The 139,166-nt window shown below is 49.0% G+C and overlaps 6 protein-coding genes and 1 long non-coding RNA gene across 10 annotated transcripts; 4 read left to right on the top strand and 3 right to left on the bottom strand.

Moving 5' to 3' along the window:
* Positions 1-26,608: 26,608 nt before the first annotated feature.
* Positions 26,609-29,622, top strand: Hyi (hydroxypyruvate isomerase (putative)). Its single transcript, XM_052718099.1, has 8 exons — positions 26,609-27,031; positions 27,103-27,214; positions 28,449-28,563; positions 28,743-28,821; positions 28,908-28,957; positions 29,055-29,124; positions 29,225-29,359; positions 29,458-29,622. Exons 1-8 carry the CDS (start codon positions 26,833-26,835, stop codon positions 29,529-29,531), a joined length of 834 nt encoding a protein of 277 aa, XP_052574059.1. The 5' UTR covers positions 26,609-26,832; the 3' UTR covers positions 29,532-29,622.
* Szt2 (SZT2 subunit of KICSTOR complex) lies at positions 29,615-75,788 on the bottom strand. Its single transcript, XM_052718090.1, has 72 exons — positions 75,664-75,788; positions 72,113-72,238; positions 71,290-71,463; positions 70,851-71,021; positions 66,740-66,871; positions 65,779-65,920; positions 65,335-65,441; positions 60,993-61,203; positions 60,619-60,789; positions 59,957-60,191; positions 59,665-59,794; positions 58,791-58,933; positions 58,462-58,614; positions 58,211-58,325; positions 57,776-57,993; positions 57,475-57,690; positions 57,063-57,141; positions 56,774-56,868; positions 56,357-56,525; positions 56,107-56,221; positions 55,900-56,013; positions 55,556-55,726; positions 55,303-55,397; positions 54,958-55,081; positions 54,688-54,852; positions 54,396-54,600; positions 54,030-54,145; positions 53,661-53,907; positions 52,766-52,907; positions 52,515-52,607; positions 52,310-52,388; positions 51,913-52,206; positions 51,594-51,735; positions 51,386-51,493; positions 51,237-51,300; positions 50,837-51,022; positions 50,342-50,509; positions 50,178-50,265; positions 49,989-50,060; positions 49,602-49,803; positions 48,397-48,496; positions 46,805-46,934; positions 44,475-44,627; positions 44,292-44,394; positions 44,097-44,202; positions 43,897-44,008; positions 42,849-42,967; positions 42,575-42,739; positions 42,285-42,369; positions 41,775-41,939; positions 41,504-41,671; positions 40,971-41,104; positions 40,421-40,587; positions 40,188-40,285; positions 39,967-40,099; positions 39,667-39,797; positions 39,445-39,545; positions 39,189-39,365; positions 38,747-39,014; positions 38,554-38,633; positions 38,343-38,468; positions 38,040-38,239; positions 36,010-36,100; positions 35,730-35,810; positions 35,577-35,651; positions 33,168-33,381; positions 32,689-32,842; positions 32,412-32,534; positions 31,897-32,302; positions 31,658-31,774; positions 30,559-30,627; positions 29,615-30,413 (listed from the first exon to the last, which is right to left on the bottom strand). Exons 1-72 carry the CDS (start codon positions 75,688-75,690, stop codon positions 30,270-30,272), a joined length of 10,299 nt encoding a protein of 3,432 aa, XP_052574050.1. The 5' UTR covers positions 75,691-75,788; the 3' UTR covers positions 29,615-30,269.
* Positions 75,773-95,024, top strand: Med8 (mediator complex subunit 8). Of its 2 annotated transcripts, XM_052718096.1 has the most exons (8): positions 75,773-75,887; positions 77,432-77,550; positions 78,224-78,368; positions 78,941-79,081; positions 79,254-79,335; positions 79,863-80,111; positions 80,918-80,978; positions 94,513-95,024. In XM_052718096.1, exons 1-8 carry the CDS (start codon positions 75,882-75,884, stop codon positions 94,703-94,705), a joined length of 996 nt encoding a protein of 331 aa, XP_052574056.1. In that variant the 5' UTR covers positions 75,773-75,881; the 3' UTR covers positions 94,706-95,024. The 2 variants fall into 2 exon arrangements, with proteins under 2 accessions (XP_052574056.1, XP_052574057.1); XM_052718097.1 differs by lacking the exons at positions 75,773-75,887; positions 94,513-95,024 and having other exon boundaries at positions 75,899-77,550; positions 80,918-81,983.
* Positions 95,025-95,175: 151 nt separating this feature from the next.
* Elovl1 (ELOVL fatty acid elongase 1) lies at positions 95,176-99,661 on the top strand. The gene is made up of 8 exons (XM_052718098.1): positions 95,176-95,309; positions 97,573-97,632; positions 97,810-98,000; positions 98,153-98,233; positions 98,328-98,384; positions 98,463-98,568; positions 98,652-98,788; positions 98,943-99,661. The coding sequence occupies exons 2-8, from the start codon at positions 97,587-97,589 to the stop codon at positions 99,162-99,164; spliced, it is 840 nt and encodes a 279-aa protein (XP_052574058.1). The 5' UTR covers positions 95,176-95,309; positions 97,573-97,586; the 3' UTR covers positions 99,165-99,661.
* A 264-nt stretch (positions 99,662-99,925) lies between these two features.
* Cdc20 (cell division cycle 20) lies at positions 99,926-103,768 on the bottom strand. 2 transcript variants are annotated; one of them, XM_052718093.1, is made up of 11 exons: positions 103,677-103,768; positions 103,361-103,549; positions 103,112-103,260; positions 102,926-103,022; positions 102,687-102,815; positions 102,389-102,585; positions 102,188-102,282; positions 101,827-102,055; positions 101,532-101,657; positions 100,471-100,588; positions 99,926-100,169 (listed from the first exon to the last, which is right to left on the bottom strand). In XM_052718093.1, the coding sequence occupies exons 2-11, from the start codon at positions 103,539-103,541 to the stop codon at positions 99,991-99,993; spliced, it is 1,500 nt and encodes a 499-aa protein (XP_052574053.1). In that variant the 5' UTR covers positions 103,542-103,549; positions 103,677-103,768; the 3' UTR covers positions 99,926-99,990. The 2 variants fall into 2 exon arrangements, with proteins under 2 accessions (XP_052574053.1, XP_052574055.1); XM_052718095.1 differs by having other exon boundaries at positions 103,663-103,736.
* A 119-nt stretch (positions 103,769-103,887) lies between these two features.
* Positions 103,888-107,603, top strand: LOC128097522 (uncharacterized). Its single transcript, XR_008213884.1, has 3 exons — positions 103,888-103,974; positions 105,890-106,109; positions 106,648-107,603. It is a non-coding gene; the product is annotated as an uncharacterized LOC128097522 (long non-coding RNA).
* A 1,766-nt stretch (positions 107,604-109,369) lies between these two features.
* Mpl (MPL proto-oncogene, thrombopoietin receptor) lies at positions 109,370-125,177 on the bottom strand. 2 transcript variants are annotated; one of them, XM_052718091.1, is made up of 12 exons: positions 125,099-125,177; positions 124,797-124,929; positions 124,324-124,502; positions 123,486-123,784; positions 122,956-123,118; positions 122,605-122,731; positions 116,850-117,034; positions 116,477-116,619; positions 113,990-114,149; positions 113,687-113,783; positions 111,422-111,509; positions 109,370-111,042 (listed from the first exon to the last, which is right to left on the bottom strand). In XM_052718091.1, the coding sequence occupies exons 1-12, from the start codon at positions 125,175-125,177 to the stop codon at positions 110,791-110,793; spliced, it is 1,905 nt and encodes a 634-aa protein (XP_052574051.1). In that variant the 3' UTR covers positions 109,370-110,790. The 2 variants fall into 2 exon arrangements, with proteins under 2 accessions (XP_052574051.1, XP_052574052.1); XM_052718092.1 differs by having other exon boundaries at positions 123,486-123,604.
* Positions 125,178-139,166: the final 13,989 nt, after the last annotated feature.

Below are 139,166 nucleotides of genomic sequence, written 5' to 3'. Positions count from 1 at the left end.
ATGACTATAGTCTTAGCATTTACAAGGCAGAGGATCAGGAGTCTAAGATTATCTTTGACCACATAGCTTGAGGCTAGCCTGCTCTACAGGATACCCTGTCTCAAAAACAAGACAAAATACAGTTGGCTTATCGGTTAAGAGTACTGATTGCTCTTCTAAAGGTCCAGAATTTGATTCCCAGCACCCATATGATAGCTTACAACCATCTGTCACTCCAGTTCCAGGGCATCTGATGCCCTAATCCTGGCTTCCAGGGGCACCACATTAGTAGTAGTTATCAGCTCTCTGGAAGAGGATGTGGGAGAGGCATGGGGAGATGTTGGTTAATGAGCACAGGACACAAGTAGAGGAGAAGAAAAATATCCAATGTCCTAAAGCACACTAGAATCACTATGATGGGCAAATGGTTAGATTTCAAGTGTTTCTAACAAATAAATGACAGGTCCTTGAGGAAATAGATACATCAAACACCCTGTCTGATCATTGATTGCATGTTGTACGCATGTGCTCAACTGTCAAGGGAACTTCACAAATATGCCCAATTGCTATGAATCTATTAAAATTAGTATGAAAATTAAGCATTTTAGATGCATTCAAATAAAAGATTGTGGAACATGTAAACACTCAGCTGATCTAAACTGAAGCAGAGAATGGGAAACAGGAAGAAAACCCAGAGGTAACAGTTCATTAACTACGTGTGTGCGAGGGTCAGCCGCATAACCGGGACCCCACAGGAAAAGAGAAAGAGACTGGAAAGGAAGACATTCAAGTCCCAGTTAAAGAAGTTCTGCCTGAAAAATGTCCCACATTTGATTTGAATTTTATACTAACCCTAGATCCATTTACCTCAGAAAATTTCAATCTGGGTAAATACAAAGATAATCATATCTGTGTCCATGAAACCGAACAGTGGTGGCCCACGCCTTTAATTCTAGCACTCAGGAGGCAGAGCCAGGTGGATCTCTGTGAGTTCGAGGCCAGCCTGGGCTACCAAGTGAGTTCCAGGAAAAGGCGCAAAGCTACATGGAGAAACCCTGTCTCGAAAAACAAACAAACAAACAAACAAAAAGAATAGTTGGCCCCACACAGGGCTTCAAATATGCTGGACAAGTCCGATATCCCTGTGCTACACCTTGAGACTCAGATTAAACAAGAACAAAACATTAGGGACTGGAGAGATGACTCAGTGGTTAAAAGTACTTCCTGCTCCTCCAGAGGAACCAGGTTCAATTCCAGCACTCACATGGCAGCCCCCAAGTACTGTAATTCCAATTCCAGGGGATCCAGCGCCATCTTCTGGCCTCCACAGGCAATGCATGCATGTGATGCGCAGACATACATGCAAACAGAACACATCACATGCATACAATAAAAATAAATTAAAAATGAAAAAGAACGGCCTTTAAAAGTGAATAAATTATGTTTTAGTTAAATTTTTATTTTATGTGTATGGGTTTGTTGCCTGTATGTTTGTGTGTGCCTGTTGCTCAGGAGATCAGAAGAAGGCATCAGATCCTCCGGAACTGGAATTACAGATGGTTGTGAGCCACCAGGTGGATGCTGGGAATTAAACCTGTGTCTATCAAGTGCTCCTAAGCACTGAGCCATCTCTCCAACCTCAATTTCATCTTTACATTTTAAAAATTAATTTATTATTATTATTATTATTATTATTATTATTATTATTATTATTATTATTATATTATCACTTTGAGACAAAAATCTCTCTATCCCACAGCCCCAGCTGTCTTCTGTCCTGGAACTTGTAGTCCAGGCTGACCTTGAACTTACAGAGATCTGCCTGACACTACTTCCCAAATTTTTCTCATTTTTCAGGGCTGTAAAAGAGGAGAAGGAAGAGGGGGAGGGGGAGTAACTATGGGGAGAAGCGAGAACTATGCCTGGCCGAAGAAGCTGGAAATATTTACTAACGCCCTTCCTTGAGTTCTGGTGTAAATGCTGCAGGAAGCCAGGCTGGGGTGCTGGACATCAGTCATGGTCACTAGTAGCTAGCTGCAGGGGTAGGGGGTGTCTAGGACAGAGCATGAGCAAAATTCTTTGTGTGGTAGAAATATGTAAAAATTAAAAAAAAAATTGAGATGGGGTTTCACTATGTAGCCGTGGCTGGACTAGAACTCCATAAGTATCAGGCTGGCATTGAACTTACAGAGATCTGCCTGCTTCCGCCTCCTGGTGCTGGGATCAAAGGCATGTGCCACCACACCCAGCTTAATGTTGATTATGATAATTACTAGAATATATGTTTTTATCAAAACTCAATAAAGTTTAAGTATTCTATTGTCTATAAATTTTACCGTAAAAGAAGAACTGGAAAGTCTTTCCCTCAAGAATTTAATTCACTGATTATAGTAAAAAAAAAAATCATCTTTAAAACTATGTTTAATTTTTTTCCCATAGCTTTTCTTGTGGGTGAGACTGATCTGTTGGATAAGGAGTTTACTTCTCGGGTTGTCTTTGGTATTTTTAGCTTGATTGAGAGCTAATCAAATAAAAACCAGCATTTGTAGGGCTTCAGAAATTATTGTTTCCTTGATCGTGCTTTCCAAGTAACAATTTCACATGATTGAAAATATAAATTTATGTTAGGAAAATCACAACAGATGTTTCCTTTCAGTGTTTGTCTGTCTGTATCTAAATGGGGTTGAGTAATATATAATTCACTCTATGGTGAATTGCCCTTGTAACAAGCTTTTTTTTTTTCCCTTCAGTGTGAATTTGGTTGATATACAGTTGACTTGTTTGTTAAATTGTTCCTACTCTCTGGGTCAGTATGACTTCAGGTTTTAAGAATCCAGAGTTATGGGAGGCTGGGGGCGGTGTAAAGTGACTGCTGTACATGTCTGAGGACCTGAGCTGGGATCCCCATAAAAAGCTGGGAGTGGTGGTGCAGGCCTGTAATCCTAGAACTGGGGAGGCTGAGAAGAAAAGTCCCTGGGGATCGTTGGCTGGCAGGTCCCATTGAATCAGTGAGCTCCAAATCCAATGAGAGACTCTGCCTCAGAAAATAAAGTGGACGGTCATAGAGAAGACACCTGATGCTGACCTCTCTACTCGCCCCGCCCACCACACACCAACCCAAAGTTGTGGGTTCTTTCTTCTCCCAAAATGATAAAATGTTTAATGCAAAGTGCTGTTGCCTTTGTTTACCCCTTGTTCCTTTCTGCCACTGGCCAGATGAGATTGCTGGAAAAGGAACTTTGCTACACAGATTCTGAGTGCTTGTTAGTTTAGTTATAAAGCAACATAGACTAGAATCAAGAGCTACCAAACTGGCCAAGAGTATTATTTTAGGGATATTTCATTTCCAAGCAGGTTTTATTATTCTTTTAGATATCCAGCCGGCAATGAGGGGGGAAAACATAGAGGGATGTGCTGGCTGGCTTTGTGTGTCTACTTGACACAAGCTAGAGTTATCGGAGAGGAAGGAGCCTCCGTGCGGGAAATGCCTCCACGAGATCCAGCTGTAAGGCATTTTCTAGTTAGTGATCAATGGGAGAGGGCCCAGCCCATGGTGTGTGGTGCCATCCCTGGACTGGTGGTCCTGGGTTCTATAAGAAAGCAGGCTGAGCAAGCCATGGGGAGCAAGCCAGTAAGCAGCACCCGTCATGGCCTCTGCATCAGCTCCTGCCTCCAGGTTCCTGCCCTGTTTGAGTTCCTGTCCCGACTTCCTTCAGTGGTGAACAGCAATGTGGAAGTGTAAGCCAAATAAACCCTTCCCTCCCCAACTTGCTTTTTGGTATCTGTGTTTCATTGCAACAATAGAAAACCTGACTAAGACAGGGAAACTATTTATTGTCAAAACCGATTTAAAGTATCGTTTCTGAGGAAAAGGAAGGAATGAAAATAGTAGCAGGATTTTGAGGCCTCTGCCTCACAGACTAAAGACAATCCCAGGGGCTGGGGAGAGCCCTCAGTGGTGAAGAGTCCGTTCAATTCCCAGCATGCACGCTGGGTGGCTTACAACAGCCTGTAACTCCAGCTCCAGGGGACTCTGACCCTTTTGGGTTTCTCAGGTACCTGCATTCATGTGCACATGCTTTCCTGCAAATATGAATGATCTAAATAAGTAGTGGATGTTGTGGTTTGAATGAAAACGACCACCGGAGGCTCACGGGAGTGGCACTATTAGGAGGTTATGACCTTGTTGGAGTAGGTCTGGTCTTACTGGAGGAAGTGTGTCACCGGGGGTGGGCTTTGACATTTCAGATGCTCAAGCCAGGCCCAGTGTCATTCTGTCTTCCTGCTGCCTGCTGATCCACATGTAGAACTCTCGGCTACCTCTCCAGCACCATGTCTGCCTGTGTGCCACCATGCTTCCTGCCATGATGACAATGAACTAAACCTCTGAACTGTAAGTCGGTCCCAATTAAGTGTTTTCCTTTATAAAAATTGCCAGGGCCACTGTGTCTCTTTACAGCAATAGAAACCCTAAGACAGTAAGTGAATAAAACCAAATTCCAGGTTAGCCACATGGCTTAGTGAGTAAAAGTGCTTGCCTGGAGACCTAAGCTCCCTTCACTCAATCTGTGTAAAAAAGATAGATGAGCCGGGCGGTGGTGGCGCACGCCTTTAATCCCAGCACTCGGGAGGCAGAGGCAGGCGGATCTCTGTGAGTTCGAGGCCAGCCTGGACTACCAAGTGAGTTCCAGGAAAGGCGCAAAGCTACACAGAGAAACCCTGTCTCGAAAAACCAAAAAAAAAAAAAAAAAAAAAAAAAAGATAGATGAGCCGGGCGGTGGTGGTGCACGCCTTTAATCCCAGCACTCGGGAGGCAGAGCCAGGCGGCTCTCTGTGAGTTCGAGGCCAGCCTGGTCTACAGAGCGAGATCTAAGACAGGCACCAAAACTGCACAGAGAAACCCTGTCTCGGAGAGAAAAGAGAAAGAAAAACAAGTAAACAAACAAAAAGATAGATGAGGTGGCACACAGCTGTCATGCCAGCACTCCTGTGGATGAGAGGGGAGGGGGAGGAGGTAGGAGAATAGAAAGCTTCTAGCCCACTGCCCTTAAGTACATAGGATGGCAGAAACAACAAGAGAGACTCTGCCTCAAAAAACAAAACAAAGGCCGGGCGGTGGTGGCGCACGCCTTTAATCCCAGCACTCGGGAGGCAGAGCCAGGCGGATCTCTGTGAGTTCGAGGCCAGCCTGGACTACCAAGTGAGTTCCAGGAAAGGCGCAAAGCTACACAGAGAAACCCTGTCTCGAAAAACCAAAAAAAAAAAAAAACAAAAAAAAAAACAAAACAAAACAAAACAAAATGACATGCTGGAGAGACGGCTCCACAGTTTGGAGTTTTTGCTGCTTCTGCAGAGGACTGGAGTTTGATTCCCAGCACCCACATGGTGGCTCACAACCATCTGTAACTCTTGTTTCAGGAGATCCAGTGTCCTCTTCTGGCTTCCTCTGGCACCAGGCATACAGGCTTATACATATAAAATTAAAAAACAAAAGAAAACAAAACAAAAAAACATAGCCCCCTTCAAAAAACAAAAACAAAAACAAACCAAAAAACCAAAACCAAACAAACAGAAAACAAGGTGGATGTAGAAAACTTCTCTTGAAAGTTGTCCTTTGATCTACACACACACACACACACACACACACACACACACACACACACACACTCATACACGTTTATAAAGCAAATCCCACACACTCATACACGTTTATAAAGCAAATCCCAAGATCCCAAGTAGGCAAACTGCATGGGTTCAAGCCCCCTGGGATTGCCAATACTTGGGAAGGAAATACACCTGCCCGAACATCTCTTCTTGTCTTTGCTCCCCAAGCAGTATTTTATAACAATGATTCGTTTAGCGCTTACATTGTAATAGGGATTATAAGTAATTTGGACATAAAGTATGTGTAGGTTATATGCAAATACTACGCCATTTATATAAGGGGCTCGTATCCGTGGATTTTGGCAACCTTAGGTGGTCTCAGAGCCAATCCCTCACGAAGGCTGACTGTAGTCTATTTCCAGCGATAGCTGTCTGTAGAACCTCTCCCAGTATAGAGTACTTAAAATGCTGGATGAAATACAAAAAGCATCTTTCTTTTTAAAGGCATGGCAATGTTGTCAGGAAAGGAAGGGAAATTATCAGAAACAAGGAGAGAGTTCTATACCAGGAAAATTCCAGCTGGAGCTGGTGTTGCCAAGTGACACCTGCCAGTCCCTGTGGCCAAACAAAATGCAGAGAACAGAGTTGAAATTTGAGTCCTAACGGGGTAGGGAGGTTGGGTTGGAACCCATTCAGGAAGTTGGCTGAGGATAAAGTAGAGAAGGGAGGAGGCTAGAGAAGTCCCAACAGCAGAAAAGGCAGCGAGCATCCTGTCTCCCGCCACAGGCCCGCACTCACTTGCAAATGATGTCTTCGTACTGCGCTTTTGCAATGTCTTAAGCCTAAAATTTAACAGGATTCTGAGTTTGTAGTGCCCCCAGTTGCCAGCAAAATAAAAGAGATTTTTCCACAGAAGAACATGTTTTTCATAGAGGTCTCAGTTCCCACTGACAAACTTCCGAAGAATATGAGTTCACACACATTTAAAAAATATCTATTTTTTTTAAAGTGGTCAACATAGGCAATGAATTTTCAAGCAGTTTTTATTCAATTAAGTTTTTAAATTGAACATGATTTTTGACACTTTGGTACACATATGCACGGTGCTGACTCACCCTGTTCCTCTCTCATTACCACTCCCTCCCCCTGCTGACCCCATTCTTCCTAACCAATTTCTTTTCTACACGCACATCTTTTCTTTTCTTTTTGGACCCACTAAGTTTAATTAGAGTTGCTTATATGAGCATGGGTAGGGGGTTATTTACTGGAGTATGGCTAGCTTAACAATGGCTATAGCACTGAAGAAAATGGCCTCTCTTACCCAGGCAACCATTAACAGCTCAGAGCCTCAGGGAGGGGCGGGGCCTCATAACACCTCCTCCTCCCACCCTGATCTATGAAGGAACGTTTAAGAGTCCGATTTTGTGCAGGTCTTGTACAGGTAGGTAACCATAGTTACAGGATGCACATTTAAAATATTTCTGTACATTTATTTATTTATTTATTTAGTGTGTGTGTGTGTGTGTGTGTGTGTGTGTGTGTGTGTGTGTGTGTGTGTGTGTGCATGTGTGTGTGTGTGTAACAGAACAGGCCATGCTTAGGCACATCAAACTGATGGAAACCAAAGGAAAAAAATCTCTTCCAGGGACTGAGAGAGGGACCAGTGGTTAGGAACACTTGTTGCTCTTCTAGAGGCAGAGGACGGGGGCTCCGTTCTCAGAACCCAGATCAGGCTGATCACAACAGCCTGTGACGCCAGCACCAGGGAATCCCATGCCTGCCCTCTTCTGAACTCTGTGGCTACCCGCCCACATGTGGTGCGCGCACACGCGCGCGCACACACACACACACACACACACACACACACACACACGAAGACATACGCATTAATAACAATAAAATCTTAAAAAAGAAAGAACAGTGTCTTCCTAATGGCTGAAGAAGGGAAGGGACATGTGACAGTCACATGGCGATATTGAGGCCCATGACTGATTCTTCAACAGAAACTGTGGATGGCAGAGACAACTGAAAGCTGCCAATCTAGAATCTAAATCCAGTGTAACTACACTGTAGAAACTAAAGTAAAACAGAGGCATTTCCCAACAAACAAAAGCCGAGTGAACTCATCATTATGAGCTCTCCCGCAAACGATTAAGGGAAGTTTCAGTCTGGGCAGGGCGGTGCGTGTCTGTCCTCCCATGCTACTCAGGGGCTTACGACAGGGGGATTGCTTGGGCTCAGGAATCCAAGGCCTGTTTAGGCAACATACCGAAACATAATGAGAGGAGAAGGCAGGTGGAGGTGGGGGAGACAGAGCGAGGTAGAGTGGCAGAGAGAGAGATGGACACACTGAGAGACCAAGAAGAGGGAGAGAGAGAGTGAGGAAAGAAGGGAGGCTTAAGATAAAGAAAAAAGAATTCTAGACTAAAGCATAATGATGCAGGAGAAAATGGAAAGGACTAGGCAGGATGAGGAGAAATGCATCCAGATATCTCCTCTTACACTTACCATATATAAGTTTATGCACTTACTCCGTGCATGTGTGTGTTTAAACACAGCAGGCTGTGGCTGAGGATGTAGTTGACAGAGTGCTTACCTGGTACGTATGAGGCTGATTCCTAGCCATGCCTAAGCTGGTTGTCAAGGTGTATGACTGTAATCCCAGGACTCAGGAGGCAGGGGAATCAGAAACTCAAGGTCATCCGTGGTACAAGTGAGGTCCAGGTCAACTTCAGACACTTAAGACCTGTCTTGAAAACTCTAAGCAACAAGGACCAAGCTGGGTGTGGTGATGCCCACCGGTAACTCCAGCACTCAGGAGGCAGAGGCAGGAGGATCACAAGCTTGGCCTAGATAGGGACTTCTAGGCCAGCCAGGGCTACCTTATGAGAAAAATCTCAGAAAAATCTAAATCAGGACTGGCAAAGCCATTTAGTCTGTAAAGTGTTGTCTGTGCCAGCCTGCTGACCCGAGTTCAATCCTTGGACCCCACATAAAGGAAGGAGAGAACTGACTTCACAAAGCTGTCTCCTGACCTCCACATGCAACCCTCATCCACTACAACAATATACAAAAATGAAAACCAAACAAATCAATACATAGTGCTTTATGGAATTTAAAACAGACATAGACATAAAATAGATGACAAGAATTATACAGAGAGCAGTAGGGAGAGAAATGGAAGTAAACTATTGTTAAGCCCTTTTATTGTTTGAGATAGAATAAAAATGCTAATCTAAAGTAGTGAGTCCAGCAGTCATATATTTTTTAAAATATTATTTTAATTACAGAATAGTTATTGCAGATAAGCTGAGGGGACAATATGGAGAGCTCCCATGGGTCCCACACTGTTATCCTCCATCAACATCTTACATTTTACTGCACTTCTGTCGTGATTAATGAAACAACATTGATACTTTTTCTTTTGAGATAGGATCTCACGATATAGTTCTGGCAGGCCTGGAACTTTCTATGTATACTGGGCTGGCCTTGAACTCACAGAGATCCACTTCCCTCTGCATCCTGAGTGCTGGGATTGAAGGCGTGTGTCACCACCACCCGACTTATTTTTCTTTATTTGTCTATGTGTCGGTATGTATCCATGAGTGTCTATACCCCTGGAGGTCAGAGGCATCAGATTCCCTGGAACTGGAGCTACAGGTTGTTATGAATCAGCTGACATAGATGTTAGGAATTGAACCTGGGTCCTCTGAAAGATCAGCAAGTGTTCCTAACCATTGAACCATCTCTTTAGCTCCCTGTCTCTTATTTATTTATTTGTTTGTTTATTAATTTAGTAATTAATTAATTTATCTATTTATGTGACAGGGCATTATGTTTCCCAATCTGGTCATGTCCCCGAGAATGGCCTTGAATTTCTGATCCCCCTGCCTCCACCTCCCTATCGTTGGGGTTGCAGGCACTGATACACTGTTAATTAAAGATTGTGTGTTACATTTGTTTAATTCTTACCTAACATCTCTTCCTACCAAGGACCTGATCTGAGATACTCTAGTGCACTCATTTGTGTCTCCTCAGGCTTCTCTTGGCCCTGACAGCTTTCTGAGCTTTCCTCATTTTTACACCCCTAGCAGTCCTGAGGAGCATGGGCGGCATGCTTGGTAGGCTGTCCCTCAGTCCAGATTTGTCTGATATTTTTGTCAAGACTAGGTTGGAATTATATGGATTTTCTTTCCCTGCATGCACCAGAGCCAGATGATCTGTGTCTGAGGGGAAGATGGGTGTTAAGGCTATGATTTTATCACCGAGCATCAAGGGGAACATTACCACACCACCTATCTCTGTTGACACTCACCTTGGTCTGAGGTAGTGTTCACCAGGTTGCTTCACTATGAAATTACTCCTTTTCCTCTTTCCCTTCTGGTATTCTTTGAAAGAATCATGATGGTCAGGCCATACTTGAATGAGTAGAGAATTATGTTGTGGCTCCTTGGGGGCACAGCATCTACATCAATCATTCAGGACTGCTGTGAGAGAGAGACTTCTCCTTCCCCATTAGATGCTTCTACCAGGCTGGCCAGGCTTTTACCTCAGTGTCCTAAGTACTGAGATGATAGGCATGGAGAATCATGATCCGCCTGCCTCTGCCTCCCGAGGGCTGGGATTAAAGGTGTGTGCCACCATTCCATTCTTTTCTGTAATGCACTACTTTTCTTGTTTTCTGTTGGTTCTTTTGATTTTTGGAGACAGGGTCTCATATGTCCCAGGTCATCCATTCTTCAAGGAGCCTTGTTTTCTTTGAGACTTAGCATTAGATGTGGGCACTAACATCAATGTGTCATTTCTTCTAGACGTTTAGTTGACAGATGAGAAAAAAATGTGTATGTACTTTAGCCTATGTATACACATATGAATGCATGTCAGGTATACAAATTCATATATAATCTATATATGATCATCTATGTCTATAGAAAGCACTGAGTAAGGAAAGAATGTCAAAATCATGGATATGGTGGTTAATTTTGATTGACAACTGGATTTGATTTAGAAATACCTAAGAGGTTAAAACACACTTCTGGGTGCATCTGTGAAGGCAGATCTTGAGGAAGTTGCCATGTTGGGCAGCAACTGAGAGGGAATGACCAGTCCTGAATGTGGTCAATACTGTCCAATCGTGTGGGGGCCAAGACAGGACAAAGGTAAAACACCCAGCAGCCCCCAGCACAGTCACATGCTCTCTCTCTCTCTCTCTGCTTCCTGCCCACCACAAGGTAAGCTGCTTGGCTCCATCCCATTCTCCCGGCCATGATGTTCGGTCTCATCCCAGGCCCATAGTGTTGCCAGCTGACCAGCCACTGAAGTAGATGAGCTTGGAGGCCCAAATCAACTTTCTCTTGTAAGCCATTTCCCCCCTCAGGTTTTTGTCCCTGCCGTCAAAAGTGTGCCGAACACAATAGAGGAGAATAATGGAATAAAAAAAGAACAACTAGGGCTGGAGAGATGGCCCAGTGGTTAAGAGCACTGACTGCTTTTCCAGAGGACCTGAGTTCAATTCCCAGCAACCACATGGTGGCTCACAACCATCTATAATTTCGATCTGGTGCCCTCTTCTAGCATGTAGGCAGAATACTGTATACATAATAAATAAATAAATCTTAAAAAAAAGAGAGAAAGTAAGAAAGAAAGAAAGAAAGAAAGAAAGAAAAAACAACTAGTCCCCAGCAAAGACAGGGAGAGACAAACAATGGGACAAAATGTAGTGAAACTTGGCAAGACAGACAGACAGAAAGCCAAGAGCAAGGTCGTGGCAGACTTCAATGTAAAGGGAAGAACAATAAGCGTGTCAGAAAAGGCGAGGACAGTCACCTCGCCAGCCACATCTACCCTCTACCTTCTCCATCCCTTTCTACCCTCTCTGCTTCCCTGCTCTCTGCCTAGGGATGCTGCCCTGCACACCCTGGGACAGATCATTCCATTCCTTGCCCGTGACTCTTCTCTGGGCCCAGCAGTTCAGGTTCACACACAACGTCCACGTGGGCCGGCTGTATCCTCTGACCAAAAGCACCTCTTCTTTCTAATTGGTTGGCTCTACAGATATTTCCATGTGCGTTTTGAAAACTGTTCACTCTCTTCATCCCTTCAGGCCTAGGAGTATTAATAATGCTGTGGTTATTAGCCCTGAATAACTGCACAATCCCTTGTGGGTTCCCTGTACCCTGTACAAGCCTTCATAAACAGTCCCTTCATAAAACCCTCCAAGAGTTATACTAATTTCCATGTTGTATCATCTTTTTTTTTTTTCCTGTTTGGACTCAGACTGATGTTATAATTGTGGAATCTGGAAACAGTCCTTCAAGATGGGATTCCGGCTGATGTATTTGAGGAAGGTGGTCTTACTACAGGGGGACAATTAGAATATGGGTCCTCTGCTTGTATAGCATGTGCTAGCACATCATTCTATCTCCGCCTAGCTGTGGTGGGGGCATGTGACGAAATGCAGCTGAGGGAGAGGGCCTTAGTCTAGTGAGCAGGATTAACCTGTTCTGGCAACCAGTGTGGTTACAGAACAGTAGAACCCAAGGAATTCTTCTTACACCCTACAAAGTTTACACAGGGAAAGTTTCCATGGAAAGAAAAAAAAAAAAAAAGAGTGAAGACCAGAATGCTTTGTGGCAGCTTTAAAGGAGCCTTGATTTCTGGCAGTTTCAGGATAAATAAGCCTGCAAACCAAGTGTTAGGGGCTGATTATTGGGGTTGTGGATTTGCAGCATCTAGTAAGTAAATAGCCCCATCAATCTCTCACATCATGACAAGGTTGTTGATGGGAAGAGTGAGACTCTGAGATACGGGGAGGGAATACAGGATGCTCCAAAAGAAGATAGGAGGATGAAATGGGGCCGAGGACTTTGAACTTCTTCTTTTGATGGAACCAGCTCACCTCTGGATAAAAGCCATAGGAGAACTGTACCCAGTGCGGTTGCCTAACAAGTTGAGGCTCCTTCTCAGCTCCCATCCCTTTATCTCCTGTCACCCTCAGGACCACACTGAGGACCATGTGAGAAGTACAGGGTGTGCTCCAGAAAGAGCCTGGCGATGTACTTGAAAGTGTTCAAACCCGGGGCAGAGGAGCCTCAGTTAGATAAGTGTCTGCTCACAAGCGTGAGGATCTGAGTTCGGCTCTCACCACCCATGCTAGTTCAGTGTGTGTGTGTGTGACCCCCAGGGCTTTGGGGACAGGGACAGACAGATCCCAGTAGCTTACTGGCCAGCCAGTTGTCTGAACAGATGTGCTCCAGGGTCAGTGAGGGACCTTGTTTCAAAGATAAGGTGGAGAGGGTCAGTGAGGTGACTCAGCAGGTAAAGATGCCTTCATCCAGGCTTGATGACCTGAGGCTGATTCCTGGACCCCAAGTGGTGGAAGAAGAGAACCAAGTCCTATAAGTTTTCTTTTGACCTCCACAGGCGCACCATGGCATGCACCCCTTCCACACTAAATAAGTAAGTAAATAAATAGATAAATGTAATAGTAATAATAATAATAATAATAATAATCAATGTGGGGAGTGGTTGAGGAAGACATCAATGTTACCCTCTGGCCTTCCATATGCATGTGCACACACCTGAATGTGCCAGCACATACGTGCACACACCCTGACACACACGTGCGCACACACACACACACACATTACAAAACCTCCCCAGGTGCATCATCAAGTACGTAGTGCAAAATATGCCTATGATGTTCAACAGCTGGCTCTCCAGATGTGGTCCCTGGACCAACAGCGGCAGTATCACTTAAGATTTTTTTTTTAGACATGCAGAGTCTCAGGCTCCCATCAGTTCTATGGCATCTGAAACTGAGGGAGTGCTGCCCAGAAATCTACATTTTCACAAACCTTACAGGTGGCCTGGTTCATACTGAAATTTGAGAAGCATAGACATGATAAATCCATTCTCTTCCATTTTCTTGAGTCTTTGGACATCGCCTCTTTACTGCCATACTAAGCACAGTGGCCCCGGATCCGAAAGACTGACAGTGTTAGAACTGACTAGAAAATGCAGCATCTTGGGTCTGCCCCAGACTTGCTGAACAAATCTGCATTTAAAAATCTCCCCAGGTGATCCAAGCATGTACTGTAGTTGGAAAAGCCAGGCCCTGTTGCAGTGGTTTTCAAGCTTTAGCAGGTTGGAATCAACCCCCTTTGGAGCCACTGTGCTGGGTGATCCCTTCACAAAAGCAGCTGCTGAGTAGCCCGTGAAGGTGCCCTTTGAAACAGATGGAAAAATCCTAGGCTTCAGGGCTGATCACCGAATTGGCCCCTGACACCATCTACAGACTTGGGACAGTGTCATTTGTTGTTTGCCTCGGGGATTAGTTTCCGAGGCTGTCGAATAAATAATCATCCAGTTAGCACCTTCAAGAAACAGGCACCTGTTTGTTATCTTACAGTTCTGTAGGCAAGAACACCATAGTACGGCTTGTATGTCTGGATTCTCTGCTCAGGATCTCAAATGACTGACTGAAATCAATCAATCACTCAACCAACCAACCAACCAGCCAGCCAGCCAGCCAGCCAGCCAACCAACCAACCAACCAAACAACCAACCAATCAACCAAGGTATTGGATGAGCTGCATTCCCAGCCAGAGTTCAGAGTCTTCTTCCAAGCTAATGGTGTAGTAGAAATCAATTCCCTATGGCTAGGAGGTGAAATTCCTCAGGTCTTTGCTGGTCCTCCAAGGACAGCTCTTAGGTTCCGCCCACATTGCTTGCTACATGGCTCCTCCATTTTCACAGCCACCAATGCAGAATTGTTCATGTATTCCCCCGCTTCAAATCCCTCTCACCAGGAAGATCTCGGTTGTTTGGAAGGATTTTCCGGCTTACCTTGGGCCTACCCGGGTTCATCTTCATGTGACTGATTTGGGAGTTTTCTTACGTGGGCAAAAGCCCCTTCACCTGCTGGGCAGTGGTGGCACACGCCTTTAATCTCAGCAGAGCCAGGCGGATCTCTGTGAATTCGAGGCCAGCCTGATCTACAGAGCGAGAGCCAGGACAGGCACCAAAATTATACAGAGAAACCCTGTCTCGAAAAAACAAACCAAACCAAACCAACCAACCAAACAAACAAACAGTCCCTTCACCAAAGAAAAGGGTGTCTGAGCCCCTGGAGCTGGAGTTATAGGTGATTGTGAGAGACCCACCATGGGTGCTAAAAATCTCAGGCCTTAGGCAGGACCAGAAAGTGTTCTCCAACCCCCATCAAGGGTTTTCTTAACCCTTGTTTTATTGGGTTTATCTAACAGGGACTAGGATGACGGAGGGAGTGGGGTGACCAGCAGATTCACACTGGAAGGGTCTGAGGCTCGGTGGTCTTGACTTTATTGGGCTACAGTTTCCCGCTGACCAGGACGTTCCCAAACACGGTCGTCCCTGGCACATGTTGTGCAGAAGCAATGCAATTTCCCCTTAACTGACGGGATTCATCAGCCCAGGCCAGAACCGCCCTTCCGCACTCTCCTGTCCCAGGCTTCTCTCTGTGGGCTTGCCTCAAGCTGCTTGCGTCCTTAGCCTGAGGGTCTCTTGTCCCCTTAGCTATCCATACAGGATTTTTCTCCTGGATTTCAACACTGCCTTTGGCACCTTCTTGGACCCGGAGGCCCTAGCTTGCTACAGTATCTCATGTATACTCCTCTGCCTCCTGCCCACACCTTCACAAATAGTCCCATTATGAAACCTCGGGAATGATCCTAATTTGAATATGCCATCTGTTTTCTGTTTGGGCTCTGACTGCTACAAGAACCTATTAGGGATAGACACAGGGCCACAGCAGACGGAGGTACAAACATTACTTATTTTACCATCAAAACTGATACTGGACAATATGGCTTAGGTCTGGTGGTAAGCATGTTTGCTAACACGTCACTCCGAGGTCAGCCCTGAGAGGCCTTGTCCCTGTGACGCCCGTGGTGTGAAGAAATGACAGAGGATTCACATTTCTCACTCAGGGAAAGACCCAGCTGAGTGGAGCAACTCCACTCTTTGAAAAGATGTGTTCTTTTTATGTGTATGAGTGTTTGGCACGTATGTATGTGTGTACACTCCATTTGTGTCTGGTGCCCATGGAGGCCAGAAGAGGTCATTGGATCTGGACAGTTGTGAGCCACCATGTGGGTTCTGGGATGAACCTGGGTCTTCTGCAAGAACAACCAAGTACTCTTAACTGCTGAGCCACAGCTCTAGCCCTGCGACTCTATGCCAAATTACCAGCAGCCAGTTAAATTAGTCTCTGCCTCAGGGCAAGACCAAGGAGAGGAGCCACGGGGCCAAAGACTCATTCTGGAAGGACTCTGTGCTGAATAGTTTCACGTCAACTTGACACAAGCTGGAGTCACTGGAGAGGAGGGACCCTCAATTGAGAAAATGCCTCCATAAGGCTGGGCTGTAGGCAAGCCTGTAGGGCATTTTCCTAATTAGTGATTGGTGGGGAAGGACCTAGCCCATTGTGGGTGATGCCATCCCTGGGCTAGGGGTTCTGGGTGCTACAAGAAAGCAGGCTGAGCAAGCCATGATGAGCAAGCCAGTAAGCAACTCCTCTCCATGGCCTCTGCATCCGCTCCTGCCTCCAGGTTCCTTCCTTGCCTGAGTTCCTGTCCTGATTTCCTTCAACAATGGAGTATGATGTGGAAGTGGAAGCCAAATAAACTGTTTCCTCCCCAAGGTGCTTTTGGTCTTGGTATACAGCACCAGCGTCTTGGACAGTGAATGACATTTTAAGAACTAACAGGAGCCTACCATGGTGGCATTCAACTATAGTTCCAGCATGTGGAAAGCTGAGGTAGGAGATCACTTGAGCCTAGGAGTTCAAGACTAGCTTGGGTAACATAACAGGACTCTGTGTCGGAAACAAAGGGGTGTGTGTTAAAGAAAGCAAAAACAAGCAAAGGCTCTGAAATATTCCAATTCTCTATCATTAGAGCTGCAAATTGCTTAATTAAAACACCAAGAATCCCACTGAAAAGCAGACAAAAACTACAAATGAATATTTCACATAAAAGGAATGCAGGTTTTTGTTTTGTTTTGTTTTTCTTTTGAAATGCTGGAAATCAAATCCAGGGTCTTACACATGCTAGACAAACACTCTACACTCCAGCCATGAAAATAAAATACTAATGGCTAAAAAAAAAAAATTGTGGAATGGTGTAGTTATTCAACTCCAACTTAAAAAGAAGTTTCTGGGGGTGGGAGGAGCTGGCTCAGTCAGCAAAGTGGGTTTGGATCCCCAGCATCCACATAAAAGTTAAAGGGTCTGTAGTCTCAGGGCTTGGGAGATGGAGACAGGAAGATCTCTGGGGCCTGCCAGTCACTTAGTCTAGCAGAATCTGTGAGATACAGGTTTAGCAAGAGACTCTGTCTCGAAATATAAGATGGAGGGACTGGACAGATGGCTCAGTGATTAAGAGCACTGGCTGTTCTTCCAGAGGGTCAAGTTTGATTCCTCATGTGACAAGTCACAACCATCTGTAATCTAGTTACAGGGGATCTAATCAGGCCTGCAAGTGGTGCACAGTCATACCTGCAGGCAAAACACCCATACACACAAAATTAAAATAATTTAATAGAAGACTAACAAGCCAGGCATGTTGGCACATGCCCTTTTAATCCTAGCACTCAGGAAGCAGAAGCAGATGGATCTCTGAGTTCTAGGCCAGCCTGGTCTACAGAGTGAGTTCCAGGACAGCCTGGGCTACACAGAGAAACCTGTCTCAACACCAAAGGAACAAAAAACCAAAGTGACTTGAAAACATTATACCTGTATCCTATTTTAAAACATACGTGCATGGGGTGGTGTGTGTGGGGGGGGGTGGTATTGCTGGGTTTAGAGCTTGCATGATGACATGCAATTAGTCGACATTCCATTAGGCTGCCAAGAGCCTTTGTTTGTTATTAAGCATGCATATGCAAGAGAGGGAAAGAAGGGCTTCTGGATGTGATCCAGCCACTCAGTAAGAGGTTAGAAAGGAAGGATAAAGGACCAGTTACAGGAGCCCCCTTTGAAAGAGGCACGCATGTAACAAGGAACAGCAAATATTGTAATATTCTTCCGAGAATATAGATAATTGCTTATGCAAGTGCAAATTTTGTAAAGTGATTCAATTCTGTTTTGTATAATGATGCTATTATTCAATGTATGGTGCATGTGAGATTATTCTGTTTAAATGTGCTGACATTTTAGTTACAGGGTCCCAAATGTAGATGTATCATGGATATTCCTGTATAAATGCTTGGGTACAATAGGAGGCTATGAAAGAAAAATTTTACCCAAGATTTCCACTCCTTTTTGATGCTGTTACAAGCTGTCATGTATCTGTGTGATATGGACTATTACTGGTAAAATTGAGTATAGTCAGAAAGTTAAATTCTGAAGAGTTAGAAATATAAGGCTCAATGGTTCAAAAAAAATAATAGCAGAGTGACACTTGAATGGGGGTATTCTTAAATGGAGGCAGCTATAACTGATACATGGCCGGGTATGGAAATATGTAGCGTGATGTATAGGCTCTGATTTGAGCATATTGTATAAAATGATAGGAAACTAACCGTTCAGAAAAAGGAAGTTGAAGAGAGATGAAAATGTTCTTGTACAGGGCAAGATAATAAAGCACTTAATGAGGAGAGTGAACTAAAAACACTGGTATAATCTATGACTGTGAAAGACAAAGCTCTCCTGTTAGACACTGGAATCTTTACATCACTCTTGGTCACCCAAGTGGACTGCTAGTTATGTGAATTATACAGATTCATGAAATGATGTAAATCCATAATCCCAGTGCCCCAAGGTTAGATCTTTACATTGTCTAAGTTATCTTCTGATTGCTGTAATAAGATACCACGACCAGGCAACATATAGAAGAAAGAGTTTATTTGGGGCTTACGGTTTCAGAAGGTGAGTTCATGACCATCACGATGAGGAGCATGGCAGCAGGCAGGCAGGTGTGGCGCTGGAGCAGTAGATGAGAGCTCACATCTTGAGCCACAAGTATAGGGCAGAGGGGCACTGGGAACAGCTTGAATCTTTTGAAGCCTCAAAGCCAGTCCCCAGGGACACACCTCCTCCTCTAAGGCCACACTTCCCAATCCTTCCCAAACACTTCCACCGACTGGGGACCAAGTGTTCAAATCTGTGAGCCTCTGAGGGCCATCCTCATTCAAACCACCACCCCATTGCTCTTTAGGGAGGGACTCAAAGGTTTATTGACGTGCACAGGGCTGGAGGCTGGGAGCGGGAACACCAAGTTAGTTCTGGGACATCTTGATTTCTGGAAAGAGTTAAGAGAGAACAAGGCAGGTAGGCTGGTTGATTCCCTAACAGAGGCTCTGAGTGACAGATGCAGTACTTTGCTTTGCTTTGCCTCTGCCCTCTGACATCAGCGCTAGTCTCCTGGGCTGACTGTCTCCACGAGTGTGATTTTTCTAAGGAGAAAGGAGGGAACAGGTTTGGGTGGGGAACCTACATCTCTAACAGATGTTATATGGGTCCAGCACAGGCCAGGAGACTTTTACTGTGGCCCCTATTCAAGCCTTCAGGTGGGGAAAAAATGAAAGGGACCGACAGCAGTTCCCCACATGAGGGAACTAGTCCCAGATCAAGTTCCTCTGCTGGTTAGCAATTGCAGCTAACAAATTATCCCCAAACTCAGAGCTGACGAGGTTCTCTGGGTCAGGAAACCAGGTGTGGTTTAGCTGGCTTTCTCCCACTCAGTGTCTCCTACAAGGTTCTACTCCAGCCATTGGCCCCTGGGGGAGGATCTGTTTCTGGGCTCGTCCTTGTGGCTCCTGGTCAGCGTCAGACTCTTGCCAGCCTTGGGCCAGTGTATCTGTTTGGACTGGGTCATGATTGTACTTTATGTGTCTCCCAAAGGCCCATGAGGTACATACATACTTGGTATCAGATTGGCTCTGTTAGAAGGCGGGGGAATCGTTAATGTCTTCAGACATTGGGGAGTGTAGGACCCCCAACTCCTCTCTTTCATTTTGTCCACCAGATGTGCTGCTTGTCACAAGCCCTAAGTATCAGGCACAATCAAGGACCACAGCCTCAGAAATCATGAACTAAAATAAGTCTCTTTGTGTGTGTGTGTGTGTGTGTGTGTGTGTGTGTGTGTGTGTGTATGTCTCTGTGTGTGTATGTGTGTGTTTATGGTGTGTGTCTCTCTGTGTGTGTGCTTTGTTTTATTTTTGGGGACAGGGTCTCACTGTATAGTTCTGGTTGGCCTGGAACTCTCTATGTAAACCAGGCTGGCCTCAAACCCACAGGGATCCACCTGCCTCTGCCCCCCCTCCCCTCCCAGTGCTGAGATTAAAGATGTGTGCCACCACTGCTTGGCTTCCTTTTTCTTTGTAAATTGGTTAGCTTGGATAAGGAAAGCTAACAGAGACTGATGAATTAATTAGCAGAGCTTCGATGGCTTTAACAACAGGTATTTCTTAGAGTTCTGCAGTCTGGTAAGTCAGAGACCCAGGTTCCTGGGGAGGACTCTCTTTTTTGCCTTGCAAATGGCTGCCTCACTTGATGCAGAGAGAGAAAACCATTCTTGTCCCATGGCGCCTCTTCTTATAAGTACACTAACACCATCTTGGAATCTTACTTTCACAATCTTATCTACATCTAATTATCTCCCAAAGTCCCCAGTTCTAAATACCATCATGTTGGAAAGTAAGAGCTTGTAATGATTAATCTTAGTTATCAACTTGATCGTATTGAGAGATACGTAGGTCATTAGGAAAACACACCCTGGGTGTGTCTTCTAGGGCATTTCCAGAGATGATTAGGTCACCAGGTTTAATCTGAGGATGGATTCTAAACTTGAATATGAACTGTGAGAGGTGGGGCCTAGTTAGAGGAAACAGGCTGCTGGACTTTGGGTTTGAAGGATACATAAAAGCTCACCCCTTCATTTATTTATTTGTTTGTTTGTTTTGAGACAGGATTTTTCTGTAGTCCTGACTGTCCTGGAACTGGCTCTGTAGCCCGGGCTGTCCTTGAACTCAGAGATCTGCCTGCCTCTGCCTCCTGAGTGCTGGGATTAAAGGCGTGCACTCCATATACACCTCTCCCCTTCCTCTTAAGTCTCTCTGCTTCTTGGCTTCTGGGAGGTGAGTAGCCCCTGTTCTGAGCCTGTGGTGACATCCTGTCTTGCCTCTAGCCTAAAGCAATGCTCCCGATTAATTTTAGATTGAAACCTTTGAAACCATGAGACTAAATAAATCCTGTCCCCTTTCTATTGTCTTTCTCAGGTGTTTGTCACAACTGTAAAATGTCTGACTGACACAGAACTTCAACATGTGAAAGGGTGGGTGGGTGGGTGACATATTCCGTCATAATAACCACAGATGTCAGAGTTTCTAACATGCAGGTTTTTCTGCAGGGCCCTTTACAACATGGTACCTTCCTAAGAACAGGTGAGCAAGACACCCAAGACAGAAGCCACAGCTTTTTTTTTTGGGGGGGGGGGCGGTTTCAAGACAGGGTTTCTCCATGTAGTTTTGGTGCCTGTCCTAGATCTTGCTCTGTAGACCAGGCTGGCCTCAAACTCACAGAGATCTGACTGGCTCTGCCTCCCAAGTGCTGGGATTAAAGGTGTGTGCCACCACCATCCGGCCAACCATCTAATTTTTTGCAAATGAGTCACATATTCAAGAGGAAAGGGGTATCTGGCCATCTGGGTACCAGTAGGCACAGATCACCGGGGACCATGCTGTAGGATGCTTACTATAGCATTTGAGCAGATAATACACCAAAAGGCCACCCCATACTGAGCAGTGACTATCTCAAAAACCATAATCATAGCCCAAACTATACAAATGTTGCAGGTTAGACACTGTAGCAAAACCTTGAGATTCTGATGATCCCACAACGAAAATGTTAACATAGAACACGCTAGCAGGTGGTAGGCATGCATGCAGAAGGTTTCAAAGTTCTGTTTTTATTAAATATGAAACAGATACACAAAATGGGTGCCTATAAAACATATGTAAGTGATAAAGAAGTGTGATATAATTAGCACATGTGGTTGTACCACCCAGTCTAAGGCAAGGGATGACAATGACTTTCTAGGTCTCTCCCCCAACCCCCAGCACAGTCATGCTGTGTTTTGTGGTCGCTACTCATGTTATTTTTTGAAATAGAAATGTTTGCATCTCCTTACATGATATTGGTTTTTCCCTGCCTTGTATAAATGGAAGCAGGGCTGCTGAGGTGGCTTAGTGGGTAAGGTGCTCGCTGCACTAACCCGGTGACCTGAGTTCAAACCCAGGATCCCATGATAGAAGAAGGGAATCAGGTTTGGGTCCCAGCACCCATGTCCTGTTCCAGGGAATCTGACACCTCAGGCACTCACACTCACAGATCCACACCCACACTCACACTCACAGACTCACACTCACAGACCCACACCCACACTCACAGACCCACACTCACACTCACAGACCCATGCTCTCACTCACACACATACCCACACTCACATGTACACACCTACACACTGACATACACATAAATCAAATCAAATATTCAAAAGAATAAGACTGGAAGCATACTGTGCACATTTCTCTCAAAATTATGTTTCTGAGGTTTATATACCATCACACTAGTGTTTGCAGTTTGAGCCAACCCTCAGCTCCTCAGCTCCACCAAACTCCACATTGCGCTAGTACAAGAACAAGCTCAGGGCTGGAGAGAGGGCTCAGAGGTTAAGAGCACTGGCTGCTCTTCCAGAGGTCCTGAGTTCAATTCCCAGCAACCACATGGTGACTCACAACCACCTGTAATGAGATCTGGTGCCCTCTTCTGGCCTGCAGTCATACATAATTAATAAATAAATCTTTTTTTTTTTTTTTTAAAGAGCAGACTCAATATTTCATTTGAGCCACCTCTCTGTGTGACACTGTGTGACCGTGCTACAAATCATCTACATGTGTCTACACGGTGTGACTGTGCTACAAATCTACACGTGTCTACACTGTGTGGCCGTGCTACAACTCATCTACACGTGTCTACACGGTGTGACCATGCTACAACACATCTACACGTGTCTACACTGTGTGACCATGCTACAACACATCTACACGTGTCTACACGGTGTGACCGTGCTACAACTCATCTACACGTGTCTACACGGTATGACCGTGCTACAACTCATCTACATGTCTCGATGGACATATGGCTCGTTTCATCCTTGAGCTGTGTAAACGTGCTGCTATGAACATCCTGGGGCTGTTCCTGCCACACTTGTGCAAATGTTTCTTCAGGGAACACACCTGGAAGAGGAACGTTGGATCAAGGGCATATGGCTTTAGGAGATCATGCCAAATTGTTTTCCAAAGTGGTTAGAGTGATTTACGTTCCACCAACAGCGGGGAAGCACCTCAGTTGTCTGACTTTCAATTTCGCCAATCCGGATGGCATCAGATGGAATTTCACCGTGGGTTTCATTTGTACTGTACATGGGCTTGTGAATGTCTCAATACCGCACTGGCAGAAACTATCACGTGACCAGATGAGACTCTGAACTCTGAACTCTACACTCGGGTTTTAGCTGTCATCCATTAACATTTACAGGTTGTTGATACCGTAATGAAACATTCCTGTGCAAATTCTCTGGGTAAAAGTTAAACACAGTCGAAACTTGAAATAATAATTTAGTACAAGCCCCATGTTGCTGAATGCTAGAAACTATAGACGACCAAGTTATGAGTGAAGAAAGTAGTTTGTAGGCTGGGATGTAGTTCAGTAGAAAAGCATTGCTCCACGTATAGTTGCCTGGGCTCAATCACTACTAGGATGGGAAAAAAGAGAATGATTCTCATGGACATTATGCCATTATCTATTTATTTTAGTGAAAATCATAAGGGAATTGAGAGAAAAAGGGAGTCCTGTCCATCTAGTTCATACACCCTGTCTGCCGCCATAAAGGACTAAGAAAGAGGGTGTGGATCACTGTGGGTCCGAGCATTTTGTCCCTGATTCAGAACTTGGGACGTAGTGGTGCTATTAGGGTTTAAGTAGAATTACCTTGGTACAGGTGAGGGATTTCCAGCGAGGAGTTAATCAAGGAATTTCTTCCCTAAGACGTCACTCTGGATTGTAAACCTGCCGATTGATTAAAAAACTAAACCGGAGCCGGGCGGTGGTGGCGCACGCCTTTAATCCCAGCACTCGGGAGGCAGAGCCAGGTGGATCTCTGTGAGTTCGAGGCCAGCCTGGACTACCAAGTGAGTTCCAGGAAAGGCGCAAAGCTACACAGAGAAACCCTGTCTCGAAAAACCAAAAAAAAAAAAAAAAAAAAAAAAAAAAAAAAAAAAAACTAAACCGGGACCTGTCCTTAGTGCATGAGCTGGCTGTTTGGAACCTGGGGTTTATGCAGGGACACTTCGCTCAGCCTGGGAGGAGGGGACTGGACCTGCCTGGACTGAATCTACCAGGTTGAACTGAATCCCCAGGGGAGTCTTTGCCCTGGAGGAGATGGGAATGGGGGGGTGGGGTGGGGGGAAGGTGGGGGTGGGGCGGAAGGGGGGAGGACAGGGGAATCCATGGCTGATATGTAAAATTAAATTAAATTATAAAGTAAAAAAATAATAAAATCATTAAAATTAAAAACTAAAACTAAGCCCGAACTGACCTACTCTGGTGATGGGATGGCCAAACACCCTAATTGTTGTGCTAGAAACCTCATCCAACTACTGAGGGATCTGGATGCAGAGATCCATGACTAGGCCCTGGGTGGATCTCTGGGAGTCCAATTAGCGAGAATTGTTGAGACCAAGGTTGGATAAAGCACAGGGACAAATAGCCAAATGAATGGAAACACATGAACTATGAACCAATGGCTGAGGGGTCACCAACTGGATCAGGCCCTCCGAATGGGTGAGACAGTTGATTGGCTTGATCTGTTTGGGAGGCATCCAGGCAGTGGGACCAGATCTTGTGCTCATTGCATGAGTTGGCTGTTTGAAACCTGGGGCCTATGCAGGATTGTTTGGCTCGGCCTGGGAGGAGGGGACTAGACCTACCTGGACTGAGTCTACCAGGTTGACCTCAGTCTGTGGGGAAGGCTTTGCCCTGGAGGAGATGGGAATGGGGGGGGGGGGTTGGGGGGAAGGTGAGGGGGACGGGAGGGGGGAGAACAAGGGAATCCGTGGCTGATATGTAGAACTGAATTGTATTGCAAAATAAATTAAAATTAAAAAAAAATAACAAAAAAAAAAACCAACTAAAACTAAAACTAAACTTAGTAAAGAGGCCACAACTTCATTGTGCTTGAGCCAAGAAACATGCTCCAGAATAAGCCAAAGGTCCAAGAGAAAATTCAACGGCAAATGGGCAAGAAGTCAGGCGAGCTGGTGGGTCTGTCCTTGAGGCAGAGCTGCAGGAGTGTAACCTCCAAGCACGTGGCTTAAGGCTGAGAAGAGACTGGACCCGGTGGGCTAGACTCGAGATGAGGCTGAGCAGGACAGTGGGAGCTGGCTGGGTGCACTTGGAGCTCTCAGAAAGGAGGCTGAGATGAATTCTACTTAGGGGGATGTGTGGTATAAATTTACGTTTTAAAACTACTTTCTTTCTCTCAGACAAGGTCTTGCTATGTTGCTCAGGCTGACTTTGAACTCACAGTGCACCCTGTGCCAGTCTCCCAAGTATTGGGGATTATAGGTGCACACGAACCTTACAAATTTACCCTTTCAGAAAGCACTCTAGAGTAACTATCAAGAATTTAAGGGGGGGGGTGGGGGCTGGAGAGATGACTCAGAGGTTAGAGCACTGGCTGCTCTTTTAGAGGTCCTGAATTAAATTACCAGCAACCACACAGTAGCTCACAAACATCTGTAATGAGATCTGGTGCCTTCTTCTGGCCTGCAGGGACACATACAGGCAGAACACTGTATATATAATAAACAAATAAATCTTTAAAAAAGAAAAAAAGAATTTAAAGGGGGTTGGGGAAGATGTGTACTTCCACGGGACCCAAGTCTAGTTCCCAGCACCTACTTAGCAGCTAAATCCAGGAGATCCGATGCCTTCTTCTGGCTTCCATCGGTACTGCATGAATGTAGTGCACAGATATACAAATAGGCAAAACACCCACACACATAAAATAAATTAAAAAAAAGAATTTAAGCGTGTTTCCATTTATGGACTATATAATTCTATGTGGCCAGTAAGTTGGGTTTTTGTTGATGAAAGGAGATTTGTTCAAATTGTTTCAAGAAACACAGGAGGCTTTGCAGGTAAGGTAGCATCCCAGCCAGGCAAAGGCCCCAGTTGTGGAGCAATTGCCCCGGGGCAGCAGGTTCTCCCGATGCCTTTACTTAAGGACTCCGCTACACTCTTCTGATCTCTGCTTCACATAATTTAAAACAATTTTTTTTTTATTAAGTATCCACATACCCAGTCATCTGGCAAACCCAAGTCCAGATAAGGGGACCTTGATTGGCCAGGTTGGCTGCCCTTGGAGATCCTCCGTGACCCAATCAGCGGAGGCGGAGACCGCCCCGCCTCCAGCTGCTTACCGCCGTTATCCTGGTACAGCAGTTACTTTTATGCTCAATCCAGGACTGGCAAGCACTGTGAAGGACATCGTTAAAAAGGGAATCCAAGAAAAAGATGGGGACCCAGAGGTGCTTTAAAATGCTCCTACAGTCCGCGCGCGCGCACACACACACCGCATCCACAGCGACATGATGATAATTATGGGTTGTCTAAGTGTGCAGTGCAACGATAAGCAGCGATTGGCATGACTTTGAAGAGTATTGAAGAACACGGGGGAATGCTAATAGACGTCGTTTGAAAAAAGATAGGCTATAAAACTATATACAACATGATCCGAATTTTCTGAGAAAAAAAAATTGCTCATTTTGTGTTTAGTCTGTAAGGGAAAAACCAATGGGCTGGCGGTGTGGTAGCTGTTGGTATAAAGATCTGAGTGTGGTCGGGGTAGGCCTGTAATCCCATATACTGAGGCTGAGGCAGGAGGATGGCGGCGGGAGTTCTGCGCCAGCATTTGTGACATTGTGAGACTCTGACTCAAAGCTATTTGCTCACAGCTTTCGGACGTTACTTAATGAAAAGCTGCCTCCTTTTCACCAGGCGACGCGTTCAGAGGTCCCCCTCTCTTTGAACCGGGCTGGGGCTGCGGCTTCCAGTGCGGTCACCGCCTGGGCGGCCTCGCTCCGCCCTTCGCCGGTCGCCCCGCTTCCGGACCCGAGGCCGCGCCCTCGCCACCGCCTTCCGCCCACATGGCTCCGCTGCGCTTCTCGGCCAACGTTTCCTGGCTGTTCCCGGAGCTCCCCGGGCTCCCCGAGCGGCTGCAGGCCGCGGGCCGTGCGGGCTTCGAGGCGGCCGAGGTGGCCTGGCCGTACGCCGAGCCGCCCCAGGCGCTGGCGAGCGCCGCCCGGGCCGCGGGGCTGCGGCTGGTGCTCATCAACACGCCGCGGGGTGCGCACCGGGGCGGGGAGCGGCAGGGCTGCGGGGAGCCAAGCCCGTGCTGACGCTGGTTCTCTCCGCAGGAGACCAAGAGAAGGGGGAGATGGGGCTGGGGGCCGTCCCCGGGAGACAGGCGGCCTTCCGAGAGGGGCTGGAGCAGGCTGTGCTGTACGCCAAGGCTCTGGGATGCCCCAGGTACCCTGGCCTGCCCTCCCTTGACCGTGGGGCCGGGTCGAGAGAAGCTCGGAGCGGAGACACCGCTGTGGGCTAGGGTCTTTGGAGACTGCTTTTTGTATTTCTTCTGTTAGTGTCATTCTGTATGCCATGTGTCCAGGCTCATCTCATACCGGGATCCCATGATGGGTGTTGGGGTCTGATGAGGGATTTTAACAAGGACGAGAAAGCTGGGAGCTGGGTGGGGGTGGGGGTGGGAGGCGGGCAGGGCGGGCAGGGCGGGCACCTAACCCTGACTAGAAGAAAGCTGTTTGCAGATAATGATGCAGGAACTGAATCTGGCAGGCTCACACATCCACTTTATAGGGAGAGCTACGCTTGCTATTCAGGCAAGGAGGCTGTCTGGGCCAGAGGAAGGTTGTGTCCAGTTGAGTTAATGAGGCGAGGGGTGGTGAACCCTGAGTTCCAAGGGTCTGACCGCCTGCAGGGCCTGCAGGAATTTGGATGTTGCTGAGATGAGGAGGTGCTGTGATGCAGTCTCAAAGTGGGATTAAGGGAACAGGAGTCAATCCCAGAGGTGAATTAGTGCTGGGAAGCAACTGGCAGCAAGAGGCTTATGATTGGTTAGCAGTAGGGGCAGAAAACATTGGGGAAGAGGCTAAGAGGTAAGGAGAAGCAGCAGCGTTAAGCAACATGGACTGTCTAGAAAGGGCAAGGGTCAAAATCACTTTTAAAAGGTGAGCCTCAGGGCTGGAGAGATGGCTCAGAAGTTAAGAACACTTGTTGCTCTTGCAGAGGACCTGGGCTGGGTTGCCAGTACCTACATGGCAGCTCACAACTGTCTGTAAATGCAGCAACAGTAATCCAGTAACACCTTCTGACCTCCAGGGGCACCAGGCACACACATGGTACACATAGACACATGCAGGCAAAACACTCATACACAAATACATTTTTAAAATCTGAAAACAAAACAAAACAGTGAGCCTCAAGCATGCTTAATGAGCTGAGCAGGAACAGGGACAGGAGACGTTCAGAGTCCAGGAGGGAATAAGTGATAGGCAGAGGTCCTGATGGCGACTTGCCTTGGACCGACACATAAGTGTGGGAGGCTGCTAGGATGCCTGGGCATCATGCCTCAGATGATCTGAACAGAAGATCTGGGAAGTTGGGGTGAGGCTGGTATAGTCAGAGGACATCTAGAAGATGCATAGGGGATTGAGGGCATGAGCCCTCCCCACCACCTTCTCTACAGGATCCACCTGATGGCTGGCCGAGTACCCCAGGGGGCTGACCGAGCTGCAGTCAAGGGTGAGATGGAAACAGTTTTTCTGGAGAACCTGAGGCATGCAGCTGGGGTTTTGGCTCAGGTAAGAGGTGGAAACACATAGCTGACGTGTTGGGGAGAGATGGGGTACATAGTCGGGACAGTAGATGAGGGACAAAGCTGAGCAAGAGCACAGGTCAGAGGAACAGATGAGGTCGCTGATCAGTGACAGACAGGGACAGATGTGGGGAGGAGCCCTGACAGCCTCCAACATGGTTCTAGGAGAACCTCGTGGGCCTGCTGGAGCCCATTAACACCCGCATCACGGACCCCCAGTACTTCCTGGATACACCCCAGCAGGGTAGGCCTCGAGTCCTATGCCACCTCCTATCCCTCTTCGATTCACGTTCCAAAGCCTCATGGCTTTCTCCCTGGCTTTCCCCGCAGCGGCAGCCATCTTGCAGAAGGTCGGGAGACCAAATCTTCAGTTGCAAATGGTGAGTGGAAGACCGGTGTGTCTTCAGGTCATGACTTCCAGTCTGGGGAGAACTGTGGAGGACACCCAAGGGTTCTGACTGGCATTCTCTTCCCTAGGACATATTCCACTGGCAGATCATGGATGGGAATCTGACAGGAAACATCAGGAAGTTCCTGCCCATTGTTGGTGAGGGCTCCCCGTCCCAAGCTCCTCCCGGGCTGATGCTGTGTCTTATGCTTGCTTCCCTTTCCACCCCTGTCCCATCTCTCTCTTCATCTGTCCCCAGGGCATGTGCAGGTGGCACAGGTCCCAGACCGAGGGGAGCCAGGCAGCTCTGGAGAGCTGGACTTTTCTTACCTGTTCCAGCTGCTAGAAGATGAAGGCTACCAAGGATTTGTGGGCTGCGAGTATCGGCCTCGAGGTGAGGCTTTGGGAAGGGGACATTGGAGGGATGGAGGTTGGACAGGGGCTGTCCTTTCCCTTATGGGTTGAGATGGCATTGTCTCTCTTTTACTGCAGGAAACACGGTGGAGGGTCTGAGTTGGCTACGTTCATACTGGGACAGACAGGGCCACCCACGGACTGGCCAGTAAGGTTCTACAGAGCACCTGGATGCTGCTCTGGGGCAGCGGATGAGTGTCCTGAGGCTCCTCCTCTGAATTAAAGACACACTGAGTGTTTTCATATGTGTGTATTACAGGGGTGGGGGACACATAGTGTCTAATGCTTCAGTGTCTCTGAGTTAATTCCCTCCTACTGAGAAGGGACACACAGCTCAAGCTCAAATCCTCCAGTTGGTGCCAGGGTTACTCTGGCTACAGAGAGCTCCTGAGCCCTCCTTCTTACCTACAGACAGGAATCAAAGGTCCCCTGGGGGGTGGGGTGGCAAACACTGGTCACAGGCGCTTGAGAGCAGGGCCAAGATTAGAACCAGTGTTGCAAGAGTAATGTTCAACAGTGATAGCCAAGTGGGAACAAAGACCAGAGGGTCAAGGATGCAGGTGGCACCGTGACAAGCTGTGAGTCAGGTCACTAGCAGAGCTCTAGGGGCGAGTGCTTGCCAGTTCATCTGAGGCTTCCTGGGACTCCCCGAGCTGGGCAGGAAGGAGGCCTCTTCTTCTGGATGGGCCCAGGGGCCTAAAGTGAGTCCAGGCTGTTCAGCAGCTGTGTTTGGGGAGGGCAGTCCCTGTTGCCAGACCGTAGCAGCAGTTCCCCAGACACATTCAAATCCCTGGTGTCACTCTGTGTCTGAGGACTTGGGGTTCATAAGTGACTCAAATGGGCAAGCTTATAGATCCACAATTCAACCGATGAAGTCGAGGTCCACTTTCTCAGAGGAGGCGGGTCCAGAGGGTAAAACAGGCGGTGTTGATGACAGACTCCAAGTGGTGGTAGGTAGAGACCAGCTGGGCCGGGGGGCTCTCGCTGTCCTGGGGCTGCACCGGGAAGGGCTCTCGGAAAACCACCGTCAGAGACTGTGGGGAAAGACAGGTGGAATGGTGAGAGGGCACGTGGGAAGGACAAGAGAGCTGGCGGCTGAAGGGCGGCAGCCCACTCTGAGAAGGCTGAGGGGAGTACTTGGGCACAGCCTCCAGGAAGTCCCTCGTCCTTTGTCCTCACCGTCTTTCCCAAGTGTGAGTCCAGAAACACTAACACAAAGCAGTCGGTGAACTTCTGATTCAGCACAACCTGAAGCACCAGATAAAGAGAAGAGGGAGTGAGGCCCGTCTCAGCCGCGTGGGTGTGCACCCTCCTGCAGGGCTTCTCACAGAGGCAGGAGGGGGAGGCCTCCTTTTGTCACATGCTGATCCTATCTGCGAGCCTGGGTCACTCAGGATGGTGTTGCCACACTGGGCCTCAACCTGTCTGTCGGAGCCCTGTCACAATCTTCTAGAGGACATGGCAGGGAAGCCAGTCAACGAAGCGTAGTTCTAGACCTTTGGCATGACCCCTCCAGCCAGTTCTAGGTCTCCTATCGCCTCCTGACGTCAGCCGCTTCCGAGCACTCAGCTCTGGATCTACCACTGGGTGATTTCTCCTTGGGGCTGCTGTACCACCTACTAATCTCTCTCGTGATCCCAGATGTCCACATTCCTCACGGATGAGACTCGACCTGCCCCAAGAGCTCATCGCCCTCCTCTGTCCCGCTCCAGCTCCAGTGCCCCCACCACTGGTACCCCCCGTGCCTCTGTGTTGCCCTGCTGTAGCGCGGGCTTCTCTGGCTGACCTGTGGTATACCAGAGACAAATCCTGTTCCAGGCTCACGCCTCTCACTCGCGGTCTTCCTACCCACAGCTGTGCCCACCTCTACTCTTTCTAGTTTCCCATGCACATTCTCAGCCCTGGAGCTTTCTGCTTCCTGTCCGTCACAGCTGTGCCTTCACGTCAGCATGCACAGACCTTCTGAGGATAGTGCTAAGACACAGACCCCAAGACAGTGGTGGAGGGCGAGCATCTGCTGAGTGCCACATTGGAGTAGGCAGCAACCCAGAGCCTTGTCCAGGATCTCAAGCCAAGGCATGGCACTTCCCAGCAATCATGCACTCAGGCTCACTACCCACTGCTCAAAGGCTTTACAGGCCATCAGTGTGGTCAAACTCCAGCAAGACATCAATGGAAGGCAGAGTTTGTTTGGTAAGCCTGGGCTCCTGAATGGTTCTGGAGTGTAAGGTGAGGATTTCTGCTGGTTTTCCCTTTGAGTGGGGCCAATGGGACTCACCAGGTACTGGGTTCCTAAGTCCGGGCTCTGGAAATGGCGGCAGCTTTGGGGGAATCGGCTCAGGAGAACCTTGATGAGGCTCTGGTACCAGGAGACCGTCATAGACAGGAAGCAGTCCTGAGGGGGGGCCACAACCCTGAGCCTACCACTCCAGAGTCACCCACGATGCATCCCTCCCACCCAGCCACCTAGGGAGCTGCTGGAAGCAATGCTGGCCCTTGTGGAGTCAGGTCTCTTACCAGTTGGGGGTCAATGTCTGCAATGGACTTGGCGTGGACTGCCTCCAGGAGCTCCTCCAGCTCTGCCAGGGCCAGGCGCCCCCCTAACCTTAGCCGGTCAGGGCCTGGTGGCTCCAGCAAGAAGAGGCGCTTCCAGAGGGTATCCCGCCGGCAGTGCCCACCAGCCAACCTAACCAGCTGAGCCAGCCGTGCCCGGGCCATACCCACTTCTGTGGCCAGTGGTGGGAATAGAGGAGCTGGTCCTGGGGCCAACATAGTCCCTGATGCTTCCCCAGGGCTACCAACCAAGCTCCCAGGAGCCTCTGGCTCAGGAGGAAGCCTGGATGGTTTCCGGAATCTGCGCATGTCAGCAGTGAGTCTTGGGAAGAGTTCTCGTTGGCTGGTAAGCACCACAAAGAACTGAAGCCTGGGGAAGGGAAGGGGCAGGAGAGTGGGAGAGTGTCACAGCAACAGACTTATGGGTAGGAGTAGAGGGCAATCTGAGAAATGGGTACATTTGCGGTAAGAGATCTGACCTCAGAACATGTCGCTCAGCTTCTCCTTGCTCCTCAAAGGGTGCAGCAGAGTGACAGACAAGCAGAGACACATCAAAGTCATCCTGATGGCGAAGTCCCTCAGAGTCCAGATAGGAGCCAGAGCTGTGTAGTTGGGGTGGGGGAGATGTCAACTCCGAGACTAATGAAGCCAGCCCCAAGCCTTGTGCTCAAGAAAACACCCATCTTCCTACTCCAAGTATGCCCCAGCCTAGGCCTAGCGGGTGCATGTTGGAAGCTGCCTCCCAGCCTTACTCACCTGTGCCATGCTGACACCAGGGCATATTCGTTATGTTCTGGACCACCGGGCCGGGCCATCCGCAATGGCTTCATGTGGTAAGAACTGGCGTGGTCGGCCACATAGTTGTACAGCTGGTGGGCAGCGATGAGGGGGGTGGGGAGCTCCAGGGTCCCTGTGAGACAAGTTCCGGGAAAAACAGACACTAAGTCTGGCCGGCCAGGGGATGGGAATACTACGGTTTTGCTTCCCTGGGGAGCTCCCAAGCTCCTGTGGAATGCTGTGGAGATGGGGTCAAATGCTCAGAACAGAGGGCAGGGTAACACAGGATCGAGGGCCTTAATTCTGGTATGAAACCAACCGTGAAAAACTTCAGACAGTCAAAGACCGAAAGCATGCACATGGTACAAGGAAAAGGAGCAATTCGTGGTCTTACCAGACCAGGCCTGGCCCTGTGGCTGTTTTATTTTAGCCTGACTGGCTTGCCCTTGGGCACTGACCTTGGTAAATGTGATTGCGGCCAAAGTGGGGTCCATCAGGGTGATGGGCCAGGAAATGCTGCAGGAAGGTAGTGAGGTGGTATCCATGCCGCAGTGCCAAGTGGGCACCGAGCACGTGCTGGTGCACCAGGCGCAGGTGGAAGTCATAGCTGAAGGAGTGCACGTGCATCAGGTCACGGACCTTGTCACACTCCTCTGTGAACAGCATGGACAGCTGGGGAGGAACAGCAGGAGGTGGGCTGAGGGTGTGGGGATACAGGCTGCCCAATCCATCCTGGGCAGAGGAAGTTCGGCAGCGCTTCCTGTTGCTGTGGGCCCACAGAACTCCTTCAGCCAGCCAGGTTCTATGGGGAACCTTCCCCTTCCACTTGGTAATACTGTACTGTACCTCCCTGTTTCTATGGAACTGGGGCCATTTGGGCAGCTGAATTCGAGTCTGGCACAGATCCAACAATGAGCAGAAACTGGCTGACTGTCTACCATGTATTTACCAGTGACCACTCAGAAATGCAGAGAGCAGACACAATCCCTTGCCTTCAAGCAGCCCAGTCTAGTAGTTGGATGTGGGACAACAGCTGCTGTGTGGACAGAATGGGTAATGACAAAGCACTAGAAGATAAATACAGAAGATCAGGTGGAGGGCAAGGAAGGCCGGCTGGCCACCTATCAGAAGGCTTTCACCTGCCTTTCCCAAGGACAGGACACTCTTCTCTGCACTCCGTACCTACATGCCCTCTGTCTGGAATGCCCGACACTGAGCATAACTCCTGCTCTTCACCGCAAAGCTTCCTCCAGACACCCAGAGCCAGGCCAGGGTAGGCCTCCTTTGAGGCCGTGTGACTAGCTGGCTGAATGGGCTGATGGAGGAAGGAAGACAGGAAAGAGGCGGAAGGAAGGAATAAGCCCTTCTTGATGGAGCGCTCCACATCAGTGTTAACAACGGGGTGCGCTGCTGGAACGGCAGACTCCATCTGGCCACCCTTGGGAGCATTAGCAGTTGACAGGAAAGCAAACCAATACTCGAAGAGCCAGATTAGCTGTATGGCCTTGGTAAACCAGTCTCTCTAGGCTTCAGCGTCCTGACCTACCTTGGAGATAATGCACAGATCCCAGTCAGGGGCCGTGTGACGAACCGAAACAGACCAGGGTGAGATCAGCGTACAGAAACCAGATTTCAACCAAGTCTGCCACTGACGAGCTGTGCGTCCAGGACAAAAGTTCTCAATTTCTGCGGCCTTCAGGCTCACCACCTGCCTAGGAGTAAACTACTTCTTTCCTCTCCTACCCGGAGTGGGCAGTGACCGAACATGGGCATCCTAAAGCAGTCGAGACACTTGTGCAGGGTCATTCTTCCTTCCCTCCCGGCCTGGGAGTCCTGGCACTCGGGAGTGGAGATAGGAGGGTAAGGAGTACAGAGTGAGCCGGGACAGCCTGGGCTACGTTAGACCTTTCTCAAAAAACAAAAACAAAACAAAAGGGAAACCTGAGCGGGGCTAGAGATTAGAGAAGGAGGGATAGAAAGACTCAGGCAACTCTGGAAATCAGGTAATAGGCAGTCAGAGGAAGCTGGGAAGAAGCCCTCCATTCCCACAGAAAAGTATGAGTGAGGACCTGTCTAGCCACAGTTTCCTTTTGAGCACTGTGGTCCAGGTAGGTTCCTGCACGTGAGGCCACTATGCCTTTCTAGGTTGTCTTATCCTGTGACCTACTGTGACCATGTGTCTATGCTCAATGTTCAAAGCAAAGGCAACCATCCACGGCTAGGTTTGAGTCACCTAGGTATGGGGCTTCCCCACACTGAACAGGAGGTGGTTTTGACTGCACTGGGTCCCATTAGATCCTACTCTTTCAGAGGTACGTGTGAACTTACAACGAGGTATAGGCCCTGTTGTGACATTTCTGGCAACCCGAAGAGCCAAACCAAGCAAGCCAGGGCTTCAGGTTGCTGACCTCACTTGCTCCTTGACTAACTCTGCACACTCCTGATTGCTTGGCTCTCCAGGGTACCAAGGGCCTGCCTTGAGCCAGACTGGCAGGAACATAAATAATAATAATCAAGTGCCAGTGTTGGTGTGTTGGTGACTTCACTGGCTATGCCAACTGTCCCCAGTTTGCAGCAGGCCAGGTCTTGCATGGCACTGACCTGGTGTGTCACATTATACACTGTGCTGGCACAGGGCAGGACCATCTCTGTGGTCCTGAGGGCCTCTGTAGCCTTTGTGCTACAGCTGAATGTAGCTTTGGATTTGCCAGAGTCAGACAGAATGGCCCAGTCAGCACTTGGTCCATCACCAGGCTATAATGCCCACTACATGGGGCATGAACCACAGTGCCCACTATACGCTGGTGTGGCAACGAGTGTACCTGAGCTCTCTGTCCACTCCGTATCACTCTGTTCCCATCACATACCTGAGAGTTGACAGCCTGTCCCATTGGTATTCGGGAACATTCCAGAGCAAACTGTTTGACACAGAAGTAACAGCCCTGAGGAGAGGGTGAGATGAGGTGAGGCAGCATGAGAGGAAGGTAGAGCTCTCCCCACTCAGTGCTCCCCATTCTTACCTGGAATGTCAGCTCCATGAGGATGATGCCCCCAGGCAGTGCCCGCTGAAGGTGGTAGGTAGTGACTAGGGTGCCAGTGCTCTGGAGAAAGGAAAAGGGGACATGTGCTGGGGGCCCACCAGTCTCGAACCAACACAGCAGAGTTCTTTAGGTTTCTGGCTTTAGTATTGATAGTCTGGGGTCAGCCAATCAGTACATTAGTCAGGGTCACTGACTTTGGGTTTGGATGGGGAAAAACTCACATCATTGCTGATTTCACCATCATGTGACAGTAAGTTACCTTAGGGCTCCCTTCAGTCTTGGCTTTAGGGCAGGAGAAGGAGCCACGGCCCTCTGTTCCAAGGATAGCCATAGCCCGTAGCCGGCTGGTGCTGCAGAGAAGGAAGAGACAAGAGGCTGAATGAAGAGGCCAGGGGCTGAAGGTCCTGGTACCAGGCCATTTCACATGGACTTCTTTTACAGACAGGAGTCAGGTCTGAGGAAGGAAGAGCTTGCTCAGAGTTCCCCCGTAAGCATGGCTGGGGCTAGCATCCAGGTCCAAACTACAGGGCAGCTGCTGCTGTCTGGAGAGTAAGCTGTGTTCAGGGTGGGTGTAGGCAGCAGTAGGTGTAGGCAGCAGTGTTACCTGGGAGAGAGGTCTGCAGAGGGGAAGGAGAAGATGAGGCATGTCTGAAATCTGATTAGGAGATGCTGCATGCCCTGAGGACAGTTCAAAGCAGTTTTCTTCTAACTGGGGAATGGCAGCCCCACTCTTCTTGCTCTTTTAACTTTTCTCACTTATGTGTCAGTGTGTATCTGTCTGAGTGTATGTGACATATCTGCACTTGCCTGTGAAGGCCAGAAGAGGGCGTCAGATCCCCCAGAGCTGGAGTTACAGGTGGTTGTAAATTGTCTGATGTGATGCTGGGAACAGAACCTGGGTCCTGTGGAAGGCAACAAAAACTCTAGCCACTGTGCCATCTCTCCAGCACCTTCTAGTTCTCAATTCAGAACCAAAGGGAATGAGAAGCAGGGAAGGACTTTGAAAAGACTGAACAAGCAGGTGAGCCCCACCTGTTGCATGAAGGAGCTGAAATGCCAGGCTCGTGCTGGTAGGTGGTGGTAATGAGAGTGCCAATGCTTGAAGAAAGGGAGGGGGCACATGTTAGGGGACCACCAGCCTCGAACCAATGTGTGGGGGATTTCTGTAGGTTCCTGACCTTAATGATGTCATCTGGGACCATTAACTCAGTACACTCAGAACACTGGCAGTTCAGTTTCTATCTACCACCTGCAGTGGGTACTGCTCGGGGTATCTTCACCATGGAAGTGGCTTTCTGACAGAAGAAATGTTCCATTTAATCCTCAAGGAAGTGCTATTAGACTTGACATCACTAAAACTGGTGAGAAAGGAATGCTTGACTTTAAATTCTGTTCTAGAAACAGTTTTCTAAAAATTAGTCTCATTGGCCACGTGAAAGCAAGACAGGTCACCAGCAGCTGTACTGAAGTCACTCAGTAAGCTCTAAGCTCCATCAGGGTCCTCAGGCTTGCTATGTCTGCTCAAACCGTCATGGTCTGATCTGAATACCAGCTGAATGTGTGTGGTCAATGTATCTGTCAGCACTCAAGAACATCGCCTCATTAAGTTGGACCAAGCACCCTTGAATGGATTATCAACGGTCACACACACACACACACACACACACACACACACACACACACACACGTAAATGTAATTAAAACCAAAAATACAGACTCTGAATTTGGCCTAAGACAAGAAAGGTTGTTACAGAATTGACAGGCTTAGGGTTGACGGCATGTAGTGAGAGAGAACCGGCTTCTTCTAGGACCCTGGCTGTCAATATTAGCCAGAAAGTTGAGCATGGCTAAGAACAAGCCATGGTGAGGGGTACAAGCAGGACCAGCACAGAGTGCCTTGGTGAAAACGGACCAAGGTGAAGAGGGTAACATGAAGACCAAGACAGGAGTCAACAAGACCCGGATTCAAAAGCCTAGAGTGTATGTGAGAGCTGCATGTGTGGCTGTACGCAGGCATGGAACAAATGAGCTGTGGGTGGGCCCAGCTTGGTGAGAACGTACAGTCTGTGCGTGTGCTTGTGAATTCTACAAACTGCATGAAGTCTGTAGGACATGCAGGAGGGCCACATGAAACATGTCTAAGGTCTTCATATGTGTGTGCCAGTGTGGTGAGCTAAGATGAACATGTACCATGCCTGAGCTGTCAAAGCACGAGCCCTAGGAAGAAAGCAAGGCTGTGGGGCCTCACTCGTGGTGGGTAAGTGGTTAGGGAAGGAGGACCAGATTCACCTGCGGGTGGGTGATGGGGGCCGAAGTGGTACCAGCACAAAGCCGATGCTCTGGAGATACTGCACATACTGCTGCAGGAAGGTCAAGCTCAGTTCCTTCAGCCATGGCTCCTCTCGGGCTACTGGAGGAGGCACATCCAAGGATTCGCAACTTGCGGGAACCTCTCGACCTCCAGATCCTGACTCAGGGCGATGTCGCCGCTGCAAGAGTGGAAATTAAGGCTCTTATCTATGGTCAACGCTGTAGGGATGAAGTGCAGGCCACTGTTGGGGACAGGTCTCTGAGGAGAAAGCCAAGGCTTACCTGCCCCTCAGAGGGTGCAGAAGTCTCTGGGGGTCCATGCAGCCAGGCAGCTGGGTCGAAGAGCAGAGCTGTCGCACAGTAATGGACCAAGCGGGATGACTGCTTCAGGGTCTCCAGCTCCCCAGCCTGGGGACACAGGGCAGTAAGCGGTGGGACAGTGGCCAAGGAAGAGCCAGAGATCTTCGTGGAGGATGCAGAGGGGGCTACTCACACTGATGGGCATGCTGGCTGGTGCAGAACGCTGCTGCCAAGTTACAAAGAGGTTCTCCATCTTCATCTGGCGCTCCAGCTCTGGGGGTGGAGGGGATCAGTAGGAGCCTTCGCAGCTGACCTCCCCTGCCTTCCAATCTCCACAGAATTTTCCTTCCCCATGCCTGGCCCCCAGCCCGGCCCCCACTCCTCACCTTTCCGCTCTATCATCTTGATCTCTAAGAACTGCTGCCCATGGTAGGTGACAGGGTCTGGAGGTCTGGGCACAGGACCAACTGTGGAGCTGGGGCGAGCAGCTGTGATATCCCTTAGGGCTTCATCAAAGGGAAATGTATCTAAGGGAAGGGGACCTCCACCACGAGAGGACCCACTCAGCCGGCCCTGTTCGCGACTCAGTGGAGGGCTTGCATTCCGGATGAGGGTCTCCACTTCCATGGTCGGCAGCAAGAATGGGTTTGGCTCCTGAGAGGGATGGAGGATCACATCCGGTTCAAGCCCTTTGGACCTTGAACCTTTTCTCCCACGTCACAGCTTCCTCTTCTACCATCTCTGTCCCCAGTCTCTCTCCCTTTCCTGGCTTCTTTGAAGTGGTCACTCAGTGGCCAGAAGTGGCAGTGGGAGCTAGGCAGTAGGTACCTTTCCGTCTCGCACAGGAAAGTCCAACTGGCCACAGTGATGGAAGAGCCCGAGCTTCTGGCTGAGCAGGCAGAAGATGAGATGGGCTCGTGCATTCTGCCACTGTACGAGGCGGATCAGAGCTCGGCCCAGCGCTGCACCCAGGTCTGGAGCCCAGTTGTAAGTCAGCAGCTGTAGCTAGAGACGGGGTCAGGGTCAGGGTCAGTGAGGTCACAGAACTCCTGCTCCCCACCCCAGCCCGTGAGCACACACTTACCTTCTTGTCTGTGACCTCTAGCAGCAAGAGCCTCTGCCGGGGAGCACTTCGCCCTGAGCTTCCATCTCCCCCTGACTCAAAGCGCTGCACAGCTTTGGCAGCTATCGGGAGGGAGGAGCACAATGGGGGGCTGTGGGCAGATGCCCCATCCCACCCTCCTCCTGCAGGGCTGGCAACTACCCAGCAGTCACTGGAGCCACCATCTCCTCACCCCGCCCTCACCCTGCTGGGTCGGTCTCCTCCACTGTGCGAAGTTCCTTCCTAGAAGAAGCAGGTGCCGCTCCGCGGCTGGGCGGGGGGCTGGGCCCAGCTGCCCTGGGGAACAAGGGCTGAAGATATCTGGCTCGGAACCTCTGTTGGGAGGAAGGAGTGGGTAAGAGGAAACAACTCCTTGGTCCTGTTCCCCGGCCCGCCTTGCTCCCACCTCTCACGGCCCAGGCCTTACTGGTTTGGCTTACTATAGTTGCCAGCTTTTGGGGCTCTGGGGAAGGCCATCTCAATCCTACCAGAGCTCAAACTCACAAATGCTGCTCAAAGACACGGACACTGGTATCTCCAGCCATGGAGATGACTAGAGTGGTGAACTCTGACAAGATGGATGGAAGGAGGAACCGGGACACCATGTGGGTGGAGCTTCTGGACACTGAGGCACAACCTGGAAGACAGACAGAGAAGTCACTGCAGGGCTGCAGGGTGGGAAGCAGGTCAAGGGCTGAGGAATGAGAGAGGGACCTGGGTCTCACCAATCTGAACCATAAATCCCATCCAGCGCTGAACGACACGAGCAAACACAGGGTGCAGAGTCCCCACCTCACCTTCCTCTAGCTGTGCTGTTCGGCGTCTAAAGACAGAGTAGAGTTCGAATGCTACACTCAGTGTACCAAGTGTACTCACATGGGTACCAAGTGCCATTCAGGGACTTTACACCTGGACATGTCCTAACACCACACCACACCACACCACACCACACCCATACCTTTGTCTTTGGGCTCCGGAATCTGGGCCTGGTGCCCGCTCAGATCCACCTGGGGTCCGAACGTTCTCGGTTTTATGACGTCTCCGACCCCGAGTATCTTCTGGCCGATCCAGGACAATATCATCAGTTGTTTTGGGGGAGCCCAAATCTCCACCTTCTGTTTTACTCTAGCAACAATGCAGGGAATGAGGACGGACCATTAGGAAGAGGAGAGGGAAGCACTGTGGGGCAGAAATGAGCCCAGAGGGGTTAGAGGCCCGATGGCTCAGTCCTGGGGTAACTAAGCAGCCCTGGGCAGGTTACTTCACTTCCCTACTCTCATCCTCCTGTGGGTGAAGGTGCTATGGCTCAGAGGGCTCCCACTTGGAAACATGAAGGCAGCTGGTAAGCTGGGACTCTACAGCAAGGAGAGCTTGCCGTTTTGCAAACTCCTATCCAAAGGACAGAGCAGTTTCATCTCAAAAGACAAGTGACAAGGGCTGGACAGGAAGAGGGTTGGAGCATCTAGGAGGCAGGCAGACAGAAGCCAGCTTCACACTTCCTTCATTACCAGCATATCCCAGAAGCTACGGCGGCCAGCTTTGCTGGGCGGAGTCACAGGCTCCCCGGGGACAGGGGTAGAGGGAAAGGTGCTGGCTCGGCAGGCAGGGCTCTTAGTTTCCACTGATCCGCTCCTAAGACTGCCTGTGGACAGCAAACATCGCAGCTCCCATCACTGATTCCCGTTATAGAAAAGCTTACCCTAGCCTGGCATGAGTGTCTCAACACCGACTCTACCGGTGAGTTATGACACGGATGGTGTGTGCTGCACATGCTTGCGAGACCAGTTCCTGAGGTTATCTCCCTCCTCAGGGGTGTGTTTGGGCGGGGGGGGGGGGGGTGCAGCTGAATGGATACACTTCTGCCATTACCTCGCCTTGAGGATGTGCAGACAGGTGGCACACAACTGAAGGTCTACTTCTGATGGGGCTTCTGCTTCTTTCTCGGAACCTCATGTCTGCACCCTTGCCCACCACATGATCCTGCCTTGGTTTCTGACTTTCTCTGGACCCAGTATGGGAGTTGGGTTCTTGATCTGCATACCTGGAGGTAAGTCTTCTGTACACAGTGAGGCTGGCAGCAGCCGCAGCTCCATGATGGCGTCAGCCAGGGCCTGTCGAGCTGCAGCCCGGAGCTTCTCCTCCAGCTGTACAATGCTAATGTTCCCCTTTTCCCACACATCCAGTCGAAGCCGTGGGGACCCGTCCTGAGCTGGAGGGGAAAATGGAGGTCACCCGTGGTTGTATCCTACCCTAACCCCCACTTTCACGTGCACAGCATCGATGGAACACTCCATCCCAGCAGGCTGTCTTACCTGAAGAAGTGTCCAACATGTTTGGGCAGCGAATGACCTGAGTCAGCTGCTCAAATTCCTCCTCTTGCAGTGGGTCTGGAGGTCCCGGAGAGGAGGGGGGCCACAATGCTAGTGAGATGGGGGCTCCCCCTTCTTCCACAAAGGCTAGAGTAATGCAGGCAACTCCTGTGTAGAAATCCAGAGGAAGGCTCAGCTCTGGCACTTGCACACAGCCCTCCCAGGCCCCTCCTCAGCAGCAAGGCCCCGTAGCTTCAAGGTAAAAAAAGCCTTTCTTAGCCGGGTTTTGGTGGCGCATGCCTTTAACCCAGCACTTGGGAGGCAGAGACAGGTGGATCTCTGTGAGTTCGAGGCCAGCCTGGTCTACAGAGCGAGTTCCAGGAAAGGAGCAAAGCTACACAGAGAAACCCTGTCTTGAAAACCGCCCCCCCCCAAAAAAAAAAAAAAAAAAAACCAAACCAAAAAACCTTTCTTACACCTGGTGTAGTATAAGGCCTAAGTCCAGCAATTTACCTTTGCCTCCAGTGCCCTGCCCACCAGGTTTGTTATACAAGTAGATGTCCAAGTCGGGGAGGCCCCCCTGTGGTGGCAGTGGATGCTGGGGAGAGAAGAGCCATGAGCACTAGATGGAGGTCCATAGTGGGGAAGGGGGTACAGGTATGTGTGGGAGCTCAGCAAGACACAGGCAGGTAGGTGTACACAGGCCCATGGGCCAAACCACAGATGCAAGTACTTGTAAAAAATTATAGTCTGGGTGTGCAGGGTACAGGGTACTGAGTGTGAACAGGTAAGGGCGATCTTACCTGGAAGTGGTTCCGGCTATTGCTGTCTGTGTACTTAGGTGAGTGCAGGAAGGTGAGTAAGTTCTGACGGAGGTACCAGGCCAGGGCGGGAAGCCAGGGTCTGCAGGATGAGGGCAGGGCCAGATGCAGCACCTCTGAGGGGAGACTTCCAGGAGGCTGGATGAACTGCAGTTAGAAGAGGCGGAGCTGAAGGCATGGATGGATTCTAGACTAGCTATCCCCAGCCCCCGTGGCTGGGTCTGAAAAGGATGCTGGTGTCAGAGAGGAAGCTGACCTCGACATCAGCTGGGGTCAGCTTGCAGTTCCGCACCAGCATGACTGTGATGACATCCAGTGTGGCCTCATCCAGGCGCCGACGCAGAACCCTCACCAACTCATCTGTGATTTCAGGACCTTGACGGAACCATGTTCGAGAGGTGGGGGATAGTGTTAGAGGAGTCAGCCATCCTGAGTCCAGGCCTTAAGCCCCTGACCACAACCATGGGACTGGATATAACTATGCATGCCAGCTAAAAAGGAACCAGCACAAAGTTCTCATTTTGTTAGACTACTCAACATGCTTTTGGACACATAAGTTTTACCTGAGATCCTCAAAGTCCTTATCCCAAAAATGGTGATTTTAACACCACCAACCCCAGAGTTGTATTACAACTACTAAAAAAGAAGTGTCCTAGTTAGCTTTAATTGTCAACTTGATACAGCCTAGAGTCATCTGAGAATGCAGTCTCAGAGGGACTGCCCAGGTCAGATCGGTGTGGACATATCTGTGGGAGACTGTCTTGATTATTAATTAACACAGGCGGACCCAGGACACTATGGGCAGCGCCATCCTCTGGGCAGCTGGTCATGGGGAAAAACAGGATCCTGGCTAAGCATGGGCCGGTAGGTAAGCAAGGCAGCACCAGTGTTCCTCCGGGTGTCAGCTGTAAGTTACTGTTGAGCCCGCCCTGATTCCCACTGATGTTACCCGTAAGCTGAAATCAACTCCTAAGTTATTAGAGTTTCTTCCAGCAAGGAAACGAAACTAGGACAGTACGTGACAGTGTTAGCCTGAGATCCGGTCCACAGCACCTGGACACCTCAGGTTCAATGTGGCCCCACCTGATGCCAGCATCTTCACCCAGTCCATCTCTGGTCTCGGGCCAGTGGGCCCAGCAGCTATTCTGCGATTGTCTGGCTCCTCTTCCCACACTACACCTCAATCAGGCTGTCTCGTCTCACCCGGCTCCTCCTCCAGCCAAGTCCAGAGCATGGCAGGCACTGGGGAGAGAGCCCAGGGCAGACCAGCTGGCTGCAAGAGAAATGCCTGTCAGAATCCTTACCTGCCTGTCCTACGCCATGCACCAGCAGCTGGATGTGTCTGTCCACTTGGCCCACAGGGCGAACAGCATCAGGACTGCGGCTGGAAGCCATGTCCAGGGGAGAACGAGGACCCTACAGGGACAACAATGGTCAGGGTCTAGCTCCAAGAAGCTAAGTATGCGGGGTGCGTGGGAGCAACAGGTACTGCAACAACACGTGCCATGGCATCCTCAGAGTAGATGGGTTCTTGGCTTCGGGACAGAGCTAGGGATTGGGGCAGAGAATCCCCTTCCCATGGGCGGTCACTGCAGGATGTCTCCAAGAGCCTAGAAAAGAAAGGCAGGGTCCTTGGGCACGTCTCCTCCCATGCCATCCCTGACTCAAGCTTTAACCCGTGTTCTTAGGGGCCACATACCGAAGGTAGTACACAGCCTTTGTTGCTCGCTCTTGATAAACAAACATATTTTTCCGGTTCACGACAGAGAAGGCATTGAGCACAGAGCGCAGGGCCTGGATAGCTGGAGTGGTAACACGGGGTGAGAAAAGTTCTTTCCCTACATCTCCCACTCCCACCTGCCCTCGCAGGCCAATGACATACCCCGAGAGACCCCCATGCTGGGCCCCATCTTGAGGCGTGAATGGACTCGGATCACAGTTCCCCATACAACGTCACAGGAGAAATGACCAGGGACAAACTGCATCGTGGCTGCTAGGTATCCTCGGGGAGCACAGCTCTCATCAACAGCATAATCTGCAGGGGGCAGCACGGTGACAAACAGGAAATCCAGGCCTCTGCCTCCTTACCCTAGACTTTGTATTCCTCGTTCCTCACCCCTGACATTCTCCTAAGGAAAGGTGAACACAGGTAGCAAGGATGAGCTAGGCACAGGCACATTCTGAGGAGGCTAGGCTACGGTGCAGAGGCTTCTGGGACTGTCTTCAGGGGACTGGACGGAGTTAAGGAGAGACGTCAACAAAAGCAATCCTAAAGGCGAGGCCAAAGGATTCCGGTTTATCAGAACACATTATGTGTTCTAACACATGCCAGCGGCCCCACAGGCTACTGTCTTCACCAAACGCTGTAGCAGAACCTCATTTAAAGAAACAAGCTCTGGATGTCTGTGTACACCACCTGCAGAGTGGGGGTAGCCTTCCTGTGCTTTGAAGGAAAGATGCCCGAAGGCTGGCATGGAGGAAGGGCCATGGGCACAGCCCGATGCCCTGTTTGTTCCCTGTCATACTTCCAGGTGAACGGGGAACTTCCTTAAGGATGAAGGAGCAGTTCGATTTCCCAGAAACACTACTGTCAGGGGACAGCATGTACAGGCTACCCAGCTCACTCTGGCCCAGAATGCAGTTCCTAAGGGCTTCAGAGGATACATGGAGACTAAAACAAGGAAGAGCTGTGCCTAGGCTGACCGGCCTTACAGCCAGGCGGCTGCAAGTCCTGATGTGGCAGTATGTGGTAGTCTTGGCTCAGGCTCAATGTGCAGAAACCGCCCTCCAAACCACGGCAGTCTGCTAATCATGGCGTTTCTACTTTCACACAGAGAAACATCCCAGGATATGCTGAGAGAAATACTTCTCTAACAATGGTAAAAACGACTGAGAATATTAAAAATTAGGTGTCTCAAAGCAGAAGGGAGAACTGAAGAGGACAGGATTGGCTTTTCTTCTGTGGGCTGGCCTGAGAGCTCATGGTGCAAGAGAAGGGAGCCCAACCTGGAGACTCTAATCACTATCTCCATTAGATTAGTGTTTCCTTCCCACGACCAGAAACCCCAGGAATCCCAAAGAAGCCCTGTGTCTGCCTGTCTGGAGGGACAGCCAATCAGAAGCCCAACTTTGCTATATAGCGTCTTAGACTCCTCCCCTCTGTCTCCTACCTGTGGAACTGGCTGCCAACTTCTCACTCCCTCACACTCCTCACCTGTCTATCCCCCTGCTGGGTTAGGGTTGTGGAATATTAGCTTAAGATGTGTTATATTTGTTTATGCTGTGGAGTGTTTAATGATGCAAAGATGTGTTGCGTTCTTTTCTGTTGCATTTGTTGAACTTTGTGAAGCTGTGTGACTTTGCCTGCCTAAAACACCTGATTGGTCTAATAAAGAGCTGAATGGCCAATAGCAAGGCAGGAGAGAGAAACAGGTGGGGCTGGCAGGCAGAGAATAAATAGGAGGAGAAATCTAGGGAAGAGGGAGGAGCAAGAAAAGGAGAAGGAGAGGAGGACACCAGAGGCCAGCCACCCAGCCACCCAGCCACCCAGCCACCCAGCGAGTAAGAAGGAAAGATATACAGAATAAAGAAAGGTAAAAAATCCAGAGGCAAACTAAAGAGAAATGGGATAATTTAAGTTAGAAAAGCTGGCTAGAAACACGCCAAGCTAAGGCCGGGCATTCATAAGTAAGAATAAGTCTCCACGTATTTATTTGGGAGTTGGGTGATGGGCCCCCAAAGAGTAAAAAAACAACTACAGGTTAAGATGATTATTTTGGGTATCAAGGCAAGGCCAGGCAAAGGCATGCCATATGAAGCCAGGTCACAGCCTGGAGCTAGCCATCTCTTTTCTCCAATATTCTCAACATTCTTCAAGTATGGCTTTCCCCTTACTAGACAGAAGCAAGCTCAATTCCGCACCTCCTTTCAGAGTCTTTGCTTGCCTACACCTCCCTTCCGTCACTACATCCATTTTCTCTGCTGACCGACTTGAAAGCACCCTCTCTGCTCCAGCCATCTGTCTTCACTCTGCCTTTTCATCTGGCTTCCAGTCCATCTCGGCAGGGAAACTGCTTTCTTGAAAGTCATTGACAAGCCCGCAGCAGCCAAGTCAGGGATCCTTATCTTCCTACTCTAGCTTCTCACATGAGAACTGGGTAAAGGACAGCAGTGCCACTGCTCTGTGAGGGAGGTTCCCGGCTGTGATCATACCATCACTGGGCAGGGGTGCCCGCTGACGGGAATGGAAAGGTGTCTCACTGCGCCACAGATCTTCTTCACTCTCGGCCACCAGAAGGGAGTTACAAACGTGACTGTCATGAAGGTCCTGAAGGAGCAGTCTCTAAGAGAAGGAGCAAGGTGTCAGAAAACCGAAATACCTTCTAAGTGGGTGATGGTCAGGAGTGATGAAAGGCCACAGAGAATGACCACTATTACTGAGGTCCAAGGTCAAAAAGAGCATCAAGAGTCCCGCCTGGGGCTGGAGAGATGGCTCAGAGGTTAAGAGCACTGATTGTTCTTCCAGAGGTCCCGAGTTCAATTCCCAGCAACCACATGGTAGCTCACAACCATCTGTAATGAGATCTGGTGCCCTCTTCTGACTTGCAGGAATACATGCAAGCAGAACACTGTAAACATAATAAATAAACAACATAATAAATAAATATATTTAAGAGAAAAAAAAAAAAAGAGTCCAGCCTGGACTACCTATAATACACGGTATCAGAAACAAAAGTACATGGATGCCCTGAGGACTAGGAGGCAGTCAAGGACAGTCTGCTTTGATACTGCATCAGCCTTGCATGCTGCAACATGGAGAAGAGCCCATGTTGGTACTATGAAAAGGTTACTTCTAGGCTCTGTGAAATGAAAGCCAAGGAACAGGTTTCTCATCAAGGAGACACAGAGCCCATGGTTTCAGACACTGTTCAATCTGCATGGAGAAAAATGTGATACAGGTGGTTTGGACTGGAGAGAAGAACACATGGAGAACAATGGGCCAGGGACGGGAAGCTTGAGTCAGAAATACAATTTTGAATTTCTAAAGTGAAAAAAACAAAATAAAGAACCACTCAAAACAAAACAAAAGGCTGTACCACCAATGATGGTACCAGTGATGAGGGTACCAGTGATGAGGGAGCAGTAGTCAGACTAGCATCCTACTGTAACAGAGCTCAGGGCTCCGAGAGCAAACCCAGCTAGCAGTTGTTCCTCATGAGAAGCTGGTCACCATCTTTCAGTTCTCAACTTAAAACTGGAGTGGAGGGGAAGGAAGAGTGGGCAAGGGGGGTCACTGGGAGGAGAGGAGGGAGGGGAAGCTGTGGTTGGTATGTAAAGTAAATTTTTTAAAAAGTTATTTAAAAAGCAAAACAAAACTGCTTTATCCAAGAGGCCCTCCCAGATACTCAGGGTCAGAGCCCTGTCACGTGCTCTCCTGGCAGCTGCCGCTTTTCCGCTACAGAGTTCTTCACAGCTGACGCTGAAATCATCCATGTACTTTGGTTGTTCAGGCCCATCTGGCCTCTTCTACACAAGCACCAGTCAGGTCCCTGTGTCTGGTGCTCACTGACTTCTAATGCTAGCACAGCCTAAGGGCAGGGAATGTCACTGGCAGGGAATGAAAACCTTCCCATTTGTAGGGAATTGGGAGAGGAACAGCTTTCCAGAACTTGGGGTGCCAAAGAAAAGGTCTCCGTCATTGTTAAGTCTGATACAGACAACCAGGCTCTGTAAGTTTGGTTCCTGGAAACTCCTTCCTCTTCTGCTCTGCCTCAGTGCCTGAGTCCTGCCCCTGGCTGACTTACCTGGTTGACCTCTCTGCAGATCTCCCCAACTCGCCTCACCAGGAGTTGCTGCAGGTGGCGACACTCAGTGCCAGGCCCGCCATCCTCCCGAATCAGGCTCCTAGGCAGGGAGGACAGATATGACAGAGAACGGCAGTGGAGGAAGCTTTAGGTGTCCTAAGGGGGCGGGATCATGGTGCTGGGGGCCAAAGGACACTGTATGAAGGATGGAAACATGGACAAAGGAAGTGAGCTTCCTGGAAAGGGGAAACAGGGGCATTTCCAGCAGTTCTGGAGCCCTAGGCTCTATGCTTGCCTTGCCAGCTCCCTCATGGAACTAAACTGAGGCTCCCATCATCCAGCAATGCTCCTTGCTTATTCTCAAAGCTTGGTCAAAATGGTGGCCTTCTCTTGTGTCACCTCTGAGAACAGGTATTTAAGCAGATGCCTGTATTTAAGTGAGTCCTGGCTCTGTCACTGACTGTGACCTGGGCAAGTATTCAATTCTTTGTACTGGGTTTCCTCATCCACACTGTTAGGGCAATACTATGTAGAGTTGTTATGTAGATCCCTGCACATGCTGGACAGGCACTTACACGTTCATACACTTGTTAACTATCAGCCACCACTCCTATTTTTTAAATATCAACTTCGGAAACGTTTATGAACTATGGATGCTTTTAAGGCTCAGGGAGAAGTCATAATCCCCATCAACTTTTCAACCCCACTGAGTAAGTCAAGTGTGCCGGGCACGGTGGCACACAGTCTATACTCAGCATTCAGGAGGCAGAGGCAGGTGGATCGCTCTGAATTCGAAGCCAGCATGGTCTACATAAGTTCCAGGCCAGTTCTAGCTCAAAAATAAATAATATAAATTCAAGAGTGATGTTCTTTTCCTAGATGTGGAAAGATCAGGAGTAGACCTCAGACAATCCTTACCAAAGTTCTCAAACACTGATCCACCCCCCCACCCCCCCACCCCCCGCCGCCACCCCACACCTCTAGACAGGGTTTCACTGTAGCCCTGATGACCTGAAACACAATGTAGACCATGTTGACCTGAAACTCCTAGAGATCTACCTAACTCTGTCTTCCCAGTGCTGGGATTAAAGGTGTGCGCCACCATGCCCGGCCTTAGGTACTTTTATTAACCCTGGAGAGAGGTACTGTGTGAATATGCACAAGAAGCCGATAGCTTTGCGGTGCAGGCCATGGCTTCTACATACCGTGCATGTGCATACACTTCCACACGATCCTGCAGTATCCTGACGATGAGCCAGAAATCAGGCAGGGAGGGCCCAGGAAGGCCTGACAGTGAAGTCTGTGGAGGCGCTGGTCCAGGTGGAGTCCGAAGTGTGAAGGGGGCTTTCTCCCCAAGGGTCTCACTGGGACCCTCACTGTCTGAGCCACTGCTGCCACCGTCATAACCTGGGTCAAATGTGCTCACATTTATCCCATCCTTAGCTGAGCCCGAGTCATCTGAATCTCAAGAGCATCAGGCTTGAGAGTCTCTTTAAGAAAGTCCTCTGATACCCTTACCTAGGCCTTTCCCTATGCAGCCCTAAGCCCAGCTGCCATCAACTTGGGGTCCTCCACCCCTACTCTGAGCTTACCTAGGTGGTCTGAGTCCACACTGCCTTGACTGGACATAAGGCTCAGTCCCCGGGTAGGCCCAGGCTGACTGCCTGTATAGAGAAGAGAAATGCCTGCTGTGTCTCTGGATCCTGCTGAGGATCAGCCAGTAGAAACAGAAGCTAGGAGAGAGAGCTACGGTCCCTGGACTACGCTGCCCATCTTCTTACCTCCCTGCGACAAGCTGGGCAGGTTGATGAGGGGGGTGCCTTCAGAATCCTCTAGGGAGCCAGGGACTTGGGGGCTGGCTATCAGGACCTGAAGAATAGAAATCAGAACTGAGATACAGCTACATGCCAACTGCCACACCTCTTGGTGCTCAGGGCAGACGTACCTCCCCTTCAGCATCTTCAGCCCTGTCTTCATGGCTTTGCCAAGCCCAGGCTGCTGAAGGGGGCTCCCCATGGAGTCCACCTGGTTGTTGGCCAGCTGCCACAAAGAAGAAGCCACTGTCAGGATCCTCCAGGAGAACATGGCCAGGGAGGTGAAGGCGTCGGAACTCCTAGGGAAGGAGACAAGACCACATGTTAGGCAGGATTTCTCACTTGACACTTTGACTACCACAGAAGCAGATGGTAGCATCACCACTGCTGAGGTAAGAAAAGGTTAAGTCACCTCCCTAGTCCAGCAGGCCCAATAACAAGGTGGGAAGTGGAGTAACTGTCCACGAAACTGGGCTATCAGGCAAACGGGAGAGGGACAGATGATATGGCAAGGAGATACAGGAGGGAAAATTCTGTGGACTCAAACTAAGAGAAGGCCTTTCTTTCTGGGGTTCAAGGAAGGATGAGCCCCCAGGGAACCATCGAGTGGTCTGAGAGCGGCTTACCTCCTTGAATTGTGTGAGGGAGCGTTCTGGCCCAAACACAAAACTCAGAGGAGGAGCTTGGCGAAGGCAGGTAGAGCGTCCCGAAGAGCTATGAATGTGGGCAGCTGCTCGGTGTAGGGCAGAGCTCCGGGGGATGCCCCCTCTTCGGAGTGCCCCTACCATCTCATCTTCTAACAACCAGCGGATCTACAGCCAGAATGCAGGGGCAAGCCCTTACTGGGACACCACCTCAACCCCAAACCAAAAGATAGTAGAAGACAGTCTGCCTTACTGACTGAGAGAAGCCTGCCTCAGTCCTAGGATGAAGCAGCACCTCATCTCATTTACCTGACTGAAAGGGTGTCAGGCACAGCGCTGGAGGACTGTTGCCCACACTGAAGGAAAGAAGACTCGCTCTCACCTCGTCCATAGTGCTCTCCACAGCCAGTCTGTGGGGCGTGGCCAAATTGGACAGGCCTGGGTGCCTAAGTGGAAGAAAGGTTTATAAACTAGTTTCCCAAGAATGAAACTGAGGGGGATTGAGAAACTGAGAGGGAGATAAGGATGTACCTCTCTTCTTCTGGGGGTGGTAGTGGGGGCCCTAGGCCATCATCTGACCTTAAAGATGATGGCTGCCCTGGGGACCGCGGGAACGAAGCACTGCTCTCAGATGTTGACCTAAACAGGGTGGGAGCAAAACTCAAAGATCAGGAGTTGCTATCCTCCTAGGGTCCCCAAGGTCTTATTCCAAAAAGCCCCAGACCCTGCCAAGCCTTACCGGTGGTGTTGAGGGTCTGAGGCTTGGGGGAGTTCCACTTCTAGGGGCAAGGTCAACACAAAGACATCAAGAGTGATACTGAGGTCCCTCAAGGGGACTCGGCCTCCAACTGGGGGTCCCTCCAGACTGGAAAGCACCTGGGCTGTGAGAAAGGTAAAATTAGGGGTTCCTGGGTGTCCTGGAAAAAGTATAGCTTCCCAAGTTCTAAGTGATACCAAGTCATTCTCCGAGGTTCTCCAGCTCCCCTGTCCTCAAGGGCAGGCAGGCAAACAAGCCATATGAGGACCTTTGGCCTTCCTCTTGGCTCCTCCAAACTCACCCAGGCAGGTGGGCAGGCTGCAAACAGGCACTGAGCTGTGCTGCCCACGCAACCGCACGGAGCATGTGAGATGTAGGAAGAGGGGTGGCAGGTCATGCATGAGGCTGTCAGGCCCAGTGGGTGAGTCACCCCCTAAGATACTGAAGGAGTCTTCATCAGGGTTCACAGTGTCTGCATCTGACAGTGATGCGGAGTCTAGCCCAGCAGGCCCTAGGTCTGGTTCGCGGCTCTCACGGTATTCCACCTCCAGCTCCGGATCACTTTCAGTGACCACACAGCAGGCAGATGTGTCCCCTAGCAGCATAAGACATGTGGTCAACAGGAGAGGACAGCAGTGGAGAACCACTGAATCGTGGCTTGAAACAGCCATGCCATTTTGACCCACTTGCTCACACACCTTCCTCTCCCACGAGCTCAGCCTCTGAAAACTCCAGGTCACTGACTTTTCTGTCTACAGTGTCTCGGGGTCCCTCATCCTGGGGAGGGGAAAAGGCAGGTAATCAAAGCAGGACATCCAATACTCAAAAGGACTCAGATGGGATGGGGGTTCCTCTGGGGCTCTGGGTCGGGGCACGAGGAAGGAAAGGAGGAAAGCTGCTCACCTCTCGCCGACTGGATGGGGGGCAATAGAAGAAGTAGTGGGGATTGGAGGGCACTGTGCGGAAATGGAGACGACTGATCTCCAGGAACTTCTCCTGTTGTGGGTTTAGAAGGAGGCTATGACGTCAGCACCCCTTAAAGGACACTACTCCCTTCACTAGACCAGGACTCATGCCCATCCTCAATCCCGGGAAGAATCTGAGGGCCGCATAAGCAGGACTCCACCTGCTTCTGCTCTCTTCCAAGTTCCCACCTGGATGAGGCCGTGAAGAGCATCGTGTGCCTCTCCTCTAAGCTGGCAGACATCCGTCAGAGAAATCTCCGGACCAGGGTCTGGATTTCCGGGGACACGGGTGCTCGGAAACTCAGGCTCACTTAGGTCCTCAGTCTCTACACTGGGGTTGGAAGGAGCACATGACTGTTAAGAACCAGCAACTGCTAGAGCAGCACACAACTGTCTCTCTACAGCATGTCAGAACAATGGCTTGGGAGGTCATGAGGAAATCAACCCTCTCCCTTGGGCTCTAACCTCCACCTTTCTTAGAATAAAGGTGCCCCCAGCAAATCGCATCACTCGTGGAGGGTGGTATCATTCAGTGTAAATGGAGAACAGGAGGAGCAAAGCATGCTGGAACGAAGTGTTCACTTAAAGGAGGTCACGGAAAGTAGGGTCTGCGGCTCCGGAGCACTTACTGGGGTGGAGTCCTTGGCACCCTCAGTATTTGAGTTATTTTTTTCCTCAACAGCAACACACTGTAGAAGCTAACGGGACAACAGCCTTCCTGCCTCTGTCCTTCCCTCCAGCCTCCTTTCAGCAAGGACCTGTGGAGGCCCACTGTGGGGACTCAGTAATCAACAGATAGTTTTGTGCTATACTGACACTCACATGAGCTGGGGAAATCGTTACGATTAATATGGAAGAGAGCAGAAAATTTCTGTTTTCACTGCTGGGAATGGGTTAGCCCTAACTCAGCTAATCAGAACACAGTCGATCAGGAGAGACGGGGTAGGCCCGAGAGGGGGACCGCTGTCAGAGCCAAGCGGACAAAGCGGATGCACTACTTCTCGGGTGGAAGATCTTGCTTGGAGGGACTTGGTCAATGTGTCTCCTACAACCCTGCTCAACCACCTTCAAGAACAGTCCTAACCTGGACTCAGAAACTAAAAGAGCTCGTTCCCGGGGCTCTGGTCCTTCTTCAATGCTACTGCTGAAGGGTCCTGGACTGAGAGGACCAGGGCTTGGGGGTGCATGAGGCAAACCCCAAGTATGGCCACACAGTGCAAGCAGAAAAGAGGTGATGTCTACTTCTTGTAGGAGCTCCTCACAGGCGTCTACCGCTGTCAGCAAATCCTGGCAGGTCACGCTCTGTGCCTGTTGCAAGCTCCGGAACAGCCCTAACGGAAGTGGAATGGACCACAGGGTCAGCTCTGTCATTGTCCTTCCAGTCCCCAGCCCTGTAACCCCTTAGTTCCACCCTCAGAGCCATACTCTTTCCTTGTAGGATATTCCTGCTCACCGCGGACATAGCACCGCTGGGCATGCTCCTGCAGCAAGGCACAATGGGTGGCTACCTCTTTGTATCTGGGCTCCATCCAGGCTGAGGACGAGGAGGGGTGGTCCAGGTACTGAGTCCTGGAATGTGAGGGAAAACAGAGCCTGGCAGACTTCCCTAAGTGACACCTTGGCCTCCTCAGGCATTCGCACTCCAGAGGAATGTAGAGACCCTCAGCAAATGCATTCATGATTAGGGTGTCTGATGATGGGTTGGGGGACACAGCTAAGAAGCTGAGCTCCTGACTGTCAACAGCCTGTCTGTCCCCAGCTGAGTGTGTACCCAAGCCTTGGCTGGAGGAAGCCAAGAGTCCAAATGGAGTACACTCACCGGAATATGAGATCTCGGGGTGCTTGAGGAGGCTGCAAGCCAACCATTTGCTCCCTCAGTGCTTCCAGGGAACAGCTATAGATGTAGACAGGACACCGGGTCCGGGGCCCATCTGTACCCTCTGTCTGGGGAGCCTGGCGCCCACTGTAAGCTGGTAAGTCTTGGCCGGAGGGCGGGCTTGGCTCTCCTGGGTCCTGGGTCCTGTCTGTGAGGAGAGGTGTTCATGGTCTTCACACCCTCTCTCAGCTTCCCAAGCCCAAACTCCTTAAATGACTCCAGGCGGCAGCCTTACCACTAGCAAGTGTGACACTGAGGATGGGGACTTGGGACTTGGTGGCCTTAGCCCCAGCTCCTCCCAGGTCTTTCAGGCTGGGAGCGCCACTGCAATCCCCAAACTTCACTTTTGTTTCTTCTTGAAAGGAAGCCTCCAGGCCATAAGCAGACAGATGTTGAACATCTGAAGAGGAAAAGAGGGGTTCCTATTAGCGCTCTCTGGTGGGCTGGGGAGGGAGCCCCAGGGTTTATATCAGTGGGATTAGTGAGGAAGGTCAGCCACTGGTACCTGAGAAGGTGGCTGGGAGAAAAATCAGAAACACATGCTGGGGGCTCAGAAGTCTGGCATAGCAGTGCCACTGAGGGGGCTGGGCAGAAGTGGAAGGCCTGAGGAGTCCAGGAATCTCTACACTCTGTAAGAGACAAACAGAAAGTAAGGACAATCTACCAGGAACATTCCAAGTCCCAGTCCCTTCCTCCCCGACCCGGTTCCTCTTAGGTTTAGCGTGAAAGGTCCAGATCAGAGGGAAACGACAGCACCCTGTCAAGGGCGAAGGGACCCCGGGCAAAGGTGTGTGATGATGACGGAAGGGTGTGGCATGGTAAGCGCGCAGGGAAAAGCAGTAGTGCTGACCAGGGTAGGAAGGGTGGAGTCTCCAGCGGCCTGGGCACTGCTGCCCGCTTGATCCTTCGGGACCGTGTGGCACCCCACTAGAGGACCTTCTGGACCTATAATGGGGTAGAGATGGTGGGACAGGGCAGGACCAGCACAGAGTCAGGACTCTGAGGTGAAAGGGTAGGGAAGGAGGCTAGAGCTCAAAGATGGGAAGCACCCTGGGGTAGGGCAGGGCTGAAGTGTGGTATCAGGAAAGCGGTGGGGAGCTCACCTGGATCCCGGGGGCTCCGCTGCAGGACCTCATTCAAGAAGGCAGCCTGGTCAGTGGGGGTCAGTGGGATCTCCCGGTCACTCAGCTCCTGCCCCAGGCAGCTGTGCAGCAGGCACAGCACCATGTCGTTGGTGGGACAGGGCCCCTCGGCGAGAGACACGCCCTCTGGCTCTGCCCGACACACACTCCGCTCAGCAACGCTGCCAATGCCCCTGGCTCCACCCCGACCAGCAAAGCCCTTCCTGCGGCCACTTGCCACAATGGCCGACCTGCTTTCTATCTTCGGAGGTGCCCAGGTCTGCTGGCCCCTTAGGTGAGGGTGAGTAGCTCCCAAGTGTACCCACCTCTGGAGAGCAGAAGGAAGAACATCTGCAGCTGCTGGCACTGTGGCAACAATCCTAGCAGGTCAAAATGGAACGGGATCTCATGGACACAGCTGTCTCCTCCTTGGTCCAGTCCTGAAGGAAAGAATAGGACACGGTGAGATGCAGTTTACCTATCTGTGGCTGCCTTCTCCCATCTTCCTACCCTGCTACACCCTCTCCACTGACCATCTGAGACCCGTGGCTCTGGGGGCACAGGACTCCACTCCTTGCTCTGGCACAGCTGTGTCAGGTATTCAAAGGTCAGCAGGGAGCCTATGCAGGCAGCATCCCGTGGGTGGAGCTAGGGGAGAAACAGCAGATGACAGGATTCACTCCATCCTAGCTCCCACCTCTGCTCTCAAGGAAGTGCACAGGCTACAGCCTCCAAGCAAGGCGCGATCTGGGAGGAGGTGGGGAGCAGCGGAGGGTCACTCACAGCGCGAGGAATCTCAGAGTAGGTCAAGTCCCGCAGGTGTTTCCAGCTTTCAGGGCCAGGTCCCACTCGGCCATACTGAGGCTCCACCCACACCTCGGTGACCAGATTGAGCTCCGAGTCCCCCTCGAGGGCCTCCACCTCCACATCATTGTCATCATCTGTTGAGAAGCTGGAAGAGGAGGGGCTCTAAGCCTGGAAGAAGTCCAGTGACAGCTGGTAGCAGGAGGGATGCGAAGGCAGGCATTGAGGATAGCTGCATGGCCTACGTAGATGAGCATCTACTCAGCATGGGTCACCTGAAACAAGCAACTCTCTGCTCTGGCTTGGGATAGAGGTCATATTAGAGTATGGTAGCCAGACATTAAGGTGACCTGGGGGAGGGGACTATGCAGTGGTTCCCAGAGGTCAGAGCCTCACCTGTCTTTAGTGGAGGTAGAGTGCGGGGGGAAGAGGATGTACTGGACAACACATGTGTGCTTCTCTTCAGCAGCAGCCTGTCCCAGTGGTTCATTCTGTGGATAAATGGGAGATCCTAGGCAAAACCCTGGCAGTCAAGAGGACTGGCTTGCTTCCCACTGATTCTGACCCGAGGCCTTGGTCCCTAGATCTAGTGAGGCAGTGTCTAGTGGTCACCACCCAGCTGAGAGGGAAGTGTCCCAAGGTTGTGATGATCCTTGGGGTTAGTTTCAGGAGGGATGGCACACACCTGAACGGGAAGCTCCAAAACCATGTTGATGATTCCTTCCCCGCTACAGGCAAAGTGGAACCCTTCAGAGAGCCGGACCCTGAGGCCCCAAAAAGACAGGACAGAACAGAAAGATGAGGGAGGAAATTCAGTTCAGTGCTCCAACTGCCCACCTCCCGGGAGCTGTCATGCAACCTAAGTCCACTGGAGGCCTGTGCGGATTAGCAGTTCCCTGGAGCGTACAGGTCTAAGTAGGACCAGAGGCCACAATTAGCAGAGCTGGGGGAGTACAGAGTGGAAAGGCCACTGCATGAACTCTGTACTGACAATGGTGTTTGGAGATGGGGAGTGTCCGGCTTAGGCCACTGTCCAAATCCAGAGCCTACACTTGTCCTCTCCGGGCCCTAGTTGCCCTGCTGGCTTGCACACGTACTCAGTGAGAACAGAGAGGAGCTGGGCGATGGCACTGAGGGGTAGGGTTGGGGCCAGGCCTGATGGGACACTCCACAGCCAGCGATGATGGTAGAGGTAGCGGGAGAGCGATGCGAGGCTAGATGAGGCTGAGCGGCCTGACACCAGGGGCAATGGTCCTGGTGGCTCCAGAGTCAGCAAGAAGGGTGCCCTGTAGTCCAGGGGCAGCTTCTCATACCTGGGAATAGGGCAGCTCCTCAGTTGATTTCTGCTCATAGCCTTCTCTCGGGCCCCGAAGCCGCCTCCCTATCCTCTATACCGACCTGATGAGGAGCTTGTCCAGTGGCTTATGAAGGACCACAAGGCAGGGCCGGTCAGACAGGGCCTGCTGTGGCCCCAGTGTAGGAGGTGACTTGGATGGAGAGCTGCCCCCACCAATGCCCCCTAACCCTTTTCGTTTCACCTTGGGTGTCGGCTCCTTGCTTTGCACCCGGTGAGGGAAACGAAGGCGCAGGATCTCTTCTTGCAGGCCTGACACAATCTGTGGGGGAAATGTAGTCAGACTCCCCAACTCCCAACCCCTCCAGGTCTGGGATGAGGGATCCACAGCTAAGGAGAAACCTTCCCTTTCATGTTCCTCAAGACTTACTCGGTTTGGGGGCACCTCTCCTTACTGAGCCAGGAGGGCCGAGGAAACAGTTCATCTACACCCCAGAACTCCTCAGGTAGTCAATCAGGGCAGTCAGAGTCTAGCTTACCTTGTGCCGGGCCTGGGCTGGTGTGCCAATTGGAAACCCCAGACGAAGAACCATGCATGGGGTCTTGGAAATGATGCGGACCATGTAGAAGGAGGATGGGGGCTGATCTGGACCACTGGGGAGAAATGGAACCAAGTGAGCAGTCCTGAGCTGGCAGTAAATGGGCTTCAGGAGTAAGGATGAGGTCTGAGGGTAGAGGGAGAGACTGGGAAGAGGTGTGGAGAAGGGTGAGCAAATACCGTTTTGCCTACCTGGAGAGCAGCTTGACGTAGGAATAGCCCTCAACCAGCACAAAGCTGCTCCAGTCTCGAAGCAGAGAAGTCAGTGAGGAGTGTGAGATTCTGCACTGGATAGTGCTATAGCGCCCATTGCTGCCCGGGGTGTGCAAGTGCTTAGGGAGTGGTCTAGGGACAGGGTGGGAGACTGAGGTCAGAGCTGCCAGCCCCAATCTCTTCTAGACCCTGAGGTCATGGACGCTGATGAGCAGGAAGGCTTGGCCATAGTTGGCACTCTTCCCACCAGCCCCACTCCCCAGCTTCTTCCTCCATCAGAGCCATGGCCCGAGCCTGAGGGTACCCACGTGTCATGCTCCAGGATTAGCACTAGGCGATGCATGTGTAGCCATCTCTGCCATGAATTAGCATCCATGGAAAGCACTGGCTTCCAGTAGGCAGCAAACTGGGCATGGGATGAGTCGGAACCACTATGCTGAAGGGAAAGCACCTGGGGACAGAAAGGCCAGCCCTTGGAAAACATTTGCAGAGAGGCAGAATACAACTTCTGAGTAGCAAATAGTTATGGTAAACTCAGTTCAGGGGGGTCAGCATTGGGTTGTGGTTAAGAGACACAGGAAGTTATGGTAAACTCAGTTCAGGGGGGTCAGTCAGCACTGGGTTGTGGTTAAGAGACACAGGACAGCCTGGGACAAAGGCAAGAAGGCTATGTTAGGGTGACTGAGCGGAAAGGGACTGCAGAGCCCTTTAAAGCGGACCCTGCTTAGTTTCTATGGCTGACTTCAGAGGAAAACTGCTGAGAGCTGGCAAGATCTAATGATGAGGTCCATGTGCTCACTGTACCAGGCCATCATCTGGAGGCCGAGTGGAGAGAGCCCAGAACTGAAGCTGTTCACATGGCTGGTGGTGGTTGGAGAACAGGTAGTGGGTAGATAGGGGAGGCCCAAGTATGCCACATGGATATGGGGGCAAGTGCAATGGCAGCCTGCTAGGTACCATCACCTAAACACCCTGCAGAACATCGATCTACCAGGATGGTCTGTTCAGGTCCTCTTTTTCTATTAATAGCTTTCCTAGGGCCTTAGGATGCAGGAAGAGGAGAGATGCTTTCAAGGCTAAAGCTGGTTTTGGTGCCTCAGACTCAAGAGAGAAGGAACAGGGGTGGTTCGAGGCTCCAGGCAAGAAGGCATGAAAGGGCTACAGAGTTTCAGGACCACTCACCGGGGTGGTGGAGCCAGGAGGAATGTAGAAGAGCGGCACTCCACTCTTGGTGCTGTCTGGAAGTGTGAAATGTTCCGGCACTGAGGAGAAGGACTGAAGGTGGGCAAGCATCTGATCTGTCTGGTTAATGCTGTAGAACAAGGGCCAAGCCTGAGCCACAGCGAACTGCTGGGCAGATGAAGGGAACTTCAGGGCGTCCAAGAACCCTGGACATGGAACTGGTTGGTACACTGGGTCCCTCCCCGCCAGCTCCCAGACTCACAAATCCGTCTTTCTACACAAGTGAGATTACCTCTGTAGTGTGTTCCAGAAACGGCGGATAACATGGGTCCGATAGAGTGAGCGAATAGGCTGTCTCAGTGCACAGGACACATCATGTAAAATGTCATAGCCGCCTTCCATTGTCACTTCTACCCGTGTCACTCGAGGGCCCTCAGGTTCCAGGGGCCAGGGTGCCACAGCCACATACTCAATGCGCATATTGTGTTTCCATAGCAGCACAAGCTTCACCTCCAGCTGGGACCCTCCTGCAAGGGGCAGGAGGGTAAGTGAGGGTTAGAAGAAGCAGGACTCCAGGCCCAGTCCTACTCAAAGCCTCACCTATCTCATGGAACTCGAGCCTGGCCAAAGTTCCAAAGCCAGTTCCATACACTCAGAACCACAGCCGACCAACTAACGCCGAGGGAAGCTCACAGGAGGGATGTGAAAACCAAGTCCAGGACACCACACCCCTCGGCTGTTTACCTTGGGCAGGAGATGGAACTGGGAACGACATGCTAGGAGAACCCAGCCTTGAAAGCACCTCAAAGCCCACTTGTCTTAAATGACAAGCAGAGTCTCTCATGGGGACACTTAGGTGAGTGGTAGGCGGGTGTCCCCTTTTATCTGGCAGGTCTGCACACACACAGGTTACCGGAAATCTGTGAAACAGTAGTAGGGTCGAGTGACCCTTACCTTTGGCTAGCGTCACCTCTCGGACACTGTAGCCCTCTCGCAGGCGTACAGACACAGTGCTGACCAAGTCGGCCGGCACCTCCTTCTCAGTGTGCTTCTTTCTGCGCAAGGCCAGGGCAGGGTTGCTGCTTGCAGAGACCAGGTGCTCGTTAAACAAGCGGTGCTGAGAGCCTGGAGGGTCCATGAGATGGGGAAAGAGGAAGTGGTCTGTCAGCTGATGGACACACAGGGGAGGGCTACCCTGAAATCACTGAGAGAAGGAGTCCCAGAGAAGCCAGCCCCAGTTAGACCCCAGTCCTCCCAGAGCCAGGGTCACACCGTCTCCAAGGCCCTTCTATACCCACCGTTCCCACACCCACAGGGCCTGCTCTTACCACAGTAGTACTCAGGGTTCAGGGCTTCCCCACTACGCAGGAAGGAGTAGAGCAGAAATGCCCGGTGGTAGACAGTCAGACCCAGGTTGCCTGGCTCAGGCTCAGGACAAGTGGACAGGTAGGAGCCAAATGTCGCCATTGCAATGAACTTCATCAATTCCACATTGGGCACATGGCCAAAACTACAATCGTAAGAGTAAACTCCTCCCACCTGGAGAGAGTGAGTAAGTAAAGACCCTATTCCACCAGAGGACCAAGAAAGAGAATGGGAGAGACAAACTACTGCTTCTGGATCCCAGACACTGAGGGACAGCGGGCCGACCACAACGCTCCCAGGAGGACCACCCTGCACCTATCTTCAGCCCTTCTTCTTTTTTTTTTTTTTTTTGGTTTTTCGAGACAGGGTTTCTCTGTGTAGTTTTGGTGCCTGTCCTGGATCTTGCTCTGTAGACCAGGCTGGCCTCGAACTCACAGAGATCCGCCTGGCTCTGCCTCCCGAGTGCTGGGATTAAAGGCGTGCGCCACCACCGCCCAGCCCAGCCCTTCTATCTAAAACCCATACCAGCTGGCCATACCATCCTCTCCTCTCGTTCCTCCAGGCCAAACCCTTCTCCCTTCTCTACAGATTTTGGCAACTGCTCCACTGGCTTCTTGACATTATACTTCTAACAAAGTGTTTCTTTCTTTTTTTTTTTTTTTCAAGACAGGGTTTCTCTGTGTAGCTTTGCGCCTTTCCTGGATCTCGCTCTGTAGACCAGGCTGGCCTCGAACTCACAGAGATCCGCCTGCCTCTGCCTCCCGTGTGCTGGGATTAAAGGCGTGCGCCACCACCGCCCGGCTAACAAAGTGTTTCTTAAACTTTAAGGTGCATCCGAAAGCCTTGGAGATTCTGTTAAAGCATATGTCTGGTGTGAGGCCTGTGAGCCTGCACTGAAAATAAGCTTCGGTAATACCAACACCACAGCTGTAGATCAAACCACTTCTAATCTATAGGCCAAATCAACCTATTTTTGTCAATGAGGTTTTGTGAACAGCCACACCTATTCATTTTGCATTTTGTGGCTGCTTTCACACTACACAGCAAAGCCAAGCAGCTATGAAACAGAGACCCGCCAAGTTTAAATATTTACTGCCTGACCTCCGCAGGAAATGTTTGCGGACCAGCTCTACGTGACTCACTGGATTTCCTGGCCATTTGGTTCCTAACCTCCATCGCTCTTCCACGCATCTGCAGCTGTCTACACACCGGCCCTTGGCTTCACTTGGAATGAATTCACCTTTGCAATTCCAAATTGCCACATCCCACAGTACAACAGCCCTCGAGCTCCCTTCCACCCTCTTCCTGCTGCGCTTTGACCTCATTGAGACTGTCTGCCAGGTATTTGGCCTCTGCTGTCTCCAAGCCTATCTGCATCATCCTGACCCTCATTTCCCAGTCCAGCCTGGACACCACAATCAAGCAATTCCGAAAGCATCACTGTCAAATACCCAAGTCTCTATTTTCTTCTGTTCTTACTGCAAAATCCCAGCCAGCATCACACGTCTACACTGATGCCTTAGTGAAGGAAACTGTGAAGACTGCTCCTATCAAAACACAACACCCCACCAGCTACTTCTTTAGGGCTGTCCTCAAAACAGCTCCCTCTTCCCAAAGCTGGCTTTCCCTCCTTATGTATTTACCATCACCTTCTACTTCTGAGAGGAAGCAGAGACCCTTGGTAGAATTTATATGCATTTTAACTTCTAAATTTTAGTCTCAAAGAAAAAAAATGACACTTGCTCATAAAGAATTGTCCCATTGCCGGGAGGTGGTGGTGCACGCCTTTAATCCCAGCACTCGGGAGGCAGAGCCAGGAGGATCTCTGTGAGTCTGAGGCCAGCCTGGGCTATAAGAGTCAGTTCCAGGAAAGGTGCAAAGCTACACAGAGAAACCCTGTCTCGAAAAACCAAACCAAACCATACCAAACAAACAAAAAAAGTGAAAAGAAAAAAAAAAAAAAGAATTGTCCCATCTGTTTCTAGACTCAATGTTTTCCTGTCAGTTTAGGGACTATTAGATCCTTTTTCTGTTTTTTCCCCTAATTTTTAAACCCTTCTCAGACACCATGACCCCTTAGAACTATGAACAAGCAAACAAAAAAGCAAATTAAAATAATAGAGATTCTATCTCTCTCAGTTAGAATGGCTATCATTAAGAAGACCTCAAATGCCAATAAGAATGCTGGGAGAAGGGGACCCTCACATGCTGCTGGCACAAATGTAAATTAGTTCAGCCACTACGGAAATCAGCATGGAAGGTCTTCAAAAAACTCAAAGTATAACTTCCATGTGACCCAGCTTGACAACCCCCAGGTATGTGCCCTGAGAACTCTAAGTAAGTCAACACACCACAGAGACAACTGTACTTCTACAGTCACTGCAGCCATATTAACAAAAGCCAAGTCAGACGGTTAGCCTAGGTGTCCAACGAGAGATGGATACGAAAATGAGGTCTACATACACAATGGAATTTTTTGTTTGTTTGTTTAATGTGCATTGGTGTCTTGCCTACACTTATGTCTGTGTGAGGGGGTCAGACCCCTTGGAACTGGAGTTATAGACAGTTGTGAGCTGCCATGTGGGTGCTGGGAATTGAACCTGGGTCCTCTTAACCACTGAGCCATCTCTCCAGTCCCTACAATGGAGCTTTATTCAGTGATGAACTAAATTATGTTGCTTATGAGAGGAACACTGACCTACCTGAAGGTAATCACATTAAGTGAAATAAAAGCCAGACTCAGAAAGGCAAATATTTCATTTCTCTCATTTGTGGATTCTAGAGTTTATGCAGATAAATAAATCATTTGCATATCTATGATGACATCAAGAAGAAAGGGCAGTGAGGGAACAAAGGATAAGTGAGAGGTGAGAGGACGTGAGGGGCCAGGAGTGAATGTGGCCAAGGCATATGAAATACCTACTTGTATGACAATGACTGAAACCTGTCACTATGCAGTGACGACTATATGGCAATGAGATAAAAGAACCATGTTTAAGTGTCTACCTTAAAAAGCAAACTAAACCAAACAGAAAAAAAACACACCCTGGTCCACCTTTTATTTTCTTTTGGCTACTATTCTCTCTTATTCCTCACTTCAGCCAAATTTCCCACATCAGCCTCTGTCTTTATCTCTTCCTCTGTGTCCGCTGCAATCCACACTTCCTGCACCACCTCTTCACTGAAATGGCTCAAGAACAACCTAATCAACAAGTCCAAAGGGCACTTCTCATTCCTCACTCCACGTGATCTCTCTGCTGCCTCTCACTAAGTTAACCGCCCCTTCCTTCCAAACCTCCGACTCTCTGACATCACACTCTCCAGACCAGGGCCCCTCATTCCTTGCTGGTGTTCCCTGGGGCTCTTCCGAGACCTTCCTCTCTTCTCAATCAGCACATGCACCCTGACAAATCTAAAATCTCTACCTCTCAACTCCTGCTAGTTCCTCAGTATCAGGAGCTGTGTATCCAACTGCCACGACGAGCCGCCTTTTATGACCCAAGTTTGCGCACCCTATGTACTTTAAATGCATGAGCTCGCCCATCAGGTAGGCACTCTTACAATCTCCTTTGACAGAGAAATCGCACCTAGAGAGAAAGCGATGTGCCCAACGTCACAGAGCTAATAAGCAATGCCAAGGTTCCACCTGGCAAGCTTAACTCTCAAGGCAATGTGCCTCACTGTGATGTAGTACTGAACTACAGGCACCACTAACGTATGCACAGATCTGAATGTTATCTTGTCTTTATTCCACCAAGCAGTAAAAATGTGTGTGTAAAACAGGAGCTCAACTTCCTTCCACAAACCTTCATCACTCAGTGAATTATACTTAAACTTCTTTACACAGCAGAATAGGTGTTTCACGCCCTGGTTATGTCTACCCTCAGGCCTTGCTTCCTATAGCTCTTGCTCCCTGCCCTGCAAGTCTACCCATCCAAATTAGTGGTAGTGTCCTGAATAGGGCTCCCCTTCCTACTTTGGTTAAGCTAGTCTGAGCTGGGTTTTCTGACCCATGCAACTAAAGCGGGAACTACGTGGGCAGGTGGGATTAGAACTGACGATTTCAAAGTTTCCACTCTTTTCCCCACAACGTTAAGAAAAGGGGACAAATCCTGAGGAAAACCGACAACAATGAGAGTCCTCTCCCACCACTGTCACCTACCCTGCTCTAGACCTGGCACCTCCTCCCCAGGAAACCATGTCATCATCTTCACTTGGGAAATCTCGCCTGTAAAAAAGTAACCGGCCATTCCTGACTTCGTGAGAGACCCTGCTTCCCACTCCTCCTTCCTAGCAAGTCCTCACCTGCACAAAGGAGCACGCCACAGTGCCACTGCGGAGCTGGTTCAGTAGGGTCTCACACACAGCGACATCAGGGACACTGGTGACCCCATCTGTGATCACGATGATACCTGAGGCAGGAAAGGGGACAGCCCTGGAGACGGTGGCTCCTCCAGCCAAAGGGAGATTTAACCGACAGTGCCCCGAAGCCCTGCGTCTGCCCACAGCACCTTTCTTCTGCCCCTTTCCCCCTGCTCTCCCTTAGGTGCTCCTCCCCACAGATTTCCTAGACCGTGGCCTTCCCATCAGGTCTCTGCTAGTGCTGAGGGCACTGGGAAAACCATCAGGAAGGACCTGCAGTTTGCAAACTAGGGGCTCATTAGTTCTGGGGAAACCTCAATCGTTGCCAACAACGCTCTACTCTTTCTGAACCCATGTCCCACTTACACCAGTATATCTCCGACTGACCTGCACTAGAATTTGAGGGCAGCAACTGCAGCGCCAAGATGCCCTGACGAATCATACTGACCAGCCCAAGATCAGCTGTCACCATGGAGACTCCTATCTTCCGTCCCAGGGACTCCCCTGATTCTGGGGACTGGTCTTCTACCTGGCCCAAAATTACAGAAAAGAAGAAATGGCACAGTCAGTACTGCTACCCCTTCTAGAGCAAAACCAGATTTTCCTCTCTGTCTCTTGTTTGGTGCAGGAGACTGAACCTAGGGCCTCACACGTGCCAGGCACGTGGTCTACCATTGAGTTGACACTGAGCCCTCAAACCGGAACTCAGAGCCCAACAGTATTCAGGTCAGACAGGTGTATCCTAAGTACCCCAAGTTCTGGACTCTGCAGCTGAGCTCTGCTGTGTCCTCACGCCCAGCATGTGCTAAGGTGTTGAGTCTCAGACGGCTTGAAGGGAGCAACGCACCATCTCAAGGATCAGACCCCACCTTCCACCAAGAGAGCTCCCTTCCCCCATTTCCCCATCACTCTTCTCAAGTATTTCCCAACCAGCCAAACACAGGGCAGTCATCAGATCCGATTTGTACAATCACTTCTCCAGTCTCCAAAGTAACGAGGCAGAACACACCAGCAAGCCAAACAGCTTTGCCCGGACTGTGCAGAATGCTAAATAGTGATCAAAGCTGCCCATGATCACTTCCAGACCCAGGACTGGAGAAGAAAAAAAAAGAAAACAAAAAAAACAACCAACCGAACAAAAACCCGCACAGGCCAACAGCCTTCATCCTTTCTCCCAGCACGAGTCTGTGGTGTGGGGGATTCCACCCGAGCTGCCTCTGTCACTTTGTCTTTTGTCTTAACCCTTTCTGCTCTCCCTGTCTAGTGGACTTAAGGCTCCCCTTCGCCCTCTGTCCTTAGCTCTTCTCCTCTTCTCTGAATGGCCACGGCCCCTTTCTTCCCCACTTACCTGGCTCTGGGGCTCATACTGCTGCTGCAGCATGGTGGCCACCTTATCCTCAAAGAGGCAGAGCTGTTCATACACCTGCTGCAGGAACGCCTCCCGCTGGGAAGGGTCCAAAAGGCAACCCTGCACCAGAACCTGAGAAGCACAAGGGACAGGCTGAGATGGGGTGGGCAGAGCACTGGGCACTACACTTCTATTCTTCTGCACATCTCCCCTTAGGGAGTTCTGACATTTTGTTCAACAGGCACCTGAAGTCTAACTTCATATCCTCAGTCTACACCAGCATCCTCACCCCAGAACACTGCAATCCTGCTCAGGAGCTCAGGTCACTATCCACCTGAACTTAGGGTCACAATGTCCCTATGTCCGTAGTCCTATACTCTGGGCTTCTCACTCCCCACCCTTCCTTTAAGGCAGCCCTAGGACCTTCTAGTACCTTCCATGTTGGCCTATGGAATTCTATCTGTAAACTTGTTCTTCCCTGCCTGGCAAAGTCTTTCTTATTCTAACCCATGCCCTTTTATTCCTTTTTCTCCTTAAATATACTTCACATACAAGCTATTTTGGATCCTTTCTCTGCTTAAAGTTCAAACTCTTTATTCCCCCTCAAGGAAAATCCTTTCCTTTCTTTCCCTTAGCAGATACTTCCCACTCTTCTTTAGGGAGCAAGTGAGTCAGCCACTAGGAACCCACTGACCTAGAGGATGCACCACTCTGCAGGCCTCAGACGGTCGCCCTTGAAGGTGGCTACAGGTGAACCCCCGCCCATGCTCTTGCTCTTTCTTCAAGGCTCTGAAGAGACGGCTCCTCTCTCTTCCTCCTCTTTTTCCCCAAAGCCAATCTTATCACCTTGCACCTTTCATGTCTCATGCATTCTCTGTGGGCCCTTCTCCTTTGAGTTCAACCATGAGTAAGTGCCGACTGCATATGGGCCTGCAGTCCCTATGTGGGCCTCAGGATCCCTTTGCCCTCATCCTTCCCTGTCCTCCTGCCAAAGAGCCACTTCTGCTTCTTTGTCCCTGCTTTTGACTGGGGAAGGGACTAGGGACGACTGTTCTTCGGGTCTGTGTGATGGTAAACAGAAGGAGAAATGTCAGGATCTGGAACCACAGAAATATGAGAATGTACTCCTACTGTTTAGGACCACAGGAGACTGAAATACATCTGGATAAAACCCTAAGTTTTCACAGCTGGAAGCAGCAGTATACACCTATAATCCCAGCAGGAAGACAAGGCAAGATGATCAAAAGTTTGAGGCCAGCCTGGGCTACACGTTGAGTACAACTATACGTTGGGCCACTCTGGGCTGAGATCTTGCTCAAAAGATATCCTACCAAAAAATAAGTAAATAAAGTTGTCATTAAAAATCCTATTTTTTTTTGACATGGGACAATGTTCTTATTACAAAACCACAGGACATGAGCCATCTATTTGGAAGGTACATGACGGCCTTCCCTCCTCTTTTGGATGAAGAGATATGGTAAGGGAGGATTAACCCAGTTAGACTACAAAGAAACAACAATAATACCTTTTGAGTATTACATTATGGGTAGGTTTTGTTATTTCTTTATATTTTAAGGTAGCTTTCAAATCTCCTTCAGTGGACATATATTAAAAATGTGATTTAACGTTTTTGAAAAGTTTTTTTTTAATTTATGTATTTAACTTTTTTTGCGAGGGGGGTGGGGGGTGGGGGTGGTTTGCAGAAGCTGGTCCTCTCCTAGCCTGTGGGTCCTGGGGATCAAAGGTCTTCAGGCATGGTGGCAAGCATCATTTAACTAGAGTCACCTCACTGGCCCTTACTGTTTTTTCTTTTGGAGTAGGATACTGTTTGCAGCAACTACAGAGAGAAAAATCCTCTTTGCCTACAGTTGCTGTCCTTGTCTGGGCCTCACCCTCTTTCCCACACTTCAATTATCTTCACAGCCTGTTCTTCTCTTGAAGGCTCTCCCCTATACTGGCCACAAACAAATGACTTTTCCCTTTGTACAAATCAAAACTTTTGTGGTTCCCTTCTACCTATGGCTAATTATCCCAACCACTGGTCACTCGACTGAAAACCCCACTTCCCCTTCTTCAAATAATTATTTTTTTTTTTTCCTCATGCCTCAGTTCATGCTCCAGGACTTGTGGTACAGGCTTACAGTCCCAGCTATTTGGAAGACTGAGGCAGAAGGATCGTACATAAGGTCAAAGATATATAGTGACTTCAAAGCATGGAAAATCTAGTCAGATCCCATTACAAAATACAAAATATAAAAAGAGAACTGGAGATATAACTCAAGGGTAGAGCATTTATTCAGCATGAATGAGGCCATAGGTTCAATCCTTAGTACACACACACACACACACACACACACACACACACACACACACACACAGCCAGGTATGATGGTACATGTCTGTAATCTTAGCATCTGTAAAGCTGAAGCAGAAAATAAAGAGTGCCAGGCCAGCCAGGTTTATTTAGCAAGATCCTGTCTCCAAAAACAAGGCTCAGTTTCAGTGTGCCTTTGTCTGAAAGACTGGGCTTTGTTGGATGCTCCCCACTGGTGTTCTCACAGTGTCTGTGTCAAAACCTATCAGTGCCCTTATCATACTCAGTTGAAATTATCTCCTTTAATGGCTCCCCTCCTAAGCTCTTAACTACTCCATCAGGACAGGCAGTATCTGGTTTATCTGAGCCCCCAGGACTTAGCCTAGACATGGTATGGCTCAGGCTCCAGTCAAGAGGAATAGTATGTGAATGATGACCTAACAGCCATGCTCTTCCTGATGGCTATGGGTGTGTGCAGAGCCAGGCCTCCGTCGGGAGGTACAACCTCCAAGCACCAGTTAATGGCTGTTAGGAGACACCTGAAACTCGGGCAGAGGGCTGGCAGTCCTGCCTTGACACCTGGCAAGTACCAACTGTTCTCTGAACACTTCAGACCTTTAGGTGCTGTTCTTGGCATCGAACACTCAAAGAAAAATCTGACTGCTGAGGGTGACACTATAGCCATAAGGGATGATTTCAGTGAACTGAGGGTGGTAAAGAGCAGATGAGGGGAAATTGGGCCAACGCTTATCTAAGCCAAAAACAAGTATTTCAGTAACAGATCTGGACATTTTCCAGAAGGAATGCTTTCCGATAGGCTGCTCTGCTATCCGAAACCGTTCCATGACTTGAGCAGTCAGCATGACACCTGACTGCGCACGGGGCCCTCAGAAAAGAACCCTTTTCTGTCGTTAAAATAAATTATGTTTCTGGGGATTGTAATAGCTCAGAATCCACAAGAGTATCCTAAAAGATTGTGTCCTGGGCTCCTCACAGGAGTCAGCACAACAGAAACCATTTCACAGAACTAAAGGAGTTGGTGGGGAAGGTGAGGGTTGGGGTCCTCACCAGGTGTGTGTGTGTGTGTGTGTGTGTGTGTGTGTGTGTGTGTCAGGGGTGGGGGGGCGTGAGAGCAAAGAAAACAGTCAAGGGCCAGACACCAAAGATGTTTACAGGATGGGTAGAGAAGTATGTGTCTAACTAACCAATGCCAACTAACCAGAGGAAAGCTCTTCTACGACCTGAGCAACCAACCAAGGGGAGACTTGCCAGAGTAAATCCGATGCACGCTCAAGAAGCCAGCAGAGGCTGGGGCTGTAGCTCCATGGATAGAGTACCTTTGAGCATGCGTGAAGCCCTGGGTGGCTCACACCCTCCAAGCCCCAGCATTGGAGAAGTGGAAGCAGTAATCAGAAGTTCAAGGTCATCTACACAGCAAACTCAAAGTTAGCCTGAGCGACATGGGACTCTGCCAAGGGGGTAAGGGGGACAGAGAGCTAGATGGCCCAGCAGGTAGATACTCGCTACCAAGTCTGACGGCCTGAGTCCCATGCTTGTAGAAGGAGAGAACTGACTCCCATGAGCTGTCCTTTGACTTTCACCAACAAGGTGTAGTCACACAGACACACAGACACAGACACAGACACACTAGGTGTAATGAGAAGGATGGGGGAGGGACCGAAAAACTGAGGACCTGGTACCTGGGTACAAACAGTGGGGACAGGATAGGGCGTTGTCTCAACAGGTTAGATCAGAAACTCAGTCTGCAGGTACAAGCGTGGAGAAAAGACACACTACCTGGTGGGATTGCAGGCCAATAATGGAGGAATAGGCCTGGATTGTTACATAGATCTCAGGCTGGAAGTCAATACAGGATCCAGGCACTCGGAAGGGCCGAAGCAGCCCGCCCAGACAACGGGACAGAGCGTGGAAAACTTCATCAAACAAGATCTCCCCCGTGGAGTCATCCTAAGGGCAATGAAGAGAGAGAGAGATCTCACAAGAGTGTCCAAAGCAGCTCTAAGCAGAGTATAGAAATAAGCAGGCTTCCGGGACCAGCAGGACCCCATTCTTATGATCGACTGTGCCCGTGGACACGGAGTAGGCTCTGTTTCTGAACACCCATCATGCATTCACAGGCTTGTCTTTTCCCATAAGGCTGAGGTTGTTTTCATTTCCCATCTCTCCCTGCTTCTCATCATTCCATCTCTGTTACTGTTCCCCTCAAACCACTTACCACAATGCCAGTAGATGGGCTGAGGTCCAGCTCAATAACAAAACGATACTGCCAAGCCAGGAAGGTGACCCGTGTGGAAGGGACAAGAAGGAAGGGCCTTGGGACCACTGGTTCATCTGGCTGCCATCCAGGGGGCAAAACACTGAGGACTTCCAACTCCTGCTCAGACTGAAGCTGACAAGATGGAGGAGAAAGAAGGGGTCATGGGCAGGAGACATCACAGCTCAGTGACTAAGAAAACTTGTGCTCTCAAAGAGGACCCCATGTCAGGTGGCTCACAACCACCTGTAACTCCAGCTCCAGGGCATCCAATGCCCTCTTCTGGTCTCTACAGGCACTTACACACATGAGACATACACTTCCACACAGACACACATGTGACATACACTCAGACATAGACATACTGAAAAAAAAAAAAAAGGTTGAGAAGAGTTCTCTTTCTTCTTTGACTCCCAGTTTGGCCACGTCGTAGCTGTGAGGCTACAGAAAAAGCACTCAACTCTTTAACATCAGTGTCTTCATCTGTAAACCGAACACAATCCTAACAGCAACCTAAAGTACTGCTATGCAGTCCAAGGGGATCCTCTATATGAAGTGCTCCCTAGACCTGCCTCCTATATCCAAAATGACCCTCCACTGGCTCCACTTGCAATAAACCAACCACAGATCCTCTGCCTCACTAGCTAGAAAAAGTATGAACAAATTTTCTGTAAGGAAGCACTTTGCAGGTAAAGCCACCGCCCCTCCCAGCCTTAGAGCTCTAAGGAAAGAAAAGAGATCTTCTGGGCCATGCCCTCACCTCCCACCTGTCACTAGGACATACCAGGAATTCTTGGGGTGTGGCCTGAACAGTCTGATGCAGATGATTAAGGAACCAAGCCAGGCGAACATTTCGGGAGATTCGATAATCTTTTTTCATTAACAGAAACACCTGGCCAGCTTCTTCTACCTAATGAGAGAGATAGAAGACAAAGAGGACACTGAGTTCCCAGTATATCTACATCCAATGCAAGCAGCTTGCCCAGGAGCCCACATAGTAACAGGAAAGGCGGCAGAGGTGACATCTATCCTTGCTATCATGAGGAGTGTTCCCAACAGACCCCCACAGAGATGCAGGAAACTTAGCTTCTTGCAGTGTGTTTCCACAAACGCTTACGTCTTTCTCTTATAAACCATAAGCTCCCAAAGGTAGGAGAGATGCCTTGTTCTGTTTTTGTGCCCCTGTGCTTGGCACACTGATTCACATGAGACCCAGTAAGTATCCAATCTGCTACATGAATACTTGTCAGTAACCGTCTCAGTCTTACCCACAGCCGACATTAAAGAAACCTTCACTGAGTATGTTTAAGATTCCTGAGCACATGAAGCCTCCTAGGTGTTATCAAGTTCCTGTGGGTCACCCTCTCCACTCATACGCCTATCAACTGTCAATGCTTTAGTTTCTTTCCCCTGAGTCTTCAGGGGTGGTCAGTTCAACAGCATCCTTATTTTTCTACCATACAAACCCCTGCCAAAGATGACACAGGACGTATTATCCTCTGTCCACACATATACTATGGCAGCTGTACACTCTGACAGGAAGAAACCTATCATTTTGTCCAAGTGGTAAATCTTAATAGGCTTGACTTCGTGGTCAGCAAGCTGCCTTTCTGATTCTCCCAAGTTTTTTTTTATCACCAGCCCAAGCCTGTACTCCCAGCAGACCAAGTTACCTATCATTCACAAAAACTGAATAATCACCCTAGTTACTGTATCATTACAAACTGAATGAGCATGCTAATGGGTAAGAATGTGGTTTTATGACAGCAAGAAACAAAGTAGCCTGATCCTGTCCAGGGTCTTAGGAGGATGGGATGATGAAGGTCCAGCAGAGCTCTCTACAGGAGATGACCCGGATGGAGGGCAGAGACAACCACTGCATTACTGAACGAGCATTTGAGCACTCAGTTTCACAATGTACAGCTTCCACCGCTTTACCTTTCTCTTTCTTTCAATGCTCTTTGGAATGACTGATTTCTCCAAGGCCAAACTGAAGTCTGGTTTCACCTGTCAGTTCTTACAGAATCCATCTTGAACCAGGCATGTTTGCCTAGCTTTCTGGGAAAATTCCCCTTTATCTGTGATCCTTTGATTCAAACATTTCCAAAGTCTCCTAAGTTGTCAGACATTCAAGATGTACTTTATCAGAACCAGAAGGCTGGCTTAAGAGAATTTAAGCAGCTGGAATGTTTTTCAAAGTGGGATTCAAGCACCAGCTGCACCAGAATCACCTGAGCTGTTTATTAAAATGCACATTTGATTCCTGGGTACCATCAGAGACCAACTGAATTAAGAGCTGACAGATACCAAGAATCTACATTTTAACTAGCTCCCCTGGGATTTTTCCATATTACTGTTTGAGAATTTTTTCAATTAGTTATGTTTCATAGCATTCACATTCATATGGAACTTCAAGACCTCAATACCAACCTCCCTTGAGTCTGATGATGCCTAACTTTTGAAGCAGTCCGATAAACAAGACAGAGCGGGCTTTGGGAATCAGAGACCTGGATTCTGAAGTATTCTATTATATGCTATGCATGTGATCATGCAGGTGACTGAAATGTTTTCCAGGCTTCAATCTCTTTATTGTAATATCTAGATAACAACATCTCTGTGGGGATATTGCAATTAAATGGGAAGAAGAACAACGTCGGAGGAAGGCTGTCACTGTTTAGAATAGTCATCGAGGCCTACATACCATTTATGCCAAGCTGAATATCTGCTTCCAGGCACTGTGCTTCCTTTTCTGGGTTTGAGATTAAGGGCCAAATTATTCTCCGAGCCTTTTCTAAGACAAACCATATGCTGTCTTCCCACAAAATAATGTGGATACCTCCCTCCTATTGGAAGCCTCTCGCCATTATAAACCTGAACTTCTAGCATGACCTCAAGATGAACCTTCTCTCTGCCTGGTCTCAGTCCCCTCACCCACCGCTACAGTAAAAGCAGGCATTCGAGTGTTAAGAGCACCTTGGACCAAAGCTGACTCTGCGAGGTTTCTCATTTGTGAACAGGGCTAACAAGAGTGACTATTTCATGAGGATTGTACCTGTATTAGATACTCAGAGAACTTACATTTCCTGAGCTCCACCTAACTGCTTACAGAGGAAGGTTAAATGCCCCACTAAACCTTAAACATCCTCATTTGTTCTTCTGAAACACCTAGTATAAGTCAATGTTCATTTCCTCCCCAAAGCCAAGGAGTGCATCAGTCTGCATCCACCCTAACACGCAGCACAACTTTGAGTCTAGAGCACTACTCATTTTTCTCCTCGGGAGCCTAACATCTCTAAACGTCACTTTTTCTTCTTGGTATTCTGTTTCTACACTACTCATTGAGTTTTCCCATGTGTAGTTTCCCTGTCACAGTCACGCAGACACACACGTGTGTGTACTCATACATATGTATAAGTACTTTGTGTGTGTACGCACACAAGCACAACGTGTCATAGCGTACATGTGCAGGTCAGAGGACAGCTTGTAGGTCTAGAGCTAGACCTGTCTATTTGGAAATTCTAGCCCTAATACTGGCTGTGCAACTGTATTTCTTTTAATAGCTGTACCTCAGTTTCCTGAAAAGGGGGGTGATAATGGTGTTTCCCTGACAGGGCTGAAAGAACTGGTAACGGTAAAGTGCTCAGGGTGGTGGCTGGCAAGCAGTGAGAAGTCAACAAGTTGCCATTACTGTTTTATCATTACACACATCCATCGCCCTTCCCTCCTAAGTATTCTTCTGTGGCCACGGCCACTCTAGCCAAATCTAAGGTTCTGTTTCTTTCTGAGATCCTCTCATCCGGCTAGAATGAGCAGTCCTCAGGTATCTTAGCATGATCAGACACCTCATCTGCTCTGACTTTTCAGTTTTCTGCTCTGTACTTGAGAATAAACACTGCCAGATTCCCTACATGAGTTCTTCGCATCTAAGGGGTGCCTCATCTGACTTGATCCCCAAGCCACATAACAGAACAAACGTTTTTTATAAAGAAGGAAACTGGATCTGGGAAGTTAAGACTGCTAGAACGGTTGCAGGGCTTTTCCAAAAGCATGGACTGCTAAAGCCAAATCAAGTCATGCTATTGATCACATTCCAGTAGATGAGATGCAAGAACCCGCCAAGTCGGTCAGCTTCTGCGTAGCCCGATGAAAACCGCCAACTAATAACCCAAACACGAGTTTTGTCAGCACCACTGTATCTAGGTCTGTGGGTGGGAGACGAGGACCAGGATGGCATCTGAGTAAACAAAACAGCGACAGACTCCTCGAGGCTCCGGAGGCTGGAGGCCGCCACACGCCTGCCCTCGGGCCTCGGCCCCGCACCCGCCCGCCCCTCACCTCTGGCTCCGGGCGCTCCGAGGCCATCACACAGCCCTCCCGCGCCGGCCCGGGCCAGGAAGGCTGCTCCACTGCTGACCTCTGACCCAGCTAGCTCGGCACCCGGCAGGAACCGGAAGTCGTGGGGATGGCCGCGTTCTACGCTTCCTGATTGGTGAGCACAGCTGGCCGAGCGAGAAACCGGAAGAGGAAGTGGTTGCGCCAGCCGGGCCGTGGCAATGCAGGTGAGAAGCGGCTTGGGCCTTCCATCCTCTAGCCACCGGCCGGAGGGTGGGCGGGCTGAGGACTCTGGGCAGTTAGGGATGTGAGGAGAGGGCAGAGGCCTCGGCTGTTTGGGGGAAAGGCGGCGAACCGGGAAGAGACGAGGACAGCTACGGGAGGCGCGGGAATTGAGCCCGCTAACGCGAGAGGGTCAGAGGCCTGCGGGGAGGCAAGGCCGACTTGCTTGATTGTGTGAAAGGATCGAGTTGGCCTTTGGGAAGGTTCGAGAAAGTAGTGGGCTGGCACCAGGCTTCGACCTAGGCTGTTGGACACAGGCATAACAAGGCTTCAGAAGGCTGAAGGGATTGTGGGCTGCCAAGGACGAAAACTAAGCTGTTTGTAATCCGAGGTGTGGGTGGAACCTAGTATTTAACCCATCAGTCACAGTGTCGGGTTTGCAAATCAGCTTTGTAACATTCTTCCCGGCTTGTACCCAGTTGCTAAGGGCGGAGAAGTGGAGTAAATAGAGCACAGATGGTCAAGCGGAAACCCTCTGCAGACTCAGCATTTAGAATTGTCTAACGTTCAGAAACAATGTTGGTTTCCTCGCCTTTGTCATTCATTACTCATTTAGTCTGTTGCACCTGGTAGTCCTACAGCGAGTGTTTATGGGTCACCCGAGCTTACAAAAGAGACTGGAATACTGGCACAGAGAGAGATCCATGAGTACACATTGACTCAGCAAATGCTAAGGATAAACGACCAGTTGGGGATGGGGACTGCAGAGCTGGTATTCAGAGAAAGCCTCACACATAAAGGCAAAATGTGAGATTCTCCAGACTGTGTCGTTGACAGTAGCTGCGCTCACAAGGCAGAGGATCATGATGTACGTATATGTACTACAGAGGTACCCGTGAGATAATGAACTTCAGGAATTCCTTCTGGCCTTAAGTGCTGATAGCACCCCTGCTATCATGGCTAGCACCCCTGCTACCGTGGCAAACCTTTCTAAAATGTACTGAACTTTCTGAAAGAAATGTGGCAACACCAACCCCACAGAGTGACACAATCCAAGGATTCTCCATATGCCCAAGGGAAACAGAGTCATGACAGCAGGCAGGAGGGTGGTAGGCAGACTATGTCTATTTTCCAGAAAAGGGCTAGACTTACAAAGAAGCCTGTGCTCCGGCTTGAGCATGGTCTTGTTAACCCCGCTGCAGATCTAAGAGAAGGTTGGCTTTAAGAGAGGCAAACCTTTTGAGCTGGGAGGAGAAAAGAGGAGAAATGATACAGCTCTAAGCCAACTTTGTTATGAAGACAAAAAAAGTCATGAAGTCATAAGCAGAAGGGAATTAGGTCTGGTGCAGTGTTCCTATTGAAGTACCGTGGTGTAGGAGGATGGTAGAAGGAATCAGCTGGTAGGAGGACTTTAGGCCAGGTGAACAGGTTGAAAGGTCTAAGGGTTGATGCTGTCTGTAACCCAAATACCAAGACAGAAAACAATTGAGCTTTTCCGTATGTGTCACACTCACTTGTATCTGAGTAACCAAACATCCTACTGATGCAGAGGGAGGAGAAGCAGCTTGAGGCGTCATTAGATGCCCTGCTGAATCAAGTGGCTGATCTGAAGAATTCGCTGGGGAGTTTCATTTACAAGTTGGAAAACGAGTATGACCGGCTGACCTGGTAAGGATTGCCAGGACAAGCTGGAGAGGGATCCATGGGTGGTGGGGCCAAGCCCCCTGGCTGACAGGACATCTCCAGTGATGTAACTATTTATCAGTTTGCAAATATCCTTTTTGGTTTGGAAAGAACTAGGTTGCCCAACACTGACAAGTATAGTTTGGCTTAAGGCCTCCATTGCAAGGAAGTAGAGAAGTGCCCAGTTTCCCAACCGTGGTTGTTTCTAGGTTTTAATTCTTGCGCTTGACTTCTTTGGTGAGGAGGTATTCCCCCAGTGGAGGACAATTATAGCTACATTCATACTGGATCTCCTTCCACAGATGGGGCTCAACCTGAGATACAACCTACTCTGGAATGATTGATTCTGTTACTAGACTAGAAAGGAGGCTTTTATCCACTTTAAGATTACCATAGTATAACCACAGTCTCTGATTTCCACTACTCCCAATCCCATTCAAGCAATGAGTTGCTTTTTTTTTTTCTATGTCTGTGTCAGAAATTGAAAGTGTGTTCCTCTTTCCCAACTCCATCCTCTCTGCTAGCAAATCTGGTTCTTGCCTAGGCTAGTCATAGGGCTGTGAGTCTTCTGGGGGTGAGTCTGGGTGTTCCAGCATTGGGAACTTACAGAGATTACTTATAGGGAAAAATATTTCTGATGACTTCTTACCACCCCCAGGCCTTCTGTCCTGGACAGCTTTGCACTGCTGTCTGGACAGTTGAACACTCTGAACAAGGTCTTAAAGCATGAGAAGACACCACTGTTCCGTAACCAGGTCATCATCCCCCTGGTGCTGTCCCCAGATCGAGATGAAGACCTCATGGTAAGAAGAAAAGATTGAACTTGGGAAATCAAGTCCTTAAATGAAAGTCTAGAGCACAGTTGTTGATTGGATCCTCTTTATAGCAATGAAAAGTAAGGGCTGCCATCTGGAAGACTTGCTTTTTCATCCTTCTGGAGGCTGGAGTCACACTTAAATAATGCTGTGATAACCAAGGCCCATATCGCCAAATCCATGACCTGTCTTTTCTAAAAAAAACAAGTCAGTTCTGCCTGCCTGTGACTTTGTCTGATCAGTCTTTAAAATGTGGGGCTGGGAATTTAGCTCAGTGGTAGAGCAAACAAAGTCCTGGTTTGGTCCCCAGAATGGGGTGGGGGTGGGGAATTAAAAAATCCTAAACAAAACAGAAAGAACAACAAAAAGAAAATTACAGTGTGGCTGTGGAGGGTGGAATTTAATTTGCCCTAGTTCTGATGGAGTGTGTGTGAAAAGACAGTACCACAGAAAACTCTATTTGTGCCTCAGGTTGTGTTGTCTCTGAAAATGCAGTTGCCTGTGGAAAGGAATCAGTTTACTTGGATAGCACAATAGGATCAATACAATCTGTGTTACAGCGTCAGACTGAAGGACGAGTGCCTGTTTTCAGCCATGAGGTTGTCCCTGACCATTTGAGAACCAAGCCTGACCCTGAGGTTGAAGAGCAAGAGAAGCAGCTGACAACAGATGCTGCCAGAATTGGTGCTGATGCAGCTCAGGTTGGACTGAGTCACTGCCCTGCTGCCCCATCCCCATCCCTTCATAAGAAGCAAGACTTTACCAAGCCTGTGTAGTAGGGGTTGGTTAAGCTGGGCTGCCTCTGGAAGAGCATAAGAAAGATGCTTCACGAGAATCATTACTAATCACTACATCAATTCGTACGTGTTACAGAAGCAGATCCAGAGCTTGAATAAAATGTGCTCAAACCTTTTGGAGAAAATCAGCAAAGAGGAACGAGAGTCAGAAAGTGGAGGTAAGGAGGGATGGTGGGCAAACAGGGAGAGCTGTCCAAGACCACTAGAACAGGATTGGTAGTCTGCCGGATGGTGAAGTGAGGCCTTAAGAATGAGCTGCTGGGGCTGGCAAGATGGCTCAGTGGGCAAAGGCACCTGGTGCCAGGCCTGACCTAAGTTTGATCTCTGTGACCTCTATGGTGGAGGGAAGAACCAAAAGGTTGTCCTCTGACCACCACACACAAAATAAGTCAGTGTGGTTTTAGAGAAGAAGCATGAACTGGCAAGGAAAGGTCTGTGTCCTGTCAGTGCTCTGTGTTTAAGACTAGCCTGGAAGCAAATGGAGGAAATGGACAAAGTGAAAATTAAAGATAGGTTTGGGGACTTTGAGCTCTTTGATGGGGCTGGAGAGGTTCTAGATGTTTCTGCAGTCAGAACTGTAAGCCTGGTGGTCATCACTGGCCTCCCAGCTGCTGGGTTTAGTCTAGAACTGAACACACACTTCAGCGTTCTTGCTTTTTTTTTCCCCCCCCTTTTTTTTCTCCAGGTCTCCGGTCAAACAAGCAGACTTTCAACCCTGCAGACACTAATGCTTTAGTGGCAGCTGTTGCCTTTGGGAAGGGGCTGTCTAATTGGAGACCTTCAGGTAGCAGTGGTCCTGGCCAACCTGGCCAGCCAGGAGCTGGTACCATCCTTGCAGGAACCTCAGGATTACAGCAAGTTCAGATGGCAGGTGCTCCAAACCAGCCTCAGACAATGCTCAGTGGAGTCCAGATGGCTCAAGCAGGTCAACCAGGTAGGGCGACATGGACTGACTGCAGGAGTGTGAGAAAGCTAGATTAAGCCTCCATCAACCCCAGACCTGGAGATTTTCCTCCTTTGCATGGTCACTCAAAAGACAGTCAGAAGCTCTGCAACAGGTACCAGAGAAGAAGGCCCTTGACTAGCAGGAGCTGTTGTTACCTTTTACGTCCGTCTCAGACTTTTGTCTCAACTGTCCTATTTATTCTGGATGGTACTGTGTGTCTCTTAGGTAGAGAAATAAGTGAGCGGACCTTGATCAAGACCATTTGGTAGATAATCAAGACCATTTGGTAGATAATCAACAAGCTGGTAGTTTTTTGGATCTGCCTGGATTCTTTCCTCTCACCCTGTCCCTTAGTCTTGGCTTTCTGCCCTCTCTCAAGCTCATTTTTACTTCCTGTGAGAGCAGTCTGGAGGAGTTCACAGGGTCAGCTGCACGGGTATCTCTTCAGGCTGTCTAGGGAAAAGGACAACTAAAACAACAGAGAGCACACTACTCTCTACCTGTGACATTAAACAGGGGCCACATAGGCCACATACCTGTCTTTTCCAGAGGTAGATGAGCAGAAGACCGTTGGGGGGACTGTTCAGACCCCTCTTCTCCTTTCAGAACACCCCTTTCCTCCTAGATACCTTCAGTGAGGGAGCCGAGTGAGGCAGCAGCACACCTGTGATCTCTGCTCTCCAGAGTCAGAAGCCACAGAGGTTCTGAGGGCCAGGAGATGACAGGAATCTGAGAGCTGCATTTCTCATTTATTGTGAAAATTGATCAGATGCCTTTCTTTGTGTTACTTTTAGGGAAAATGCCAAGTGGAATAAAAACCACCATCAAGTCAGCTTCAATGCATCCCTACCAGCGGTGAGTGTGGACAGCAGCCTCCACTCTCAGGTGATCCGTGCTGAGTTGGGCAATGACATTATCTTTTGCTCAAGGCTTACCTAGATGGGTACAATGGAAAGAACACAGGCTTTCAGCAACAGACAAATCTCAGCTCCACTGTGAATAGCTGTGCGACCTTGGGAAAGTGACCTCATTTTTCTGAGCCTGGGTTCTTATTTGTAAATGGTGATAATACCTACCTCATAAGGTTGTTGTGAGGATTAAAATGAGAAAATGAATGTAAAACACTTAGCATGGTATATGAAATACTGGGTCTTGAATAAATGATAGTTTCTTACTTTTCCACACTGCTATTCACTGTCCTGCACCCAGAACTTACTGTGATTGATAAAGCTCCATGACAATGGTGAGCTAATGGATACAGGATCAAGTAATCCAGGAACCATGGCACCCTGTATGTCTTGGAGGTGTATTGTTTCTGTAGGCTCTTCTGCCCTGGTTCCATCTTGCTGGCTCCATCCAAGCTACAGGCGAAGAGGTTTCTAGGCTGGGACACTGTCCACCTGCAGGTCTGATGAAAGCAGTTCAGCTTTTACCTGGGAAATAGGTAACAGTACCCATCTTTTACCCTACTCTGTCATGAAGATGTCTAGGGAGCAGCAGGTGGGAGATCTCTTAGGATAGGTCCTGTCAGGCAACAGCACAGATAAAGTACATCTTCCTCCTTGGAGAGGAGTTACACTTCACGTTGTCACTCACGGGGCTTATTTGTCCTCACAGTAACTACTCCCTGTTTCTGTCCTCTTCCATCTCACTAAACATGTGGCTCAGATAAGATCCAGATTGAAAGTGGGAAGGGCAACAGCCCCATTCACCTTGCCTGCTTTTGTAGAGTTGAAGAACTGAATTTTTGGACAGGCAGCCATGTTGCCTTTCTCAGCGTTCTTTTGTGGGCAAGGGCAGGGATTGAGTCAGGAGAAGTGGGCCGAAGGTTTCTTTGTTCAATAAAGTTATTTAAATTGATGTTCACTGGCTCAGGGTTGTCTGATTGAAATTTATGAACAGTGTACCAGGCAATTTCAATTTGTTCTCCTTAAAGTATTGCCTTATCTTTAATTTTTCTTTTACTTAAAAACCCGAAGACTTCCTTCCGGCTACACTGTGTGAGTTCTCTTCTGTCACACACTAGTGCTTTGGTCTTTGGTCCTTGTTAAACAGCATTCTACCAGGCTGTGGCAGCAAAGGCCTGGAAAAGTGGTCCTCTGTTGCTGGTCTGTGGAGCCGGGAGTGGTGTTGACAAGCTAATTGACCACAACACACTGCACCAGGGGAGTCCTGTCATCTGCTCTGAGGCAATGGCAAACCTTTCCCCCACTTAAACGGGCTGGCCCATTAGCCCATCCAGGTGTTGTTTATCTTCTCATCTCCTCCCTTCCCACTAAATGTCAACGCTAACTTGGGTGTTGACTAGAGCTCTAGCTGGACTTTTGTGGACTCTCAGAGCATCTTTTGGTGATTGCTGTCATTTACTCCACCTGTAACCAACCCCAAGTCTTCGCTGTCCCAGATGAACCACGCTATTGAAATGGCTTCCTTGTCCTCCAAGAACAGGAATATCTTCCCGCTGCAGGAGGAGCATTCAGGCCCTCACCTGCATCTCGTGCCCTTAAGCAAACACTTGAGTGGTGAAGGCACCCACACCTCTGTTAGTTGCTCGGGTAGCACATGCTGTCATTTCCACCACCTCCTCCCTCCAGAGCACCAGACACCTCAGCATACACATCTGCTGATCTCCCTCTCTGGGGCTCATATACCAGTTCACCCCACAGTGGCAAGGATGTCTGGAACCCCTACTGCTTGATCTTTCAGGAGCAATGTATGTGGAGTTGCCTGTGAAAAAGACAAAACTGTTTACTGCTTAGATTTGGGGTTTGTAGGTGACTGTACTACTCCACCATTCGTGTTTCTGATCATTTTCTGCTTGGGAATTGTACTTTGTGCTGCATTTGGGGCCCTTGGACAAGGGGATCAGGTGGGCAGAGGTCTGCTCCATTGTCTCCCGGGTTCTGGGATGGAGAAAGCAGCAGCGGTGTGACACTTGAAGTCTTCCCACTGAAGGTGGGAGCTTATGGAATCAACGTCAAGCCCAACAGGGTTACCTAAGACCTCTCTCTGGTTCTGCCCTGAGGCTGGGATTCAGCCGTTGCTGATTGCCCTGGTCACCTGTCCCTTCTCTTCTTCCAGTGTGAACTGCTGTCCTACTTAGCTGGCTCCCCACACTCAACTGTGCCTTTTGGGGACAGTAGCTAAGATGGGTCGGTTGTAGCTCTGTGGATTGCCAGCACTAGCTAGGTACAGGCTAGAGAGGATGTGGTTGCCCACCTCTTACCCTGCTGCTGAAGGGAAGAAGCTGAACTCAGCAGGAATGCCCAATGTGAGCCCTTCTCCACCCCCTCCACACCTCCCCCAAGCAGCTGGAAACAGCCTCTCCCTTTGTCTGAGTTTCTTGTACAGAATAATCCTCCTTATGGACAATGTATTCTCTGTGTCCTGTGGACACAGGAGCCGTGTGCGCTGATCCCAGCACTAGGCTGGACGGAGGCTGAAGCCTTCCAAACGCCCACCCTGCTCAGCCCCTGATTGATGTTCAGTGGAACTCCCAACGGTTGGACATTTGTTCCTGTGTGCTCCAGACTGGAGGGGCAGCAGAGCCTTCTGGGGCTTGTCACTGGCCAGCAGTATGACCAGGATTTGTGTTCCCTTTTCTGGTCTGCCCTGAACGTTAAGCACCAACTTGTAGAGGTTTGATGTGATTCTATCTTCAAAGTCTGGAATGCGCAGGGGCTAGCGCTTGGAAAATGATAGGGACAGGGAGTGACTTGCCTGGCAGGCCACGGTGCTCCTCATGTCACATGGACGTCAACACGTGCTCTGTTCCACAGGACAAACTTCTTTCTTTAACAATCTGCATGTCTTGTTCCTGGATCCCATGTGTCACTGAGGCAGAGCCTGGGTTCTTCTCATGTGGTCTCTTGTTACGAGTCACATACCCTGAGAATGTGAACCCCTGCTTGGACACTTCTACCTCCTAAACATGGCATAGACCAAGGCTGTCGAGTTCCTTGGGCCTCCCTTAACTTACCTGAATGACCCCAGTGACCTTTCTAGCCTGGCAGTCTGAAATTGACTCCCAAGGCCACTTGTGTGGGCTTTCTTTTTTGTTTTATTTTCCTTACTGCATAGCTCTGTTACTTGAATAGGGCAGATTTCCCAAATTCCGAAAACCCCTAACAGCTCCTAACATTCTCTGTCATGAACCTTCATCTAGAACAATGGTTCTCAACCTTCCTAATGCTGTGACCCTTTAATACAGTTCCTCATGTGGTGGTGACTTCCAACCATAAAATTATTTTTGTTGCTACTTCATAACTGTAATTTTGCTACTGTTAAGAACCATGTAAATATCTGTGTTTTCTAATGGTCTTAGGTGGCCCCCATGAAAGGATTGTTTGACCCCCAAAGGGGTCTTGACCCATAAGTTAAGAACTGCTGCTCTAGACCATGTCCTTGGTACTGTTTTCTAGCTTTCCTGCCTTTCTCATGAATATGAATCAAAGAGGGTGAGGTAGCCGGTGTAGTGACGCATGCTTTTAATAATCCCAGCACTCGGTAGGCAGAGGCCTCTGAGTTTGAGGCCAGCCTGGTCTACAGAGTGAGTTCTAGGATAGCCAGAGCTACATAGTGAGACCCTGTCTACAAATAAACAAAGAAGAGGTGGTGAGGTGGCTGTGGGTTTGAAGTTAACCTCCCACTCTCAAACGTCTGTCTCTTCTGGACAAGATAAATGTATGGAAAGATTTTTTTTAGTCCAGAAAATTATACTTTGCGTAATTTTGATATCCCTGCCTATTTGGCCATAGTTACCACAGGCTTTGGATGTCTCGGCTTGGTCACCCTTCCCTTCATACCTGTGTTTTAGTTTTCCTGGAAATAATCTCAGCCAGGAATCTGGGAGCATCCTAAACCATTTTCTTACACGTTCCCAGCCACCTCCCCACATGGTATTAACTACCTCCTGAACCAAATACAAAGCAGCCTGAGTGGGTCCCTTTCTACTTCTGCCTCTCCACTGCCTCCTGTTCACACTAGTTCCTAATGTGTGGCCCTTTGTATTGCTCTGTTTTGCTCACACCCTACATGGAGACCATCTTTTATTCTTTATGCTAATTTCTCAGGAGTACAACTGTTTTCACGGCCTGGTTAATGATGTTTTAAGAGTCTTCCATAGTAGAAATATTTCTTGGCTCTTATGCCCTTTCTCTGGCTCTGTTCTTACGGTACTTAACCACTCTGTAGCACTCAGCAACGCTGACCATTTCCTTTAAGTCTCTTCCCCTTCACTGGCTTCTGCCACAACTCTCCTTGCTCTCCCGCCTCGCTGCATAGTCCTCCTCAGCAGCTCTTGACTTCTGAACCTCTGCCTTCTTGATTGCTGTTATTCTCAGCTTGTTCTTAACCCCTTTCTTAAGCTAGCTGCCTTCCATATGACCACCATTCTTTTGTGCACAACTTAAACAAGTTTAATTTTCAGCTCAAATCTCTGCTGAATTGCAGGTTGCTATTTAGATGTTTCTGGTCCATTTGACCCACAGTTAGCATAGGCTTCAGGTGTCCCAATCCAGTCATCTTTCCCTCTGCATGCTTGTTTTTTTTCTGGTTTTCTTGGGTATTACCTAAGTCAGGGACATGGGAGCACCCTAAACTATTTCTCCCACATGTTCTCAGCTACCCCCGCTATGAGCAGTCCAATGCCAAGCTCTGTCTGTCTGTCTCCCCAGCCCTAACCCATCTACACTCAGTTGAGCCTCTGAGCCACTCGGGGAAGATATTATCAGTCTCCCTAATCTCCACATCTGGAAACTCCAGCTTCTCTTCCCAAAAGCTGCCAGATCTTTCCAGACTGCAGAACTGATCCTATTACTCCCTTCCTTAAAATCTTTTTGGCAGTTCACTCCCTATATTTCTCAAACTGAGGTTCACACATCTAGCAAGTTGGTAGAGGCAGTGTTCCTACCAACCATAGGGCAAAACCATAGGGCAAAACCATCCTGGGATTTTCATTTTTCTTGAGGGTAATTTAAAATGAAATGCAAATCCAGTGTGTGTGTGTGTGTGTGTGTGTGTGTGTGTGTGTGTGTGTGTGTGTGTGATTTTGGGACAGGGTTTCACTAAGTTGCCCAGGCTTGCCTTGAACTTGGGATCCTCCCGCTTCAACCTCCCAAGCTGCTGGGATTAGCAACCTGTACTAACAGGCCCAGCCAGGCAGTCATTATTAGGAGAAAATAGATTTCAAGGAAACCAGACTTCCTGGGCTGTTTAAAAGTGGCTCCCAAAAAAAAATAAAAATAAAAAAATAAAAAAAAAAAATAAAAAACAAACAAACAAAAAAAAAAAGTGGCTCCCATTTTGTGGAAAGGCAAGGAAATCTCTTTGACCTCATTGCCTGCTTTCTGGCTCATCTTGTTGATTTGCTACCTACTTAATTCCAAAAGCCATACAAATGGTCTAGTGTGATCGGTTCTTTTGACCCTCCATTTTTCCCTACTACCTTGCTTTATTATCCTGTCTGATAAATAGTAAACCCTATTTTTTGTGGGGGAAGGGATTAAGCAGCGTCTCATCTAGCCTAGGCTGGCCTAGAACTCTTGGCAATCCTCCTGCCTCAGCCTCCTAATCACCAAACTCCAATCAATTTTTAAAACTGGGCTCCCATGTCACCTCTCTGTGAGGCCTTCCAGCATCTCAGCCTGTCCACAATTCAGTGCCACTCCCATCAAGAGGTCAGTGACCTCCTCTTTTATGCTTCACATCTGTACCTTGTACAAATGTCTTATAGCTCCTGCTGCACTTTATTGCCCTTCAAGTTCAAGCACCCCGAACTGTCAGAGTTTGAGTCATAGTTTTTCCACCTGAGAACTGTGTGATCTTTGAGAAGATAATGTATTTCTGGTGTCCCATAGCATGTGGCCCATCATAAACACTACCTACAGAAGTGTTGCTATTATTTCTATTATGATTTGTTTTTGGAGTGGTAATATGTAATAACTTTGGAGTGCATGGTGGTGCATGCCAATAATTATAGCCCTCAGGAGACAGAGGCAGGAGGATTGCTGTAAGATCTAGACCAGCCAGGGCTATACAGCAAGACTGTCTTAAACAAACAAACAAGTAAGAACTACAAATATATATATATTTGTGCATGTGAATATATTTGTAGTGTCATGTTGCTTGGATTTAAATCCTAGCCTAGCTGCTTACTAGTTATATGGTGCTGGGACATCAAAATATTTGTGCTCTATTTCCTTATTCCTGTAGATATTCTAGAGGGTTGTTTCAAACAATGCCTGACAATAGGAGAACCTTTATACATCTTAGCTATCCCTAGCTAGAAATTTGCTCCCTGAAGTTACTTAAATAAATGACTGACCAATCCCTCTAGGAGGCCATAAACTTCCTCCTGCCACTCCCCTATACTTATGCCTCGAGAGCTGCCCTCAGAGACACCCTTTGTATAAGCTTCATTCCCAGGGTCTCCTTAGCAACTGTACAGAGCTAGCAATGGAACATTTTTACACTGGTTTGCCTGATACTATGAATCAATTTTGTATCTAGTTTTGTGATTTATTTCTCCCACTTAGCTTATGCTCTTCTCTTAAGCCCCGGTTTGGCCTTAAATTGTATCATTGAATAAGCTCCCTCACCTAAGATGTTCTTTTTCATTGTTTCTAGTGATGTCTTGTCCCTGTCCCAACCAGCTAACAACTCAGTTTCGGTCTTCTGCCCCTAAAGGGGGCTCTTCACCACTCAGACTCTTCTCCATGCAGCTGAGATAAGCCCCTGCTTCAATTGTCTGTGCTTCTAAAGCACAGGTTGGGCTGAACTGAATTACTGTGTATCAGAGCAAGAGTTCCACAGTCCCGTGCTTGTCCCTCCCTTCACACTGGCCACTGTTCTTCAGACACTGGTCATGGCAGCCTCTACCATTCTCACCACCTGCTATAAATACTCTCGGCTGTAGCCATCAGGACACTGGGGTGGGTGCTGACCCATGGTTTAAGATGCTCTGCCCATTCAAAACGTCCCCCTCCTTCCTGCCCCCACTCCTCGTTCACTCGAACAATTCCTTGTACAAGTGTCACCAGGCCTGAAAGTTGGTAGTGCGGCCCCTCTGAACATTTGACCATCCTTCAGCAACCTCTCCACAATTCCATTAGAGCAATTTTTATATATTGCAGTTTATTCTTCTTAGTTCAAATCCTGGCCTAGACACTTGCCCTTTGTATAATCTTAGACAAGTTATTTCACTTTGAAGAACCTCAGTTGCCACCTCTGTAAAAAGGAACTTATTTCAGAGTATACTTTCAAAAGCCAAGCATATTTAAATTTAACGCTCTAAGTAGCTATAGTTTTCAACAGAATACAATCCAAGCTTCTTACAAGTGCATACAAGGTCCTTAAGGCAAATAGCACTCAAATGCTATTCTTCTCTCTCCTAAGAAGTCAGTTTTACCTAATTAGACGGTTTTGGTTACAACATTGCATTAAGCTATTTTAACTTAGAGGGGGGTGGTTGGGGGCATAGCTCAGTGGACAGAGTGGGCTGAGTGCTGACTGTGCGAACATGAGGACAGGAGTTTGGATTTCCAGCCCCCGTAGCCACGGCTAATCGCAAGCTTGTGAGGTGGGCATGGGAAGGCCCCTGGAGCTTGCTAGTCCGCCAGTTTAGTCATTCGGTAAGCTGCAGTTCGGTGAGATACCCTTTTCCAAAAGTAAGGTAGAGGGCTAGAGAGTTGGCTCCATGGTTAAGAGTACTTGTTGCTTTTGCAGAGGGCCTGGGTTGGATTCCTGGTACCCACACTGCATCTCACAACTGTCTGTAACTCTAGTTCCAGGGATCTGCACATGGTGCACATGCATATGTGCAAGCAACACACACACACACACACACACACACACACACACACACACACACAGTCAAAAAATTAAAAAAAAAATAATAGAGAGCCACAGCAGAGGACACCAGACATTGACCTCTTGCCTCCACACGTGCACCCATAGGACCATGCACCCACATGTGTGCATACACATGTGTACACACAAACCCACATAAAGAAAGGAAAGGGGACAAACCCGTACTAGGACTGTGTGTGGTTTTTAGATGGGCTTAGGGTCTCCAAGTTCGTTCTCTGCCTCGGCATCTCTCCATTCTGCTTCATTAGGATCCCTCTCATGGGAAAACTCTGGGTTTGCCGGATTAAATGCTGTTAGGAGCTGGGATTTAGGGGTATGTCAGGGAAGACATAGACAGAGGAGGTGAGGAATGCCTTGAGAGAAGTGAAAGCAGGGACAGCCCCAAACTAGAGCTGTCAGTGTCTGCTTATAAAAAGATCCTTGGGCCTCTGAATTCACAGTACCGGGCTTCAGATCGCCTGGGATGTGTGTCTTCTCACCTCAGCCTTGGAAGGTCCCAAACTGCATTCACGTTCCGTCCACTCCACCCATGTTGCAGGGCTTGCATCAGGCCCAGGTTCTCTCTCTTCTCTCCACCACTGTTGTAGGTCAGACATGTGCCACATTTGAGCCTCTGGATGGGTCTCCATTTGGTCTCATTCCCTCTGCTTTCTTTTTGATAATACACTTACTGGGGCAGGTTTGTCCATCAGAGTACTAGGTGGATCATGTCTGCCTTCTACTAGAAATCTTCAAGGGCATCTCTACTCAAGCAACTCTTCATTTTATTTTTTTAAATCCCAAACACTTCATGACTTCAGGCCAACCTCCTTGTTAACCTATGTCATATGAAGAACTTTTCCTCACCATATCTTTTTGTTTGTTTGTTTGAGACAGGGTTTCTCAGTGCAGCTCTGGCTGTCCTGGAACTTGCTCTATAGACCAGGCTGGCCTCGAGATCCACCCGCCTCTGCCTCCCGAGTGCTGGGATTAAAGGCATGCGCCACCATGCCCAGCTATTCACCATAGCTTTTAGACAGTGTCGCTTGCAGCCCCTATGCCTGTCCTAGTGTCTCCTAGGTCCATCCTTTGTCTGCTTTCCTCACTATACAACCTTGAGCTATGTCTTCAACCTCTCTAATTCCCCGTTTCCATCAAAGGGCGGATGACAGTGCTAACATTACAGGATTCCACCATAAGAGCACAGGAAAAGTACCTGGCCTCGGGCTGTCCAGAGTAGCACTGAATAAAAAGGAAATTTCTCTTTGCCATTCTGGATCCTTCTCACAAATCTTACTAATTCTTTTCCTTCCATCCTGATATCCTGCTCTGGTTTGCTTCCTAATGAAAAGCCTCTCCTTCCTCCTCAGTGTTCTTCCCCTCCCCAGTCTCTTCAGTTCCATGCACACTGATTGATACCCATAGTGCATGGCACTGACTGCCCGCCTAGAGGTCAGACCTCATCACTGATCATTTAGGGCCTCAAGCACACTTTCGGATATAGATGAAAATGAGTGTTTGCATACAGTTTCTCCCTTATGCCATCTAGATGTCTTTCTAGTCCTAGCCACCTTAGCCATGGTTCCAGCCTCAAGAAGGAACCAGAAATCTGGGGGGGGGGGGGGGTCCAGGAGGCCTGCAGCATGATTACTGGAACACCCTTCACTCATATCTTTGCTCTCCAGGTCCTCACAGGTGTAACCCCCTCTCTGCTTCTCTGTCTAGTATTGTATTAAGACGTGCCCTTTGTCTTTCACAAGATGGGCTAGGTAGGAGCTTGCCGCAGTTCTCAAGGGGCTGCCTTAGAGACCCTGAGTCCCACAGTCTTCCTCCACTGTTACACTCATAAACGTGTGGTAGACCTTTGCCCACTCGACACTGCCATTCCTGCTTCTCTGATCCTTCTTGTGTTTTATTTTGTGCCCAAACAGCTTCAATCATGTCCTAGAGTTGGTAGAATGTATACAGTTGGTGGCTTTCAGGCTGAACCATAGGGGAAACAACATTGGTTTTTTTCTTTTAGTGCCGTGGTTCTCAACCTTCGTAATGCTGCAACCCTTTAATACAGTTCCTCATGCTGTGGTGACCCCCCCCACACCATAAAATTATTTTGTTGCTACCTCATAACTGTAATTTTGCTACTGTTATGAATCATAATGTAAATATCTGATATGTGACCCCCAAAGGGGTCATGACCCACAGGTTGAGAACCACTGCTTTAGGGAGAGAGGACAGTGAGTAAGGAGTGAGTCTGTTGGGCGGGCCCGAGAGAAGCTGTCATTTCACTTCCCGGGGCTTGGAAAGGCTCCTTTTAGGAGAAGGGATTGTAGCTGTTAGACTGGGCAGCCTTGCCCATCCCGCTGGGACCTCATTCTTTATCTGTCTTGTGGGCTCAGTTCCTCCAGTCTGTCAGCCTGCTCTGGTTTGCTTTCCATTTCCTCTTACCCCCAAGGCCTTCCATGTAGCTTCCCTGTGGATCCCAACCTGTCCCATTTATACCACTCTCTTAATCTCCTAAATTCACTGGGAGCCTCAGGAAGCTGAGGCAGGAAAATAGAGAATCCCAGGCTAGCCTGAGCTAGAAAGTAAGATCCTGCCTTTAAAGGGTAGTGGGGCAGCACTAGGAAGACGCTTCAGTTGGTAAAGTGCTTGCCACTCAAACAGGACTTGAGTTTGATTCATAGTACCGATGGAAAAGATTGGTGTTGTTACCCTACACACACACACACACACACACACACACACACACACACCTACCTTTATAAAAGAAACAAAATAAAACCCTAACCCTGAATCTCTGATGAAGAACACCACTGTGCATGGTCTCCAGTGGGTGTGGTCATCATCTGTGCCCAGGAAGCCTGCCCAATGCCTGCCATCCGTGTTACCAGACTCTTAGCATTTCCTAAAACCTCTAATCTTACCGCCACTCATGCTCATTGACTGCCTCACGTTCTGCTGAAGGGAAAACAGCTCCCTTCATGAAACTCCCTCCATTCCATCCCAACCTACTGACAGACATCATTTCAGCCTGTGAGGTGTTTTTCTTAGCCAAAAGCCAATGTGTGTGTATGTGTGTGTGTGTGTGTGTGTGTGTTTTCCTGGTGGGTCCTATTGTCTCTTTCCATACAACCTATAAACAAATTCCAGCCCTTTCCTATTAAAAACAACCGTTAGTACCAGTTTAGAAGCGAGAGGCAGGCACTGAGTCTGAAAGCTCCCCCAGGTGATTCCTGTGTGCATTTGGGGCCAAAAATTATAAACAGAGCCTGGGTATGGCTGCACATGCCTGTAATCCTAGCACTGAGGAGACTAAGACAGAAGGACCTGGTGTTTGAGAGCCTAGGCTGAGTAGTGAGATTGTCTCAAAATGCACACACACACATACACACACACACACACACACACACACACACACACACACACACAGGGGTGGGGTGGGGTCAGGGAGGCTTGGGTGGCTCTCTGAGCTGGAGCCATACCAAACTACTTAAGGGTTTCCAGTACCTGCCACATGTTTTGCTTCTAGGCCATTATGTGCTTCTCTGTGTCTCAAAGGCTCTCACTGACTGCTAGAAAGTGTTCCCTAGTGCTCAAGTCAGGTGTTATTCCTGAGAGGCCTTTAAGGACTCACCCCCACCTTTGGTTAAGTTCCCCACTCCCCAGAACTTTGACACGCCACTGGGTCTCTCTCTGGGGAGATTCACATGCTACTATGTGTTGTTCATTTATATGTATGTCTGTTCTCCTAGGCTAGAGGCTTTGCAGGAATCCATTGGCCAAGGAGATGCCATTTGGTAGACTTGGGATATATCAGATACTGGAAGATGCTTTCTGTCAGGACCAGGTTAAGAACTGAGTCATTTGTTCATCCATGAAGTCAGCCAGCATTTATCGAGACCTTGCCATAGTCATTTATCAATGTGGCCCAAATGAATAAATACATGTATATTTAAAGTTTCCTGTTGGTTTGACTTTGGAAGAGTGTCATCATCTTTCCAATGTGCTTTCATAATGGCTGTGTAGTCCCAAATGTCTTAGTAGGACTTTCAGAGAAGTTTATGTATTTGCACATTGTTTAGGAAAGATGTGTTAAAGGAGTTAATTCCTATGCAGACATGTACTTTGTTGCTGTGTTGGACTGCTTCTTACCTTGTCTGTTAATGGTGAGACAGAGAATGCTAAGCACTTTACATGGATGATCTCCTTTAACCTTCACAATGTTCTATCAGCTAGGCACTATTTGTTCTCATTTTTAGGAGGTTCCACAATATATACACGATCACACACATATTAACTAGGACATTTAAACTCAGAGCTTCAGAGTTAGATGTGGCCTCTGAGCTGTTCGAGTACACATGAAAGACATTAGGACTTCAATAAGTATTGGTTAGCTCAGTAAATACTGCTCTCGAAGGAAATATAAAGATGTGAATTCTTCCTGTTCTCCCATTTGACTCTGGACCGCTTGATTTCTCCCTCTTTCCTTCCATTGTCCTATTCATTCTACCATTTCATCAACAGGTTTTGTATAGGGGCAACTGAATGACAGGCAGTGGGCCCAATTATGGAGAGAGAGATACGACTAAAATATGAGCTTTCCCTGCTGAAAGGAGCTTGGAGTTGGGAGAGGTGCAGAAAATTGCATGATAGTAAGCCAGAGGCAGGAGTGATTTGCTGCCTAGAGAGCTGACTGTATCTTGTGCTGAGCCAAGAGGAGGCTTGAGAGTTGGAGGCAGTCCCATAGATCAATATATGTTTGTTTGTATGTGAATTTGTGAACATTCATTTAACACGTCTTTCCTAAACATCCATGCAAAGCATCATTCTGAATGCTCTACTGGGAGGTTTTGGATAAGTATCCATCATGGATGTTCATTGGGAAGATGCGGACATTATTTGATGGCTGAAGTGCAGGCTGTGGCTTGAGAATGAGAAGGCCAGGGAGATTAGGGGTTAGGGTACAGTGCTAAGGGGCCTGGATTTGAAAGTAAATTCTTTGCTGTTTCTTGTCAAGAGTGGGTACTAGCAGGTAATCTAAGGTATACTTAAAACTGTACCCTGGCTTTCGCCTCTTACCAAGCTCTAAGATGACCCTGCCTAGGTAGGTAGCTACATCCACCAGTTATCATTGTATTATCCCTCTCAGCCACTGCTTCTTCTGAATTCCCCAACTCACTACATATATACAGCATCCAGTTGTCCAGGCTGTAATTGGATCATTATAGGCAAAAGAGATAGAGATTTCATGTCACCGAAACCTGGTCTAATAGTTTGGGCTACCTGCTGTGTGTGTGCAGGTAGTGTTGAATTGACAGCTAAATAGAAATCCCCACATCTGTCTTTCCCAGTCCCATCAGTTTCCTCTTCAGGTCCAAGTTTTCTCTCACCTGATCTCTCTTTGGTACCTTGTACCTGGACTGTAAAATTATGTAAGTGCCAGAACCAGAGCTTAATGTGGTTTTGCACACTGTAGATGGCCAGTAAATGTCTGATGAATGAGATGAGTCGCCTCAAAAATCTTGTTTTCTTCTGCTTCTAGAATAAAAGTCAGCCTCATTTGCCCTCGGAGATCTACTACATTGAACCACAGCCAATTTCCCTTGCCTTCCCCCCCACCTCCACCCCCATCCACTACCTTGAAGGTTAGTTTAGACAGTGATTCACAGTTTTTGCCTGGGGCCACTTGTATTCTCCCATCTCCGTTCCAGGAAATCCTTTCCGTGGCTCCTTAAGCTAGGACTCATCTAAGTTTATAGGCTCTGAGAGGCATGGTGGTGGCAAGCTGCTGCTTCCCGCTAAGGCCTCCCGCCACCCCAATCAGCCCTTAGCAGGCACAGCTGGCCCTCCTCTGCCCCTGCTGGATAAGTCTTGAGGGAATGGTTGAACCCTAGAATTTCCCCGGAGTCTTAAGCCGCGCCGGTCGCAGACAGCAGATGAGTGGGTCCTCATGCTGGACTGGACAGAGGACCGCGAATGAGACCATGCAGGCTGAACGTCAAGAAGGAGCTGGGTGCAAGCCAAGCCACAGTCATCAGCGGGGCAGGCTGAGAGATGCGAAGGAAGGGGTGGAGAGCTGGGGCTGGGTGTGCTTCCTGCCCGGGGATCTGGCGACCCGCCCCTACTCCCGCCCTGGCGGCCAGGCGGGTGCTGGACGGCCCCTCCTGCCTCGGCCAGCCGCCCAATCAGCAGGCGCCCCCCGCCCGGCCCGCCCCCTCCCCCTCTGGTGACAGAAAGTCGGCCGAGCAGATGAGGAAGTGGCCGGCAGGCGGCCCTGGGGACCTCTCTCCGGCCCTGATCCCTCCGAACCCTCTACTGCTGCCCGCCTGGCTCCCACTGGTGAGTGTGGACCTCCCATGGCCCCCCACGTGCCAGCGCCCCCTGCCTGGCTGGCTGGGCTAGCCCTGCCCTGCCCTGCCCGCCCTGCCCTGCCCAGGCTGTGGGCGAGGCTGTTCTTGGGGCGAGTGGGTGGGAGGTCCCAGCTACTGGGGCTGGGCCAGCCCAGCATGCTCCCTCCCCCCGACACCTTGGCCGCTGACCCCCATTCGCTCTCACCTAGTTCTTTTCCAGCACCTCCTGACCTTGCCCACTCGGCCCCCTTCTCTCCCTTCCCCGCCTTCCCTTTGCGGTGCCCCTTTTCATTCCCATCCATCTTAAAGGAACTGCCCCATGCCCGTGTTCCACTGCGGGGAACACACCCGGGGTTCCCTCAAGCTTAGGGAGAGATCCTTCCCAGAAGTCTGACTCCCTCCTGCCCTCCAGGGTTCCTGTGTGCTACTGTGTATGTGGTGATGAGGGGGGAGTGAATTGGAGGAGGTGGTTGAGGAAGATAAGGAGCTGGCAAGCTCACGTGTGTCAGAGAGGAACCGTGTGTGAGAGCACATGCCTAAGTGCTAGGCCCTACTCCAACATAAGCCACCAACAAGTGTGACTATGTGTGAAGAAATGATCAGTGTCGCTCACCAGGAGCTCTGTGTGAAGGAGGGACTGTGAGTGAGGCAATGTTCCCTCCATGTTCTTCTCCATGTGTCCATGCCTGGTGAAGTGTGAGTGCCACTGTGAATTCAGACCCTGCCAGGTGTGAGATTTAGGAGCCTGGCATGTCCAGTGGGGAAGCCTGTTTTGGTGGTGTGGTCAGCAAGATACGCATGGGCTCTGTATGGAGGTGTGCGAGCCCTAGGTATAGTGTGTATGTCTCAGGGGTAGTGGAGAACGGTGTGAGGCAAGTATGTAGAAGTGCGAGGGTGCAGATGTGAATAGTAGAGTTGGAGCCCTGAGAAAGGCGTGATGGAGGGCACCTGGAGCACTTAGGTTGTTGGGCAATTGCCTGATGCCTCTGGGACAGAGCCCTAGGCTTTCCTGCGTCTAGGCTAAGTTTTTGTACCACTGTAAGCCTTCCTCTGACATTCCTGCCAGCTTTGAGGAGGAAGGGGCCTAGCCCATGAGGAGCCCTCCCAGAGGAGGGAAAGATTCCTGAGACCTCCCCCACTCTCCCACCTCCTCACATACCACTGGTGTTCTTACCCCTCCCTGGAAGGGAAGGGTGATGCCCATTCTGAAGTAGGACAAACTGAGAATTCATGGCTCGTTTGGGAGAGAATGCTGGGTGTGGATTTTTAGTAATTCCTCTGGCCAAAGTCCTGGGTAGAAGTTTCTGGAGTACCTACAACATTAGCTTATCTGGCTGGTCTAAGGTGGCCAGTCTGGGTCCTTACTTGGCTTTCTCAATTCCAGTGGGTCCTGCTCCTCTAGGCATTGACCTGTGGCCTGGACCCACCCTCCACCCCATCTCCAATGTAGCGGGGGCGGGCAGAGGGCGGGGCTGCTGCAAGATCTAGTCAGACAGGTGGAGCCGCCAGGGCAGGAGTCTCAAAGAGCCAGGCTCACGGAGTGGAAGAGAGAGAGGAGAGCTTGCCGGTGAGAAGAGGGGAGGAGAGAGACTGGAGGTGAGAGCACTGGAAGGCAGAGGGGACGCCTGGGGAGACTTGCGCTTAGCAGGGGAGAAGTGGAACCCTAGGTTTGTTCAGGTACTGGGACAGAAAAGAAAAGCCCATGGAGGTGGGAGTCCTGGCAGGGGACAGAGGGGAGGTGGGAGTCTTGGGAAGGAACCAGAAGGAGTTTCCTTGGGAGAAGCGGGGAGTAAGAGAGGAGAGGCTGAGGGAGAATTGCTGGAGAGAAGAGTGACCTCTCATGGGGAGATGAGACTGCTTACCAGGAAGGGTGAAGAGGTTCACTGGGAAGATGAGCTGTGCTGTGAGGATAAAGGATCCAGAAGGAGACCCACCGGGAATTCAGAGTTCCCTCAGAGAGGAAGGGAGGGAGGCCAGGAAGGAGAATTCAGGAGAGGAGAGGAAGGGTGGGACAGCTCTCTCCAGGCAGCAGGATGCTCCATCCAGACTGCCTTCTTTACTCCCGGGATATCCCCACCGGCCTCGCCTCGTGCATGCTAGGAAAGTGCTCCACCACAGAGCTCCATTCGCGGTCCTACCCTGTTGGCAGTGAGGCATCAGTTGTTGATTCTGTATCTTGTCTCTGTGGGCCAAGTGTGGGATGGGGGCATGCAGCGATCCCTATCTGATGCCCACTCTCCATCCCTCCTCAGAGTCCTTAGCCAGGATGGAGGCTGTCGTGAACTTGTATCAGGAATTCCTGAAGCATGCAGGTAAGCTGCTGTCCATAGCCATGCCTGCCCACCTTCCCTGGGACTCCAGGATCTAGGGCTATGTCCTAATGAAGTCCTTATGAACTACTTCACCCTTTTGTGACCTGATCTCATGACTAGACCTAGAAAGGCATATTGAACCCTGCGACCCTAACCCCTTTGACCTCCTATTTACAGATCCCCGGATGCAGAACTACCCCCTGATGGGGTCCCCCTTGCTAATAACATCCATCCTTCTGACCTACGTGTATTTCGTCCTCTCACTTGGGCCTCGAATCATGGCTAACCGGAAGCCCTTCCAACTCCGTGGCTTCATGATTGTCTACAATTTCGCACTGGTGATACTCTCCCTCTACATTGTCTATGAGGTAGGCTGGAATGCCTAGGCTTAGTTTGTGTGCAGGGTAAGGGGTAGGGCATGGGCCAGTGCATGGCATGTCTACTTTCTAGAGGTTCATTAAGGAAACGGGAGGGGTTGCTGGGGGAGGGGAACTTTGGTCTAATCCATACTTTTTCTTAGTTCCTAATGTCTGGTTGGCTCAGTACCTACACCTGGCGCTGTGACCCTGTAGACTTTTCCAATAGCCCCGAGGCACTTCGGGTAAGTAGAGCCTTAGGTAAATCCTAAGCAACCTAGATAAGGGAGCAGCCAGAGACCTGTGTGTGGGTATTAAGAGGGACCTAATTTCTTACAGATGGTTCGAGTGGCCTGGCTCTTCATGCTTTCCAAGGTTATCGAGCTGATGGACACAGTGAGTACTTGAGACATTAGAACTTGGGAGTAGAAAGGCAGGCACTGGCACTCAACCTTCCCTCCTCGCTTCTCTCAGGTGATATTTATTCTCCGCAAGAAAGATGGGCAGGTGACCTTCCTACATGTCTTCCATCACTCCGTGCTTCCCTGGAGCTGGTGGTGGGGGATAAAGATTGCTCCAGGTGAGCAGTCAAGGCCACTGGAGAGGCGGGCAGCCACTGGGAGTGGAGGCTCATCTCCTGACCCTGTTTTCTTTCCATCTTAGGAGGAATGGGCTCTTTCCATGCCATGGTAAATTCCACTGTACATGTTGTCATGTACCTGTACTACGGATTGTCTGCCCTTGGCCCTGTGGCTCAGCCCTACCTTTGGTGGAAAAAACATATGACAGCCATTCAGCTGGTGAGGGGCCTGGTGGGCCTAAAGCCAAACCCCCAATATTCCTCTGTTCAATTCTTTACCCAACCATTCTCACCCCATCCTTCCCGAAAGCCTTATCTATGTCTGTTCTCCTCCCTCCCAACCTGTTTCTGACCCTTGTCTTTCTCTCTCCCAGATCCAGTTTGTCCTCGTCTCCCTGCACATCAGCCAATACTACTTCATGCCCAGCTGCAATTACCAGTACCCTCTCATTATCCACCTCATCTGGATGTATGGCACCATCTTCTTCGTGCTCTTCTCCAATTTCTGGTATCACTCTTACACTAAGGGAAAGCGGCTGCCCCGTACAGTTCAGCAAAATGGAACTCCAGCTATCACCAAGGTCAAGGCCAACTGAGAAGCATGGCCTAGATATTGCCCACCTAAGTGCCTCAGGACTGCACCTTGGGCAGCATCCACAAGTGTCCTCTCCACCTACACCTATGACCAGGGCTCATGTGGTCAGGACTGAGTAGGAGGACTGGCTCTCCCCTCCCCACAGCTGGTCTACAGGGACCACTGTTCCCATCCCTTCTCCCAGCCAGCTCCAGGGATGTGGCCTCACTGCTGTCTGCCACCAGAACTGGAGGCTGAAAGGGCTGGACACTTACTTCCCCCCCTCCCTGCCTTAAACTTGGGAGAGGAACACTCAGGGCTGGCCCCCACCAGGGTCTTGTGGCCTTTCTCCTCACACTGAAGAGGTCAGCAATAATCTGTCACAATGGACTCAGGCTCCCTTTCTCACTCCCCATTGAAGCATGAGCTTCTGGGCCAAAGGTCAGGATGGGCAGCAGGCCTGGCAATACAGGCTGTGTACTCATTTGTGTCTTAATTAAAGTGACAGGAAACCACGGAGATTGTGTGTATGTATAAATGGAGGGGGGCACAGCTTACAGAAGGGAGGGTGCAGGCAGTATTTCTAGCTGCTGAGGAAGGCTGCTGAAGCAGGAAGCTCACAAGTTCAATGTTAGCCTAGACCTGGTCTCAAAATAAAAATGCTCAGGGGTAAGGCTCTGGGATCAATCTCCAGTTCCACAACAAGAAAATGTGGCTAAAAGTTCCCACAAGACTTCTAGCTCTAATTAGAGTACGGGCAGCCCCTAGGAAGGATGCTTGGGACACAAGGAAGATACAACTTTATTAGAAAAATAAAAAAACAACAAACAAACAAAAGGGGTCTGTTTTCAACGGATGCCCTGGTGGATAAGGCTACTTTTAGCTACACTGGCTTTCTCCCTCTCCCGCCGCAGGGCAGGGTCCAACTCAAAGCAGCGCCACAGCCGCAGAGTCTCATCGGCTGCTGCTGATGCCACTGTGGCCCCATCTGGACTCATGGTAAGACTCAGGACCCGGGCTGTGTGACCTAGGGTAAGAGCAGTGCATTTGAGTATAGGCACATGGCCCTCTAATTTTGTTAGTCACCTTGAAATAAAATTTGAATACCATAAACTCACCTTAACTAATTCAGTGGTTTTCCTGTATTTACAAAGCTGTGCATTGTTATAACTAGTACCACAGCATTCTAAATCATACGTCCCATCCTCTCCAAAGCCACTAGCAAATCATTAATTCTTTACTCTCTCCACATTTATCTATTCTCAACATTTCACATAAATGAAATCGTACACTGCAACCTTTCTGCCTGGCTTCCCTTTCCCACCTACCTTTGAGCTCAGCCACCTTGGCCATGGTTGGGTACTTCCAAATAACCAGCTGGTTCTGGGCAAAGCCATGGCCTGAGATAAGCTCCTTATAGTGGGGAGACCAGAGGATGGAACACACCTGTGGAAAAGAGTTGTCATGGACATGACATACAGCCTGGGCTACTCAGAATCAAGTCCATTCTAATATTAGCAACCCTATCAGGTGCTATAGATTCAAACAATGGTCACAGTCCTTATGAAGCTGCTTGAGACAAATACCTATTTATGGGACATAAATCTACCAGTAGGAAGTCCACAAGTTGCCCCAAAGTAACTCCAACTATCTGACATCAGAGCCTGTGTCTGCAGTGTAGGCTGAGTGTTCGGGAAATGAAGAGGGGGAAGCTGGAGTGTTCACAGCAAGGCACAAGCCAATAGCGAGAGCCTCAAATGTTCTAATGTATTTGGATCATATGTTTTAGGTTGTGGGAATCACCACAGGTTTAGGGACAGTAAAATACCACTCAGACTGTGAAATAAGACTGGAAGAGGGAATGCTTGGGAGTCTGGGCATGGTGGTGTACACTCAGAATCTCAGAACTTGGGATGCTGAAGCAGGAGAATTGCAAGTCTGAGGCCGGCCAGCCAGGGCAAAATTCTGTCTCAAAAAAAAAAAAAAAAAAGATGAGACCCAGTAATGAGGGGACAGATGTGAACGATATTCCAAGATAAAACAATTCTCTTAAGGAACATGAAAGATTCTAGGGGGCTTTCAGATTTCTAAGCAATTCTGAAGCAGTCCATGAGGAACAACAATCATTTCAGGAAGGCAAGGTGAAGTGACAAGCTTCATTTGGGACATACGGAGGATGTGATGATACTTTAGAGGACCTATGGTGGAGAGAAGCGAAACTTGGAAATGGTAACTCAAGAATGAGGGCTGAGTTAGAAGTTCAGAAATGATCAGGTATTGAGTTGGAGTGGAATTGGTTTTTCAGTAAGTTCACACAGAAGAACACACCTGGAAACAGCTAGAATATGTTAAAACATGAATCGCCACTAACAATCACAACAAAAACTACCTGGGAATGGGCGTCCACAGCACTCAGACAGGCCCCAGAGCAGACGTTCCAAATTCGGATGTGTCGGTCACTGGTGCCACCTCCTGTTGCCAGAATATTGGACTGCCAGGGACACCATGCAACAGCCTACATGGGATGGACAAAGGCTGGGTCAGGTCAGTGGACAGACAGCAGAGCCAGTCAAGAAGCTCTAAGTGTCACAGTTAAACACGGTCTAATGCCACCGTGTCATCTCCCTTCAACAGTCCCAGTTTATAGCTGAGGTCTGCAGACCTCAGGCCAAGTGCTTTCTCACCTTGACAGCACCTTGATGTTGAGTGAACGTCTGCAAGGGAGCCCAGCCACTTTCTCCAGGACTACTAGGCCACACATTGACCACGTTATCGTTGCCACCGCTTGCCAGATGACGTCCATCTGGGGCCCAGCGCAGCCCACATACTTCCTGGCTATGGCCACTCAGTGTGGCCACATGGTGTTCTGCTACCCGTACATCATGGTGGTGGATATGGCCAGAGCGTGAACCACTGAGAGAAGAAAAGAGATTTAGTTCTGAGGCAGCACAAAATCAAGTCAGAGCCACTTCAATTCTGGATGTGCCCTCAATGGCAAGAGGTAGGCAGAAACCAAACTGCTACAGCCTAGCAAAGACCACTGACCTGGACAGAATATAGCTGTTCCAACTTAGAGAGCTTACTCGAGCGGAGTGACTGGTCATGTTCCGAAGCCGTTTCTGCTGCTGCACATCCCATAGCTGTAGAGGTAAGACCAGAGGATCAGAGAGTGGAGCTGGGCACCTCCATCCTTCCAGCTGGGCTGGCTCCTCCCTGGGGCTGAGGACAACAGAGCCACCGTCTTACCTGCACTTCAGCATTACTGGTGCCCACAGCCAGGTAGTTGCCCTCTTTGATCCAGGCCACGGAGGATATGTAGTCCCCAGGCTGCTCCATTTGCAACAGCTGCAGGATGTCACCAGAACCAGCATTCCATAAGTACACACTGTTGTCCAGTGCCACAGCCAGTACATTTCCAGAGCTCCAATCCACAAGGTTCAGGTCTGCCAGAGGCAGAAAGAACGGAACACGAGGTCCTTTGTTAGACTGGTCCACCCATGCCCAGGCTATCTTCTTCCATCCGCAAAGACAATGATGCACTTACAGTAGTCATTTCGGATCTCGGGGGCATCAAGTATCCTGTCTGGCAGGGAAGGGATGTATCGGCAAGTCTTCCGGCTGGAGCCAGGCGTGGCTTTCTGGCTGTAGAGTACTTTCAGTCTGTTCTGGTAGCCTGTGGCAACAGAGTGGGTCTAGGCCTTGAAAGTGATACTACCACCCTTGCCCTCGACTTTGCGCGGGGAAAGCAGGCACATGTCTCCCTTAGGAGGGACTGACACCAACCTTCTGGGGCATTCTGAGGTTTTCCACTGAGCCTGAGGATCTTGGCTTCCTCCACATCAAAACCGTTCAGGTTCAGAGCCCAGGCTTTCTGATGCTCCTGGCATAGAGAGGTGGCCGTGAGGCATAAGTGGTATCATCCAAGGGACACATAAGGTCTCAGGCATCGTGACCCCCGTGGAATCATACCTTCTTGGTGGGCGTCTCCCCATCTTCCGGCTGGTTCTCCTTGCTCAAGAGGAAGCTAGCCACCTCCATTTGGGAAGCACTGCGATGTGGGATATAGCGGTCACCTCCAGGTTTGCTAGGGGTGGTCTGAACCTTGGAATTAGATTTGCCTGGGGCAGGGAGAGAGAAGACAGTCTGTCGAGGCTCCTGGAGGGGGCTCGAAGGCCGACTCTCAGAGATTCTATTTCCCTCCCCGGACCCCCAACTCACCAGGAGTTCGGCCCGGGGTCCGGCCGGCGCTGTGAGATCTGTTGGCAGCCCGCATGGGCGAGGGGGCCGGGCCCGTGGCTTCCTTCGCTTTGCGCTGCCAGCGCGCAATGGGTGCATTGGGGATGGGCGTGTCCAGCTGAAGCAGAGAGTGCAAGTCGCTCTCGAACACGAACTGCGCCATGGCAGTGTCTACAGGGGCGAGAGGCGACCAAGTTCGGGACCGGGCCGGGCTTCTGGGCTCCTCCGGCCACAGCTCCCACCAGCCCGGCACCTCCCCGTACGCGGCCTTCCCAGGCACAGACCCCCGGCTCCTCACAGTTCGTCCGTGCGTCTGCCGAACGCGTTCTTGCCCGGACCAGCTAAAGGCACGCCGGGCTGTGGTTCTTAAACTCTCCGCTGCGAGCGCTCATTGGCTCCTTCAAAACCCAACCGTCTTAACCGTCGCCCTCGCCCATTGGTCGCCACACTGGAAAGGGGCGAGTCTTCCGGGAGCAAGTCTCAGATCTCACGAGAGTGTGGCGGCCCCGCGTTTCGAGTGGAATTCCGAACCCACCCCCGGGAGCCCTCCCGAGTCCCAGCCCGAATCGGAGCGCGGGGCGGAGTCTGCACCGCCGGTCAGCCCGCCCTGAGCATCCGCTCACTGGTTGACGCCCCTCCGGGTGGGATCGAGCGGTTGGGGGAATCTGAGAGCCTGAGAGAGGTCACGCGGGAGCCTGTGTGTGCGTGGTACTTAGGTTATATGCAGAAGGGTAGACTCGATCCCGAGGACCCGGTGACTTTGGCCAGGTAGCAGCCTGAGTGAGGAGAGCGGGAGCTTGCTGGCGTGCAGTCCGTTAGCCAGAAACCCTGCTAGGAAAGAAGTATGCGTGTGTGTGTGTGTGTGTGTGTGTGTGTGTGTGTGTGTGTGTAAAAAAAAAAAAAAAGGATCAGGATTCCTGCTAGGAAAGAAGTATGCGTGTATGTGTGTGTGTGTGTGTGTGTGTGTGTGTAAAAAAAAAAAAAAGGATCAGGATTCCTGCCTTTCTGTCCTTGGAGATGTTAGGCTGCTCTTGGGGGCGTCCTATGATTGACTCTCCTGGGGCTTTGGATTCTTGAGAATTCTAGAGATTCTGTCTTACCTGAGTTACACGCAACCTGCCAGTGAGCAGCAACCATTTTGTTTGTTTGAGACGAGGGTCTCACTATGCAATCCGGGTCTGGAACTCAAGTCTGCTGGGATTTAAGGCGTGTGCCGCCACACCCGGCCCAGAACCAGGTTATGTTGATGTAAAAACTAAAGCCCAAAGCAAGGAATTTGCCCAAGGTCGTAAAAAGAAGTTGGTAAGAATCCAGGTCTGGGACCTGGAGAGATGATTTAGGGGTTAAGAGCTGCTTGCTGCTCTTCCATAGGACCAGAATTTGGTTTGTCAGGCAGGCACACAACTACCTGTAACTCCAGCTCCAGAGTGGAGCATCCGATTCACTATTCTGGGCTCCACTGGAACCCAGCAGAACAGGTGGCATACATCAGGCAGACACAGACATTCACACACACATTCAGACACACACCACACAGAAAATCTTTTAAGGGGAGGGGGGAGGCCCTCGCTGACCCTATGAGATGCTGGAGGTCAGTCTGCTGGGCCTTAAAGCCTCACTGTGGAAAAATGTGCCTATGGCCCCCTGCCCCCACCATTGCTGCCGACCCATGCCTTGGGTTCATTTCCCTGTGGCTGCACCCTGACTCACAGGCCCCTTTTCTCCTGTTCCCATTTCACCTTGGGATCTTTCCCTGTCACTCTTCTTTGCTTTCTCAGGAGACAGCTTAAGAAATAATGGCCGGGCGGTGGTGGCACACGCCTTTAATCCCAGCACTCGGGAGGCAGAGCCAGGCGGATCTCTGTGAGTTCGAGGCCAGCCTGGGCTACCAAGTGAGTTCCAGGACAGGCGCAAAGCTACACAGAGAAACCCTGTCTCGAAAAACCAAAAAAAAAAAAAAAAAAAAAGAAAAGAAATAATGATTTCTAAAAAGAAAAAAAAAGAAATAATGATTTCTATATACGTCATTCAGGATTGTAATCTGGCTGTACTCAAAGATCAGAACTACAGCTACAGGGCCTTAAAAATGGTAATAGATTCAGATATCGCTGCTAACAGCTTAAAAAGTGTCTCTCCTTACTCAAGTAAGTCTATTCAGGCTTAAGAATGTGAACCAAGCCGGGTGGTGGTGGCGCACGCCTTTAATCCCAGCACTCGGGAGACAGAGGCAGGTGGATCTCTGTGAGTTTGAGGCCAACCTGGGCTATAGAGTGAGTTCCAGGAAAGGCGCAAAGCTACACAGAGAAACCCTGTGTCGAAAAACCAAAAATAAATAAATAAATAGATAAATAAATAAATAAATAAAAGAATGTGAACCTCCCTGTCCTTCCTAACTTCATTAAGCTGTAACTAACTGGGAAACCTGTATATTCAGATTTAAGTCATATGTATGCTCTCAAAGTTATAAATACATCTAACGGATTTTGTTCCCCCGTCCTCAAACACCTGTAGATCTGAGAATATGGCATTTAATATAAAAGCTTTTCTATAATAAAGAGACATGCCAGCTCCTGACAGCATCCTGCATCTCCTCCAAGAAGACGGACGGCCACAGAAAAACTTCCACCGGAAGCTCATGGCAAGGCTGGCCACGCAGTGAAAAGCTGAGATCCCGTCCAGACTGAACAAGTGGAACAATGGAGGACCAATTGCCCCATACTGCAAAGTCAAGGTGGGTCAGTCTCCCCAAATTTCTACTCCACAGAAAAAAATCTGTCAGATCTTCTGGGCTTATGAGCTGAACAAGTGCTGCCTTTGGGGCTTCTGTCCCCCAACGACCATGAAGAGACTTGGGATTGTCGCCTAGGTAGCTGGAAAGCTGTCTTACTTCTTCTTAAATTTATCCTTCTCAGGTATGATGGTGTTTGATGACTAGGGTGTATCAGTTTAACAGCCCCAATCCCAAGATTATTTATATATATATGCTCTCCAATTACAGACAGGTATGCCTCATTCACAGACTTCATGGTACAGGACAGACTGGTTTCAGATATAAATCCAGAAGCTCAAAGTTTTAATACTGATAAATGCAGCTTTGAAGAGTTCTTAAATGGATTTTTAACCCCTTTGCTATGATGTAAATGCATTCCAGCTGTCTGACAGATTCCTTCAGGCTCCTGGGAAAAGTTTTGCTACTGCATCAAGAAATCTGGTCTAATGAAAACTAACAATCTCCAGAGCCCTACATATTATTCGAACATACTTTGCAGATTCACTGTTCCCACCTGACCTCCAGAGAAACAGCAGATGCCATGGCTTCTCTACTCCTGATTTGGAGTGTCACTTCCCCCCAAGCTCCTGGAACACCATTGCTGCAACCTGCCTCCTCACCTCCCTCAAGGAACGTTCCTGAGACCTTCTGCCATGCGTGACTCCTGGTTCCCCCGTCCCTACTTCGCCCCTTGTCAGTTTGAAGTAGCCTTGAGAATTCAGGGCCCTTGTTCCCCCACTTGCTTCCCTAATTCACCTAATTTACCTCTTTTTATAATAGTTAAAATGGAGGAATGTTAATATTCTGATTCGCCCCTCTAAATCCCACCCCTTGGTGCTGCCCTGTGTCCTGATGTGAAAGCCTCATTCTAAGGAAAAACTCCTCTTCTTGCTCTCACTCTCTTCCACTTTTCCTCCCACGAGGTGCACACCCTCAACTTCTCTTCTTTTCTCTCTTTCCTATCTTTCTCTTCATCTCTCTATTATAATACTCTCCATGTGGATGCGGCATCTGGGTTGTGAATTACTGCCACCACTGCTGCCATGCCTGCATGGTGTACATCTGCCCAGCATGTTTCCCTGCGTGCGTGGGATACTGTCAGGGGTCCATCCCCCCATCCCCCAGCAATAATTCATAACACAGTTTACGAACTTTTTTTGGAAGCATGTTCTCATGTAGCCCAGGCTGGTCTTGAACTCCATGAAGCTAAGGATGAACTTGAACACCCTCCCCCCCAACACACACACACCCCACACAAGGTTTCTGTGTAGCCCTGGCTGTCCTGGAACTCACTCTGTAGACCAGGCTGCCTTTGAACTCAGATGTCTCTGCCTCTGGAGTACTGGGAAAAAGGCATGTGCCCCCCACCTCCCATATCTGGTAAATTCACTGAGCTCTTAAGGTAGATAAATCAACTGTCTTCATTTTACATAAAAAGGAAATTAGGTCAGTGAACCAGGCATGGTGGCACACACCTTTTTTTTTTTTTTTTTTTTTTTTTTTTGGTTTTTCGAGACAGGGTTTCTCTGTGTAGCTTTGCGCCTTTCCTGGATCTCGTGCTGTAGCCCAGGCTGGCCTCGAACTCACAGAGATCCGCCTGCCTCTGCCTCCCGAGTGCTGGGATTAAAGGCGTGCGCCACCACCGCCCGGCTGGCACACACCTTTTACATGTTAATCCCAACACTTGAAAGAAGAGGCAGGTGGTTCTCTGTGAGTTCCAGGTCAGGTAGAGACCCTGTCTCCAAAAAAAACCAAAGAAATTAGGTGGGAATGAATAAGAGACATTAACAAAGGCACCCCTTTGCAATCCCAACAACATGCTAAGGAAGGCATCAGAAAAGACCAGAGTTCGGTCCTAGCCTAACTAAGGTCATCCCAATGATGGCAGAACAATCTTCAGCTGTTCGTCTAAACTCCGTGCTGTCTCCAACTCTGAAGTACTCATTTTTCTGTTTCTAATTACCATGGAAAACTAGAGATTTAGTGCCCTAGAGTTCCTGAACCTCAAAAAATGTAGAAAAAGGTAGCCTAGTGTCAGGCTTACATGTTAAGCTAAGGAGTTTGGCTTTTGTCTGCCAGGAACTTTGGGAACAGTGGAAGTTCCTATGCAGAAAGACTCAGAACCCTGAAGCATGACAAGCAGTTTACTTTGTCCGTGTCTGGGTTAGGTAACTACTGTAGAGAGGAGAGACAGGAGCACAGTTGCAGTGAGATGCGTGCCTGAAGCCCCGGCACCCTGAGGCAGAGATGTTCAGTGACTGACTGGGCAGTGGTGGCGTACACCTTCAATCCCAGGACTCGGGAGGCAGAGCCAGGTGGGTCTCTGAGTTCAAGGCCAGCCTGGTCTACAGAGTGAGATCCAGGACAGGCACTAAAACTACGCGGAGAAACCCTGTCGCCAAAAACAAAAAACAAAAAAAAAAAACAAAAAAAAAATCACATTTGAGGTACTTGGGTTTCAGATCTCAACATCTGGATTTTGGAAACAGAGGACACAATTTACCAATATCCTCCCATAGAAACGAAACAGAAGCCAAAGCTCTAGGAAATCCTCTGATATCCACCCTGTGAATCAACTCTGGATCGACGCAGAGAAGGATGAAGTTGTGGCAAACAGATGGACTACAGTATATCCATAATTCATCCCTAGCCATTTCTCTATTCCAAGAGACTCAAAACTGAGCACTTGAACTCTTTATTCCTCTGCTCCCTCCTCCTGAAGGCAGGCCTGTCTGGAGGTGTTCCCTCTAGGTCTCGTGTCTCCCATACGGCTTGATGTCTAGGGTTGGTACCAGCTTTGTTATTAGCCCCATGGTACAAGGGACTAGTCCTTGATGGTTTTCTAAAAATCCTACCCTCCCCTTTGTAAAAGTGCCTTATAGTAAGCTTGTCAAATTGACTGGGAGCAGTGGCGCATGCCTTTAATCCAGCACTCAGGAGACAGAGGCAGGTGGATCTCTATGAGTTCAAGTCTAGCCTGGTCTACAAAGTGAGTTCCAGGACAGCCAGGGTTGTCCTTGTCCAAGAAACCTTGTCTTGAAAAAACAAAACACAACAAAAAACAAACAAACAAACAAAAAAATTAGATTAGCTTATCAAATTACCCAGTTTGTCCATCTGTCCCTGCTAAGACCCTGACTAACAAACTGGGTATATTTGGAGCCAGCAAAGACCCAAACATGATAACATTTGATTGAGAAATTGAATGGCTTAGAGGAATCTGTAGCTTGAGTAGTTTAAGTTTATTTACCATTGCATAAGAGTGACTTGAAATATGAAGGAAGTTGGCATGGAATTAAGGAAACATCATTTAGAAAGACTTTCATTAATTTAGACAATATTTATTGAAGGTCTATTACCTATCATGCCCCAAATAATATTCAAGGTGTTGGGGGAAAAGGACAAATCCTCGCCCTCATGACTCACTATCCAATAGCAAGAAACACACATGTAAAAAGTCACACAAAGCATCTTGGGCACTTTACTAGAAGTCTGGGCTGGAGACAGAAACTTTTTAAAAAAATTTTTTTTGAGACAGGGTTTCTCTGTAGCTTTGGCGCCTTTCCTGGAACTCACTCTGTAGCCCAGGCTGGCCTTGAACTCACAGAGATCTGCCTGCTTCTGCCTCCCGAGTGCTGGGATTAAAGGCGTGCGCCCCCATCGCCGGTCGAGACAGGAACTTTTTTTTTTTTTTTTGGTTTTTCGAGACAGGGTTTCTCTGTGTAGCTTTGCGCCTTTCCTGGGACTCACTTGGTAGTCCAGGCTGGCCTCGAACTCACAGAGATCCGCCTGGCTCTGCCTCCCGAGTGCTGGGATTAAAGGCGTGCGCCACCACCGCCCGGCTTGAGACAGGAACTTTTTAATGATCATCATATAATAAAGGCCAGAATAGGAGATGGAGAAGACATAATTAGGAGACTAGTTGAGGTACATTAAGTAGTTAACATATCTCTGCCAATGTGCTCTCAATTGTTTCCGCAGGTCTGTGGGGTTCTGATATTGTCTGTGCTTTGTAGATGAGAGGGAAAGGCTCGAAGGCTTTCAGCTATTGGCCTAAGTTTGCGCAGCTAGCAGGGGTGAAGCACAGGCACGGAACCTGGCTCCAGCCCCTGCATTGGTTCTACCGCTGGTATGCTCGGTGAGGCAGGAGCAGAGCCAGGGTGGAGGAAAATGCTGAGAGATCAAATAAATGGATGACCAACAAGACCCTATTGGATCCCATAATTGAAAGGCTTGACGTGAACTTGGCCTGCAGTTTCATTACCAATGTGGTAGTAGGGGAACTCTCTCTAAACGGTCAATGGGAGGTGGGGAAATAGAGACTTTGTTCCCCCAAGAGTTTGGTAAGAAGCTACAGGCATGGAACCTTTAGTTACAGCAGGCAGATCTCTTTGAGTTTCAGGCCAGCCTTCTCAATCTAGCTAGTGATAGGTCATCAGGGCTGTATAATGCAACCCTGCCTCAAAAAAAGCCCGAGGAGCCTAATATAGTAGTGGCTGTGGAGAAAGGGCTCTGGATTTGTCAGCAGCAGTATGGAGAGATCAGTGTTATAAAACCCAAGGTGATGGGTAAACAGAATGGATGGTGTTGGTGTTAAGGGCGGAGAAGTTAGTATGTATCTATGGTAGCAAGGGAACTGCTTTCAGGGTTGCTGCCAATAGCTTAGGGGTAGGTAGGAGTGGTTGGCGATGTGAGTAGTACAGCAGGACCCCGACTCAGCCATGGGTGGACACACAGACAGGGGCATGGTCCTCAGGCTAGGTTGCAGTCCTCGGTAGTCCATCTGAGGCTGGGAGGGACACAGGGGCAAAGGAGTCCTCTCTGAGGACTTAGGTAGGATTTCCAGGAGGCTGGGTTCCACTTCTTCACAGGTAACGGTAACTGTGGCCTTAGGCTGAGAGAGATGAGCAAAAGGCGCTAGATTAGGCAGGCATGGTGCACACCTTTAATCCCAGTACTTGGGAGGCAGAGGCAGGAGGATCTCTGTGAGTTTGAGGCCAGCCTGGACTACAGAGCGAGATCCAGGACAGCCAGGACTGTTATATAAAGAAACTTTGTCTTGGGGGGAAAAAAAGGAAAACAAGAAGAGCTGAGCTGAGTTAGAGCGGATTTTAGGGTTTGGGGTGGGCTGGATTATATAATAATAATTAGGCTAGCGAGTAACACCTACGGATAGCAAATGTCTAAGCAAAGATCATGAACAAGTTGCATTGTGGGAACGAGAGTCATTGGTGGTGGGGTGACTGGAGGAGGGAGAGTTGGGGCATACTCACAGGACTTAGGGCTGCAGTATCTCTAAGGTACTGGCCTAGGACCCGGTGTAGGTCTGGAAGGGAGGGCCACACAGCATGCCTCAGTCTTCTACCAGAGAAGGAAGAGAGAGAATGTGACTCGGTACTGAGCTGGGAGTGATGAGGTGGTACCAAAGTGGGAAGTAGGGGAGGCAGTGAGGCAGAGAGCCAAGTCTGGAGAGGCCACCGTCACAGCATGTTAGCCTTCCCCAACACTGCCCAAACCAGCACATCTTCCGTCCCCATCACCCTCTGGCCCGTGGTCTGTTGTTTTCTTTTTATTTCTTTCTTTTTTGTTTTTTCGAGACAGGGTTTCTCTGTGTAGTTTTGGTGCCTGTCCTGGATCTCTCTCTGTAGACCAGGCTGGCCGTGAACTCACAGAGACCCACCTGGCTCTGCCTCCTGAGTGCTGGGATTAAAGGCATTCACCACCATGGCCCGGCCTGTTGTTTTTCTTAACTTGCTATATATTGACTGTATTGTTATGGTAGTTTGTTCTTATCTTACTCCTCCAGAACACAAGCTCCGTGAGAGCGCGAAGATTGTCTGTTTTTCCCCATCTCTATCCCTTGCCTTGAGTCCACAGTAGGTGCCTGAGAAATCGCAAGAGTGAAGGAAGAAAAAGGGGGAGCTTCTTGTGATGTTGCTGCAGAAGCTTGTCTGGGAAGAGTACAAATTAAGGTATACTGGGGAAGCTTCCAACTCTTTGGCCCAGATTTTCATGTTAAAGGGCTTTAGCCAAAGGTATCCAGCCTCTTCCATGACCTCCACCCCCATCTCCTGGGAGGGGAAGTAGCTTTCTGATCTCAGAAAAGAACCCCGTGTGCCTGTTAGCAATACCACTTCCCTTTCTCTGTCCACATTTTTTTTTTTTTTTTTTCAGATATGGCTACCTTGAATAGAGGCTCCATTCTCGTTTGCTCTTACTCAAAGGCAGACTAAAGTTCAAAGAAAGTCAGGCATGATGGCTCATGCCTATAATCCTAGGACTCAGGGTGGGGCAGGGTGGAGTGGGGGGAGCTGAGGTATAAGGATTGCAATGAGCTTGCTTGATGTTATGCTGGACCATGCAGTGAGTTCCAGGACAGCCTGGGATACAAGTAAGATCCTGTTTGGTTTTTTTTTTTTTTTTAAACCAAACAACACCTTCAAAGTGCGGTGTGGGGTCCAGGAGAGGGGCACCTAGTCTAGCCTATAACCAAAACACACTCTCCACTTTGACTTCTGAGCTAGGTGTTCAAGAATCAGCAGATAGCGCCAACGGAATGATTGAGGCTGTGTGGATTTTATCTTTAGGTTTATAATTTCTCCTCAGTCCTCACATAAATGAGTCATTCATTATGACATTTATTCAGGGGCCTTCTACTTGGCAGGCACTATACTGAGGATTTAAAAATGACCAAGTAAGGTATGATGGGGAAGACATGTAAAGGATTAATGCTGGGCTGTCAAGTGTAGGACAGTGGCAAAGCACATGCTTAGCATGCGTGAACCCTGGGTTCAACAGGCTCACACCAAATAAATAAATTAATGCAGGAAAACACTATGGGAGCACAAAGGAGCAGCCAATGAGGGGAGGGGAGGAAAGGTTACTCGTTAGTGAAGAAAGTTATTTAAAGATGAATGGGTAGTCAGCCAAAGAGGATATTCCAGGCAGCAGGACATTGTGTACAAAGGCACTGAGCAGTAAAACAGCCTACTGTGAATAAAACAGGACTTTGGCAAGGCTGATTATACAGGGTAAAAGAGATTTTTGTAGAGCCTTGTTGGATTCTATCCTGGGGATCTACTGAAGGAGTTAAGCAGGTCACCATAGGTTTGTGTGCATTTAGAGAAGTTTGTGAGGAAGGGGAGTGAGGAGGCACTATTTCAATGAGTCAGGTAGTGTTCGGGGCCAGAGAAAGAAAGCATTGTTCCATCCATTTCCTGAGGTAGAAAGACCAGACCTCAAGGCCAACTAGGTGGGTGGGGATGGGAAGACGCCCTCAAGAACGCTTATTTGGGCCAAGGCTGGACAGTAGCCCTGTCACTAAGTGAGCATCCAGGAGGTGGGGCTGTTGGAGGTGTCCACAGAGTGACCAGGCTAGGGTGTAAGAAGGTGCCACTCCCAGAGGCGTGCGTGAAGCTGTAGGTGTGGATGTTCCGAGGTCCCGAGAGCGGTGTCATCAAGTAACTCCAGAATACTTGTTCAGAGGCCACTGGCCTTGCAGAGACCACACCCCATCACCCTCTTGGCAAGGGCGGTACCTGTAGTGCGCAGGAAACTGCCACTTCAGCAACAGAAGACCCAGGAGGACACTGAGGCACAGCACCAGGAGCAGAGCGGTCACCAAGGAGATCCAAGCTAGGCGACAAAAAGCTTCTGACCTCGGCTGATCCTCGGCCCCGCCTGGGGGCGTGCCTGCCCCTGTCTTGGCTCCACCCTCAGCCTCCCAAGCACCCAACACCGCACTGAGACTCAGGGAGCTCCCAGCCGGCCCATCGTCCCGCCCATAGTCTAACCACGCCCCCCACGCGGCGTAGACCAGCTTCGGCCCCGCCCACTCTCACCAGTCTCTGATCCGGTGTCCACCCTAGCTGGAGGAGACCAGGCGCTCCAGGGGCCTTGATAGGTGGGACCGTTGAGCCTGGCGCGCAACTGTAAGCTGTAGCGAGCTCGGGGGCGCAGCTCCAGGGTCCCTCCCCGGGCTCCGAGAGACGGCTCCAGCACCTGAGGGAAGAAGCATGGAGGGGTCGGGGATCCGCACAAAGAGCCTCATCCACAGAGGCGTGCAGGATTGAAAGCCCTGCCTGAGATCACGCCTGGGAATTCACAGAGCTGTGCATCCTGCCACAAGATGTGGGGACCGGCTACAGGCGATCACCACCCTCACTGATCAGGCCTTGGACCCTCTTAGAGACATGCTCGGACCCTCAGAGCCACACAGACCATGCCACAAGTTCTAAGCGCAGAGGACACCAAATTTGTGCTAAGTGCTAGGACCACAAACACTATTTTGCGCAAGCAGGGATACTATTATATACTCAGCAAACATTTGAGTTGCTTAGCAGCGTATGCCAAACATTGAGGTAGGCGCTAGAGACAAAGTTAAGTGAAATACAGTTTCATCTGAAGAGGTAGGCAGATAATCACAATTAATTAGTGCAAGGCACCATGGGAGCACAAATGAAACAATACTAACTAGTTTAGCCGGGCGGTGGTGGCGCACGCCTTTAATCCCAGCACTCGGGAGGCAGAGCCAGGCGTATTTCTGTGAGTTCGAGGCCAGCCTGGTCTACAGAGCGAGATCCAGGACAGGCACCAAAAGCTACACAGAGAAACCCTGTCGCGAAAAACAAACAAACAACAACTAACTGGTTTAGTGTGCCCAGAGCGCCGATAGTCAAAGCGAAAACTAGGAGTGAGGAGTGTTTGATACGTTATTCAAATTACTCGTTGATAAATAGGAGAGGGAAAGGAGAAAGGAAGAATCAAGGATGCTTCTAGGCTCCAGTCTTGGGTAAGAGGTGGCTCCACTGTCAGTGCCGAGAGGAGTAAGTTTGAAAATAAAAATAGCACATGGGTCTACACTATAAAGTTTAACTACAGTCAGAGGAGTTATGCCAAGAGAGTGGCCAGCTTTGGTTACTGTGCAGGGAGACTGTAGGAGGCATAAGAATCTAATGGAGTTTTGTATATGTTATATTCTGTAGATCTGGGTAACTGACAAATTGGCTACATGTATGGCATATACATGAAAAATTAATGCTATATTTAAGGTTTGTACATATTATTGTATATGAACTATATCTTGTAAAAACTGGTATTTTTGAGATAGTATAGTATCAAACTAGTATAGTATGAGCTCTATCTAGTAAAATGTAGTACAACTGGGGAGGACAATGCATTTAGCTTTGGATACATTGCATCTATCTGTTGGGGATGAAGCGGTTTACTAGGATTGTCTGGTATGGATACATGTTAACTGAGAATAAAAACAATGTTTGTGTATTGAGTACCTTTTTTTTATTTTTTATTTTTTTTGGTTTTTTTTCGAGACAGGATTTCTCTGTGTAGCTTTGCACCTTTCCTGGATCTCACTCTGTAGACCAGGCTGGCCTCGAACTCACAAAGATCCGCCTGCCTCTGCCTCCAGAGTGCTGAGATTAAAGGTGTGCGCCACCACCGCCCGGCAAGTACCTTTCTATATGCCAGGAATTTAGATATTAAAAGTTTTTATATTTACTTTATGTGTATGAATGTTTATGTGTATGAGTGTCTGCACATACATATGTGCATAAGTATGTGTCTGGGGCCCTCAGATTCCCTGAGGAGAAACTGGAGTTATGGGTGGTTGTAAACTACCATGTGGGAACTGACCCTGGGTTCTCTGCAGAAACAAGCATTGCTAACTGCTGGACCATCTCTCCAGCCCTTACATTTCATTTTTATCCAACTCCAAGGCAGGTAGCTTTCTCCCCATTTCACTAATGAGGAGACTTCAAAAGTTTAGGTAATTTGTATGTGGTGCTTAAATCTCTTTCCACGTGGGGTCTAGAATGATAAAATTGGGGTTGTTAAAGTGTAGTTAATGCATAGTCATTAAAACCACAGGGCTGAACCACTCACCTAGGCAGAGGAGATGTATTTATCTAGGAGAGAGCATTTTGGATGGGGTGCTAGAAAGAACAACATTTCATGAAAGTGTAGACAAGGAGGAGCCAGGGAAAAAGAGATAAAACTCAATCAGAGAGGTAGGAAGGCGATGGGGGAGGCCGCCATCCCACAGGCAAAGAACTTCTCATTTAATGGTTCTGGGGTGGAACCTGGGGCCTCTGGCATGCTAGGTGAGTGCTGTGCCACTGAGAAACACTTCCAGCCCAGGAAGAGAACAGTTCACACGAGGTAGCCCATGGCTCCACATGCCCGAGAGGGATTTAGATACCAGTTGAATCAGATAAGCAGAGATGTACAAGCCCAGATACTGAGACAGAAACAGCGTTGGCATGGGCAATGCTGTGTGCGGTGTTCCACCGGCCTCTGTTGCTGTATGGTACCTTCCAGTCCTCATGGCCTTCGCCCGTGTATCGGAGCTGGTAGCAGGTCTCTTGCGCTGCCCACGATGACTGGTGCTGCCACTCCAATTCCAGCCTCCCGCTTGAGACCTCTCTCCAGCGCAGACTCGGGGTGGGGAGGAGCACTGTAGGGTTCCAACAGGGACAGCACTAAGCCCTTTTGTGCATTAGGCATCATGCCACCAGGGCCATGGGTCAGAAATGTCAGAGCTGGTATAATAATAATAACAACGATAATAATAGTAATACATGAGCGAAGATGAAAGAATGTAGTTTTAGAGTTCAAGTCTTAACCTTCCAGTTAAGTTTGATGAAGGCGGGAATTATGTGGGGATACGAGAAGGAAGGTTCTTACCAGCCTGGTGGATCCAGAAAGGTGAGCCCAGGTAGCTGTGAATGTCACCTTGGGCTGTGGTCACCTCTACAAGGATGTGAATAACACTGTCATTTTGTGACTTGAAATGGCAGCGGGAGAACAGAGCAGGCTGTGATCCTGGATCTGTTTCCTCTTCCTCTTCACATTTCTCCCAGGTAGGATCCCTAAGAATCAACCCGAGAGAGTCGTTGAATCAGACTTGCCCCAGAGACCACCACTCCCCATCCTTCCCAACACACAGGCACTGTGTCCTGCATGGATCATAACTGAAGTCCTCCCTCCGCACCTTGGACCTCTAGGGCTCTCTCTGCCATTATGCCGTGAGGTCTAGCCTCCTTCTCTTGAGGAAAAGGCAGGCATGGTAATGTGAAAAGAACGTGGTTATATGATGAAATCTGTGACTTTGTGTACTAACCTAATAGTAACACCAATAATAATAATAATAATAATAATAATAATAAGACATGAACAAAGCTAAAAGAACATAGTCTATAGAGTTCAGACCTCAGCCTACTAGTGCATACCTTGGGCCAATTATGGTGTGATTTATCTCTGCTCCTGTTCCCCTCCTTTGAGGCCATGTTGGTACCTACCTTGCAGGCTGTTTCCGAGATGAAAGAGACTTTATCATTCTAGAAGCAAATATCTTTATATTCTCAATTTTGTTCTTATTCAGTAGTCTCTGACATTGCTTCCAGAATTTGCTTCCCAAAACTGCTGATCTGCTAATACCCAGAATGTATCACAATCTATTTTGACATTTGCCATTGCCGCATGAAGTAAAGCCACTGTTATTGCTTGCCTGGGTCAAAGTAAGTTCTAATTGGGGGGCATGTTGCTGCTCTTTTTTTTTTTTTCTTTCTTTCTTTCTTTAAAGACTGGGTCTCCTTATGTAGTTCTGACTGGTCTGGAACTTGCTATGTAGACCAGGCTGGCCTTGAATTTGAGATGCACTTGCCTCTGATCGCTGGGGCTAAAGGTGTGCACTTTTGGAGGCAGGGTCTCTCTCACACATCGCTCAGGCCGGTCCCAAATGCCTCCTCTTGACTGTCATCCCTTGGTTATTTACCATTCCTCAAACGGTCATTCTTGTATGACCCTTTTGTATTAACGTCCACCCACTTAATCAACAAACAGTTGATACTCATGTGCCAAGCAGTGTGCCGGGCCTGGACAGCATATGGATGAAAAATAATCTTGAAGGAGCCCTCATGTCAATGAACAAGTCACAAAAACAAGCAGCCGTGTGTTTTTGTGTAACACTGGCCGATGGGAGAGATCACAGCAGAACATCTAACTGGGAGGGAGGGTCAAGGAATGCTTCCTGACTGAGCTAGAACATCTAACTGGGAGGGAGGGTCAAGGAATGCTTCCTGACTGAGCTAGAACATCTAACTGGGAGGGAGGGTCAAGGAATGCTTCCTGGCTGAGCTAGAACATCTAACTGGGAGGGAGGGTCAAGGAATGCTTCCTGGCTGAGCTAGTGTTTATGCTGAGGCTCAGACTAGAAATAGGTGAGGTAGGGGGACAATTGGCTATTCCAGGCACATGCTGTGCAGACATAAAGGGAGTATTGTGCTGGGGAAAATTCTCTCTCTCTCTCTCTCTCTCTCTCTCTCTCTCTCTCTCTCTCTCTCTCTCTCTCATTTGATTTTTCAAGACAGGGTTTCACCGTGCAGCAGCCTTGGCTGTCCTGGAACTCGTTCTGTAGATCTAGGCTGGCCTAGAACTCACAGAGATCTGCCCGCCTCTGCCTCCTGACAGTGATGGGGGTGGTGTGATTGGGGCGGGGGATTCTAAATGGTTCAGAATAGGGAATGGTTTTAGGTCCAAGAGCTTGCTAGTAAATGGTAAACTCGACTGCAGACCCTGCCATGGACAGCCTCTTTAAGGAGCTTGAACTTTTTGGAGGGTGGGGGAGGGGTAAGAGGGTCTCACACTACCTAGCTCTGGCATGCCTGGAGCTAGAGGTGATCCTCCTGCCTCAGCCCCCTAAGTATGGGGATTATTGTAGGAGCCTGAACTTAATCTCATAGTTAGGAAAATTCTCAAGTATCTTAAGCAGCAAAGGGTCATAATTACACTATATTTTAGAAGACTCCTCTAATTGCTGTGTGTAGAGAGGATTTGGGAGGAGAGAGGAGAGAGGAGAAGCAGAGAAATCCATTAGGGCATTGTTGGGATTTTCATGTGCAAAGTAATAAAGGTGAGAACATGGTGGAGACTGAATGAAAGACATGATGCAAGAAATTTTTGTTTTAACACTGCTATTTCTGATTAGGCCTGGAGGGTGTAGGAAGGAGAAAAGCCCAGGTCAACTTAGGTGTGAAAATTGAGTTCATGGTAAAATAGAGCAAGAGAAAATTTGGGTAAAAGAACTGATTGATTTTATTTGTTTTGTTTTGTTTTTTGAGACAGGATTTCTCTGTGTAGCCCTGACTGTCCTGGAACTCGCTCTGTAGACCAGGCTGGCCTCGAACTGCAGTTGATCGGCCTATCTCCCCAGTGTTGGGATTAAAGGCTATTCCCAGCTCCAGTTTGATTTTGTCACCTTAAATCCACACATGGATTAGACCTCCACACTATGAAAATCTGTGCAGTCATTTAAAAGAATGAGCTGCTTCTTTTGGACTGAGTTCCAAAAAAACATGTAAGCGAAAAGGCAAGCTACCGAACCTTTTAGGGTTGTCAGGGAATAGCGCGGTGGTACAGTATTCACTCAGCCTGTGATCCTGTCCTCAGCATCACAGAAACAAAAATGAGAACAAAGCTGGGCAGAGTTAATCCCAGCCCCCCAGAGGCAGAGGCAGAGGCAGAGGCAGAGTTAATCCCAGCCCCCCCCAGAGGCAGAGGCAGAGGCAGAGGCAGAGGCAGAGGCAGAGGCAGAGGCAGAGGCAGAGGCAGAGGCAGAGGCAGAGGCAGAGGCAGAGGCAGAGTTAATCCCAGCCCCACAGAGGCAGAGGCAGAGGCAGAGGCAGAGGCAGAGGCAGAGGCGGACGCAGGTGGGTTTCTGAGAGTTTGAAGCCAGCCTGGTCTACAGAGCAAGTTCCAGGCCGGCCTGAGTTACATAGTGAGATCCTGTCTCAAAATCAATAGTAATTAAATAAATAAAACAAACTATATGCATGTACACATATATAGTGTGATATAATTTATATTTAAAGATTAAACATTGCTTTTTGTTTTGTTCTGTTTTTCAGGACAGGGTTTCTCTGTGTAGCCTTGGCTGTCCTGGAATTCTGTAGACCAGGCTGGCCTTGAGCTCACAGAGATCTTCCTGCCTCTGCCTCCCGAATGCTGGGATTTAAGCTGTGCGCTAACACTGCCCACTGCCCGGCACAGCAAAGCTCTTTGTTTTGGTTTTTGGTTTTTGGTGGTTTTTTTTTTTGTTTGTTTGTTTGTTTTTCGAGACAGGGTTTCTCTGTGTAGCTTTGTGCCTTTCCTGGAACTTGCTTTGGAGATCAGGCTGGTCTCGAACTCACAGAGATCCACCTGCCTCTGCCGCCCAAGTGCTGGGATTAAAGGCATGCACCACCACTGCCCAGCTAGCAAAGCTCTTAAGAATGACTTTTTCATTATTCATTTATTGAGGTTTTTTTTTTTTTGCATATGTGTTCTTGTGTATGTGTGTACATGAATGTATGCACATTCGTATGAGTGTGAGTGCACACATGGAGGTCAGAGGACATTGTCATGTGTTGGATCCTTGTTTGAGACAGGATCTCCTGGCTTTTTTCTCTGCTATGTACAGCAGGCTAGCCCTTGAATGTCCAAGGATCCTTCAGTCTCTCCATCACTGGGATCACAGATGTGTTCGACTGTGCCCAGCTTTGCATGGCTCCTAAGGGTCTGATTCTCATGCTTGCTCGGCAAGGGCTTTATCCAGTCACCCCCCCCACCTCTATCTCCCCCCACTATGGTAGGCAAGAATATACTGGTGAGTAAAAAGGGATGCTGATTTTGTCATGTTCACATATAGTCAAGGACAGTATTTCTCAACTGGAGAGCTGAGGGAGAATTTTCTGTGTTACTTTGTTTTGAGACTCAGTCTCACATAGCCCAGGCTGTCCTTAAACTTAGTATGTAGCTAGGGTTGACCTCTGTTCTTCCTGCCTCTACCTCCCTAGTCCTGGGATTATAGGTATGTACTACCATGCTCAGGGGTTTTGATTAAATAATCACATGAAGGGCAAATGTTCAACTGTATCCAAGATTAGTGTTTAAAAAGGAGAGATTGGGTGGTGGTGGTGCACACCTTTAATCGCAGTCCTCAGCAGGCAGAGGCAGGCAGACCTCTGTGAGTTCAAGACTAGCCTGGTCTACAAATCAAGTCCCAAAACCTGTCTTGAAAAACCAAAACAAAAAACAACAGAAAAAGCAGAGTTATGTAGTACAACAAGCATGTATAACCATGCTGGCAAGATGGCTCAGCGGGTAAGGCCGCTTGCTGCCAAGGCTGACAGCCCAGGTTCAATCCCCAGGACCCACGTGGTGGAAGAATAAAACCGATTCCCTCAAGTTGTCTTCTGACATCCACAATCATGCCATGGCACACGTGTGCCCTTGACCCCTGTGGCAAAGTAAATAAAAATTTTAATGCATAAATATGTTATTGGATGTGATAAAGAAGGGCAGACGAGGTTCCTGAGCTCGGAAGGATGGTGAAAGTAAAGAGGAGAGAGACAGATGAGCGGCACATCCAAGGCCAGCAGAACAGAAAAAAGAGGTGAATATGGGGCACAGAGCCAGTGCTGGAAGGGAGAGCTCAACCGAGTGTAGCATAGATGAAGCCGAAGTCGCATGGAACAGTCGGATAGTCCAAAACATATGGCACTACAGCAGACTTTGTTAAGATCAACGGGAACTTATCAAGGGTTTTAAAGCAGGGGGTATTCTGTTCATTTCTGAGCTTCTAAATCTCTCCAGTTTCTATGTGAAGGACTCTTTGTAGTGATCAAGTGGGAAGATAATAATCCCCCGCCCCCCAGTACTGGGGGTTGAACCCAGGGCCTTATTCATGTCAGGCAAGTGCTTTACCAATAATCTATCTCCCCAGCCTGATGGACTGTGATAGGGCCATGGCAGTGACAAAACCATGACCAGATTCTAGACACACTTAGTTTGCAAAACCAACAACATGGTAACAGATTGAATTTAGCAAGGATGAAGGATCAGGGAGGTTTGGTTGAAGTCCTTGAAGGTCAGGTTACTAGATCACAGATCCCCGGACACTGCAGTACATACTTGAGTAGTAGAGGTGACCAGCAAGTTTCACAAAGATCTTGCAATGTGTGAGATTAGCATCATGGGGAACAAGCTGAAGGTGGATAGAATTGCCAAGGATGTCCGACTTTTGATATGGTGGGACCACCTTGTTATAAATAAAGTTCAAACTTAAGCACCACACAGTTGGATTACAAAAAACTTGCATGTTTTAAGTAAGTTTACAATTGTGTTGGGCCACAGTCATAACTGTTCTTGGCCACATGTGGCCTTTGGGCCCTTTGTTGGACATGCCTACTAGGCTGTCTCAAGAGTTTAGATGAGGTGATTAAGTCTGATGAAACCAAGCCATTCCCAGCAGAAACAGAGAGGATGAGATAATAAAAACACCCAATGGAGTATGAGAGAACAGAGAACAACACTTGGAGGGGACAAGGTAGGCAAGTGAAGAGGACCCATGTTGATGATGTTGACCTGCAGGTTCAAACTCAATCAACAGTTCTGGTCTTACCTGTCCGTGGGGCAGCACCGTGTTCTGCTGTGGTGGAAGAAGCCTTGGGAGCTAGTGTGGTCTTGACGCTGCCACTGGCAGGTAACCTTCTTTAGATCCAAGGTAAAACACTGAAGTCCAATTGCCACTGTGGTCAAAGAAGAGGGCCTTGTGTTCTTACTCAGAGTCCCTAAATTGTCTCTACACACATAGCAGAACATTCTTACCTATTCTTTCTCCTCTTACTGAACATAGTTGTCCTGTGCAATGACAGGTTTGAGGTCATCAGGAATGACCGTGGTTCCTAGTCTAAGCCTCCGTGGAGATCTTTCTTAACCCCTTCCCTATCTCCTCATTCCTTTACTGACCCACCTGCATCTCCTGGAAGGTCCACAGTCACAGGAAAGGACCAGGGGCCCCAGGAGCCACGAAGGGAGACCCCATCCGGTTGACTGCGTAGCTGGAGCCAGTAAGAGTTGCCAGGCTGGAGCCCTGAGATGAGACAGCTTCCACCCTTCACTGTCAGAGACGGAGCCTGGGGAGAAGAATCCCAGGCTTGCTTCTCAGGTAAGATAGCCCACAAACCTAGTATTTGAACCACAGTGCAAAACAGGGCTCCTTGCTGCCAAGATATGCACACAGGGCAGGGGCTGTGTTGACAAAATTTGGGTTGTGTTTAGGGATTTTTATGAAGTCTCAATTTGGAGGTCTGAAAGCCTTCAATTATGTTAGTGTGAATGATTCAAAGTGGGAGAGCCCTAGACAGGGTTCCTGAAAGCTAGTCAGAGTCTACACTGGCTCTTCAAAGACCAACCCAGTCCAGGATCCCCTAACTATGACCTTTCTTTTCCAGGGGACATGTTGGGGTAGGAAATAGAAGGAGGAGTAGAAAGTTAGAATACTTCTTCAGTTGGGGAGGTCCTTATCGGTCCATGCTGTTGGGGCACTGTAGGCTGAACGCATGGAGGTTGGCCATGAACAGGAACCGGATTCAGCATCCACAAAGTGGGACAGCAGGTTTCTGTGGAGAGCAGCTGCATGACTGAGGGACCAGTGGAGTTGCTGGGGTCCGTGGGGCCATAGCGGAGTTCATGCCTCAGGAAATCACTGATTTCAGGAGCAGGGGCCTTCCAATGGATCTGAAGTTCCCCTGGTTGGCTCCCACCCCTAGCCTTGATGATACTGGGGGGAGCTGGCAGGCCTGAGGGCAAGACAAGGCACATCGAATCTCTGAGTGCCAGTCTATGGTTCAACCCATGGACTGCAGAGAGGGGTCTGAAGGCTGAATAGAACTGCTCTGAATTTAAAAAGACATCGGTTCTCATTTCCATGGAGGGGAGGAAGGAGGGGGGAGCTGCCTGTCCTGTTCTCCATTCTCTTGAGAACAATGAGTTCGCTATGGTGTAAAGGTTTGTTAGATTTGGGCTTCTTAAAGCAGGGACCTCTTTTCATCTCTGTCTCATTGTCGGCTGGCACACATCGGCGATCTGACGGTTGAATAGATGAGTAAATGTATATGTTAAAAAGAGGAGCAAGGTATCTTTGCAGTGAAGTGCTTTATGGGAGAAGTCTAATTCTGGGTGCCAAGGCTGGGAGGAATAATAAGGGGGGTCCTGAGATGCCTCTGGGAATCTGATAGAGAAGGGTACCCACATTGTCCTGGCGGACTACAGGCAAGTCTGATTCTGGGAGCTTTAGCAGGCAGCAAATGGAGGGGCAGCGTGGCAGAGATGCCCTTACCTACACTATCCACAAAGAGCACCCGCTGGGTCAAAGTCTGGTTGAGGAATACATTCTTCAGCCAGAGGTGCAGTGGAAAGAAGAGGCGTACTTCATCCTGGGCTGGAAACCGGCACACGTATCGGGTTCCAAAGGTGGGCACACTCTGGGAATGCAGGGGACACTCACGGGGCTTCTCTCTGTTGGCACAGGAGAGGTTCTACCTACCCAGTCCTCACGCTCATCCCTGAGGCCTCAGGTCGAACCCATGCCCAATTTCTGTCTCCATTATTGCCATTTTCTTCTCGCTACTTGCAGTAAGTATGATTAGGAGTTCTGTCGGGGCTTGAGCTCGGCCATTTATAGAGTGGTTATGTATTGGGCATGTATTTGGAGTAATTCTCTGATAGGGCCAAAGACAGGGAAGCTAACAGTGTGACTCAGCTAAATACAGGGACAGATAAATGGGCACTGGGGGACAGTCCAGAACCTACCCTGGGTAGGCATACAGCAGCTGGTATGTCCCACTGGGTGCTGCCTCTTCCTCATCCCAGAAGCAAGTGAGGTCCTCAAATGTTTGGGAGAAGCAGTTCAGGGGCTCTGTGCCCAAGGCCAGCAAGAAGACATCTGAGAAACAGTTGAGGGGTTGGGCTCTGGATTTTTCCCGTCATGTTTGTGGGTAAGAGTAGGGGACCAGTGGGAGTCTCTTACTCTATGTCCCTCCCAGGGCTCTTCATCCCCTCCCAGGGCTCCTTTTGCCTGAGCATAGATGATCTCCACCCTCTATACACCTCACCTTGGCTGGTGACTTGTGCCTGGTTTGGAGGGGCCAAGAGGAGGCAGGAGGTGACCATGAAGAGGGCCCAAGAGGGCATCTTCTCCGGCACTGTGTGCCTGCCTTAGCCCATCCTCCCTTCAGGAAGCTGGGCCCCAATCCCCTCCCGGGCCAGCCCCTCAGGTTCCTGTCAGATACAGCCCCACGTCCTGCCCCTGTCTCTGCCCCTCTGGGGCCCATCCAGACCACACGCCAGGGGCCAGGGGCCAGGAGAGGGGGAGTGGGCAGGAGGGTGAGAGGAATTCGAAAGAGAAGACACGAGCCTTCTTTTGGTAGGGACATGGTGCTATATAGTTGCCTGTGTGGGTGCGTGAACTACTGTGGAAGAGCATACAGCCATCAAAACAGTGTTAACCATGCTATATGTGTTGACGCAACGGCCATACAGTACTTTTATTTCCATCAGGAAGATGAGAAAGCTGGGATTCAGTGAGGTTAAAAGGTTACTCAAGGTCACGTACCCAGCAAGATGGAAGGTGCAGGAGATCACACTTCAGAACCTGAGTGCTCAGCAGTCATGCCATGCTCCTGGAATGATCTGCCACGAAGTGCCTGTTTCCCTCACAGACATGCCTGGTGGTGGCTATTTCCAGTTTAACAGGTTCTGGGGCTCTGTGTATGAACAAGCCATGCTCCTGGATAGGAATGGCCTGTCCATCATAGGTGGTATCCTCAGCAACCTTAGTGTGTGCTCTATAGAGAGCAGTGACAGAGGTACTGGGAATGTGTCAGGAATGCAGAATCCCAGGCCCTCCGCAGACCTGCTCACACAAACACTACATTTACCAAAATTCCCAGTAACGTTTGAAAAGCATGGCCTTCAGTATTTCTGTCTGGCTTGCTCAGAATGAGGAATACTTGGGCTCAGTTTTTTGGCTGTGCCTGCCTCATGTCATTGTGTGTGTGTGTGTGTGTGTGTGTGTGTGTTGGGGGGTATATGTAGCTAGAGTTTTCCTGCCTGGCCCACAGTCAGGACAAATCTCTCTCACCTGCCAGTCCCACAGCCTCTCAGACCCGACCAAGTAAACACAGAGACTTATATTGCTTACAAACTGTATGGCCATGGCAGGCTTCTTGCTAACTGTTCTTACAGCTTAAATTAATCCATTTCTATAAATCTATATCTTGCCATGTGGTTCGTGGCTTACCGGCATCTTCACATGCTGTTTGTCATCGTGGTGGCTGGCAGTGTCTCTGACTCAGCCTTCCACTTCCCAGCTTTATTCTCCTCCTTGTCCCGCCTATACTTCCTGCCTGGCCACTGGCCAATCAGTGATTTATTTATTGACCAATAAGCAACACACTTGACATACAGACCATCCCACAGCAGGTATATGATCTCTTCATGGGAGCCAGGCCTTCTCCTGGCTGTGCTGGACCAGTGGGTGGTTCCTGTAAGCTGTAAACTGGCTCTGAAAGCTCTGACTCTTGACTGAACGGTCAGACGGCCTGGAGGGAAGGAGCATATGTGACCCTGTTAACACCCACATTCATCCCTTGAGCTTCATTGAGACTCCCAGTGGTGCCTCTGCAAACCAAGTGTTCTCCGTATCTCCTCCTTGTGAATTAATTTCATCTAACAGTTTTAGGAGCTGGGCAGGAGAAGGATGGGAATCTTTTAGGGTTTCTCTACAGGCTTCATTTTTTTTCTGGCACCATTTCCTTGTCAGTTGTACTGAGTCTGGCCCTTAGTCCTATTAGCTCCCAGATAACAAAGGTCAGAGGTCACACTTTAAATGCCCTCCATCCTCTTCCCAAACATAGAGCTACCCAAGCTCAAACAAGTCACATGAGAGTGGACACACACAATTTCCGTGTTCACACGGTCCTGGATTTTTGATATGAGGTGGATGCTGATGTTTGCTATGACTTCATTCTTGGTCTCCAGATTTGGGTAGCTGTAGCTAGAGTTTTCCTGACTGGCCCACAGTCAGGACAAATCTCTGACACCCGCCAGTCCTACAGCCGCTCAGACCCAACCAAGTAAACACAGAGACTTATATTGCTTACAAACTATATGGCCGTGGCAGGCTTCTTGCTAACTGTTCTTATATCTTACATTAATCCATTTCTATAAATTTATACCTTGCCACGTGGCTCGTGGTTTACCGGCATCTTCACATGCTGCTTGTCATGGTGGCGGCTGGCAGTGTCTTCCTTCCACCTTCCTGTTCTCTCAATTCTCCTCTCTGTTAGTCCCACTTATACTTTCTGCCTGGCCACTGGCCAATCAGTGATTTATTTATTGACCAATCAGCAACACATTTGACATACAGAACATCCCACAGCAGGTAGCTACCTGCTTATTTGGCTTCTCCTCTACTTGTGTGTCTACAGTATTTAATATGTCTGAGCTGCACTGCATGCCCATAAGCCCAGCTCACAGAAGGTGGAAGCAGGAGGATTGTGAGTTTGAGGCCAGCCTAGACTGCATAAGGAATTCCAGATCAGTCTTGGCTGCATTGCGAGAGCCTATCTTTAAAAGCCAAACACAGAAACAAATGGCCAGGCTCCGTGTGCTTGCTTGCCAATAACCCCAGCTACTCAGGAGGCTGAAGAGGGAGGATCACTTGAGTCCATGAGTTTAAGACTAGCCTTGGCAACACAGTGAAAGAACTCATATCTAGGGTATGCGTGTGTGTGGGGAGAGGCAGGTGGATCTTTGTGAGTTCAAGACCAGCCTATTCTACAAGTATGTTTCAGGCCAGCCAGGGCTACATAGAGAGACTCTGTCTTGAAAGGAAGGAAGGAAGGAAGGAAGGGAGGGAGGGAGGAGGGGGGAGGGAGGCAGAAAGGCAGGCCTGGATTCTGGCTCCTATCCCTAAACCTGTACCTTTTATTTATTTGTTTGTTGTTTGTTTTTTAATTACACTCATGATATTCATTAATTACACTCATGATATTAATTATATTTGTGGTATTCACTGATTACATTCACAGTATTCATTCAATAATCATATTTATGATAAACCTGTACCTTTTGTTTCCCTATCTTGCCATCTTTGTGAATGGCATTTCCACCTATGCAGTGTTCAAGCCTTAAATATTAGTACTTGATTCTTTCCTATATCCAGTTGACTAGCACGTGTTGTGGCCTGAGTTTGCACACTTTTAGCCCTCTCCAGCCCTCCTTCTCTATCCTGTATTTGGCTCACTGCACCTGCTCCCGCTAACTCCTTGGCTCCCCTCTGTCCTGGAGATCCTGCACAATGGGCAGATGCTGCTGTGAGAATCACCACTGGGTGATTAAAAAAAGGAATTTTTTTTTTTACACTTCAGCATCCCTATCACAATTTAATTTTTTTTTAATGCCGAATGCTGTTTATTGAAGGAGGGAGGAGGTCTTAAATACAGGCTTACAGCACAATGGGAGAATCCCAGAGGGCTGAAGTTCGCTACCAATGTTTTACAATCTTGCATCTAAGCTGCTAACGCCCATTATGCAGGATACACAGACAAGGAACTTCCCTTAAGCATTCAGGAGGGTGGAACCCAGCAGGGAATTAGCATAGGGAGGATATCAAGGTTAAGGTCAGCAAGCAAGGCAACAGTTACCCAAAAAAAGGAATTTTTATTTGCTTTATTTATTATTAGCATGTGAGTGTGAAATGTGTGTGTCATAGCACGTGTGTGGAGGTCAGAGGACAACTCTTGAGAGTTGGTTCTCTCCTTCTACCATGGATCTGGCGTTTGACGTCAGGTCCCAAGGCAAGTGCTCTTACCTGCTGGACCATCTCACATAAACATTGGTATGTTTAACATGCCTATCCTGTGTTCTCACTCCCGTAGTAAAATCCCCGGACAAGTTCTCATAGCATTGAGAACACACCTCAAGTGCCTCCTGATGGCCCACGAGGTCCTGACTGCATGGGCACATGCAGGCTTGAACTTCACCTCCCTCCATTTCCTTCTTCATTCCTACTGTAAGGATTCGGACCTTAATTACATCATCAGCCTGCGATGGCGTCCCAGCCTAAAAGCCGGTGGGCCCTCTGTGCGTTCCTCTCTTTCCTTTCCACTCCTTCCTTCTGTCCATCTTCTTCTCTCCCTCTCTCTCTCCCCCTTCCCTTTCCTCTCTCTCTCTCTCTCTCCCTCTCCCTCTCTCTCTCCCTCTCCCTCTCCCTCTCCCTCTCCCTCTCCCTCTCCCTCTCCCTCTCCCTCTCTCTCTCTCTCTCTCTCTCCCCCAATAAAGCTCTAAAAAGGTAACTATGGCTCGTGACTCTCCTCCAGCACTCTCCTCCGGCGGCATGGCCGCCGCGGGTGGCAGCCAGCCAAGAGCAGTGCCGTTTAACCAACATTGGTGCCGCGACTTGGATACACCACCGAGCACCGAGGACCTGCTGTGATTGCTGCCGCCTGCCGCCTCCTCCCCCATTCAGCAAGACCGCGAGACCATGAGCGTGCGCACGTGCGTCCCTCGCCGCCTCCGCTGGACCCCTACACAGCTACCACTACTGCTACCGCCACGATTCTTCATCACAGTGAGTGAGTCCACAGTTCTCGCGGCTGTAGTCTGAGCTATATTCTTTGCGACGGACACCCCGGGGGTTGTCCTCGGGCTGTGCTGGCAACGGGAGGCACATATTCGCTCCTGACGAGGGGGTCAATGCTGTCTCGGGTCTACCGGGTGGACCAACTGCAGTGCAGCCAGCCACAGCCCTTCCCATCCCTTGACAAAGAGAATGGGTAACTTGAGCTGATTCATAGATCTCTCTCCACTCTCGGGGACGCCCAAGATTGGAGTCTGATCCTGGTTTGTTATTTTAATTTTTTATTTTTCTCTTGGCTATAGCCATGAGACAAAGGTGCAGATACGGCACATTTACCACCTACATTGGCGGATAGGGGTGGGCACAGCATAAACCTGGCCACATAACAGCGTAAACCTGGCCACATAACAGCGTCGCAGGAACTTCTGCCAGCAAACAAGAGTTACTTTATCTCCAAGCTTTCTGCTAAAGTTCTAAACCCTTCTCCTTCTCCACTTCTGCGTCTGCCATGTGCAGCCTTTTCTGTCTGACTTCTGCTGGCAGTGGGCGGGCTCAAATGGGTGGGCTTGGGTGGTTTCTACAACTCGCCCTAACTCACCTTAACTCCACCCACTCATTACAAGCTTTTCTCTTCCCAGTTCCCTGTTCTATCTAACTCACTGTTCAGCTAATGGTACAGGACCACCACAGAACCGGAGTCCAGAGATCACCAACATTTGTAAACAGAAAGTTCCCAACCACAGCCAAGAGGGATACATGTCTTCAGAGCAAACAGATGACAGACAGCATCCCACAACGCCTGTCTACCTCAGAAGACTCCCCCAAGAGCCAACCGACATCCAAAAACCAGCTGGAAGCAGTTTTTCAGAGGAACGACGCCCCATTCCCATCTACCTGCTTTTTTTTATAATAAGCCAAAGTCTGGGATATAAGGACTCGGTCATTAGCCTGGGACGGTGTCCCAGCCTAAAAGAGGGTGGGCCCTCTGTGCGTTCCTCTCTTTCCTTTCTGCTCGCTCCTTCCTTCCGTCCGTCTTCTTCCTCCCTCTCTGTCTCCCCCCTTCCCTTTCCTCCTCTCTCTCTCTCTCTCTCTCTCTCTCTCTCTCTCTCTCTCTCTCCCTCTCTCCCCCCCAATAAAGCTCTAAAAAATAAAAAAATCGCTCGTGACTCTCCTCCAGCACTCTCCTCTGCCGGCATGGCCGCCAACAGCAGCACCATTTAACCAACACCTACCAGCTGTCAGGACCTTATGGTGGCTCTCCCCTTAACCCCATTCTGCCTCAAGCTGTTCGCAGCACTCGGTATCCTTCCTTCTGCTCTACAGCATGGGCTTCTCTTGGTTTCCTCCTGCCTCCCGTAGATTCTCTCTGCCTTCTCCGGGATCTTCTTTCTCCTGGGAGTTGCTGTTCCCTTGCATCCTTGCTTAGCTCTTTGTGTTGTCTGAGTGGGCGTACCGCTTCAACTCTTTCTATAAACCAGTAACTCCTTAGACCTCATCAATCTTAGCTGCTATTAAACATCTGTTTGCTCTTCCTTGGAACTTCAAACCCATCAGGTCCCAAGCAGAACTATTGCCCTCATATGCCCTGTGAAGCCTCTTTTCTTACGTTCTACATCTCACATGGGCTACCTAGGCATCTAAGCCTGAAACCCAAGGGTGAGTCTCAAATCTTCCTTCTCCCTTGACTGCATCTAAGTCCCTACCAAGTTCTATAACTTCTAGGGGAGGCAGTACAATTGCGGTTAAGTGTAGGGTCCACCAGAGACTCTATGACTGTCAGAGGGATGACATGGGGGCCTCTGGCTCCTGCATAGGAGGAGGTTCAACTACCTGTTCGTGTCATTGTCCTTTTTCCTCTGTGTTTGTGAAACTAGGAAGAGCCACTGTCCCCAGTCCTTCATTTCTGTAGAAAATCAAGCAGGCCTAGGACACAGGAAGCCATGTAGTTCTGCTTTCTTTGGTTAAAAGATCCTGCAGGCTCCAAGGTCCAGGACAGAGCAGCAGACTTGGCTTATAGGAGCCGGTCTTCAGGCTGGGGAGATGGTTCAGAAAGTAAAGCTTACAGCATGTCCAGTGAGAGTATCCCATGCCCAAAATCTTACATCCTCAGCAGCTTGGGAATAACAGAAAAGACAGCATGGCACCTGTGGAGCTGAGAGGAGATGGCAGCCATAGCAACTTGAGGAAGAGAGTGAGTTCAGATTGAGGATGTGAACCCGGGGGAGGGCTCTGGTAAAAGCAGAGGGAGGGGCAGGGAGTGGTTCCTCACACAGGTCATCCCAAGGGCTCAGGAGATCCAAGCGGGAAAATTTTGAGTTTGGAGGCCAGTCTGGATTACATGGTGTTGTTTTTAAAAATGATAAGTGGTGCTGTTACTGGGCGAAAAGGTCATGAGACACGACAAAACCCAGTATCAGTGCTTTATTAGGAAGGTGTGTGTGGGGGGAACAAAAGAACCAGGCCTGGGGAAGAAGCATGTGCAGAGAGGAGAGAGAGAGAGAGAGAGAGAGAGAGAGAGAGAGAGAGAGAGAGAGAGAGAGAGGAGAGTGGAGAAGAGAGAGGAGGAGTCTGTGTCTGGCTTTTTTTCTTTTTTTTTTTTTTTACAGGTCCATTTCTTTTTTAAGATTTATTTATTTATTATGTACACAATGTTCTGCCTGTATGTATGCCTGCATGCCAGAAGAGTGTACCAGATCTCATTTTAGATGGTTGTGAGCCACCATGTGGTTGCTGGAAATTGAACTCAGGACCTTTGGAGGAGCAGCCAGTGCTCTTAACCTCTGAGCCATCTCGCCAGGCCCTGTGTCTGACTTTTTAAGGATTCTCGTGCACATGCGCAAGTAGGCTTACGGAGCTACGCCACGAATGCCCTGATCACTCAGCACACTGATGATGCAAGATGTAAGACCCAAGGCTTAGCTCCTGAATTGCGCATGTGCAGTCATGTAGCTGGAGTGGCAGAATCCTAACACATAGCATGTTTGAGGTAGCCTGCTTATAAAATGAGATTTAAAACAATTTCTACGATTTTTATTTATTTATTTATTTATTTATTTATTTATTTATTTATTTATTTATTTATTTATTTATTTGTGTGTGTGTGTGTGTGCGTGCGCGCGCGCGCGCCCATGAAGTCCAGAAGAGCATGTCAGAGCCCATGGAACTAGAGTTACAGGCAGTTGAAAGCCACCCGATGTGGGAGCTGGAAACCAAACTTGGGTCCTCTATAAGAGTAACAAGTGCTCTTAACCACTGAGCCATCGCTACAGCCCTGGATATAATTTTGAAGGTGATCTGAAAGAACTGCAAACTTTGAGAACACATATTTCCCTTTTCTGTCCTTGAACTTTGTGCCTTTGTGGGGAAGGGGAGTGTGTGCTCCGTGCTTTTGCATTCTGATTTCAGTCCTTTATTGTAGCAACAAATTCTAATGGGTCTTGATAATAAAAACCCAGAGTCAGATATCGGGGTAAATGCTGAAAAATCAGGGAAGTAAAGGACCAGCCGCTAGAGAGACTTCTTACCTCGCCAGCTCCTCAGGCCGAAGGAGGGGGAAGCTTGAGCTCCTGTCTCTGCCCAGTCATATCACTTCCTGTTTTCTCCTCCCTAGTGCTGGGATTAAAGGTGTGTGCCACCGCTGACTGGCCTCTCTGGTTAACTAGTGGCTAGCTCCGCCCTCTGATCTCCAGGCAAGCTTTATTTATTAGAGCACAAACAAAATATTATCACAATTTGCCATTAAGATTTGGTGTTTCCTGACTTTCAACCCATTGGATCTTTGCCTGTTGGGGTATTTTTATACGTGGGTAGCCATACTGCCACTACCCTGGCTAGGGGATGTGAGTCCCAAGAAGGGACTCTTCCAGGGTTGGAGTGGGTGGGAGGGTGCCCTTCCTGGTGACTCCCTCTCTTATCCTTATCGTTCAGCTTCCAGAAACAAGCACTTGCTCCCTGACTATGGTAATGCACATATCACACCATAGCTCTCCTGTGGCACCCTTGTCTGTCTCTGTCCAGAAGAGAAGCCAGGCTCAGAAGGAGTAAAGGAGTCGTCTAGAGTCCCTGTGAAAGTGGAGGACTGAGACTTGAGACCTGTTGGTCTCTAAAGATTATATTTTTTTTTAAAAACAAGTATTATTTTTAATTACATGTAGATGTGTGTGTGTGTGTGTGTGCATGTAGATATATGCATGTGGATGCAGGTGCCTGCAGAGGCTGGAGGCATGGAATCCCCTTGAACTGGAATTGCCAGCTGCCTGACAGGGATGCTGGGAACAGAATTCTGGTCCCCTGGAAGTGCAGCAAGTGCTCTTAACTGCTGAGCTCTCTTTCCAGCCCCCAGAGGCTATTTTTAAAACTCCTACACAGGACTGGAGAGATGGCTCAGCAGTTAAGAGCACTAGCAGCTCTTCCAGTGGTCCTGAGTTCAGGTCCCAGCAACAACACGGTGGCTCTACAGCCATCTATAATGGGATCTGATGGCCTCTTCTGGCATGCAGGTGCACATGCAGATAGAACACTATGTACAAGCAGGACGGTGGTGGCGCACGCCTTTAATCCCAGCACTTGGGAGGCAGAGGCAGGTGGATCTTTGTGAGTTCGAGGCCAGCCTGGTCTACAGAGTGAGATACAGGAAAGGTGCAAAGCTACACAGAGAAACCCTGTCTCAGGAAAAAACAAAAAAAACAAAAACAAAAACAAAAACACTACATACATAAAATAAATAAATCTTACAAACAAACTCCTACACAGATACCTTGGCCAAAGGTCACCTTGAAGTGCTTTCCTTTGCTCTACTTACTATCTAGAATTGCAAGCCGGGCACGGGGGCTTCTTGAAGTTGGAGGTTGAGTCTAAAACCCACCTCAGAAGGGGTGTGTTGCTAGCAAGTGGAAAAAGGATCAGCAGTTTCCCAGAAGTATCTCCAAGGCAGATGGCTGTAGGGCTGCAACCTGAACAGTCCTCTGTGCTCTGTCTCCTATTCTCCACAAGACACCCTGGCTCCTGAGCTGCCCTACTTATCTGTCACCTCTGAATCGAAGGCCCAAATCCAAAGAAAGAGGAGACTGTCCCATTACAGCAGCTTCGGGTTGCCAATGGAAGAAGGCCTGGCTGAGATAAGAGATACACAGCCCTGCGGAAGGAGCCTGTGCTGCCCAGAAGGCCTTGCAGGAAATCACCCCCTTCCTTGAGGGCTAGAGGGAGCGAATGACTCAGGGCAAAGTGGTGTGACTTCCGTATTTTACAGCCGGGACTGTGGTGAGACCCCACCACCAGGTGCCCCAGCTTCGCCTTTCCCAGGGGTCTGGCTAATAAGGCTTTTCTTCTGGCTTTTTCCACTGAGTCTCTGGACTCAAATTAGCATGATTGGCTTGGTCTCTTGTTCCAACTCCTGCCCAGGCCATGACCTGTGAGAACAGGGCCAGAAGTGATGCAGAGGGAAGTGAAGCTGGAATGGGTGGGGCAGGTGACACTGAGGATTTATGGCTGTCCTCTGCTTATAGCCCACAGTGGGGGCTGTGGTCCTTAGGGTCCATAGTGGGAATGTGGGGCTCTCCAGTGGGAGAAACATGTCTTCTTGACACCTTAACATGTACTACGGGCACAGTTGTAGAATTTGTAAATGTACTGGACCCAGATCAGTTCTCTCCTGCTATGCCAGAGGAGAAACATTGCACTGTGGCTGGCGATCCTCTGGAGCCAGGGCCTCCTGTTTGGAATGCTAGCCTTGCCACTTACTGTCAGGTTTTTGTTTTTGTTTTTGTTTTTATTTAATGCCGAATGCTGTTTATTGAAGGAGGGAAGAGGTCTTAAATACAGACTTACAGCACAATGGGAGAACCCCGGAGGGCAGAAGTTCGCTACCGATGTTTTCAATCTTGCATCTAAGCTGCTAATGCCCATTATGCAGGATACACAGACAAGGAACTTCCCTTAAGCATTCAGGAGGGTAGAACCCGGCAGGGAATTAGCATAGGGAGGATATCAAGGTCAAGGTCAGCAAGCAAGGCAACAGTTACCCAAAACAGGGGCCAGGACCCTACAGGTCCCCCTTTTACTAAAAAAATGAGCTTCTGTACTGTCAGGTTTTAAGTCAAGTTGCTTAACCTCTCAGAACCTTCTCTTCAATACAGTAAGGGTAACGATAATGCCCGCCCAGTAGGCGTATTGAAGATTGGAAGACTAATGTGCTCAGCACGGTACCTGAAATACCGAAACATCAAGTAACCGTTATCTGTTTTTATTCTTTTAGTGAAAGACATTGATCCAGTCCTACACTCCCCACTCTGCTCCTAGTCTCCTGTCCAGTCCCCACCACCCTCCTCCATAAGCGCTTCTTCTGGCTCATCACCACCACCCCCCCATCATGTCATCTGCACACTTGGTGAATGCGTTCACTGATCTCATTGCCGTCACTCTGTACATTTTTTTTGTAATTACAGTCATTTATGTGTTTGTTTGTGCACATATGCATGCACACGTGCCACGGTGTAGGTAGGGCGGTCAGAGGACGACTTTTGGGAGTCATTTCTCTCCACCATGTGAGACCCAGGAACTGATCTCAGGTTGCCAGGCTTCAGTGGCAAGTGCCTTTATTCACTGAGCCATCTTACTGGTCCCCTCCACCTTATCTTTTGAGACAGACGCTCTAACTGGACCTAGTGCTCACCAACGAGGCTAGCCTGGCTGGGCCCCAGGGACCATCCTGTCTCTGCCTCTCCAGCAGTGGGACTGTGGTGTGCACTGCTACATCTGGGCTTTTACATGGGTGCTGAGTATTGAACTCAGGTCCTCATGTTTGTGCCACAAGCCCCCCGGGCTCTTAGCTGTGTACCGTGCCTGTCCTTATATCCATACCACAGTGTCTCAGTTTTTATTGCTTTATGGTAAGTTTCAAAATCTGAAATTGTGAGCCTTCCAATTTTGATCCTTCTTTTTGTTTTGGCTATTCTGGATTTCTTGCAATTCCATGTGGATTCTAGGATCCGTCTGTTTATTTCTATGAAGAAAGCAACCAAAATTCAGATAGAGGGATGTTGAGTCTCTAGATCACCTGGGAAGTATCATCAGACACCAATATTACCTATGTCCTCCAGTTTTTGAATCATTGGTACTTGGTTCTTCACCTAGGTTTTTTCAAATGGTGTGGGGGATGCTGGAGATCCATCACTGATTAAATCCCAATACTTGCTATAGTCTGTGGTTTATCTCTTCCTAGGAAGTCTCCCGTTAAGTCTAACAGGCAAACGCTTCACCTTTACTCCTTTTCCTGTATAACCCACGTTCCACGGTGCAGCCAGAGTGATGCTTCAAAAAAATTCAAAAATTCAAAAATGCCAATCTTGGACCAGCTGGATGGCTCAGCGGGCAAATGCACTTGTTATGCAATCCTGTTATGAACCCCAAGTTTCATCCCCAGGACCCATGCAAGGTGGAAGGAGAGAACAGACTCCATAAAATTGCCCTCTGACCTTCACACACTTGTGGCATACCTGCCCACACACATATCATGCACACACGATAGTAATACAAAAAGAATAAAATACAGATCTGATCCAGACACACCTTTACTGACAGCTCTTAAAGATTTATTTTTTAATTTTATGTGTATGTGTGTGTAAGCCACGTGTGCGGGTCAGAGGCTATAAGAGGGCATCGAATTCCCTGGAACTGGAATCCCTGTAGCTTTGAGCTGCCTTGTGGGTGTTGGGAATCTGATTTTGGTCCTCTGAGCTGTCTCTCCAGCTCCTCTTTCTTTCTTCTCCTTCAGCATTAATTCGTTTCTTGTTTTTGCACTAGCTGCTCTTACTAATGACCCACATCCTTGAGGCTGTCTCTGAAGCTCAGGATGGCCTGGCCTTTGTCACGACATTCATGGAAGAATGCTTTCTTTGTTCCAGCTCTGTGAAACTATGCTCCGATGCTGAACACACCACCAGCCACTGGTGCTGTTTCTGTGCTAGGATCTCTTTCTCCAAGGAGCTCCTGCTTCATCTCTGTGTCCAAATTAAAATGTCACTCTTGCTGGAAAAGCTTTCCTGATCCCACCTCTGCCCCATGTGCCCCAGGTCCTCTCTTACAGCATGGACCACGCACCTCTGTATTTTATTGTGTGTTTACACAACCTGCCACATGTCAAGGGCATCCTCATCTATGGGTACTTTAAAATTATTTTATTTTTGTTTATTTATTTATTTATTTGTTTGTTTGTTTTTACATCCCAACCATATTTAACCAGGGTTTCATGAAGCTCAGGCTGACCTCTGGCCAGAATGACCTTGAACTTCTGATTCTCCTGCCTCCACCTCCCAGTGCTCAGATGGCAGGCTTATAATACCATGCCCAATTTCTATAGTGTTGGAAATTGCACTCAAGGCTTTGTGTATGCTGGGCTAGTACTGTTAACTGAACTACACCCCCAGCCTTAAACAACTTTTTAAAAAAAAAGATATATTTTATTTAAAAAATTAGCCGGGCGGTGGTGGCACACGCCTTTAATCCCAGCACTCGGGAGGCAGAGCCAGGCGGATCTCTGTGAGTTCGAGGCCAGCCTGGGCTACCAAGTGAGTTCCAGGAGAGGCGCAAAGCTACACAGAGAAACCCTGTCTCAAAAAACCAAAAAAAAAAAAAAAAAAAATTATGTATATGTGGGTGTCTGGGGTGGGGGTGGGGTGTGTCATGTGAGTGCAGGTGCCTGTGGAGGCCAGAAGAGGGTGTTGCATCCTCTAGAGTGGGAGTTAGAGACAGAGGTGAAGGGTCTGATGTGGGTGCTGAGATCCAAACTCAGGTCTTCTGGAAAAGTAGAACATGTTCTTAATTATTGAGCTATCTCTCCAACCCTAGGACTGCTTTTTAAGATCCTCACCTCTGGACTACATCTCTGCAGTGAATGTAGTTCTGAAGTTTCATTCTAGCATATTCCATCTCTCCTACATTAGCTTCCCATTTACTACAATTTCTTCTTCTTAATACATCTCAGGCTCCAACCATTCATCTCTGTTCACTACAGATCTTGCTGTCTTTGTATACGACACCATCAGCTGCCAGCACTTAACTACGTACGAGACCCCATCACTAGTCCCACCGAAGATCTCATTTAATGCCAGCCACAGTGAGGTATCTAAAATCACCCCTACTTTGAAGAGGAGAAAAACAAGTTCAGAGAGGGTAAATGATGTGATGAAGGCCACACAGATAATATGTGGTACGCAACCACTTGAGCCCAGGCTTGTGATTCTAGCATCTGTGTTGTTAACCACACTGTCATACCAGGTTTATGTCTTTTGGGTGGGGGAAGGGGGATGTTCATCTGAGTCATTGAAAAAGAATTCCATTTGTTTCCAAAGAACAAGGGAGAGAGACATCTGTGGACAGTCATGAGTAGTCAGAGGAAAAGCTAGTCACATCGTCGATGGGGGTGGGGGATGGGACTCCTTTCAGTTAGGAGAGGAACACCTCCCCCAGCACCAGTCCGAAGGAATCCACCTCAACTGACTGGAGTTGGAGGGGTCTCTGCCTCCCTCCTTTTAGACCAATTA

The sequence above is a fragment of the Peromyscus californicus genome, unplaced genomic scaffold (assembly GCF_007827085.1).
Source record: "Peromyscus californicus insignis strain IS unplaced genomic scaffold, ASM782708v3 Scaffold_5__1_contigs__length_169319896, whole genome shotgun sequence".
NCBI lineage: Eukaryota > Metazoa > Chordata > Mammalia > Rodentia > Cricetidae > Peromyscus > Peromyscus californicus.
Note: the sequence above shows the minus strand (reverse complement) of the source record. Positions and strands in the feature narration are given on the sequence as shown.

What these genes read in the sequence shown, in the direction of transcription:
- Mpl (XM_052718091.1), bottom strand. Translation starts at nt 125,177, where the DNA reads ATGCCCTCTTGGGCCCTCTTCATGGTCACCTCCTGCCTCCTCTTGGCC. An exon ending in GGCACAAGTCACCAGCCAAG is followed by an intron (nt 124,930 to 125,098) that starts GTGAGGTGTATA and finishes ACTGTTTCTCAG; the next exon opens with ATGTCTTCTTGCTGGCCTTG. An exon ending in CAGTTTCCTGCGCACTACAG is followed by an intron (nt 111,510 to 113,686) that starts GTACCGCCCTTG and finishes CTTCTCTGGTAG; the next exon opens with AAGACTGAGGCATGCTGTGT.
- Med8 (XM_052718096.1), top strand. An exon ending in ACGAGAGTCAGAAAGTGGAG is followed by an intron (nt 79,336 to 79,862) that starts GTAAGGAGGGAT and finishes TTTTTTCTCCAG; the next exon opens with GTCTCCGGTCAAACAAGCAG. An exon ending in GGCTCAAGCAGGTCAACCAG is followed by an intron (nt 80,112 to 80,917) that starts GTAGGGCGACAT and finishes TGTTACTTTTAG; the next exon opens with GGAAAATGCCAAGTGGAATA.
- Hyi (XM_052718099.1), top strand. Translation starts at nt 26,833, where the DNA reads ATGGCTCCGCTGCGCTTCTCGGCCAACGTTTCCTGGCTGTTCCCGGAG. An exon ending in AAGGCTCTGGGATGCCCCAG is followed by an intron (nt 27,215 to 28,448) that starts GTACCCTGGCCT and finishes CCTTCTCTACAG; the next exon opens with GATCCACCTGATGGCTGGCC. An exon ending in CCTGGATACACCCCAGCAGG is followed by an intron (nt 28,822 to 28,907) that starts GTAGGCCTCGAG and finishes CTTTCCCCGCAG; the next exon opens with CGGCAGCCATCTTGCAGAAG.
- Cdc20 (XM_052718093.1), bottom strand. Translation starts at nt 103,541, where the DNA reads ATGGCGCAGTTCGTGTTCGAGAGCGACTTGCACTCTCTGCTTCAGCTG. An exon ending in CCAGTAATGCTGAAGTGCAG is followed by an intron (nt 102,283 to 102,388) that starts GTAAGACGGTGG and finishes TTACCTCTACAG; the next exon opens with CTATGGGATGTGCAGCAGCA. An exon ending in AACAGCTATATTCTGTCCAG is followed by an intron (nt 102,056 to 102,187) that starts GTCAGTGGTCTT and finishes TTCTTCTCTCAG; the next exon opens with TGGTTCACGCTCTGGCCATA.
- Szt2 (XM_052718090.1), bottom strand. Translation starts at nt 75,690, where the DNA reads ATGGCCTCGGAGCGCCCGGAGCCAGAG. An exon ending in GCCCTCAAATTCTAGTGCAG is followed by an intron (nt 65,442 to 65,778) that starts GTCAGTCGGAGA and finishes TTCCTGCCTCAG; the next exon opens with GTATCATCGTGATCACAGAT. An exon ending in AGAGCCACGGGTCTCAGATG is followed by an intron (nt 56,014 to 56,106) that starts GTCAGTGGAGAG and finishes TCTTTCCTTCAG; the next exon opens with GACTGGACCAAGGAGGAGAC.
- Elovl1 (XM_052718098.1), top strand. Translation starts at nt 97,587, where the DNA reads ATGGAGGCTGTCGTGAACTTGTATCAGGAATTCCTGAAGCATGCAG. An exon ending in TTATCGAGCTGATGGACACA is followed by an intron (nt 98,385 to 98,462) that starts GTGAGTACTTGA and finishes CGCTTCTCTCAG; the next exon opens with GTGATATTTATTCTCCGCAA. An exon ending in GGGGATAAAGATTGCTCCAG is followed by an intron (nt 98,569 to 98,651) that starts GTGAGCAGTCAA and finishes TTTCCATCTTAG; the next exon opens with GAGGAATGGGCTCTTTCCAT.